The 144179-nt window shown below is 44.7% G+C and overlaps 2 protein-coding genes across 2 annotated transcripts; one reads left to right on the top strand and one right to left on the bottom strand.

The window, feature by feature from the left end:
• Window positions 1-8729: 8729 nt before the first annotated feature.
• NHP2 (NHP2 ribonucleoprotein) lies at window positions 8730-30098 on the top strand. The gene is made up of 4 exons (XM_044277366.1): window positions 8730-8966; window positions 9654-9723; window positions 14946-15051; window positions 29619-30098. The coding sequence occupies exons 1-4, from the start codon at window positions 8795-8797 to the stop codon at window positions 29742-29744; spliced, it is 474 nt and encodes a 157-aa protein (XP_044133301.1). The 5' UTR covers window positions 8730-8794; the 3' UTR covers window positions 29745-30098.
• Window positions 30099-65209: 35111 nt separating this feature from the next.
• On the bottom strand, window positions 65210-125286 carry N4BP3 (NEDD4 binding protein 3). The gene is made up of 5 exons (XM_044277365.1): window positions 125155-125286; window positions 72027-72461; window positions 70650-71219; window positions 69293-69553; window positions 65210-67314 (listed from the first exon to the last, which is right to left on the bottom strand). Exons 2-5 carry the CDS (start codon window positions 72432-72434, stop codon window positions 66724-66726), a joined length of 1830 nt encoding a protein of 609 aa, XP_044133300.1. The 5' UTR covers window positions 72435-72461; window positions 125155-125286; the 3' UTR covers window positions 65210-66723.
• Window positions 125287-144179: the final 18893 nt, after the last annotated feature.

The raw sequence follows: 144179 nt of genomic DNA, 5'->3' as shown, positions 1-144179 counted from the left end.
TCAATGTCTGTAGTTTCTCTTTAGAGGGTGTGCAGTTAAAAACAGAATACTGTGAGTAGGCCTGAGGGACTGAAACAATAGGTAGGTAAAAAAAAGTACGGTAGGTGCATAAAGGACTGATTCACATATATCCACTCCGTAGCATGCTCTGTCTATTGTATTTGGCAACATCTATAATACATGCAGTTTCATTGCTGCATGCGTCATGCAAAATGCCACAAGGAGGCCCACTGAGACTTTATAGCCCAAGGGCCCACATGAAGCTGGAGCTGGCCTTGCTAGTGCATGCACTTCAGTAATACAGTAGCTGTACTTACCCTCAAAGTCATGAGCTAATTGGCCAATCACAGACGGTATCCAGCAAAACATGGGTTTTCCAGCTAGTCGCATGTGCCACATATCAGCAATGTATGCAGAAAGTTGAATGTGGTTTCAAGTTGCTGTTTGCCCAGAAAAGCAGAATCGATCCTTGTATTTCTAGTGTTTAAAGAGCGTCTTCAGCTCCTTTCTATTCAACTATTTCCAGTGGGGTCCTGAGCCCGGTAAGTGCTCTGGTTCTCCTCACCAGACTGTACCCCATGCTTTCTCCTTGGTCTTGATTGTGATGTCAGAAAGTGCTGGAGCTTTCAATCAAGACTAGCGTGGAGGCACCAGGCAGGGTTTAGTGAGGAGAGCAGGAACACTTGCCAGGCTCAGGACTCAAACCTTTCAGCGGCTTTGGCCAGGGATACAAAGGTATGCTTGTACAGCTGTTTTATTCAACCAACCAGTGCTGGAATCAGTTTGATAGGCAGAAAAGAGCTTGAAAACTGCGTACGTCTGTATGGAGTGAGCTTGGCCTTCATGTCATCACTTCAACAAGGTTAACACGGATTGGTAGCACTCACGCTGCTGGGATTTATGTTCTTGCATATGCAGCAGCTAATTTTATTTTTCTATGCACAGAAAATCAGTTTATGGGACATCTGTTCAAGTAGTAAATCCATTATAATCCAGTGTTCAAACTGCAAAGTAATATGGAATCCAGCAAGATCAGAAACGAATGGGAAGTGTGCAATAACCATTGGTTATAAATAAGGATGAGCGAACTTGTGTTTAAAGTTCGGCGTACAAGGTTCGGGTTATCTAAGAATTCCGTTATGGATTCCACTACCACGGACCATAACTTGTTGTCTGTTGTAGTGGAATCCATAATGGAATTCTTAGATAACCTGATGTCACGACCTATCGCTGACCCTCTTGTGCCTGGGGTCAGAAGGTCACAGCGGGTGGCTACTCGCTCGGTTTCAAAAGATTACTCCATGACCTAGTGGTGGGAATGGATTCCAGTCCAGGTTTTCCTGCTTAGGTTTGCGATCCTTTTTGTCCCATTTAGGAATCTGTAGCTTTTCCTTTCAGCTGTTCTCAGTCAGCCACTCGCAGCTACTATATATTCTCCCTTTCTGCTTCTCTTGTTGACAGATATATATATATATTTATTTTATTTTTTTCATTCTCTCTTTCTTCCTTCTTCTTCTCCTCCAGATCTTCTATTCTGACCTCTGGTGGAGTTGCTGTGGAGCTGTTGGAACTGGAGCTTTTGGATCTCTGGTTCTCTCCTGTTGTTGTTGTCTCCCTTCTGGGATTGTTTGTAGTGTTTGTCCACTCCCTGTTGTTACCCTAGGTGTCAGTGTGTAACATCCCAGAGTTATGTTACTAAACTCTTTTACCCCGCTACAACCTGTTAAGAGTATCTGCATTGTCATCCTGTGTAATTTAACATAATATTCCTCACAAATGTGCATTTTCTAAGCCTGTTACATGTATTTGCTGTAATTTCCATGTACACCAGCAGGTGTCAGCAGGACCTTAGTTCAGTTTAGCATATCTAGACTGGAATAGTTCATTCCAGCTTAGCTCCCCCTCTATGAGCAGAGTGGGCTGGCCCATGTCCTGCCTCATGGGGAGGAAAGGAAGTTACAGTGTGTGTGCCAGCCACCCCTGCTTGGGGAAGGCTGTGCTGGTAGGAGCTCTCAGTTCTAGGGCTCCCAAGCCAGGATCTTGTCTCGGTTGAGACCAAAGATCTTCATGCCCAGTCTGAGCCTTCAGCCGACAAGCAAGGAGACCAGGAGAAGCCAAATTCCTCCTCAGCTAGTCAGTCCCATACACAGCAGAAGATAGACAGAGCAGAAGAGACAGATTCCTGCCACATATTACAGAGCCATAAGCAGACGACTAATCCTGCAAGAGAGCTCCAGGCACATGATAGATGCAGAAGAGATATTGATCCCTGCCATACATTGCCAATACCTGCTGGGACCCAAGACTATTGCTGTATCTCATATGGATGAATGCTGCCTCCAGTAAAGACAAGTTGAATTATATTCCAAGTCTGGATCTTATTCATTACTACCAAGTTCCTCACTTCCTCCTACTAGCAACACACTAATTTATTGCAAGTGAGCCAGGATCCAGGAGTCCAGCCGTACCAAGGTAGGAGACACCGTTGACACCACTCTGGCATTCCTAACCTGGTACGTGAGTTGCAACACCTTAAAGGGCCCTGTGTTAGTGCCCTGCGCACGTTGCAATTGGCGTCACAAACAAAAACTATAGACTTATATACCCATATCCGGACCCACTGCATAATTTGGCGTCCGTGTAACCGTACTACAGTCCTGCTCATTGCAAGTGGTGAGGACTAATGCTCCCACCGCCCTACTCACTACCTAGGGCTTATTTCAGGGTAAGTCAGGGACGAGGCACGTGATCGGCGTATGTGTTAGCAGCCCGTCTAGGGACGTCAGGGCAGCCAGGTGCCAGTGCTAAATAAGGTAGGGGTCACCCCTCCTCCCTCTCCCTAGTGAAAGGGTTCTCCCCTTCCCTCCGCACCACACGTCTGTTACCTGCCATATCATACGTGATACCCAAACCCGAAGGTCCGTGGTAGCGGAATCCATAACAGAATTCTTAGATAACCCAAGCCCCAAACTTAACCACTTGCCGCCGCGCTAACGCCGAAAGGCGTTATTGCGGCGGCTCTCCCAGGCTACGCTAACGCCAATAGGCGTCATCTCGCGTGAGCCGAGATTTCCTGTGAACGCGCGCACGCAGGCGCGCGCGCTCACAGGAACGGAAGGTAAGCGAGTGGATCTCCAGCCTGCCAGCGGCGATCGCTCGCTGGCAGGCTGGAGATGTGATTTTTTTAACCCCTAACAGGTATATTAGACGCTGTTTTGATAACAGCGTCTAATATACCTGCTACCTGGTCCTCTGGTGGTCCCTTTTGTTAGGATCGACCACCAGAGAACTCAGGCAGCTCACTAAAGTAGCACCAAACACCACTACACTACACTACACCCCCCCTCTGTCACTTATTAACCCTTTATAAACCACTGATCAGCCCATATAGACTCCCTGATCACCCCCCTGTCATTGATCACCCCCCTGTAAGGCTCCATTCAGAGGTCCGTATGATTTTTACGGATCCACGGATACATGGATCGGATCCGCAAAACGCATACGGACGTCTGAATGGAGCCTTACAGGGGGGTGATCAATGACAAGGGGGTGATCACGCATATAGACTTCCTGATCACTTCCCTGTCATTGATCACCCCCCTGTCATTGATCACCCCCCTGTAAGGCTCCATTCAGACATCCGTATGATTTTTACGGATCCACTGATACATGGATCGGATCCGCAAAACACATGCGGACGTCTGAATGGAGCCTTACAGGGGGGTGATCAATGACAGAGGAGTGATCACCAATATAGACTCCCTGATCACCTCCGTCATTGATCACCCCCCTATAAGGCTCCATTCAGACGTCCGTATGATTTTTACGGATCCACGGATACATGGATCGGATCCGCAAAACACATACGGACGTCTGAATGGAGCCTTAGAGGGGGGAATCAATGACAGGCGGGTGATCACCCATATACACTCCCTGATCACCCCCTGTCATTGATCACCCCACTGTAAGGATCCATTTAGATGTCCGTATGTGTTTTACGGATCCACGCATCTATGGATCGGATCCGCAAAACACATACGGACGTCTGAATGGAGCCTTACAGAGGGGTGATCAGTGACAGGGAGGTGATCACCCCATATAGACTTCCTGATCACCCCCCTGTCATTGATCACCCCCCTGTCATTGATCACCCCCCTGTAAGGCTCCATTCAGACGTCTGCATGTGTTTTACGGATCCACGCATCCATGGATCGGATCCGTAAAACGCATACGGACGTCTGAATGGAGCCTTACAGGGGGGTGATCAGGGAGTCTATATGGGATGATCACCCCCGTGTAAGGCTCCATTCAGACGTCTGCATGTGTTTTACGGATTCACGCATCCATGGATCGGATCCGCAAAACGCATACGGACGTCTGAATGGAGCCTTACAGGGGGGTGATCAGTGACAGCGGGGTGATCACCTCATATACACTCCCTGATCACCCCCTGTCATTGATCACCCCCCTGTCATTGATCACCCCCCTGTAAGGCTCCATTCAGACGTCTGCATGTGTTTTACGGATCCACGCATCCATGGATCGGATCCGCAAAACGCATACGGACGTCTGAATGGAGCCTTACAGGGGGGTGATCAATGACAGGGGGATGATCACCCGATATACACTCCCTGATCACCCCCCTGTCATTGATCACCCCCATGTAAGGCTCCATTCAGACGTCCGTATGTGTTTTGCGGTTCCGATCTATGTATCCGTGGATCCGTAAAAAACATATGGACGTCTGAATGGAGCCTTACAGGGGGGTGATCAATGACAGAGGGGTGATCAGTGACAGGGGGGTGATCACCCCATATACACTCCCTGATCGCCCCCCTGTCATTGATCGCCCCCCTGTAAGGCTCCATTCAGACATTTTTTTGGCCCAAGTTAGCGGAAATATATATATTTTTTTGTTTGTTTTTTCTTACAAAGTCTCATATTCCACTAACTTGTGTCAAAAAATAAAATCTCACATGAATCTCACGGAATCCAAATGCGTAACATTTTTTAGACATTTATATTCCAGACTTCTTCTCACTCTTTAGGGCCCCTAAAAAGCCAGAGCAGTATAAATACCCCACATGTGACCCCATTTCGGACAGAAGACACCCCAAGGTATTCCGTGAGGGGCATATTGAGTCCATGAAAGATTGACATTTTTGTCCCAAGTTAGCGGAAAGGGAGACTTTGTGAGAAAAAAAAGAAATAAATAAATTTCCGCTAACTTGTGCCCAAAAAAAAAATTTCTATGAACTCGCCATGCCCCTCATTGAATACCTTGGGGTGTCTTCTTTCCAAAATGGGGTCACATGTGGGGTATTTATACTGCCCTGGCATTTTAGGGGCCTGAAACCGTGAGAAGAAGTCTGGGATCCAAATGTCTAAAAATGCCCCCCTAAAAGGAATTTGGGCCCCTTTGCGCATCTAGGCTGCAAAAAAGTGTCACACATCTGGTATCGCTGTACTCAGGAGAAGTTGGGGAATGTGTTTTGGGGTGTCATTTTACATATACCCATGCTGGGTGAGAGAAATATCTTGGTCAAATGCCAACTTTGTATAAAAAAATGGGAAAAGTTGTCTTTTGCAGAGATATTTCTCTCACCCAGCATGGTTATATGTAAAATGACACCCCAAAACACATTCCCCAACTTCTCCTGAGTACGGCGATACCAGATGTGTGACACTTTTTTGCCGCCTAGGTGGGCAAAGGGGCCCACATTCCAAAGAGCACCTTTCGGATTTCACAGGTCATTTTTTACACATTTTGATTTCAAAGTACTTCTCACACATTAGGGCCCCTAGAATGCCAGGGCAGTATAACTACCCCACAAGTGACCCCATTTTGGAAAGAAGACACCCCAAGGTATTCCGTGAGGGGCATGGCGAGTTCCTATAATTTTATTTTTTTTGTCACAAGTTAGCGGAAAATGATGATTTTTATTTTTTTCTTTTTTTTTCTTACAAAGTCTCATATTCCACTAACTTGTGACAAAAAATTAAAAATTCCAGGAACTCGCCATGCCCCTCACGGAATACCTTGGGGTGTCTTCTTTCCAAAATGGGGTCACTTGTGGGGTAGTTATACTGCCCTGGCAATTTAGGGGCCCTAATGTGTGCGAAGTAGTTTGAAATCAAAATCTGTAAAAAATGGCCGGTGAAATCCTAAAGGTGCATTTTGGAATATGTGCCCCTTTGCCCACCTAGGCTGCAAAAAAGTGTGACACATCTGGTATCGCCGTACTCAGGAGAAGTTGGGCAATGTGTTTTGGGGTGTCATTTTACATATACCCATGCTGGGTGAGATAAATATCTTGGTCAAATGCCAACTTTGTATAAAAAAATGGGAAAAGTTGTCTTTTGCCAAGATATTTCTCTCACCCAGCATGGGTATATGTAAAATGACACCCCAAAACACATTCCCCAACTTCTCCTGAGTACGGCGATACCAGATGTGTGTCACTTTTTTGCCGCCTAGGTGGGCAAAGGGGCACATATTCCAAAATGCACCTTTAGGATTTCACAGGCCATTTTTTACACATTTTGATTGCAAAGTACTTCTCACACATTTGGGCCCCTAAATTGCCAGGGCAGTATAACTTCCCCACAAGTGACCCCATTTTGGAAAGAAGACACCCCAAGGTATTTCGTGATGGGCATAGTGAGTTCATGGAAGTTTTTATTTTTTGTCACAAGTTAGTGGAATATGAGACTTTGTAAGAAAAAAATAAAATAAAAATCATCATTTTCCGCTAACTTGTGACAAAAAATAAAAAGTTCTATGAACTCACTATGCCCATCAGCGAATACCTTAGGGTGTCTACTTTCCGAAATGGGGTCATTTGTGGGGGGTTTCTACTGTCTGGGCATTGTAGAACCTCAGGAAACATGACAGGTGCTCAGAAAGTCAGAGCTGCTTCAAAAAGCGGAAATTCACATTTTTGTACCATAGTTTGTAAACACTATAACTTTTACCCAAACCATTTTTTTTACCCAAACATTATTTTTTTTATCAAAGACATGCAGAACAATAAATTTAGCGAAAAATTTATATATGGATGTCGTTTTTTTTGCAAAATTTTACAACTGAAAGTGAAAAATTTCATTTTTTTGCAAAAAAATCGTTAAATTTCGATTAATAACAAAAAAAGTAAAAATGTCAGCAGCAATGAAATACCACCTAATGAAAGCTCTATTAGTGAGAAGAAAAGGAGGTAAAATTAATTTGGGTGGTAAGTTGCATGACCGAGCAATAAACCGCTAAAGTTGTGGAGTGCCGATTTGTAAAAAAGGGCCTGGTCACTAGGGGGGTATAAACCTGTGGTCCTTAAGTGGTTAAAAAACATGTTTGCTCATCCTTAGTTGTAAACATAGATTTAGGATAGTGGGATCTGACTCATTCTCATTACCTGGTTTTTAAAATATCACCTGGCACCCATAGGGTACGATCACATGGCACAGTTGTGACTTGGCCGCTCTAGGGTTGAGTAATGTGTGTCCACATGGCCTGCAGCTGCCTCTAATTATGGCCGCCCGGTACTTGACTGTAGCACACCCACGTAACAACCGTGCCATGTGGTCGTAACCCATAAGACGTAGGTACCATTAGTCAGACAGGCTCCCTGCCCCACTCATCACCACTTGCTCTGTGATGCACGTGGTGCATTGATGTAATTGTTCCTCAGGAGCTTGGCCTGAAGAAGATAGACTGACATTTCTAGATGACAACACAGGAACCAAGACAGGCAAGTTTCTTTTACCTAGGCATCAGGGGTTGCATCATGTGGCAATGTGTATATTAATATCCATTTCTAAGGGCACTGTATTTAGGACCATAAGGTATTGCACTGTTTTAAGATGACAGCATGGCAGTATTATTTTGAGAGAGCACAATGTACAGCAGTATTATATTCCTGGGGCACAGATTGTGGCACAACAAGGAACTTGTCTTCATAGAGACAGTGAGAATCTGCAGAAAAAGTACGGCGCCAAAGACATCTCAGCACCAAACGCCGCAGAGATGACACATAGCTGGGAGAAGTTGTCATGGCAGTCTGGATAAAATGGAGAAGAAAAGGAAGAACTCCAATCAGAGAAGATGTAGTGTGTCTAGTGTGCGAAACAACAACTCTCGGCATTCCCTCACCTCATACATGCGGTGTGCAAATGTTTATAGCACACATTAAGCTGACAATCTATTAGGAGTAGGAAGCCTTTTCTGTGGCACGCTTCACCACAGATGACTGGCATCAATGTGGTCACCATTAGGCTTCATGCACACGAACATATTTTGTTGCTGTGTCCGTTCCGTTTTTTGTTTTTCAGATAGGATGCAGACCCATTGATTTGAATGGGTCCGCAAAAAATGCGGACAGCACACTGTGTGCTATCCGCATCCGTATGTCCTATTCTTGTCAGTTTTTTTTTGCGGACCGCAAAACATATACGGTCGTGTGCCACCTGGCTATCCTAGCATCCTGAATGGCTATAATAATAATACTAATGTATGAAAGGGTTATTACTGGAGATGTATCATTACAGATATAGTTTTACTATTCATGAGTTGTAGAACGTTCTGTGACAATGACAACCCGTGTGAGCTGGAGCGTCCTCAAAATCCGACTGATTCACTGAATGTCTGCGAAACGCACCTTTATTTTAGCTCGAAATACCCACAAATAAGAATGGTACAGTCCTGGCTCCTCCCCCTCACTTCCTTCAGAACCGGAAGTCGTGCAGCCGGAAGCAGCGTGTGAGACAGACGAAGGAGACACGTGTGGTGTTCGCATCCAGCATGAAGGTAAAGAAGGAGAAGCGGGAGGAGGAGGAAGAAGAGGAGGCCGTGGTGGCGCCTGCAGAGGCTCCAGAGCGGACGTATGAGGAGCTGCTCGAGAACCTGAACCCTATCGCCAAGCCGCTGGCGGGGAGGAAGCTAACCAAGAGGCTGTACAAGTGCATCAAGAAAGGTATGCGAGCCTCGGTGCTGGCTGTTTAACCCTGCCTGCGGACACCGGTAGGGGGCGCTGTAGTGACATTACTGCCCCCAGACCTTTCTTCTGCTTGTACTTTCCCGCATTCATAAATAATCCACAGTTTAGCTGCTAATTGTATGATCCCTGTGATTCCCCCAGTCACCATAATGAGTCCAATCACTGGCCTGCCAGCATTACTGAGAAAAGAGACATGTCCTCTAATTCTGGCATATATTCTTGTTGCATTTTTAAACAACATTTTGGCTAATTTTATTTTTCTAAAACCTCTTTTGAACTTTCTTTTTTAAAGTTTGATCCAACTTGACCCTGCAATGCCATGATTGCTTCTATAATGCCCTCCAGTACTTCTGTATTGTAAGTCTGTGAGGTAGCCTAGCTGACTATGCAGCGCCTCCCTCTGTCTAGTCCAGGCATCCTCAAACTGCGGCCCTCCAGCTGTTGCAAAACTACAACTCCCAGCATGGCCAAACAGCCTACAGGTATCAGCCTACAGCAGGGCATTGTGGGAGTTGCAGTTTTACAACAGCTGGAGGGCCGCAGTCTGAGGATGCCTGGTCTAGTCACTTAGATAATGTGGTCACCATTGACTGATCCTGGCCCTAGTTGCATGGTGTCAGCTGTATGTTTCTGTACTTACTTGCTGTTTCTTCTCCTATTTAGCTGTCAAACATAAGAATATCCGGAGAGGTGTGAAGGAGGTTCAAAAGTTCATCAATAAAGGAGAGAAGGGGTGAGTAGGTTTATTAACCACTTCAGCCCCGCTAGGTGAAACACCCTTCATGACCAGAGCACTTTTTACACTTCGGCACTACACTCCTTCCACCGTTTATCATAGTCATGCAACTTACCACCAAAATGAATTTTACCTCCTTTTCTTCTCACTAATGGAGCTTTCATTTGGTGGTATTTCATTGCTGCTGACATTTTTACTTTTTTTGTTATTAATCAAAATGTAACGATTTTTTTGCAAAAAAATGACATTTTTCACTTTCAGCTGTAAAATTTTGCAAAAAAGACATCCATATATAAATTTTTCGCCAAATTTATTGTTCTACATGCCTTTAATAAAAAAAAATGTTTGGGCAAAAAAAAAATGGTTTGGGTAAAAGTTATAGCATTTACAAACTATGGTACAAAAATGTGAATTTCCGCTTTTTGAAACAGCTCTGACTTTCTGAGCACCTGTCATGATTCCTGAGGTTCTACAATGCCCAAACAGTAGAAAACCCCCACAAATGACCCCATTTCGGAAAGTAGACACCCTAAGGTATTCGCTGATGGGCATAGTGAGTTCATAGAACGTTTTATTTTTTGTCACAAGTTAGCGGAAAATGATGATTTTATTTTTTTTATTTTTTCTTACAAAGTCTCATATTCCACTAACTTGCGACAAAAAATAAAAAAATTCTAGGAACTTGCCATGCCCCTCACGGAATACCTTGGGGTGGCTTCTTTCCAAAATGGGGTCACTTGTGGGGTAGTTATACTGCCCTGGCAATTTAGGGGCCCAAATGTGTGAGAAGAACTTTGCAATCAAAATGTGTAAAAAATGACCGGTGAAATCCAAAAGGTGCACTTTGGAATATGTGCCCCTTTGCCCACCTTGGCAGCAAAAAAGTGTGACACATCTGGTATCGCCGTACTCAGGAGAAGTTGGGGAATGTGTTTTGGGGTGTCATTTTACATATACCCATGCTGGGTGAGATAAATATCTTGGCAAAAGACAACTTTGTATAAAAAAAATGGGAAAAGTTATCTTTTGCCAAGATATTTCTCTCACCCAGCATGGTTATATGTAAAATGGCACCCCAAAACACATTCCCCAACTTCTCCTGAGTACGGCGATACCAGATGTGTGACACTTTTTTGCAGCCAAGGTGGGCAAAGGGGCACATATTCCAAAGTGCACCTTTTGGATTTCACAGGCCATTTTTTACAGATTTTGATTGCAAGGTACTTCTTACACATTTGGGCCCCTAAATTGCCAGGGCAGTATAACTACGCCCATTTTGGAAAGAAGACACCCCAAGGTATTCCGTGAGGGGCATGGCGAGTTCCTAGAATTTTTTTTTTTTTGTCGCAAGTTAGTGGAATATGAGACTTTGTAAGGAAAAAAGAAAAATCATCATTTTCCGCTAACTTGTGACAAAAAATAAAAAATTCTAGGAACTCGCCGTGCCCCTCACGGAATACCTTGGGGTGTCTTCTTTCCAAAATGGGGTCACATGTGGGGTATTTATACTGCCCTGGCTTTTTAGGGGCCCTAAAGCGTGAGAAGAAGTCTGGAATATAAATGTCTAAAAATGTTTACGCATTTGGATTCCGTGAGGGGTATGGTGCGTCCATGTGAGATTTTATTTTTTGACACAAGTTAGTGGAATATGAGACTTTGTAAGAAAAAACAAAAACAAACAAAAAATTTCCGCTAACTTGTGCCAAAAAAAATGTCTGAATGGAGCCTTACCGGGGGGGGGTGATCAATGACGGGGGGGTGATCACCCATATAGACTCCCTGATCACCCCCCTGTCATTGATCACCCCCCTGTAAGGCTCCATTCAGACGTCCGTATAATTTTTACGGATCCATGGATCGGATCCGCAAAACACATGCGGACGTCTGAATGGAGCCTTACAGGGGGGTTATCAATGACAGGGGGTGATCAGGGAGTGTATATGGGTGATCACCCCTCTGTCATTGATCACCCCCTGTAAGGCTCCATTCAGACGTCCGCATGTGTTTTGCGGATCCGATCCATGGATCCGTAAAAATCATACGGACGTCTGAATGGAGCCTTACAGGGGGGTGATCAATGACAGGCGGGTGATCACCCATATACACTCCCTGATCACCCCCTGTCATTGATCACCCCCCTGTAAGGCTCCATTCAGACGTCCGCATGATTTTGTATCCGTGGATCCGTAAAAATCATACGGACGTCTGAACGGAGCATGACTGGGGGGTGATCAATGACTGGGGGGTGATCAATGACTGGGGGGTGATCAATGACTGGGGGGTGATCAATGACTGGGGGGTGATCAATGACTGGGGGGTGATCAATGACTGGGGGGTGTAGTGTAGTGTTTGGTGCGACTGTACTGACCTACCTGAGTCCTCTGGTGGTCGATCCTAACAAAAGGGACCACCAGAGGACCAGGTAGGAGGTATATTAGACGCTGTTATGAAAACAGCGTCTAATATACCTGTTATGGGTTAAAAAATTCGGATCTCCAACCTGCGAGCGATCGCCGCTGGCAGGCTGGAGATCCACTCGCTTACCTTCCGTTCCTGTGAGCGCGCGCGCCTGTGTGCGCGCGTTCACAGGAAATCCCGGCCCTCGCGAGATGACGCGTATATGCGTCGTTGAGCGCAGGGCTGCCACCTCCGGACCGCACATCTGCGTTAGGCGGTCCGGAGGTGGTTAATGGTATACCTTCCATACTATAGTTAGTGACAGGAGCTGCCCACTGCTGACACCCTTAACAATTACTAGAATGGGTGTCCCGTACCTTCTGGCTTGCACAAATGTAAAAAGGTGTTTGATGAGATGTGTGGCGGTCAGGCATACGTGCTAGTGTGGGTATTTCCTTAAAGGGAACCTGTAACCTGGATTTTGTGTATAGAGCGGAGGACATAGGTTGATAGATGGCTGCTAGCATATCCACAATACCCAGTCCCCATAGCTCTGTGTGCTTTTATTGTGTAAAAAGCCACAGGTTATCTCAGGATAATTTGCATATGTATCAAATCTATTTTTTTACACAGTAAAAGCACACAGAGCTATGGGGACTGGGTATTGCGGATGGGCTAGTGGCGATCTAGCAACCCACGGCCTCAGCTCTATACCCCAAATCCCAGAGACAGGTTCCCTTTAAATGCTATGGACACCTTCAGAGCCTATGACTTCTCCTGAGTGATCTCCTAAGCTGATGTATGAAGTTTAGCTTTGAGTTAGGCATAAATCAGCTAAGAAGAGTTCAGCAGTGGACAGGGGGGTGAGTGGGAATGAGCCATTAGACAACCAGTGTGACAGATCTAATAAGGTTCAGAAGGTGTCCATAGCCTTTATATCCATGGATACCGATGGATCTGCATAGATGCTGTAGACACAAAAACAGGATATTAAATCACCTTTTCTGTCTCTCAGTAGTCACAGCCCCAGTCTCCCCACCAGGTCACCCCACTCTCGGTAGTCACAGCCCCAGTCTCCCCACCAGGTCGCCCCACTCTTGGTACTCACAGCCCCAGTCTCCCCGCCAGGCCACCCCACTCTTGGTACTCACAGCCCCTGTCTCCCCAACAGGCCACCCCACTCTTGGTACTCACAGCCCCAGTCTCCCCGACAGGCCACCCCACTCTTGGTACTCACAGCCCCAGTCTCCCCGACAGGCCACCCCACTCTTGGTACTCACAGCCCCAGTCTCCCCGACAGGCCACCCCACTCTTGGTACTCACAGCCCCAGTCTCCCCTGGTACTCACAGCCCCAGTCTCCCCGCCAGGCGACCCCCCACTCTCGGTACTCACAGCCCCAGTCTCCCCGCCAGGCGACCCCCCACTCTCGGTACTCACAGCCCCAGTCTCCCCGCCAGGCGACCCCCCCCACTCTCGGTACTCACAGCCCCCGTCTCCCCGCCAGGCGACCCCCCCCCACTCTCGGTACTCACAGCCCCCGTCTCCCCGCCAGGCCACCCCACTCTCGGTACTCACAGCCCCACTCTCCACTCCATTATGGTCACGGGACATTTTTCACCATGTTGGTTCCCCTTCCCCATTACATCATCAATGACTTTACCTCTGAGGGCCGCCGCATTCATTCTCCTGGACCCTACCCATTGATGTCTTGGGGTCAGATTTTTCCATGTAAACATGGGTTATGGGTCACATATTGCAATTGCACTGGAGAAATCAAAATAAACTCTAAACTTCATCACCTGACCTATATAATGCAGTAAGGTTGAATACTGGGGTTATTTATTTTGTGTATAACCGGAGAAACCTTTTAATAAAGCACCTGTTATGTAAAATTGTGCAAGATGCTTCCCCTTGCATAAGATAGATATATCTCTATCTCTCCACATTTAGGGGGTCATTTATCAAGCTGAAATATGCCTAAATTAGGCGTATTTCAGGCGCTGATTGCGTTGCGCCTCAATCTGCAGCTGCTCACACCAGGTCTAAAAAAGTGGGTGGGGAAGGGGCCATCTCATTTACTATTTTCTACAGCGGTTTCAGGCATAGAAAGGAGAGGCACGGAAGCTGTCTTACATTTAGTAGCAGCACTGGATATACCAGTTATGAAGAGGCTGGTCTCTTTTATAACTCCGGCAGATCCAATGCCAGCTTAGGGATTTATTAAGACTGGCATCTAAAACGATTGTCTTAATAAATAAACCCCTTAGCGTAGAGCTGGCTTCCTGCAACTGTCACTAGAGGGAGCACAGTGCCTAGGAATTTATACAGTTACCCTACAATGCATTAGCAGCTGTAAAGTTTCTATGCACTGAGCTCCCCCTAGTGGCAGATGCAGTGGATTTATGTTGGAAAGAGATGTAGCAACTCAGGGCTGGGCCCCTACTTCCCCATGTCCCATAGCAGTCGCCTCCATGGTAGGTACGCCACTGACTCTGTGCTTTCTCTGCTCAGGATGAGTGATAGGTTTACTTCTGGTAGAAGAGATGACCTTTTGATGCTCTACTGAATATACGGAGCTGGATGCTGTCACTGTGTGAAAGCATGTGGTCGTGAGATGCATGCACTGCAGGGAACAGCACCAGGTCGCCATAGAGGGTTTTGCAATTTGCCACACGGACCAGGTTTTACCCTGCTCAGTATTCAGTTCACCTGCATACATACTAACCTTAAGCAGGAATTTATAAGGTGTATGAAATTACAGTAGCCGTTTCCGTGCACCCTCTGATACAACTCATGCAGCGGTTTGTTCTCTCTCCTGCAGCATTGTCGTACTTGCTGGTGACACCCTTCCTATTGAAGTGTATTGCCACGTTCCTATCATGTGTGAAGAGCGCAGCATACCATATGCATATGTCCCTTCTAAATCTGTGAGTATAATTTATTCAGGTTTAAGCTTATTTTATGACTTTTCATCTAATATTCACCAGTCATTATCTATTGTTTTAGTACATTTAGATTCACATGCGTTATTTTTTAATCTTAAGATGTCCCAGTTATACTTCTGTTAGAGGCAGCAGCGTTCTCCTAGTCTAGCAGGGTATCAAGACTTTTGTACTATAAGGCCTAATGCCCACAACTGTAGTACATCTCCAGGGGGCATCATATGCCTCCATTTAAAAAATCGTGATGTGCTGCAATAGGTAACATATTATGGGCTTTACTCCTATAAGCATTGCTTTATACTTGCATCCATTGGAGCATATGCCACCTCACAGCCTTTGTGCTGCATGCTTAGGACCATAACCACCTCCGGACCACCTAACGCAGATGTGCGGTCCGGAGGTGGCAGCCCTGCGCAGAGTCACGCATATATGCGTCATCTCGCGAGGGCCGGGATTTCCTGTGAACGCGCGCACACAGGCGCGCGCGCGCTCACAGGAACGGAAGGTAAGCGAGTGGATCTCCAGCCTGCCAGCGGCGATCGCTCGCTGGCAGGCTGGAGATCCGAATTTTTTAACCCCTAACAGGTATATTAGACGCTGTTTTTATAACAGCGTCTAATATACCTCCTACCTGGTCCTCTGGTGGTCCCTTTTGTTAGGATCGACCACCAGAGGACACAGGTAGGTCAGTAAAGTCGCACCACACTACACTACACCCCCCCCGTCACTTATTAACCCTTTATAAACCCCTGATCACCCCATATAAACTCCCTGATCACCCCCCTGTCAGGCTCCGTTCAGACGTCCGTATGATTTTTACGGATCCACGGATACATGGATCGGATCCGCAAAACACATGCGGACGTCTGAATGGAGCCTTACAGGGGGGTGATCAATGACAGGCGGGTGATCACCCATATACACTCCCTGATCACCCCCTGTCATTGATCACCCCCCTGTAAGGCTCCATTCAGACGTCCGCATGTGTTTTGTGGATCCGATCCATGTATCCATGGATCCGTAAAAATCATACGGACGTCTGAATAGAGCCTTACAGGGGGGTGATCAGGGAGTCTATATGGGTGATCACCCCCCTGTCATTGATCACCCCCCTGGTAAGGCTCCATTCAGACATTTTTTTTGGCACAAGTTAGCGGAAATTTTTTGTTTGTTTTTTCTTACTAAGTCTCATATTCCACTAACTTGTGTCAAAAAATAAAATCTCACATGAACTCACCATACCCCTCACGGAATCCAAATGCGTAAACATTTTTAGACATTTATATTCCAGACTTCTTCTCACGCTTTAGGGCCCCTAAAAAGCCAGGGCAGTATAAATACCCCACATGTGACCCCATTTCGGAAAGAAGACACCCCAAGGTATTCCGTGAGGGGCATATTGAGTCCATGAAAGATTGAAATTTTTGTCCTAAGTTAGCGGAAAGTGAGACTTTGTGAGAAAAAAATCAATATCCGCTAACTTATGCAAAAAAATAAAAATTTCTAGGAACTCGCCAGGCCCCTCATTGAATACCTTGGGGTGTCTTCTTTCCAAAGTGGGGTCACATGTGGGGTATTTATACTGCCCTGGCTTTTTAGGGGCCCGAAAGTGTGAGAAGTCTGGGATCCAAATGTCTAAAAATGCCCTCCTAAAAGGAATTTGGGCCCCTTTGCGCATCTAGGCTGCAAAAAAGTGTCACACATCTGGTATCGCCGTACTCAGGAGAAGTTGGGCAATGTGTTTTGGGGTGTCATTTTACATATACCCATGCTGGGTGAGAGAAATATCTTGGCAAAAGACAACTTTGTATAAAAAAATTGGAAAAGTTGTCTTTTGCCAAGATATTTCTCTCACCCAGCATGGGTATATGTAAAATGACACCCCAAAACACATTCCCCAACTTCTCCTGAGTACGGCGATACCAGATGTGTGACACTTTTTTGCAGCCAAGGTGGGCAAAGGGGCACATATTCCAAAGTGCACCTTTCGGATTTCACTGGTCATTTTTTACACATTTCGATTGCAAAGTTCTTCTCACACATTTGGGCCCCTAAATTGCCAGGGCAGTATAACTACCCCACAAGTGACCCCATTTTGGAAAGAAGACACCCCAAGGTATTCCGTGAGGGGCATGGCGAGTACCTAGAATTTTTTATTTTTTGTCGCAAGTTAGTGGAATATGAGACTTTGTAAGAAAAAAATAAAAAATCATCATCATTTTCCGCTAACTTGTGACAAAAAATAAAAAGTTCTATGAACTCACTATGCCCATCAGCAAATACCTTAGGGTGTCTACTTTCCAAAATGGGGTCATTTGTGGGGTTTTTCTACTGTCTGGGCATTGTAGAACCTCAGGAAACATGACAGGTGCTCAGAAAGTCAGAGCTGCTTCAAAAAGCGGAAATTCACATTTTTGTACCATAGTTTGTAAACGCTATAACTTTTACCCAAACCATTTTTTTTTTTTTTGCCCAAACATTTTTTTTTTATCAAAAACATGAACTATAAATTTAGCGAAAAATGTATATATGGATGTCGTTTTTTTTGCAAAATTTTGCAGCTGAAAGTGAAAAATGTCATTTTTTTGCAAAAAAATCGTTACATTTCGATTAATAACAAAAAAAGTAAAAAATGTCAGCAAAGGAAAGGAAAACGAATAGTAATTATCGATTACCAATAATTGTTTTTTTCACGTACTGTTGGAGCAATGTGTTGCTTTTTTATGGACGTATTTATTGTATGAAATTGAAATAAAGATTAGGGATGAGCGAACTCGAACTGTATAGTTCGGGTTCGTACCGAATTTTGGGGTGTCCGTGACACGGACCCGAACCCGGACATTTTCGTAAAAGTCCGGGTTCGGTGTTCGTCGCTTTCTTCGCGCTTTTGTGACGCTTTCTTGGCGCTTTTTGAAAGGCTGCAAAGCAGCCAATCAACAAGCGTCATACTACTTGCCCCAAGAGGCCATCACAGCCATGCCTACTATTGGCATGGCTGTGATTGGCCAGAGCACCATGTGACCCAGCCTCTATTTAAGCTGGAGTCACATAGCGCCGCCCGTCACTCTGCTCTGATTAGCGTAGGGAGAGGTTGCGGCTGCGACAGTAGGGCGAGATTAGGCAGATTAACTCCTCCAAAGGACTTGATTAACTGATCGATCTGCAGCTGTGGATCATTGAGCTGCTGATCCTCAATTGCTCACTGTTTTTAGGCTGCCCAGACCGTTTGTCAGTCACATTTTTCTGGGGTGATCGGCGGCCATTTTGTGTCTTGTGGTGCGCCAGCACAAGCTGCGACCAAGTGCATTTAACCCTCAATGGTGTGGTTGTTTTTTGGCTAAAGCCTACATCAGGGTGAAGCTGTCACACCAAGTGCATTTAACCCTCAGTAGTGTGGTTGGTCAAGCTATCACACCAAGTGCATTTAACCAGCAATAGTCTGTTCATTTTTTGGCCATATACTAAATCAGGGGCAAGCTGCGCCCGTCACCAAGTGCATTTAACCCTCAGTAGTGTGGTTGGTCAAGCTGTGACACCAAGTGCATTTAACCAGCAATAGTCTGTTCATTTTTTGGCCATATACTACATCAGGGGCAAGCTGCGCCCATCACCAAGTGCATTTAACCAGCAATAGTGTGGTTATTTTTTGGCCATATCCCAGTCTAATTCTGTCACTAAATCCATACCGGTCACCCAGCGCCTAAATACTAGGCCTCAAATTTATATCCCGCTAAATCTCTCGTTACCGCTGTCCTGTTGTGGCTGGGAAAGTTATTTAGTGTCCGTCAAAGCACATTTTTTGTTCTGGGTTGAAATACAATTCCCAATTTAGCAATTTAAAAATTTAGTGGTTTCTGCTGTATCAGAGCTATTTGAAATCTATCCCTAAAAGGGTATATAATATTCAAGGTGCACATAGGGTCATTCAGAATAACTTCACACACCCGCTACTGTGCATTTCCAAGTCTAATTCTGTCACTAAACCCATACCTGTCACCCAGCGCCTAAATACTAGGCCTCAAATTTATATCCAGCTAAATCTGTCCTTAGTGCTGTAGCTGGGCGAGTTATTTAGTGTCCGTTCAAGCACATTTCTTGTTCTGGGTTGAAATACAATTCCCAATTTAGCAATTTCATAATTTAGTGGTTTCTGCTATATCAGAGCTATTTGAAATCTATCCCTAAAAGGATAGATCATATTGAAGGTGCACATAGGGACATTCAGAATAACTTCACACACACCCGCTACTGTGTATTTCCAAGTCTAATTCTGTCACTAAACCCATACCTGTCACCCAGCGCCTAAATACTAGGCCTCAAATTTATATCCAGCTAAATCTGTCCTTAGTGCTGTAGCTGGGCGAGTTATTTAGTGTCCGTTCAAGCACATTTCTTGTTCTGGGTTGAAATACAATTCCCAATTTAGCAATTTCATAATTTAGTGGTTTCTGCTATATCAGAGCTATTTGAAATCTATCCCTAAAAGGGTATATAATATTCAAGGTGCACATTGGGTCATTCAGAATAACTTCACACACACCCGCTACTGTGTATTTCCAAGTCTAATTCTGTCACTAAACCCATACCTGTCACCCAGCGCCTAAATACTAGGCCTCAAATTTATATCCTGCTAAATCTCTCGTTAGTGCTGTAGCTGGGCGAGTTATTTAGTGTCCGTTCAAGCACATTTCTTGTTCTGGGTTGAAATACAATTCCCAATTTAGCAATTTCATAATTTAGTGGTTTCTGCTATATCAGAGCTATTTGAAATCTATCCCTAAAAGGGTATATAATATTCAAGGTGCACATTGGGTCATTCAGAATAACTTCACACACACCCGCTACTGTGTATTTCCAAGTCTAATTCTGTCACTAAACCCATACCTGTCACCCAGCGCCTAAATACTAGGCCTCAAATTTATATCCTGCTAAATCTCTCGTTAGTGCTGTAGCTGGGCGAGTTATTTAGTGTCCGTTCAAGCACATTTCTTGTTCTGGGTTGAAATACAATTCCCAATTTAGCAATTTCATAATTTAGTGGTTTCTGCTATATCAGAGCTATTTGAAATCTATCCCTAAAAGGGTGGCCGACAGTGGATCCAGCACGTTCACATTATCTCCCACCCAGTCTTCTGCAGAAAGCGCACAGATGGCGCCTGAAAACCAACCCCATCAGTCTGTCACATCACCCCCATGCATACCAGGGAAACTGTCTCAGCCTCAAGTTATGCAGCAGTCTCTTATGCTGTTTGAAGACTCCGCTGGCAGGGTTTCCCAAGGGCATCCACCTAGCCCTTCCCCAGCGGTGAAAGACATAGAATGCACTGACGCACAACCACTTATGTTTCCTGATGATGAGGACATGGGAATACCACCTCAGCATGTCTCTGATGATGACGAAACACAGGTGCCAACTGCTGCGTCTTTCTGCAGTGTGCAGACTGAACAGGAGGTCAGGGATCAAGACTGGGTGGAAGACGATGCAGGGGACGATGAGGTCCTAGACCCCACATGGAATGAAGGTCGTGCCACTGACTTTCACAGTTCGGAGGAAGAGGCAGTGGTGAGACCGAGCCAACAGCGTAGCAAAAGAGGGAGCAGTGGGCAAAAGCAGAACACCCGCCGCCAAGAGACTCCGCCTGCTACTGACCGCCGCCATCTGGGACCGAGCACCCCAAAGGCAGCTTCAAGGAGTTCCCTGGCATGGCACTTCTTCAAACAATGTGCTGACGACAAGACCCGAGTGGTTTGCACGCTGTGCCATCAGAGCCTGAAGCGAGGCATTAACGTTCTGAACCTGAGCACAACCTGCATGACCAGGCACCTGCATGCAAAGCATGAACTGCAGTGGAGTAAACACCTTAAAACCAAGGAAGTCACTCAGGCTCCCCCTGCTACCTCTTCTGCTGCTGCCGCCTCGGCCTATTCTGCTGCTGCCGCCTCGGCCTCTTCCTCTGCCTCTGGAGGAACGTTGGCACCTGCCGCCCAGCAAACAGGGGATGTACCACCAACACCACCACCACCACCTCCGTCACCAAGCGTCTCAACCATGTCACACGCCAGCGTTCAGCTCTCCATCTCACAAACATTTGATAGAAAGCGTAAATTCCCACCTAGCCACCCTCGATCCCTGGCCCTGAATGCCAGCATTTCTAAACTACTGGCCTATGAAATGCTGTCATTTAGGCTGGTGGACACAGACAGCTTCAAACAGCTCATGTCGCTTGCTGTCCCACAGTATGTTGTTCCCAGCCGGCACTACTTCTCCAAGAGAGCCGTGCCTTCCCTGCACAACCAAGTATCCGATAAAATCAAGTGTGCACTGCGCAACGCCATCTGTGGCAAGGTCCACCTAACCACAGATACGTGGACCAGTAAGCACGGCCAGGGACGCTATATCTCCCTAACTGCACACTGGGTAAATGTAGTGGCAGCTGGGCCCCAGGCGGAGAGCTGTTTGGCGCACGTCCTTCCGCCGCCAAGGATCGCAGGGCAACATTCTTTGCCTCCTGTTGCCACCTCCTCCTTCTCGGCTTCCTCCTCCTCTTCTTCCACCTGCTCATCCAGTCAGCCACACACCTTCACCACCAACTTCAGCACAGCCCGGGGTAAACGTCAGCAGGCCATTCTGAAACTCATATGTTTGGGGGACAGGCCCCACACCGCACAGGAGTTGTGGCGGGGTATTGAACAACAGACCGACGAGTGGTTGCTGCCGGTGAGCCTCAAGCCCGGCCTGGTGGTGTGTGATAATGGGCGAAATCTCGTTGCAGCTCTGGGACTAGCCAATTTGACGCACATCCCTTGCTTGGCGCATGTGCTGAATTTGGTGGTGCAGAAGTTCATTCACAACTACCCCGACATGTCAGAGCTGCTGCATAAAGTGCGGGCCGTCTGTTCGCGCTTCCGGCGTTCACATCCTGCTGCTGCTCGCCTGTCTGCGCTACAGCGTAACTTCGGCCTTCCCGCTCACCGCCTCATATGCGACGTGCCCACCAGGTGGAACTCCACCTTGCACATGCTGGACAGACTGTGCGAGCAGCAGCAGGCCATAGTGGAGTTTCAGCTGCAGCACGCACGGGTCAGTCGCACTACAGAACAGCACCACTTCACCACCAATGACTGGGCCTCCATGCGAGACCTGTGTGCCCTGTTGCGCTGTTTCGAGTACTCCACCAACATGGCCAGTGGCGATGACACCGTTATCAGCGTTACAATACCACTTCTATGTCTCCTTGAGAAAACACTTAGGGCGATGATGGAAGAGGAGGTGGCCCAGGAGGAGGAGGAGGAGGAGGAAGAGGGGTCATTTTTAGCACTTTCAGGCCAGTCTCTTCGAAGTGACTCAGAGGGAGGTTTTTGGCAACAGCAGAGGCCAGGTACAAATGTGGCCAGCCAGGGCCCACTACTGGAGGACGAGGAGGACGAGGATGAGGAGGAGGTGGAGGAGGATGAGGATGAAGCATGGTCACAGCGGGGTGGCACCCAACGCAGCTCGGGTCCATCACTGGTGCGTGGCTGGGGGGAAAGGCAGGACGATGACGATACGCCTCCCACAGAGGACAGCTTGTCCTTACCCCTGGGCAGCCTGGCACACATGAGCGACTACATGCTGCAGTGCCTGCGCAACGACAGCAGAGTTGCCCACATTTTAACCTGTGCCCACATTTTAACCTCCACGTACTGACTGATGGTTCGGCCCCATTCAACTTCTGGGTCTCTAAATTGTCCACGTGGCCAGAGCTAGCCTTTTATGCCTTGGAGGTGCTGGCCTGCCCGGCAGCCAGCGTTTTGTCTGAACGTGTATTCAGCACGGCAGGGGGCGTCATTACAGACAAACGCAGCCGCCTGTCTACAGCCAATGTGGACAAGCTGACGTTCATAAAAATGAACCAGGCATGGATCCCACAGGACCTGTCCGTCCCTTGTCCAGATTAGACATTAACTACCTCCCCATAACCATATATTATTGGACTCCAGGGCACTTCCTCATTCAATCCTATTTTTATTTTCATTTTACCATTATATTGCGAGGCTACCCAAAGTTGAATGAACCTCTCCTCTGCCTGTGTGCTAGGCCTAAATATATGCCAATGGACTGTTGCAGTGGTGGGTGACGTGAAGCCTCATTCTCTGCTATGACATGCAGACTGATTCTCTGCTGACATGAAGCCAGATTCTCTGTTACGGGACCTCTCTCCTCTGCCTGTGTGCTAGGCCTAAATATATGCCAATGGACTGTTGCAGTGGTGGCTGACGTGAAGCCTCATTCTCTGCTATGACATGCAGACTAATTCTCTGCTGACATGAAGCCAGATTGTCTGTTACGGGACCTCTCTCCTCTGCCTGGGTGCTGGGCCTAAATTTATGACAATGGACTGTTGCAGTGGTGGCTGACGTGAAGCCTGATTCTCTGCTATGACATGCAGACTGATTCTCTGCTGACATGAAGCCAGATCCTCTGTTACGGGACCTCTCTCCTCTGCCTGTGTGTGTGCTGGGCCTAAATATATGCCAATGGACTGTTGCAGTGGTGGCTGACGTGAAGCCTCATTCTCTGCTATGACATGCAGACTGATTCTCTGCTGACATGAAGCCAGATTCTCTGTTACGGGACCTCTCTCCTCTGCCTGTGTGTGTGCTGGGCCTAAATATATGCCAATGGACTGTTGCAGTGGTGGCTGACGTGAAGCCTGATTCTCTGCTATGACATGCAGGCTAATTCTCTGCTGACATGAAGCCAGATTCTCTGTTACGGGACCTCTCTCCTCTGCCTGTGTGTGTGCTTGGCCTAAATATATGCCAATGGACTGTTGCAGTGGTGGCTGACGTGAAGCCTCATTCTCTGCTATGACATGCAGACTAATTCTCTGCTGACATGAAGACAGATTCTCTGTTACGGGACCTCCCTCCTCTGCCTGGGTGCTGGGCCTAAATATATGCCAATGGACTGTTGCAGTGGTGGCTGACGTGAAGCCTATTCTCTGCTATGACATGCAGACTAATTCTCTGCTGACATGAAGACAGATTCTCTGTTACGGGACCTCTCTCCTCTGCCTGGGTGCCGGGGCCTAAATATCTGAGAATGGACTGTTCCAGTGGTGGGTGACGGGAAGCCAGATTCTCTGCTATGGAACCTCTCTCCAATTGATTTTGGTTAATTTTTATTTATTTAATTTTTATTTTAATTCATTTCCCTATCCACATTTGTTTGCAGGGGATTTACCTACATGTTGCTGCCTTTTGCAGCCCTCTAGCTCTTTCCTGGGCTGTTTTACAGCCTTTTTAGTGCCGAAAAGTTCGGGTCCCCATTGACTTCAATGGGGTTCGGGTTCGGATCGGGTTCGGATCCCGAACCCGAACATTTCCGGGATGTTCGGCCGAACTTCTCGAACCCGAACATCCAGGTGTTCGCTCAACTCTAATAAAGATATATAAAATAAAAAAAAAATAAAAAAAGTCAGCAGCAATAAAATACCACCAAATGAAAGCTCTATTAGTGAGAAGAAAAGGAGGTAAAATTCATTTGGGTGGTAAGTTGCATGACCAAGCGATAAACGGTGAAAGTAGTGTAGTGCCGAAGTGTAAAAAGTGCTCTGGTCATGAAGGGGGTTTTAGCTAGCGGGGCTGAAGTGGTTAAAGGGAGTTCTAGCGTCCTTAAAAAAAAATTAAAAAAAAATGTAGTCCTCCAGGCAGGAGTGCTCATAAAATGATAAAAGAACTTATTTCTTCCTGCTGCTTCCAGTGGCTTCACTCTGATCCTCCTGGTCGCAGCAGTCAAGATGTAATCTTCTTGGCTACAGTAATTATGTGCCCATATACCCCTACACCCTAGGCATTGCTGCATCTAATCACTGGCTCCAGTGGCATACTGACCACTGAGGCTAAACAATCAAAGCCCAATGTTGAGGATTGATGTGCGGAATGGGGGTAGGGTTAGTGATTTGGTGGGCATAAAATAATTTTTAAAACCGTAGAGTGCTGCTCACTAATGGCAGTAGTTTTATGTTTTTTATTCCCAATAGTAAAGCTACCAATTTAATCGGACAGGGTAAGAACGGCATTCTTGAGCAACGATGGTTTAATCACTAAAACTACTTCCAGGTTCCATAGCATGGAAACAAATACAACTTGGTTCTACTACACTTTCATTTATTGGAATAATATGTTGGCAAATGTAAAAATATAAATGTGTACACTAACACCCTGAAAATATGATAGATATGGCGGTTGTTAATTGAATCCCAACATGTATTAGAATGTCATAATTACATTAGTGAAATCAATACGCCATGATTATCTCATCATTGAATACCATAATACAGGTCCTTCTAAAAAAATTAGCATATTGTGATAAAGTTCATTATTTTCTGTAATGTACTGATAAACATTAGACTTTCATATATTTTAGATTCATTACACACAACTCAAGTAGTTCAAGCCTTTTATTGTTTTAATATTGATGATTTTGGCATACAGCTCATGAAAACCCAATATTCCTATATATAAAAATTAGCATATCATGAAAAGGTTCTCTAAACGAGCTATTAACCTAATCCTCTGAATCAACTAATTAACTCTAAACACCTGCAAAAGATTCCTGAGGCTTTTAGGCTGGGTTCACACCTGAGCGTTTTACAGCGCGTTCCTACGCGCTGTAAAACGCTCAACAAGGAGAAACCAATGATTCCCTATGGGAATGGTTCACACTTGGGCGTTTTACAGCGCGTACGATCGCGCTGTAAAACGCCCGACGCTCCAAAAAGTACATGAGCGACTTTTGGGGCGTTTGTGGCCATAGGACACTGTAGTGAATCACACAAACGCGCGTCAAACGCGCGTTTACTATTACAAAAACGCGCATAAAAATGCGCGTAAAACGCGCGTTTGCGCAACGCTCAAGTGTGAACCCAGCCTCAAAAACTCCCAGCCTGGTTCATTACTCAAAACCGCAATCATGGGTAAGACTGCCGACCTGACTGCTGTCCAGAAGGCCATCGTTGACACCCTCAAGCAAGAGGGTAAGACACAGAAAGAAATTTCTGAACGAATAGGCTGTTCCCAGAGTGCTGTATCAAGACACCTCAGTGGGAAGTCTGTGGGAAGGAAAAAGTGTGGCAGAAAACGCTGCACAACGAGAAGAGGTGACCGGACTCTGAGGAAGATTGTGGAGAAGGACCGATTCCAGACCTTGGGGGAACTGCGGAAGCAGTGGACTGAGTCTGGAGTAGAAACCTCCAGAACCACCGTGTACAGGCGTGTGCAGGAAATGGGCTACAGGTGCCGCATTCCCCAGGTCAAGCCACTTTTGAACCAGAAACAGCGGCAGAAGCGCCTGACCTGGGCTACAGAGAAGCAGCACTGGACTGTTGCATGTCATTCGGAAATCAAGGTGCCAGAGTCTGGAGGAAGACTGGGGAGAGGGAAATGCCAAAATGCCTGAAGTCCAGTGTCAAGTACCCACAGTCAGTGATGGTCTGGGGTGCCATGTCAGCTGCTGGTGTTGGTCCACTGTGTTTTATCAAGGGCAGGGGCAATGCAGCTAGCTATCAGGAGATTTTGGAGCACTTCATGCTTCCATCTGCTGAAAAGCTTTATGGAGATGATTTTATTTTTTAGCACGACCTGGCACCTGCTCACAGTGCCAAAACCACTGGTAAATGGTTTACGGACCATGGTATTACTGTGCTCAATTGGCCTGCCAACTCTCCTGACCTGAACCCCATAGAGAATCTGTGGGATATTGGGAAGAGAAAGTTGAGACGCAAGACCCAACACTCTGGATGAGCTTAAGGCCGCTATCGAAGCATCCTGGGCCTCCATAACACCTCAGCAGTGCCACAGGCTGATTGCCTCCATGCCACGCCGCATTGAAGCAGTCATTTCTGCAAAAGGATTCCTGACCAAGTATTGAGTGCATAACTGAACATAATTATTTGAAGGTTGACTTTTTTTGTATTAAAAACACTTTTCTTTTATTGGTCGGATGAAATATGCAAATTTTTTGTAGGTAGGAATTTTGGGTTTTCATGAGCTGTATGCCAAAATCGTCAATATTAAAACAATAAAAGGCTTGAACTACTTCAGTTGGTGTGTAATGAATCTAAAATATATGAAAGTCTAATGTTTATCAGTACATTACAGAAAATAATGAACTTTATCACAATATGCTATTTTTTTTAGGACCTGTACATATTTCATGATTAGCAAGAATTAAAAAGGATGAAAGAGAAAATTCATGATTAGGGCTCGTTCACACGAACGTATTTAGCGTTCTGTATACGGGCCGTTTTCTGCGTTCCGCATACGGGCCATATACGGAACCATTTACTTCAGTGGGTCCACAAAAGATGGGGACAGCACTCTGTGTGCTGTCCGCATCCGTTGCTCCGTTCCCCCACAGAAATTATGAATTCTGTCCTATTCTTGCCCGTTTTGCAAACAAGAATAGTAATTTCTATAATGGGTCTCCTGTTCTGTTCCACAGATTGCAGTAGGCACACAGGCGGCATCCGTTTTTTGCGGACCACAAAAAACGGCACGGTCGTGTGAACGAGCCCTTAGAATCTATAATTCTGTGAAATTTGGATAATGAATGTAAAGAGCTCATAACATCAGATATGTTCTTAGGACTCTATATCCTTGAGAGCTCTGTTTGTAGATATCTCTAGGTTCACACTTGAGCTTGTTACAGTTAGGGTAACGATAATCCTTCAGTCAGAGTAGTGATCTTATATCTACTTTTAATATTATAGAAGTATTGTCCTTATTTGGATCGATTGATATGGATCTCGTCCTTATGTAGATCAATTAAAATAAATCTCACAGAGATGTATTAAAAGCAAATTTCACTGTAATTGCAATCGTTAAGCGCTGTTAGTTGCTGAACCTCAGCGTCCCACATGTCGGAGGATTGCCGGTCTCAGTTATCCCTCTTGCTGTAGGAAGCATCAGAGCGAATCTAAGTTCGCAGTCTCGTCTCTCTTGTATCAGATGTGCTGGTGACCCCAAAGGATTCTTCTGTTCTGTGCTGCTAATAGATTAACTGTTGTAGAATTGACCAAATGCAATTCGAAGTTACATACTCCTTCCTCAGTGGACAGTGTTGGGTCGGGTGTGTGTATTTTATATGAATTTGTTTTTATATTTTGACATTTGCTAATATAATATTCCAATAAATGTGTAGTAGAACCAAGTTGTATTTGTTTCCATGCGACAGCAGATAGTTGAGTGCCCTCCTAACTAATAACTATTATACTATACCTAATTGGCAGTGGTTGTACCGTGGAAGGAAGCACTTTAACCATTTTTGATTTAGTTGGGTGGAGCCACAGAATATCTACCAGGTTCCCTTTAAGGAAATTGCTTAAATTATGTTTTTAAGTTACAAATTGTTTGTTTTTATTTTATATTTCATCTTCGGTGTTACTATATTTTTTAAAAAATATCTAGTTTGTAAAAACCATGGCTTGTTCTATCGCAAGCTGTCTTTCACACTGGACTGTCCCATTCAAGTCAATGAGCCCGAAAACAAAAACGGACAGAACACGAATGCCAATTGATTGTGCAGTCCGTATTTCAGGAGACGCTGAATGTGTGTTTTTTGTTTTAGTTTTTTTTGTTCTGGCCTAAAAAATAAATGCTAACTCGTACCACCTGAAAGGAAGAAATTGACAAACAGAATGCAGTCTGAGGTGATCCTGTTTCTCTGACAGCACTTGGATGAGTTTTTAATCATTTGTCTAAAAAAAAAAAAAAGCGGGTTGGCCTTCAGAGGTCTTCAGTTGGGGAGGAATTGATACTCAGATTTTTTTTATTTTTTTTTAATCATGCATGGAGTAAACTTTAAAGGGGTTGTCCGCCTTATATTAAGTGATGTCTTGGAATATACCATCACTAGCTGGTCGGCTATAGCTCTGGTGCTGGGACAACTGATCTGTGGGGTTGTAAGCTCCTGCTGATTAGGTAATGATGGCTTATCCTGAGGACAGACCATCACTGATGCTGGTGGACAACCCTTTTAAAGGGGTTTTGTCACTTCAAGTGGCATTTATCATGTAGAAAACATTAATACAAGCCACTTACTAATGAATTGTTTTTGTCCATATTTCCTCTTTTGCTGGCTTTTATTAATTTTTCCATCACATTATACACTTATGGTTATGACCACCCTGCAACCCAGCAGTGGTGGTTGTGCTTGCACACTATAAGACATGCATGGCCACCACTGATGGATTGCTGGGTGGTCGTAACCATAGAAACGAGCAGTGTATAATTTGATGGAAAATTGAATCCAGCCAGCAAAGGATGCAATATGGATAATAACAATACATTAGTAAGTGGCTTGTAATAACCCTTTCTACTTGATAAATGCCACTTTCTGAAGTGAGACAACTCCTTTTAATTTCTGAACCGGGATACCCTTTTAAATAATGACATACAGAAATGATCAGCTGAAAAATAAGAAACTTTGAGCGGGATTTTTGTGCTTGTATTCAGCTGAAAGGATAATAAAAGGACTGATGTAATACTGATGTTATTTCTTCTCATAGGACTTAGGTGCTGCTGCTGGCTCCAAGCGCCCAACCTGTGTAATATTAATAAAATCTAAAGAAGACTATGAAGACGCTTATAATGACTGTGTAGAGGAAGTAGAGGCATTGCCATTACCCTACTGAGGATGCTTGAATTGCATACCATGAAACCACAGAGTTAATCTTTTGGAGGAGAGAAGACCACCGTAAACTAGACCATAAATTGATTTTCAATATCCCTGTGTCCTTTTAAAGATTATATTTTACAGCAATTTTGGTCATCGTCTCAGAGGCTTCACCATCAAATGGACTTGTCTGAAGGAACATCCAGATTTTTGTTTTCTCTTTATTTGCTGTTTAGTGCACACAGTTTTGTGCCATAAATGTTTTTTTTTTGTATTGTATTTTAGCAGCTCTTGAATGGAACCTTTAAGTAGATGGATGATTTTATGATCTGTCTGCATCTTCCAATATAACATTTGTAAAAAAAAAAAAAAAGTGGTCTTGCATTATTTGGAGATCAATAATTAATCTATGCAAAAGTAGAGCCCTTACCTGCACAGTGAGCTCTATGTGATCCTTACTGACGTGCTGTGAATCCATATTCTGCATGGTGACACACATGCCCATGGAACATGACTTATAGTAAAAATGTAGAATACCCTACTCAGTCTTGGGTATATGTCTGCATGTAATGGGTTATATATTTCGTAACTCCATCAGCTCATAACTAGATCACATCTGATGGCATCAGTTTTGATATGTCAAGTAAAGTAGGAACATAAGGCAACTAATATAATAAACTGTAATTGCCAGGCTGACCATTAGTGTATGTGCTGGTGGCTGCTCTAAAGCACAGGCAGGCAAGATGGCTCCCTCTTTCTGCATAATGTCTAAAATGCCTTAAACTGGTGGGTACTGAAGAATTTCCAAAACCCTGGAATTGGTCACATGACTAAATCAGGTGACCACTGCAGTCTTAATTGCTTGGGGTGCAGCAGGTGGCAACTTTGAACTGGAGTGGTGTGATAAATGAGGTAAGTATAATGGGGTTCTCCCTAGGATAGGACATTGATATCAGATTGGTGGAGGTCTGACACCCCACACCACTGCCGAGAGTAGATCAGACGTTGAACTACATGTGTCCGTCCACAGCACTGCAGTGTCCGGCTCCATTCACTGTGCTATGTATTACACCCAGACAGTTGATCTTTGAGGTGTCAGACTCCCATCAAGCTGATATTGATGGCCAACCCTAGGGATACGTTATCAATTGTTAAATATTTGAGAACCTGTTTAACGCTATGAGGACCAAGCTGTGTTGGTGCTTTTGTTTGTTTGTTTTTTGCCTTCTAAGAGCCCTAAATTTTCTGTTTTCATATCCATATGAAGATTTTTGTAGGAAAAGTTGTATTTTCTTTCAATTTACCATAGCTTGTATTGAAAAACTGGAAAGAATTTGGAGGAAATCCAAAATCAAGGCATGCTTTTATTTTCACCGTGTTAACTGTGCGCCTAAAATGACTGCCTAAGGCTACATTCACACGTCAGTATTTTTCTATAATCCGAATTTCGGTCCGTTTTTGCGGATCCGCAAAAAACGGAAACATGTATACATTTCAATAATCAAAGTTGTTTGGATTTCTTTGAAAAAAATAAAATAAAATTGCTATGTGTTTCCAGGAACGGATTCCGCAAAAAACGGAAGACATACGGAATGACATCCGAATGTCTTCCGTTTTTTTGCGGAACCATTGACTTTGCATTGTACCAGGATCCGATTTTTCAGGAACATAATAGGACATGTTTTATATTTAAACGGACATGCGGAACGGAACAACGGAAACGGACAGCACACATTGTGCTGTCCGATTTTTTTTTTTTTTTTCCAGGACCCATTGAAAATGAATGGGTCCTGATCTGTTCCGCAAAAAACTGAACAGATCAGGAAAGAAAAAACGGACGTGTGAATGGACCCTAATTCTGCAGTCCAGTACAATTACAGCAATACCTATTTACATAGTTTCTATTGTTTTACTTTAAAAAAAAATCTTTATAAAATCCCTTATAAATTTTTATATTTCCATCTACAGAGCTGTGAAAGGGCTCATTTTTTGCAGGGCAACCAGAGGGGGGCGGATCAGAGGCTGGCTGCCATAGTCAGCTCCCTGCTGCTGTGTGCACAGGGCAGCAGGGAGAGTGTAAAGTCCTATTCACCCTCTAGAGATCTATTAGGGTGAATATGATAAGGGTTCTAGCCCTTAAGGGGGCTAATAGTTATTAAATAAAAAGTAAATAAAAAAAGTTTAACCCCTCCCCCAAATATAGAAAACAATATATTGCGATATATAGCGCACATGCTTAAAATTATATCGCAATATAGATTTTAGGCCATATTGCCCACCCCTGACATTCCCAATCCACTCTCCTGGGTCGTTTGGTTGATAATTCTCCACCTGCACAATTCAATAGAGGGCCTCTGACATTCCCAATCCACCCTCTGGGGTCATTTGGTTGATAATGCACTGCCTACACAATCCGGTAGAGGGACCTCCTAGAAGTTCCCATTCCACCCCCTGGGTCGTTTGGTTGGCAAGTCCCCACCTGTGCAAACCGCAACTGCCAGGGGTGAGACTTTGGGGGAGGCGGTCTAAAACAAAACTGTAGACATTGACATAAATGAAATGTCTAATAGGTAAAACATTAACAGTGGAACAAGCAACAAAAACAGTAAAGCAAGCAGCAAGAACGGTAAAGAAGAAATTCCTCATGGGGGAGTCAAATAGGTAGGGGAGAGTATATCTCCAGGGTCGGCCTAATCTGGCCTGTACACCTAGACAAAAGGTCTTGATGTAAAGGGAGGAAGAGTAGAAAAGCAGTGATAGATAAGTAAGAGAGCGAGCATACAGGTTTTTGCACGCTGTCACGGTACTGAGGGGAGTGGGGAATGGATAAGTTGTAAAGATAGGTGGATCTTGTGAACGATGGTGGATATATAAGAGGTGTATATTAAGAAGACAGATATATTATGACAAGTTATATAGGAAAGGGAGGGAGGTAAGAAGTAGGGAGTAGAAAAAGTGGTGACTGATGTCTCCACAGCTTCACTTCTGGCCCAGTCTCATCTTAGTTATGTAGAAAGATCATAATCATATTTGCCCAGGTGTAGGGGGCATTGTTTTGGGGGTGGTTCGGGACTATTGTAGACTAAGGGAGCCAACAGGGGAGCTGTGGTAAACATGCATCGCAGACTAAAAAAAATAGCATTAATTGACTACATTGTTTGAGTCCAGAGATTCAGCTTCCTTCTTCAGTGATGCTTCTACGAGGTGTCTATTTCCCCATCTTTTTCTTCTGGCGCCGTGGTTTCCCTGGCCCAACTTGTTCCCATGGGGTTGATGGGGTGATTTCGGAGAGTATGCAAAGGTCTGTGGTCAACGACCAGTCAGGAATGTCTAGGTCATTGATGTCCAGGATCTGGAACGCTTCAAGTAGATCTCCATGGTTCCTGATGATCTTTTTTTTTTTTTCCTTCCATTGAATTATTATCCCAAAGGGAAAGAGCCAGAGAAAAGCTATGCGTTTGTCTAAGATAGTCAGTCTGTAAATGGTTTCAACAAGCTTCTTTTTTGTAGTGTGGCGAGGGCCAGATCTTGAAATAACAGGATTTTTGCACCTTGGTATTCCGGTGTGTCTCTTTCTCTCGCGTTTTTCATAACTTGTTCTTTCTGGCTGTAGTTCAGAAATCTGCAAATAATGTCCCGCGGGAGGTCTGTTGGTAGCCAGAGAGAGCCTCTGAGTTCCTTTTTGTGTAATCCATCAAAGCTTTTTGGGAAGACTCCAGGTCTTTCACTCGATTACCAATGTGTTTAATATCCTTTTTCAGGTCGGCTAACTCAAGTACTGGGTTCACAGCTTTGGCAAGGGCTTGCAAAATAAAGGATCTGGATAGAGGGAGCTCTGACGTTAGATCCATGGAGTCTTCCATGTCACTTCCTTTATGAGAATTAGAGACCACAGTCTTCGCTGAAGCAGCGTTGGTAGATGAAAGCGGTTGAGATTTTTTCATGATGTACTTATCTAGGCCAGGCTGATTTAAATGCATATGTAGACATTTTTTCAAAAGATCAGGCCTTGACACAGGGTGTCTGCCAATTTTGACCATAGATTGAGATCTCAGTAGTGGCATATCCACCGGAAAAGGACAGTTAATGGTGCTGCTGCATCTCAAGGTGTTACGGGATTTCAATCACTGGAACTAACGATTGTGTCATTTCAAATAGCCTGGAATTGTAGTAGTAAGAAGGATCCAGCTATATATTGAAATGCTCTTATTAATGCAACTTTACGTTGTTAATCACCAAGGAACGTGCGCTGAGTACATAATAGTAAGGTGCCTTTTGCAGGCGAGAGTGTTAGCTCCCTGGGACTCATACAGTTAACGCAGGAACAAAGTGGTGCTTAATACTGTCTGGGTCTCACAGTTGGCAAAAAAGAGACTGTGCTGAAGCGGCTATCGCCTGCTCTATAAGTTAGTATCCAATCTGGGTCTTAACAGAAGGATCACGGTGCTGCCATATTAGGCCCTCCTTGTAGCTGCAAATGGTGCCGGCTCTGTAAAGGACCAGGCTCCCTGGAGAGAAGGGGGTGGCATTGTCCGGACCTGCTGACACCATGGGTGGTAGACCTGCACTGCAGTTGCTCCGCTGTTGTGGTAGAGGCAGTGCAGTAGGAATCGGTCCGGCCTGCCCGGACGGCAATTCCAGCACTGCTATGCAGGTGCGGGGCCGCAAGATTGCGACGATGCGATTCCCACCTGTGCTTGACTCCACGGGACCTATACGGCGTTCTGCAGTCTTCCGCTCGGTGGGCTAAACTGTGTGGAGCCCGGATGTCAACCGCTGTCTGGTACTGCAAGGACGACGTGGTGTGGAGTACCGGCCGTCACAGTCCTGGATAATCCGGGCAAGGTTATGGCGTCTCGCTAGGCCCGAACTAGGCCGCGCTGTTAATTCCGTTCACTGGCAGGTTTTGTGGCCGGAGGGGTATCGATCTGCAGCTGCTGAATCACCGAAGACAGGGGGTCCTTTCTTATTGGGTTTGGGTGTGACAGGGCAGCGAGAGAGGCTGTAGATTTAAGTAGCTGAGCCGGAGCTCAGGGATGTGTGTCTCTCCTGTATGGCTGCTGGACACGTCCCCCGCTTTCTATCCTTTTCCAGCGCCCTCTGGCCCCTTGGGGCCTGTAAGGACTTTTCTTTAGGGAGTAGCACATACGGTTCCTCCGTACTGTCCTCTTTTACTGCATTGGAATCTGAATTTAGTCCTCTCAGTGCTCCAGACACCCCCCCCCCCCCCCCCCTTTGAGCCCTTGCGGGAGATTTCTCTCCGACTACTGTCCTGGAAGGTAGTTTTTCTGATTGCTATCACTTTCTTTAGACGGGTGTCTGAGTTAGCGGTGCTCTCTTGCAGAGAACCCTTCCTGGGTTTTCATAAGGACAGAGTGGTTTTCCGTCCCGTCCCTTCCTTTCCTTTCGTCCGAAGATGGTCGCTGCATTCCATTTTAATGTAATGAAATTGTCCTCTCACTGTGTACCTCTTCTCTTCTTCACACACTAAGGAAAAGGAGTTTCACCATTTGGATGTTGTCAGAGCTCTGAAGATCTATTTAGCAGCCTCCGGTCCCTTTTGCCATACGGACCCCCTTTTTGTCATTCTGGAGGGTCCTCGCAAGGGATTGGCAGCCTCCAAGGGGCAATCGCATGTTGGATTCGGGCTGCAATTGCGGAGGCTTACCGCCCTCCACACGGAACTCCCAGCAGGTCCGGAGTGAAGAGTAGTTGAGAACAGAGGTTGTGCTACATTTTTTACAGAAGAGTAAAAATACTCCTCTTACCATTGCGGAGGAGTATGAAAACTGCAGTTATTCATATATATGTAAAACGTAGGCCTACATAACAGTAAGGAGTTGCAATTTATGCAGGGAAACCATTACCAGTCTCCTATAATGTTTTCCAAGAAGAAATAGCACATTTTGACAGTTTTAAATATCTCTCTCAGAAGACTGAATCCCTACCTTTCTTTTAGCACCAAATCTGTCCCATAGGGATAGGAGCGGTAGATTGTGCAAAACTCAATGCAATAAGAATTGAACAGGGACGTCTGGTCGTTGCGGCAGGGAGCAATGGGTGGCTTAGTGACAGTGGGTGGGGTCTGGGACGAATGCACAGGAGGCATATAATAGGACAGTCTTATGTACAATATATTGGAATGTTGTGTACCCTATAGTGATCTCTGGGCAGTGCGCTCCATACATAAACCATACAAGAAACACTAATAACCAAGAGGCTAAAGAAAACCTTGTTTCTGACCCTTATGTTAAAACATAACTTTCACTTGATTATTCTAATACCTAAAGGAGAAAAAGAATTCTAAAAACCTGCTGCTTCTCTAGATGATTTTATGTTTATAGTAGTGTAAATAGAGTCTCAAATGTTTATAAAAGTAGGGTACCTGCTTTTATTGGCCCCTGTCACGCAAGCGAGTTTTCCACGCCTTGAACACATAGCACCGGCACTGACTCCTGACCCATTCATTTCAATGGATCTGTGTACATGAGTGCATCAGTGCTGCGTTGCGTGAAAAATTTTCACGCAGCCCTGGCCCCATAGATGTGATTGGGGCCTCAGTGAAAAACGCATTGCATCCGGAAGCAAGTGCATATGCAATGCGTTTTTCACTGATGATTGCTAAGAGATGTTGTTTGTAAACAGTCAGTCTTTTATTAAAGCATTGCACAAATGCGTAAAAAAAAAAACCTGACTGAACTTTCTTGCAAAATGGTGCAAGTTTCCCTGAACGCATCCGGACCTAATCCGTTACGCTCGTGTGAAAGAGGCCTTAAAGGCGTTGTCCGGGTTCAGAGCTGAACCCGGACATACCCATAATTTCACCCAGGCAGCCCCCCTGATATTAGCATTGGAGAATTTCATGCTCCGGTGCGCTCTCCCTTGCCCTTCGCTGGATCGTGCAGGACAAGGGCTCTTTTATTTGCAATAACACACTGCCAGGCTTCCACCCAGCAGTGTGTTCGGTGACATCACCAGCTCTGATGGGCGGGCTTTTGCGCTGCCCTAGCCGTTTTACAGGCTAGGGCAGCGCTAAAGCCCCCCCCATCAGTGCCGGTGACACCACCGGGCTCACTGCTGGGCAGAATCCTCCGTATGGCAGCCCCATGGAGAGCCTGGTATGTCACCGGAACTCCAGAATCAGGGGAGGGCAAAGGAGAGCATTCGGGCATGAAGCTGGGGATATGTCCGGGTTCAGCTCTGAACCCTGTCAACCCCTTTAACACTACTATCAACATAAGGTCATCTAGAGAAACGGAAGGTTCTTAAAATTCTTTTTCTCCTTTAGGTGTTTAAGTATCAGATCAATCAAATGACAGTTATGTTTTAACATAAGGAGCAGAAACAAGGTTTTCTTTAGCCTCTTGACTATTAGTTTTTCTATTCATAAACCTCCACACGGAACTCCCAGCAGCAGATAGAAGCCTGCAGGGCACACTGGGACTTTGGGTGTGACATCACCTGGGCACAAGCCTGACACTTCTCTCCTGGCCTTTGCTCAGCAGAGGCTCCATCCCCGCCATGCTTTCCCTTCATCAGCAGGCGGTAATGGTGCGCGCCGCCCTTTTTCATAATAAATGAAATGGTGCTGCTGCTGCGTGTTCAGCGTACGGGAGAAGGGGGTGTGAGAGGAGTAGCCAATGGTGCATCAGCACGCAGATACTGGCAAATCAGCAGCCTCCTCCCTAATAAAGCTCTGTACTGTGCGGAGCTGTGTTATTGGAGCTTTCAGGCGCCAGCAGTATTGCTGTGATGCCTGTGTCGTTCACAGCGCTTGTACAGGCGTTATTGCGACCTCTGGTTGAGACAATTTTTTCGTCCTTCCCTTTGATAAATCATAGGAACTCCCATGAAACATCTGGGTTTCTGAAATTGAGGAAAGAAAAATAACATTGTTCTGTTGCAGACTATTAATAAATTTGACTTGCAAGTAAAATGACAGAAAAGTCGCAATTTACTCCAAAATAAAGACTAAATTAGATTGATAAATCAGGGCCATTGTCCATTGTATAAACTGCACTCGTAGAGAATGCCAGAAAAAGACAGTTTATTGTTTTTGGCTGAATTGCTATAAGTTACAAATAATAAATATGTACCGCCATAATGAGTTCAAGAGGGTCTGCAGCAAGGACAGCCATTCATAGCCATATTCATTTTTCACACATTTCCTTGCCAAGTGGTGGTTGTGATGTACAGTAATCCTTGAGCAGCTGCCTACTAAATATATTATGTCAGCTGCAGGCAGAGGTACAGAGCAAGAGGGAGGAGATGCCACCAGTCACTGTACTAATCTATCAGAAAAATGACCAACAAGAAAGATTATATTAACAAAACAAAAATGTAATCCTTTAAGGATGCAGGCTATTATTGTAGTTAAACAGGTTATCCAACCCCTATAATGCCTGGGCCCATCAAAGGTTATATTTACCCCACTCCCCGACACCTGCGTTGCAACTCCTGATGCCCGCACGGCAGCCTGCCATCGTATATACAAAGTCAAGTCAAATTATTATGACCACCAGTAACTGCGGTGTGCAGCATGGACAGCAGCTAGACAGGCTGGGAGGGACTCTGTAAGGTCCTGGTAGGTTGTCAGTGGTCTCTGGAGCCATGCTGACCGCAGTGCATCCCACAACTCTGGAGGGTGCGTAGGGAAGGATCCATAGAGTGAACACGACGATTGAGATGGTCCCACAGATGCTCAATTGGGTTCAAGTCTGGGGAATTGAGGGGCCAGAGTAGTACTTGGAAGTCTTGGTCATGCTAGTCCAATCAATGTCAGACATTTCTAGCCATATAACATGTCGCATCACCTTGCTGGTAAATCCTGTCCTGAAAGACAATCAGCATGTAAGGGTATACATCAGGGATGGCCAACCTACGGCTCTCCAGCTATTGCAAAACTACAACTCCCAGCATGCCTAGACTGCTTACAGCTATCAGCCTACAGCAGGGCATGGTGGGGATTGTAGTTTTACAAGAGCTGGAGAGCCGCAGGTTTGCCAGCCCTGGTATACATGATCTGCAGGGATGGATTCATTGGTTAACAGTGCCTTCCACATGGATGAGTGGCCCAGAGAATGCAACATAAACATTTGCCGGGTGTTTGTTCTCTGATGTTTCTCACCGTCCATCCGTTCAATAAAGCAGAAAACATGACTCATCAGAGAAGGCAACCCTTTGCCAATCAGCAGAGGTCCAATTCCAATATTGACAAAAAAATTGAAGCCTTTTCTGCCAATGTGACTTCATTAGCAGAGGTGGAGTGAACATTTGTCTTCTTCAGACATCCTTATACAGTAGAGTTCTCTGAACTGTTGTTTTAGACAAGTCTGGGCAGGGGCAGACTGGGAACTTAAAGTGGCCCTGGAAAAAAATAATAATAATTTGGCCCCATGTTGTAGGCAGGTCATAATTGATAAAAGGCAGAGCCAATATACATAGGGGTGGCAACAATACTATAGTGTAGCATAAAATACTGACCCTGCAGAACCAAATACACAGTGCAGCACAAAAAAGGGCTACCCCCAATGCAGCATTCAACACTATCAATGGCTCGAGGATAGCAATACAGTTGAATGCAGGAGGGCCAGCCAGGTGTGTAAGTGTAAGATCCTCACCTGTCTCACACTCCGATGTGACCAAAAAGGGTCCTCGTGGAGCTGCGGGACAGGTTACGCCTGTCTCCATTGATACACCAGCTCCGACCTCTTTGTGAACAGTCGCGGGGATGCGTTTCGCATGTGCACCGGAGCGGAAAATTGCATGGCTTTCGGGGACAGCTTAGCCGGTCTAGTGGCAGTACGCTGCGGCTGAGTTTGTCTCCGGTGTCCTTGTGGATTCCACTCCGGTGTCCATGTCGACGCACTCGCGCAAAGCCTGTTGTGCATCCGCATTTTCGGTCGAAAATGGGTTCGCAAGGAGATATGCGCTTCTTATGCGCTTCGCCGACCAGCAAAGGGAATAGCACCTGGCTGCAAGTTCAAAGCAGATTAGGGGGCTGGCCAGGGGCGTAACTATAGGGGAAGCAGGGGAAGCGGCTGCTTTGGGGCCCTGACCCAGAAGGGGCCCATCCTGGTGGAGGAGGACTAAAAGACTTTGTCAGGGCCCCTCAACAGTATTACACAATGAAATTATATACAGTGGCAGTATAGACAGTGTAGAAAACGGATGGAAAAGCTGCCGGCCCTGGTCTGAGAGAGCGATCTTAGCCACAGGAATGGGGGCGGCATGAAAGGAAGGGGTTGTGAAAAAATTACTGGAGGAGGGGGGCCCCATTCAAAAATTTGCTGTGGGGCCCAGTCATTTCTAGCTACGCCACTGGGGCTGGCGTTGGTCTAATTGACTAATGACAACCAAAGCCTTGTACACAGGTGTGGGGCAGGATCAAGACCTATGGAGACTGGACACTGGACGCCCTGGGATTTGTTAGCAGGCACATAAAAGGTGGCCTCCCAGGTCAGTCAGTGCCCACTGTTATCCTTCCTTATCCAGGTGCAGGTCAGTACTGCTAGCTACTGACTGAAGTTTGCTGGGGCTTCGTCCGTTCCAGTGGGACCTAGGACTTTCCGCAACGCATCCGTTTACCTGACAAGTTGCACAGACTTATGCACAGATTGGGAGTACTCCTGGCTTTCCTTCGTTTTTTTGTTTGCCTGATATTTGCCCAGTGAAGTTTACCTGGACTTTGTTTATTTTGTTAATAAACCCCTTTTACTTCATCCTCACTGGTCTGTTTCGTTGGTGCCTTGCATTACATCTGGGTGTCAGGCCTGTCAGGGATTAGTTTAGCCTCCCGGACGCTAGAGGGAGCTAGAGAGCCCTAGTTATATATAGGAAGGCCCAGACAGGGGAGAGTTAGTTCATTCCAGGGGATTAGAGGAGTTACCTCATCAGCCTGAAGCTCCTGAGGCTAGGATTAGCTCAGTTGAGTCACCCCAGTGGCAGGACAGTACCTCCTGGGAGAAACCCACAGCCCTTCACCAGACAAGACAGGATATCACAAGTAAAGATAAGTAACACTGATGGGCAGATGCTTTAGAAAGTAAAGCAAGAATCAATACAAGAGGAAGATATATTTACCAAGGATTTAAGCCACCATTTAGGCATCCGGGCCTTGGGATAGAAAGCCAGACAGGAGTTCTAGAAAGAACAGTGTACGCTATTTCTGAGGAAAGGTACAACCTGATTCTGAGTGCATTGTGGATTTACCCTCTGAGTATCTTGCATAATCAGTACCTGCCATCTTGTGAAGTAAGCCTGCTTGTAAAGCTTGTGATCTAAAGGACTGTGTCACTATCTGTATGTACAAAGTTGGACTGTTAAGTAAAGCAACGTTTGGTTCACTATACCACCCGTGTACCTCACTTATTCCAACTATCAACCGGTGTGCCACCGTCGAAAGGCACTGGCGTCACGAACCCTAAAGGGACCTTGCTCCGGGCACTCAAAATACCCGTAACATCCAGGGCACCTCATCCACCATCAGGCCTGGTCCCTACATACAGAGTGTGCCCCAGAGGAACCGTGTCTACCTCTCCTTCACTGCCACATGCCTGCCCAGGGTTCTCCAATACAGTGAGCAACCCTCGATTGCCCATAACCGTGACCTCACTTCGCTATACCCTGCAGGTCTGGCGTGTTGCATAAATTGGCGTCACGAACAGGATACGAACATTCCTGCGCCATTGCGGATACAAAAACTGTGTGCTGTAAATTGCCTTAAAGTGACAAGCCCTAATTGTTTTATTGCAAATTGCTGGGCCAAAGGGAACTGTGATAATTGCGGTGTGAAGATTGCATTGTATGGACTGTTTGCTGCCGATTTACGTCACCGCTTGCTGTCAGTGAATAGACAGCCATATTGCCCACTTAACCTGATCGGATTACAAGTGCGCCTCGTGGAGCTGTTTGGCGCGAAAAAGAGGACTTTGGCGCGAAAAGAACCCGGCGGAGCCATCGCCCAGCCAACAAGGAAGAACGCCGCCCTGTTCGGAGGAAAAGGTGCTGCCTACCTGAGTCCCGGGGCTACGAGAGGCCGCGCCCATCTGCTGACGCGGTACGCAGGACGTTCCACCCCCGTAGCTGCACATCTCGCGAGACCTGGAGCGAGCACCACCGGAGTAAGTACAGACTTTAAAAACTTTTGCCGGCTTCTCCGCTTACCTTACCGGAAGCTTCCCGACCCCTGCCAGGGCACCGGAGGGACCCCCGCTAGTAACCCAAGACTTGTCTGAAAAAAAAAAAAGTTAAAGTTACTGCCATTGCCGCTCCGGTCCACTCCGCTACATTTAAAGGGCCATACCCACCTAGCAACGCCATGTCCGCAGCTAAGGAAATCGGACAGGCAGCCCCAGTCGTGCCTGCCGAAGAACCCGCAGCCGATCCTAGGGCCCCTGCCGCCGCGGCACCGCCAAGTCTGATGCCGCTAACCATGCCGTACTATTTCGGGGCCCCCTGGTTCCCACGTTATTCGGGGGAAGCCCACAAGTTAAAAGACTTCAGGGAGCAGATACTGGCCTTGTTCCGGCTTTATCCCATAACTGCTGAGCAACAAATGGAGATCCTCTTAGCGCAGTTGGAAGGGGCCGCCCGCAGGGAAGTAATGTCATGGCCCTGTTCTGAGAAAAGTAGCCTGGAACAGATCTTTGAATGTTTGGGCACCACATTTGAAGCCAGAACGGTGTCAGAAGTTAAAATGATTTTCTTCAGCAGAAAGCAGCAGCCTGGAGAGTCGCTCCGTGATTTTGCCCTGTCCTTACAGGAGACGCTGAGAGCTGTAGTCCAAGTGGATCCTAAAGAAGCTGAGGACCAGGACCGGACTCTTAGAGAGCAATTCATTGCAGGCATAAGTACTGAGCATTTAAAGGGCCAGCTACGGATGTTGTCAGCTCAACACCCTCACTGTGCATTTCTGGATTTTAAAGAATTGGCCATCAGCATACTAGGCCAGAACCCTGCTCCAGGGCCAGCAGCTTTCCCTGAACCCCAGGCTTCCCAGCTAAAGACTGTTAATGTGGGGTCAGCAGGAGTCGGTCAAGCCACCCAAGCTCCAGTCACGGATGTAGTGGCAGCACTAATGGAGCAAGTGAACTATGTTGTGCCTTTTCATAAGTAAATGCATTGATATCCAATTATTTTAGTCAAGATGAATGTTCATTACCTTTAAGAGCCATGCTCGACTATAGTTACAATTTTGTATGTCTTGAGTAGGCCAAATTAAGGTCGTACAAAGGTTTCTGCTTTTTAGTGTTATTCTTCTCATGAATGTACCAGTCTGAGAAGAATACTCCTTGTCTACTCTTAAATTTATGACAGGAGGTAAAGATAAGCTCTATGCAGCTGGTGATAATTACCTATATAATTAGGCATTTATTAATGAAGCAAAATATATAATATGTATGTATTCATTTAATGAGCCTTAGTCCTTAGCATAAGACAATCAGTAGAACATATAATATATATTATACTGTTATATGTGATGAAGACAACATGTATCCAGTATATTATATATATTTCTCATTAGGAGAATCTTTGTCTCTAAAAGAGTGTCTATGAAGATGTGTGTTTTGTAACAATTATTCACCTCTTTGGTGTAACAGGAGATACTGTTATCTCTGTGAGAAAACAAGGAGATTCAAGTTATTTATGATCCATAAACAAACAGTGTGAGAAACATTCAGAGAGATGCCTAGAGGTCTGTCTCTAATTGCTACAAGTGTCAGAATTAATCCCTATAGCCTTGAATTAAAGCTTTTAAGGTCAAAATGTATATTATACCTTTATTCACTTACAGAAGTTAACCCTTTATACTATGATGCAAATAGCTTACACAGCAGTGCCACCTAGGTATGAGTAGGTGACATTACAACAGTAGCAAAAGTGCATTCTGGGTAAGGTTATCATGTCATTTCTTATCAATGATCACACCCATCCGACAATGATTGGAAAGCTCCAAATTAGGAAGGTGTGTAACTGATAAGTTTGTGATCATAAACCATACACAGGGGGAAAAAAAATAACACACACAGAAGAAAGAGGAGAGAAGGAGACAAGTTGAGCTCTCTAGAGGTGTCTATCAGGATGAAAGCCATGGTTACATGCGCTATGATGGACCACCCAGCTTTCCTAGGAGCAGAAGTGAGATTTCTACTAGGACTTGGTAAGAGACACAAAAAATGATATTTCATTTTATTAAGACTAATTTAATAGTGTGGGTGAAATTATACCATCTATATTGGCGAATAAATAAATAATTAAATTAATTGATCATCTCCATATTGAGATGTAGTCTTAGGATATTGTGAGGCTTCATTCTACCTGCAGAAGAATCAAGACTTATAATCTAGCAAAGCATTAAATAATTGCATATATATATATATATATATATATATATATATATATATATATATATATAAAACATTCTTCGCCAAGCTAAGTGATGGATTCCCACAGGAAAGACTTATTTCAAGTCCTTCCCATTTAAGATATGGTCTAGCAAAGATCCTATATCCCTGTTATTTGTCTTAATAGTCTTACCAAAGTTATATGTGTGAAAATAGTCCAGGATGGGGTGGAAGGATACAGTTATCTCTTCTAAGATATATCCTTGAATGGATTTTCCCATCCTGAAGTCATGTGATGTGTAGTTGGTTAGAGGGGGTGAAGAATGTATTTAGCATTCCATATTGATGTCTAGGATTAGACATGCCCGTCCTGATATCATGAGGCTTTCTCTGAACAGTAGTAATGTATATAACTTATGTTCCTACTTTGATATCCTAACCTAATAATAGCTTGGTTATAATGTGACAAGTTATTTCCACTCACATGTATTGTTAAGCTTGTAATGCTTTATATCAATGCTATATATATTCATTTGCATGTATCATTGTGTTTATTTACTTATATATGTTTATAATCTTGTAACCAATAAATCTGCGTATTTTTTATAATACCTGCGTATTATTGTATAATGCAGAACTACATGTCATCTAACGTCAAAAAGAACTTATTTATCTGAGGAAATAGTCGGACTCAGATGTGAATTGTATCAATTAGGTTGTCTACAATTCACCAGGACATGATTTTAAGAATTTATGAAAATTTTTATAAATTTAATTTTTTTATGATTAACCCCTTAAGGACACAGGGCGTACAGGTACGCCCTTGTGCCCTGGTACTTAAGGACACAGGGCGTACATGTACGCCCTGTGCATTTTCGATCACTGCCGTGCGGCTGGCAGTGATCGGAACCCGGTGCCTGCTCAAATCATTGAGCAGGCACCTAGGCTAAATGCGCGGGGGGGGTCCCGTGACCCCCCCCATGTCGGCGATCGCGGCAAACCGCAGGTCAATTCAGACCTGCGGTTTGCTGCGATTTCTGCAGTTTCTGATCCCCGCGGTCCCTGACCGCGGGGATCAGAAACTTTAGGATTAATTTTTTTTTTCCAGTATCCCTCCCCCCTGCACCCCTGAGTTATTTTTCACACGGTGGGAGGTGCAGGGGGAGGGTTGCGGGCGGTGCGGGAGGCGGGCGGTGCGGTAGGCGGGATCGCGATCCCCCGCCCGCCTCCCATTGCGTAATCGTTGGCGTCTAGTGGGTATACCAGGGTGCCAGCACATTGCTGGCACCCTGGTATAAACGGCTGACATCGGTGATGCGATGTCAGCCGTTTAACCCTTTCCATACAGCGGTCCGTACGGAGAGGGAGAGAGCCGAATGGAGAGGGAGAGAGCTTCCAGGCAGCCCCCCCAAGCCCCGTCCTTACCCTTCCCCGTCTGCGCAGTTCTGGCAACTACTGAGCAGACGGGGAAGGTTCCCATGGCAACAGGACGCCTTCTCAGGCATCCTGCTGTCCATGGTTCTGAACAGATCTGTGCTGAAAGCATAGATCTGTTCAGACAAAGTGTAAGTAAAATACAGTACAGTACAATATATATTGTACTGTACTGTATTATGCAGACATCAGACCCACTGGATCTTCAAGAACCAAATGGGTCTGGGTCAAAAAAAAAAGTGGAAAAAGTGAAAATAAAGTAAAAATCAAAAAACACATTTATCACTGATTAAAAATGAAAAAAATAAAATTCCCTACACATGTTTGGTATCGCCGCGTCCGTAACGACCTGATCTATAAAACGGTAATGTTACTTTACCCGAACGGTGAACGCCATAAAAATAAAAAATTAAAAACTATGATGAAATTGGAATTTTGCCCACCTTACTTCCCAAAAAAGGTAATAAAAGTGATCAAAAAAGTCGCATGTACGCCAAAATTGTAACAATCAAACCGTTATCTCATCCCGCAAAAATCATACCCTACCCAAGATAATCGCCCAAAAACTGAAAAAGTTATGGCTCTTAGACTATGGAAACACTAAAACATGATTTCTTTTGTTTCAAAAATGAAATCATTGTGTAAAACTTACATAAATAAAAAAAAGTATACATATTAGGTATCGCCGCGTCCGTATTGACCGGCTCTATAAAAATATCACATGACCTAACCCCTCAGATGACCACCGTAAAAAAATAAAAATAAAAACGGTGTAAAAAAAGCCATTTTTTGTCATCTTCCGTCACAAAAAGTGTAATAGCAAGCAATCAAAAAGTCATGTGCACCCCAAAATAGTGCCAATAAAATCGTCATCTCATCCCACAAAAAATGAGACCCTACTTAAGATAATCGCCCAAAAATTGAAAAAAACTATGGCTCTTAGACTATGGAGACACTAAAACATTTTTTTTTTTTTTTAATGAAATTATTGTGTAAAACTTACATAAATAAAAAAAATTGGATACATATTGGGTATCACCGCGTCCGTGACAACCTGCTCTATAAAATTAGCACATGATCTAACCTGTCAGATGAATGGTGTAAATAACAAAAAAAAAAACGGTGCCAAAAAAGCAATTTCTTGTTACCTTGCCGCACAAAAAGTGTAATATAGAGCAACCAAAAATCATATGTACCCTAAACTTGTACCAACAAAACTGCCACCCTATCCCGTAGTTTCTAAAATGGGGTCACTTTTTTGGAGTTTCTACTCTAGGGGTGCATCAGAGGGGCTTCAAATGGGACATGGTGTCAAAAAAACCAGTCCAGCAAAATCTGCCTTCCAAAAACCGTATGGCATTCCTTTCCTTCTGCGCCCTGCCGTGTGCCCGTACAGCTGTTTACGACCACATATGGGATGTTTCTGTAAACTACTGAATCAGGGCCATAAATAATGAGTTTTGTTTGGCTGTTAACCCTTATTTTGTAACTGGAAAAAAAATATTAAAATGGAAAATCTGCCAAAAATGTGAAATTTTGAAATTGTATCTCTATTTTCCATTAAATCTTGTGCAACACCTAAAGGGTTAACAAAGTTAGTAAAATCAGTTTTGTATACCTTGAGGGGTGTAGTTTCTTAGATGGGGTCACTTTTATGGAGTTTCTACTCTAGGGGTGCATCAGGGGGCTTCAAAAGGGACATGGTGTCAAAAAAACCAGTCCAGCAAAATCTGCCTTCCAAAAACCGTATGGCATTCCTTTCCTTCTGCGCCCTGCCGTGTGCCCATACAGCAGTTTATGACCACATATGGGGTGTTTCTGTAAACTACAGAATCAGGGCCATAAATAATGAGTTTTGTTTGGCTGTTAACCCTTGCTTTGTAACTGGAAAAAAAATATTAAAATGGAAAATCTGCCAAAAAAGTGAAATTTTGAAATTGTATCTCTATTTTCCATTAAATCTTGTGCAACACCTAAAGGGTTAACAAAGTTTGTAAAAATCAGTTTTGAATACCTTGAGGGGTGTAGTTTCTTAGATGGGGTAACTTTTATGGAGTTTCTACTCTAGGGGTGCATCAGGGGGGCTTCAAATGGGACATGGTGTCAAAAAACCAGTCCAGCAAAACATGCCTTCCAAAAACCAAACGGCGCACCTTTCACTCTACGCCCCGCTGTGTGGCCGTACAGTAGTTTACGGCCACATATGAGGTGTTTCTGTAAACGGCAGAGTCAGGGCAATAAAGATACAGTCTTGTTTGGCTGTTAACCCTTGCTTTGTTAGTGGAAAAAATGGGTTAAAATGGAAAATTAGGCAAAAAAATGAAATTCTCAAATTTCATCCCCATTTGCCAATAACTCTTGTGCAACACCTAAAGGGTTAACAAAGTTTGTAAAATCAGTTTTGAATACCTTGAGGGGTGTAGTTTATAGAATGGGGTCATTTTTGGGTGGTTTCTATTATGTAAGCCTCGCAAAGTGACTTCAGAGCTGTAGTGGTCCCTAAAAATTAGGTTTTTGTAAATTTCTGAAAAATTTCAAGATTTGCTTCTAAACTTCTAAGCCTTGTAACATCCCCAAAAAATAAAATATCATTCCCAAAATAATTCAAACATGAAGTAGACATATGGGGAATGTAAAGTCATCACAATTTTTAGGGGTATTACTATGTATTACAGAAGTAGATAAACTGAAACTTTGAAATTTGCTAATTTTTCCCAATTTTTGGTAAATTTGACATTTTTTTATGCAAAAAAAAAAAAAAATTTTTAACTTTATTTTACCAGTGTCATGAAGTACAATATGTGACGAAAAAACAATCTCAGAATGGCCTGGATAAGTCAAAGCGTTTTAAAGTTATCACCACTTAAAGTGACAGTGGTCAGATTTGCAAAAAATGGCCTGGTCCTAAGGTGTAATAAGGCTGTGTCCCTAAGGGGTTAATAATTTTTATGACCATAATTAATAATTCTTAATTGAATTATTACGACCCGACAACTATCTTACTCTAAGTCTAAAGAAGGTGTGCAAGAAAATAGAGGAGTGGGAGAGACCATTGTTACTAGAAGATGAAGGTCCTTTTCCTCCAAGGCTCCCACCTGGATATGGAGAGGTATATCCAAAAGAGCCTGATGGGCGACCGAAGTACCGGCCCAGAAGTAGAAAACAGCCTGTCTGCCACCACTGCAAGAAATATGGACATACTGAATCAATGTGCTGGCAGTTAAACGGGTAACCCCTGAGGCAGAGGACCGCCCCTCGGGAGGTAGAACCGTAGGTCCAAAAGACCCAAGCTGGATGCCTAAGTATGTAGGATCCCGCCCGAAAATTAATATATGTATCAACGGGATACCCTTTGAAGCCCTGTTGGACACTGGGTCACAGGTCACCACCATTCAACGGCCTGCCTTCGACAGTTCTGGGATCCAAGTCTCCTCACCCAGCCACCAGAGGCCTGGCTAGATATCATCGCTAGCAACGGTAAGCCAGTGAAAGTGCATGGGTATTGGGAACCTACCCTTCAGGTGGGAGAAGCCACCCTGCCACAGCAAGGCGCGATTGTGGTACAAGCCGGAGATAAAAGGAGGACAGCCTGTGATTTTAGGGACTAATGTTCTTAAAAATTGTTACTCTGAAGTGCTTGAAGCATTGAATCAAACCATATCGTCCGCCTCACCTGCTTCCAGAAGTTATTCAAAAAACTATTAGCGTGCTGTGTGCTCAACAAAGGTTCGCCAACAAGAAAAGGAGAAATTTGCACTGTTCGGATCCGGGATAACCGGCCGGTAATTTTGCCTCCAAATTCCCCGATCATCCTGTGGTGCCGTGCTGTATTAGGGATCCAGGGCCAGGACTATCAAGCCCTAGTGGAACCTATTCCTATTAAGGATCATCCCTTCGTACGGACAGCCAAGAGCCTGGTGACCGTGTCTCAAGGTAAAGTGCCTGTTCGTTTAATCAACTTTGGTGATCATCCCGTTACTCTCTTTAAACACTGGCCCGTTGCTCAGCTTTTCCAGGTGTCTTTCCAGGATACGATCCGTCTGCCTGCCGCGGAGGCGTTCCAGACCGCGCAGAACAGCAGCACCCCAACGGCATCCTGGTGGGAAGAACTACATGTGGGGAACGAATCCACCCCAAAGGAGCAAATAGAGGGAGTCCTGAAGCTGGTGAAGGAGCACCACCAGGCTTTCAGCAAACACTCCACAGACTATGGAGAGGTCAGTGTGATCAAACACACCATACCCACTGGCTCTCACCCTCCTATTAAGGAGAGGCACAGACCCATACCACCTACTACCCATCAGTCTGTGAAAGAGATGATACAAGAGATGAAAGACTCTAATATAATCCGGGACAGTCATAGTCCCCGGGCTGCGCCCCTAGTACTTGTTCGAAAAAAATATGGCAGCATCAGGTTCTGCGTGGATTACAGGAAAATTTATCAAATCACCCACAAAGATGCATATCCATTGCCACGCATTGAGGAGTCCTTGACTGCCCTGGGGTCATCAGCCTATTTCTCCACCTTGGACTTAACCAGTGGGTACTGGCAGGTACCCATGGCCCCAGAAGATCGAGAAAAGACCTATGGGCCTGTTTGAATTCAATGATATGCCATTTGGACTGTGTAATGCTCCAGGAACATTCCAGAGGCTGATGGAACGTTGTTTAGGTCATAGGAATTTTGAGACGGTACTATTATACCTGGATGACGTCATTATATACTCCAAGACGTATGAGGACCATCTAAAGCAAATATGGCCTCAAAATCAAGCCATCCAAGTGCCACCTGCTGAAACCAGCCGTCAAATATCTCGGGCACGTTGTCAGTGCCGAAGGAGTGCAGCCTGATCCTGATAAACTTGCTGCTGTCCGTAACTGGCCTACTCCTACGACCGTGAAAGAGGTGAGAAGCTTTCTCAGTTTTGCAGGGTATTATAGGCGTTTCATCCCGCATTTCGCACAAATTGTGGATCCCATCCAGGAACTCTTGAGGGGGCATCCAAAGAGGAGCCAAAAGACTCCTATTCCTGTTGAATGGAATGAAGAGCGGGAAATTGCCTTCCAACTCCTAAAGAAGAAGTTGACTGAACCCCCTGTTCTGGGTTACCCAGATTATCAGAAGCCATTCCACCTCTACACAGATGCCAGTAAAAGAGGCCTGGGGGCAGTGTTGGCTCAAGTGCAAGATAACAAAGAAAGGGCGATTGCCTACGCCAGCAGATCCCTGAAGGGAGCTGAGAAGAACGACCAGAATTACAGTTCTTTCAAGCTGGAGTTTCTTGCCTTAGTGTGGGCTGTGACCGAAAAGTTTAAGGACTATCTCGCTGCCACACCGTTTGTTGCCTTCACAGATAATAATCCCCTGGCGCATCTGAATACAGCCAAATTAGGGGCACTGGAGCAAAGATGGGCCTTCCGCCTTGCCAACTATGACTTTACTGTGAAATACCGGGCAGGCCGCTCCAACGACAACGCTGATGCTCTGTCACGACTCCCCACTACAGAAGCCCCAGATGAACCGAAAGATGCCTGGGAAGAGGTGGAGATGCCAGCGTTCTACGATAAATTTACCCAGCAGGATAATATCCGTGCTGAAGATTCCCCTGCTGCTGATCCTTCCTCATCAGATGGTCCTGAGTCCAGTGGTGATCAAGAAAGATGGATTAAGCTCCAGTCCGAAAGTAGAGTCCTCGGTGAACTGCTTGACTTCCTTACCAGTGGAAAAATCCCTGAGAGGATCCGCAGGAAGAGTGCAGACCCAGAGCTAGTGAGACTGTGGAGACATCGCCATCAACTATTCCTTCAAAAAGGCCTGTTGCTCAGAAGGAGTCTGGATCCAGTGTCCTATGATAGAGTGTATCAAATTCTCCTGCCACGTCAGGATGCCAGCCTGGTGCTGGATATGTATCACAACCAGTCCGGACACTTCGGTGTGCAAAAGACTGAGGCCACCATTCGCAGAAGATTCTATTGGATCGGGATGAGAGAAGATATTGAGAAATGGTGCCGAGAATGCACTGCCTGTGCTGTGGGGCGGACTGAACGCCATGACCAGAGGGCGCCTCTCCATCCTATTGTAAGTAAGACTCCTTTAGAACTTGTTGCCATTGATCATGTAAAGTTGGAGCCGAGTCACTCAGGGTACACGTATGCCATGACTATAATTGATCACTTCACCAAGTTTGTCGTAGCAGTGCCTGTGAAAGACCTGACAGCCAAGACCACAGCGGAGGCGTTCTGGAAGCATTTCCTGCTGCCCTACGGCTGCCCAGAAAGGATCCTCACCGATCAAGGGTCTGCGTTTGAGTCACAGCTGTTTCACGAGATGTGCCTGCTACACAACTGCCAGAAGGTCCGGACCACCGCTTATCATCCGCAAGGTAACGGACTCTGTGAGAAAATGAATAAGACTCTCATTGAAATGCTGAGAGCAGTACCCCCTGAGACGAGGGGAGATTGGCCTACTCTGTTGCCGCAGCTTATTTACACTTACAATAACACCATCCATTGTTCCACCGGTTACACCCCGTTCTATTTGATGTTCGGCCGACAAGGGAGATTGCCTGCGGATCACTCCCTAGGGGTACAGGTGCCGGGTGTGATCAACCCACTGCCCAAGACTGATTGGGTAGTGGAGCACCAAAGGCGTCTTCTTAATGCCAAGGAGATCGTGCAAGAACACATGGAAACTGTCCGGGAACGCCAGCAAAACGAATATAACCAGACTGCCCATGCGGAACCCCTGGCTCTTGGAGACAAGGTGTGGTTGAAAAACAACCACCGGACCAGCAAGTTGGACAGCAAATGGGAAAGGATTCCCTACCTTATTACGGCCATACCCAATGCTGCGGCCCACATTTACCAGGTCTCCAGAGAAGGAAAAGGTCCCCAAGTTGTTCACAGGAACCGCCTCAAGCCCTGTATAGAAGGAGAACCAGCGGCAGAGGAGATGGAGCCTGAGCCTTCCGAGGAAGAGTTGCCGGCTCCACCTATGGACCCTATGCAGGCTGTGGAAAACTTGATCCATGATAAAGAGCCGCTCCACTGGGCCCTCACGCCTTGGTTGAATTTATTAGTTCCTGCTCCTGTTCCTGTTAGCCCTCAGCCTCAGGACACCTTACCCCAGAGAGCTCCTGAAGAAGCTCCAGAGGCGGGGGGCTCCTCTGACGAAGGTCCACCCGTTCTACCAGGGGGCACCCACCTGTGAGGTTTGGGGACTACATTATGGGCCCAGGTAGCCCCTCACGGGAAAGCCCTGTTTAACCTTTGCAATCCTGGGTACGGACTCATGTTCTTCTTTGAGCCTCTAAGTACTTATGTTTATTTACATTTTCCATGGACTATCCTGGTATTTATTGATACGCTGTGCCAGGTCAGCGCCCCTGTTCCCTATTATCCTGAGAGAAGAGAACGACGCCCCCTTGTCACCACTCCTTCCAGTGATCCTGTTTGCCCACTGTTATATTGTTAATGTGGTGAATGCTGTATATGCATGTTCTCATCTTTCAGGTTGCCGCTTCCAGATGGGCGGACCCTCCATGTTGCGCCGAGGACAGGCAACGTCATAGCATGGGGGTATGTAGTGTCCCACTAGGTAAAGGTGGGCACTGCACAGGTTAATGTGTTTCATTGCATTGAATGTCATGTGCATGTTTTTCCCTGTATTATCTGGGTGTCAGGCCTGTCAGGGATTAGTTTAGCCTCCCGGACGCTAGAGGGAGCTAGAGAGCCCTAGTTATATATAGGAAGGCCCAGACAGGGGAGAGTTAGTTCATTCCAGGGGATTAGAGGAGTTACCTCATCAGCCTGAAGCTCCTGAGGCTAGGATTAGCTCAGTTGAGTCACCCCAGTGGCAGGACAGTACCTCCTGGGAGAAACCCACAGCCCTTCACCAGACAAGACAGGATATCACAAGTAAAGATAAGTAACACTGATGGGCAGATGCTTTAGAAAGTAAAGCAAGAATCAATACAAGAGGAAGATCTATTTACCAAGGATTTAAGCCACCATTTAGGCATCCGGGCCTTGGGATAGAAAGCCAGACAGGAGTTCTAGAAAGAACAGTGTATGCTATTTCTGAGGAAAGGTACAACCTGATTCTGAGTGCATTGTGGATTTACCCTCTGAGTATCTTGCATAATCAGTACCTGCCATCTTGTGAAGTAAGCCTGCTTGTAAAGCTTGTGATCTAAAGGACTGTGTCACTATCTGTATGTACAAAGTTGGACTGTTAAGTAAAGCAACGTTTGGTTCACTATACCACCCGTGTACCTCACTTATTCCAACTATCAACCGGTGTGCCACCGTCAAAGGCACTGGCGTCACGAACCCTAAAGGGACCTTGCTCCGGGCACTCAAAATACCCGTAACATCCAGGGCACCTCATCCACCATCAGGCCTGGTCCCTACAAGAGTGTGCCCCAGAGGAACCGTGTCTACCTCTCCTTCACTGCCACATGCCTGCCCAGGGTTCTCCAATACAGTGAGCAACCCTCGATTGCCCATAACCGTGACCTCACTTCGCTATACCCTGCAGGTCTGGCGTGTGGCAAAGGCAGTCTGTCACCTAATTTTCACAAATATAACTAAGAGCACTGCTCCACAGAAGATTGCAAACCCTTTCCAAGCATACCCGTGTGTACTGTCTGTATTCCATGTCCAGGAAAGGCACTTTTATTCTGTTGGAAAACAGCTCCCAAGTGCCAAAGTAAAAACAGAAATCAAGTCAGGAGTGAAAGCTAACAGCCATATCTTCTGATATAGTGGATATAATGCTGTCATTCTAGTATCGTTTCTAAGGTTGCCAGGTCAGGCCAATATTTCTAGCTAGTACCAATCCTAAGATATGAGCAGCTAAAGCAGCCCTCCCCTCTTCAGTCTGGTGTGCTTTGGGCACTTGGAGCAGCAGAGCTGGGCACTTCAGAGCCGTTTTCCAGCAGAATAAAAGTGCTTTTCCTGGACATGGAATACAAGACACAAAGTACACACAGGTATGCTAGGGATGTGTATGCAATCTTCTGTGGTACAGTGCTTTTAGATAGATATATTGGTGAAAAAGAGGTGACAGACTCCCTTTAATTAATTCAAATCTTTAGTATCCCACGAGATAATGCTAGGTCTTGCTTCCTCCTTCTCATAATCTTTGGTCAAGCAATAAAAGAACTGGCTGACCCTGATTTGTACCCCTTCCATCAGCCACTCCCCAGTTAAAAATGGAACACATCAGCAAATTAACCCATTTTCTTTGCAGGATTTCTACAAGGCTCTGAGCTTCAGGAAAAGTCGGAAAAAAAACACTAGGCAAATGTATGCATCTCCAATTTTCTGCGTTTATTTTTCATTTAAATATGTGCAAGTAATGACCCTACAAGTCAGTATTGTAAACATTTTATTTTTTAATGGGAGTTAAATTTTCTCACTTTTTACGGTGGATTTACATCATTGGGATATTTATCAACCCCATACTCCATATAAGTAGCGTGAAAACTTTTTAAAAGGGTTTTCCAGGATTTTGTTTAACCGATGACCTACAATTGTGTTCAAAATAATAGCAGACATCACTAACCTGATCAATCACTGTTTTTGGTAGAAATGATATTTCTACATGGCAAATAGTTTACTAGCAGGTGTAGTAGAGTAATAGAAACAGTCATGACATGCATGCTGATGATTGTGTGTAATTGAATCACTAAGTGAAAGGGGCATGTCAAAATAATAGCAGTGTGGAGTTCAATGAGTGAGGTCATTCATTCTTTGACAACAGGTGGCAATTATTGCCCTTCTTTAAGGAAGGAGGGCAGCAAATGTACATGCTGGTCACAATGCATTTCTCTCTGAAATTCTAAGGAAAGTGGTCGTTCCAGACATTGTCCAGAAGAACAGCGTACCTTGATTAAAAAGTTGATTGGAGAGGGGAAAACATATAAAGAAGTGCAGAAAATGATAGGCTGGTCAGCTAAAATGATCGCATAGGCTTTAAAATGGCAACCAAAACCTGAAAGACCTGGAAGAAAGTGAAAAACTACCATTCAAATGGATAGAAGAATAGCCAAAATAGCAAGGACCCAGCCAACAATCAGCTCCAGGAAGATCAAAGAAGGTCTAAAGTTACCTGGGAGTACTGTTACAATTAGAAGATGCCTATGTAAAGCCAAGCTATCTGCAAGAAGCCTCTGCAAAGTCCCACTGTTGGGGAAAATTTTTTAAAAACACCACATGTGCTGAAGAGGTTACAATTCACCAAAGAGCACATTTACTGGCCTAAAGAGACATTTTGTGGACTGACGAAAGTAAGATTGTTCTTTTTGGGTCTAGTGGCCAGAGACAGTTTGTCAGACGACCCCCAAACACTGACCTCAAGCCACAGTACACTGTGAAGACAGTGAAGCATGGTGGCGCAAGCATCATGATATGGGGATGTTTCTCATACAACAGTGTTAATCATCGCATACCAGGGATCATGGATCAGTTTGAATACATCAGAATACTTGAAGAGGTCATGCTGCCTTATGCTGAAGAGGAAATGCCCTTGAAATGGGTGTTATAACAAGACAACGACCCCAAACACACCAGTAAACGTGCAACATCTTGGTTCCAGACCAACAAGATTGACGTTATGGAGTGGTCAGCCCAATCCCCGGATCTTAATCCAATAGAAAACTTGTGGGGTGACATCAAAAATGCAGTTTGAGGCAAAACCAAGAAATAGAGAAGAACTGTGGAACGTAGTCCAGTCATCCTGGGCTGGAATACCTGTTCACAGGGGCCAGAAGTTGGTTGACTCCATGCAACACAGATGTACAGCAGTTCTCAGAAACTGTGGTTATACAACTAAATATTAGTTAAGTGATTTAAAGGAAAGCTAAATCTTCCAAAGTTTTTCAGTTTATATAGTGAATGTTTGAGTTTGTAAAGAAGAATACAGAACACGGCTATTTTTTTTGAACAGTCTAATATTCATTTTTCTTCAATTATTTTTTTAGAGGAACAACACAAATTTGATATATTTTTCTTCATGTTTTGATTTGGAATAGAATGTGTAGTGTTCCCAATGCATTTGTGTGTATGGAAATAAAAGCTATTAGAAGGATTTTGAGCTATATTCACTTTTTTAAACACATTGCTATTATTTTGAACACAACTGTATCTAAAATCAGTGGAGACCTCCGACAATCATCTGTTTAGAGAGCGCCGCTGCATCCTGTGAGCGCCGCTGCCTTCTCGCAGCTTGCCAACCACAGCGCCGTACATTGTACAGCGGCTGTGCTTGGCATCACTTGAATGGGGCTGCTCCTATGTCACATGACACATAAACGGGTCAACACTCGGCCTAGGAAAAGCAGAGAGAAGGCTGTGCTACTGCTTTCTCAAACAGCCTGTCGGTGGGGATCCCGGCTGTCCGATTCCACCTATCACCTATCCTGAGTATATCAGTATCAAAATCTCAAGAAACCCCTATAAACACCAAAACTTTTGTGCAAATGCTGTTTCTATGCTGCCCTTGCCACTTTCTGAAAAAGGGCAGTGTTGTGGGCTGAACACGGCTATTTTTTTTGAACAGTCTAATATTCATTTTTCTTCAATTATTTTTTTAGAGGAACAACACAAATTTGATATATTTTTCTTCATGTTTTGATTTGGAATAGAATGTGTAGTGTTCCCAATGCATTTGTGTGTATGGAAATAAAAGCTATTAGAAGGATTTTGAGCTATATTCACTAGCATAGATTTTATGCTAGGCGCACGGACTGCCATAGGATGCGCCTCATCATAAATTAAGTGCTGGCAATGCAGAGGATATTAAGCCTGGCATAGAAAACACTGGTGTGTTTTTCAGCACTTTTGTAAGTTTAAAAAGTGTTAAAATTAAAAAAGCCAGCTCCAGGTGTTAGTTGAAAGTCTATGAGAAATTTGTTAAACTATGAAATTTGGGACACCCATGCTTTTTTCTGCTGCAGTTTTTTTCCTAATTTGGCACCCATTTCGTGTCTCTGGTGAAGCACCCGTGTGTTTTTCAGGCATACAAAAATGTAGATGGTTCTTTCAGCTAAGCCAATCTTTGAGCAATTGCCTCTTCTACTTAGGAGTTGGCTAGGTACTCAACATGATAATCCACCCAATTGATTTATATCAGGGATGCCCAACCTGTGGCTCTCCAACTATTGAAAAACTACAACTCCCAGCATGTGCTAATAGCTGAAGGCTGTCGTGAGGCATGCTGGGAGTTGTAGATTTGCAACAGCTGGAGGGCCGCAGGTTGGGCATTGCAGATTTTTATGAAGAACTTCTGGACTACATACACTCTTCCTTTTAAAATGTAATAAAATGGACTGTCAGTGACTTGTCTAGAATTAGCAGAAAGCTCTGCATTCAGGTATATTTTAATTGTAGACTTCTACGTACAGATCAAAGCAAGTAGCAGCCTCTGATCTTGTATCAAGGGTTTAAATATCATGTAGGACTGCGCAAGATGAATCTTCTAACACCTCACCCAAAAAAAGGAAAAACATACTGAATAGCTGACAATCAATAACATTTTTGGGCATGTGATGAAACAGTTCCGGTGTTTGTTTGTTTTTGTGTAGGATTCACATATAGCTAGGCTTGGTTTCAGCTCGGCCTGCCAAGTTTTGTAGACACCCACTGAGTCTCAGATCTTCTTCTCAGTGCAGCTGCTGGTGACAAGTGGGTACTTGCTCTAGCACTCTATGTAATTGACTTACGGAAATGATATGAAACTAGACAGCCTGTTTTAAAGAAAACATTACAAATGAGTGAATTCTGCAACTCGAAAGGACAAAAGTTCAGTGAAACAGGAGAACACGTCACATTATGCATTGTGATTCTTACTCATTCTCGTCCGCTTATAACTTGTCATTATCAGAATACCAATTCTATTTTGAGAGCTTTTTCCTCTTTCACATTCATTAATGCAAATATTGTCATCTCATCATCATTATCCATGTGATACACACACACACACACACACACACACGGTATATATTCACCCCCCCTTCCCTTTGCCCCAGTACAGGATAACTGGTAGGGGTGAGTGGTCCAGTCTTTCAGATAACAGAACTAAGAAGCAGAACAGCTGCATGGAAAAAAAATCTCCTGCATGTCTTCAAAGGTTGTACAACAGTCTGTAGCTGGACCTCCACAGTCCTGGTAGTTTTTGGTCCTGGTAGAATTAATCTGTTGCAGTGGTCACACATGGTATACAGGCATATCACTGCTGCAGTCAGAACAACAAAGCCCAGAGCAAAGGATGGAGCGGGACAATTACTGTATTTTTTGGACTACAACACACTTTCCCCCCCCCAAAAGCAGTCTGAGTAAGAATGAGGGTCTGATCTGAGGAGTAATGGGGGGGGGGGGGGGGATCTGATCTGAGTAATGGGGGTCTGATCTGAGGAGTAATGGGGGTCTGATCTGAGGAGTAATGGGGGTCTGATCCAGAGGCCTCATGATGCTCGAGGTTCTGATCTGACACCTGGTCTGATGGGGGTCTGATCTGAGGTCTAAGAAGGAATAGGGATCTGATGTGAGGTATGATTAACATTGGGGATCTGATCTGAGGTCTGCTGAAAAATATTTTCTTCCTCTATATCCTAGGTGCGTTTTATGTCCTGGTTTGTTTTAATGAGCGAAAAATACAGTATAAATTTTTTTTTTATTCTAACACTATCCCTGCCAAACACCTCAGTAAATTTGTAGAGTCCTGTACATATTACTTCAGTCCCAGAGCAAATCTCTACAAACCATTTACATTTCCAGTTCCCATTTTGCTCATGTACACTGATAAATGACTAGCTATTGTGGGCAAATTGGCAGAATTCATTAGCACAGTTTTTTTTTCCCCTCCATCTTCAATAAAAGGACAAAGGTCTTGCAGATATACTCTATATATGGCATATCACCAGGCGTGTCATGTATATGTGTTACAACGGGGTAATTGATGCAACTCTTGTCAGAACATAATCCGAATGAAAGTAATGGGATTATTTTTACCTTCAATTTAAAACTTATTGGTGGAAAAACCACACATGAAACGGCAGGGGTGGACGTGTGAGAACAAGCCTTCAGCTGGTCTTACATTTAAAGGGGTAGTATAGCTTATGCTACTTTCACACTTGCGTTTAGATTTTCCGGTATTAAAATCCAGCAGAGGATCTCAATACCAGAGGAAAAAAAAAAAAAAAAAAAGTGTCAGTTTTGTCCCCATTCATTGTCAATGGGGACAAAACATAACTGAACAGAACGGAGTGCTTCAAAATGCATGCCGTTCCATTTGGATGCGTTCCCATACCGGGAACCGCAGCTTCCTGCTTCTTTCCGTCATGGGATGCAGAGCAATAAGGATACGGCATGACCCACAATACAAGTCAAAGTCAATGGGGAGGGATCAGTTTTCTCAGACAATAGAAAACGGATCCTTCCCCCATTGACCTTCAACAGAATTCATGACGGATCCGTCTTGGCCATGTTAAAGATAATACAACCGGATCCGTTACTAACGGACGCAGATGGTTGTATTATCAGTAACGGAAGCGTTTTTTTGCTGATCCCTGCCATGTCAAGCAAAAACGCAAGTGTGAAAGTAGCCTTCGGATAAGTCATCACTATCAGATTGGTGAGGGTCCAGCCCTTTACACACCTGCAGATCAGCTGTTGGAAGAGAATACATTGCTCCCCCACACTGTGACCCCTTCAATATTTTCTTGCCTGCCATCTACATAGTGGTGATGACGCAGAGCATTTACAGCTTGGTCCCATTCACTTTAATGGGACGAAGCTGTAATTACCCTTCATTTCTGCTGACAATGTCCATAAAATCCAGCATCGCAGATCACAATCTCAGCAGACAATAAAAATCTTTATAGTGTATAATTTTAAAATGATGTTTGGGTGAAATGGTTGTCTACTATGTGTGGACATCTAGTGCTCTAAAACGGGCAGGGAATGGTGAACTGAATGGCCAGAAAGCATTCTAGCTGCATTTAAAGGGTGACAACCCCAAATGAAGCTGTATGACGGTGTAGGGTAAAAAATATACATAAGCCTCTTAATTGTATGTATACTAATGCCAGAAACCTGACTAATAAAACTGGGGAACTGGAATTAGTGATGTGTGAGGAGAACTATGACATAGTGGGAATAACAGAGACATGGCTGGATGATAGCTATGACTGGGCAGTTAATGTACAGGGTTATAGTCTGTTTAGAAAGGATCGCCAAAAAATGGAGAGGGGGAGTGGTCTGCCTTTATGTAAAGTCCTGTCTAAAGCCCATAGTCCAAGAAGACATAAGTGAGGAACATGAACATTTGGAGTCACTGTGGGTAGAGATACATGGAAGCAAAAACAATAATAAATTACTAATAGGAGTTTACTATAAACCACCTAATATACCAGAGTCCACAGAAAATCTACTAAACGAGATAGACTAGGTGGCAAATCATAATGAGGTCGTTATTATGGTGGACTTCAACTACCAAGATATAGACTGGGAAACTGAAAGATGTACATCTCATAAAGGAAACAGGTTCTTGGCAATAACCAAAAGACTATTACCTTTCCCAACTGGTTCAGGACCCGACTAGAGGGACTATTAACCAATAGACATGACAGAACAACAGATGTGCAGGTCGGGGGACACCTGGGAAATAGTGATCACAAAGTAATAACCTTCCAATTCATTCAAAAGAGTTTCTTCAGGGAGGTAAAAAAAATACCAAGCTTCAAAAAAGCTAAATTTAGCCAACTAAGAGGCCATGCTGGGACAAAGTCCTCAAAAATAAAAATACAGCCACAAATTTGGATATTTTTAAAAGCTTCCTAAAATCTAATTGTGAGAGGTACATACCTTATGGGAATAAAAGGTTAAGGAACAAGAAAAAAACAATGTGGATAAACAGAACTGTAAAGAAAGCATATAAAATCACTAAAACAAGAGGATACCGAGGAAGCACCGAGAAACTATAAAAAGGAAAAAAAATAGAATATGTAAAAAAACAAATAAAATCAGCCAAACTAGAGACCGAGAGATTAACTGCCAAAGAGAGCAAAACTATCCCTAAAATGTTCTTCAATTAAATAAATGGTAAAAAATATACATCTGAAGGTGTCTGCCCTCTACAGAGTAAAGAGGGGGGAGTTGCAAAGAGCGATGAGGAGAAAGCAAGGCTATTAAATATTTTTTTCTCCACTGTACACTACGTGCAGAATTATTAGGCAAATGAGTATTTTGACCACATCATCCTCTTTATGCATGTTGTCTTACTCCAAGCTGTATAGGCTCGAAAGCCTACTACCAATTAAGCATATTAGGTGGTGTGTGGTCTAATGACATCAACACCCTATATCAGGTGTGCATAATTATTAGGCAACTTCCTTTCCTTTGGCAAAATGGGTCAAAAGAAGGACTTGACAGGCTCAGAAAAGTCAAAAATAGTGAGATATCTTGCAGAGGGATGCAGCACTCTTAAAATTGCAAAGCTTCTGAAGCGTGATCATCGAACAATCAAGCTTTTCATTCAAAATAGTCAACAGGGTCGCAAGAAGCGTGTGGAAAAACCAAGGCGCAAAATAACTGCCCATGAACTGAGAAAAGTCAAGCGTGCAGCTGCCAAGATGCCACTTGCCACCAGTTTGGCCATATTTCAGAGCTGCAACATCACTGGAGTGCCCAAAAGCACAAGGTGTGCAATACTCAGAGACATGGCCAAGATAAGAAAGGCTGAAAGACGACCACCACTGAACAAGACATACAAGCTGAAACGTCAAGACTGGGCCAAGAAATCTCAAGACTGATTTTTCTAAGGTTTTATGGACTGATGAAATGAGAGTGAGTCTTGATGGGCCAGATGGCTGGATTGGTAAAGGGCAGAGAGCTCCAGTCCGACTCAGACGCCAGCAAGGTGGAGGTGGAGTACTGGTTTGGGATGGTATCATCAAAGATGAGCTTGTGGGGCCTTTTTGGGTTGAGGATGGAGTCAAGCTCAACTCCCAGTCCTACTGCCAGTTTCTGGAAGACACCTTCTTCAAGCAGTGGTACAGGAAGAAGTCTGCAAGGTAAGAAAAACATGATTTTCATGCAGGACAATGCTCCATCACACGCGTCCAAGTACTCCACAACGTGGCTGGCAAGAAAGGGTATAAAAGAAGAAAATCTAATGACATGGCCTCCTTGTTCACCTGATCTGAACCCCATTGAGAACCTGTGGTCCATCATCAAATGTGAGATTTACAAGGAGGGAAAACAGTACACCTCTCTGAACAGTGTCTGGGAGGCTGTGGTTGCTGCTGCACGCAATGTTGATGGTGAACAGATCAAAACACTGGCAGAATCCATGGATGGCAAGCTTTTGAGTGTCCTTGCAAAGAAAGGTGGCTATATTGGTCACTGATTTGTTTTTGTTTTTGAATGTCAGAAATGTATATTTGTGAATGTTGAGATGTTATATTGGTTTCACTGGTAAAAATAAATAATTGAAATGGGTATATATTTGTTTTTTGTTAAGTTGCCTAATAATTATGTACAGTAATAGTCACCTGCACACACAGATATCCCCCTAAAATAGCTAAAACTAAAAACAAACTAAAAACTACTTCCAAAAATATTCAGCTTTGATATTAATGAGTTTTTGGGGTTCATTGAGAACATGGTTGTTGTTCAATAATAAAATTAATCCTCAAAAATACAACTTGCCTAATAATTCTGCACTCCCTGTATTCACTGAAGAAAATAAACTGTCAGATGAAATGCAGAATTTAAAAGTTAATTCCCCATTAAAAGTGCCCTATCTGACCCAGGAAGAAGTACAGCGGCGTCTTAGAGAGATTAAAATAGACAAAATTGCCAGGACCAGATGGCATACACCCCTGTATTCTAAGACAATTAAGTAATGTCATAGCCAGACCCTTATTTCTGATATTTAAGGACTCTATACTGACAGGGAGTGTTCAACAGGATTGGCGCATAGCAAATGTAGTGTCAATATTCAAAAAGGGTCAAAAAACAGAGCCCGGAAACTATAGGCCAGTAAGTTTAACATCTGTCGTGGGTAAACTGTTTGAAGGTTTTCTAAGAGATGTTATCTATGAGTAACTCAATGAAAATAAGCAAATAATGCCATATCAGCATGGCTTCATGAGGAATCGGTCATGTCAAACTAATTTAATCAGTTTCTATGAGGAGGCAAGTTCTAGACTTAACAGTGGGAATCAATGGATGTCGTATATCTGGACTTCTCCAAAGCATTTGACACTGTACAGCATAAAAGGTTAGTATATAAAATGAGAATGCAGAGGGTGGTTATTAATGGTACACACTCAGATTGGGTCACTGTCACTAGTGGGGTACCTCAGGGGTCAGTATTGGGCCCTATTCTCTTCAATATATTTATTAATGATCTTGTAGAAGATGACACTAATCTGTGTAAAGTAATTGACACGGAAGAGGACAATATACTGCTACAGAGGGATCTGAATAGATTAGAGGCTTGGGCAGAGAAGTGGCAGATGAGGTTTAACACTGACAAATGTAAGGTTATGCACATGGTAAGGAATAATGCAAGTCACCCGTACATACTAAATGGTAAAACACTGGGTAACACTGACATGAAAAAGGACCTAGGAATTTTAATAAACAGCAAACTAAGCAGTAAAAACCAGTGTCAGGCAGCTGCTGCCAAGGCAAATAAGATAATGGGTTGCATCAAAAGGGGCATAGATGGCCGTGATGAGAACATAGTCCTAACACTACAAATCATTAGTCAGACCACACATGGAGTACTGTGTACAGTTCTGGGCTCCTGTGAACAAGGCAGACATGGCAGAGCTGAAGAGGGTACAGAGGAGGGCAACTAAAGTAATAACTGGAATGGGGGAACTATAGTACCCTGAAAGATTATCAACATTAGGGTTATTCACTTTAGAAAAAAGACGACTGAGAGGAGATCTAATTACTATGTATAAATATATCAGGGGTCAGTACAGAGATCTCTCCCATCATCTATTTATCCCCAGGACTGTGACGAGGGGAGATCCTCTGCATCTGAAGGAAAGGTTTGCACACAAACATAGAAGAGGATTCTTTACGGTAAGAGCAGTGAGACTTTGGAACTCTGAGGAGGAGGTGGTGATGGTGAGTTCACTAAAAGAGTTCAAGAGGGGCCTGGATGTATTTCTGGAGTGTAATAATATTACAGGCTATAGCTACTAGAGATGGGTCGTTGATACAGGGAGTTATTCTGATTGCCTGAATGGAGTCGGGAAGGAATTTTTATTTCCCCTTAAGTGGTGAAAATTGGCTTCTACTTCACATGATTTTATGCCTTCCTCTGGATTAACTTGCAGGATAACAGGCCGAACTGGATGGACAAATGTCTTTTTTCGGCCTTATGCACTATTTTTCGGCCTTATGCACTATGTTACTATCAACTGCCTATGGTTCTTGTTGCCTATGCATTTCCTATCAGGATAACCCAGGAGACGGTACTCCATGGAATAAGCAAGACCAGCAAACCACTATCAGCATTAACCTGTTTAACAGTTTAAATAAAGACAGAGTAAATCCCCCCAAGAAAATAGATTTCTTAGGACTCATGCACACGACTGTATGGCTTTTTTTAGTGTATTTTGGGCCGTTTTTAACTTGTGTGCATGAACTCTTATTCTAAGAAAAATCACAATATTACAACTTTTAATATGTTACAAATACATTTTTTTATTTTTCATATTCCAATTTGAAAAGTGTTTAAAAAAAATAGTCACAAAAATACAGAATAAAGCACACAATGTGTGACATTTTAAATTGTCTAGGCAAAGCTTGTTGTAGCCATGGTCGCTAAAACATACAGTAACGGACATTACAGCACCTTGTTTCACTCACTGTTCAGGGAAGGTTTTTTTTTTTTTTTTTTACTGGGTTCGTCACAGGTTTATATCATTCGGAGGTATGATATACTTACAGAATAAGAAATCTGATGCATTGTTTCTTATAACTCTGCACGATTCTGTTCCTCTCTTGTTCGGAATGGAAAATGTATGAATAAATAGACAACTGGGTTTTACCATAATTTTGGCAATGGGGGCTTATTCAGTGACACTGTTCACAGTGTCAGACAGTGTAGGGGCACATCCTCTTGACAATGGGAGGAATAACTGAGGAGCGGCAAAACGTAGAGTTCACAGAAAAGCCATTAAAAATACAAGTAATTACTCACATAGTCATGTCAGAAGAGCTGACAGGTCATCTTTTCACCTGACACTATGGTATATTAGGTTAAGAGCCATGAAAAAAATAAATTAGTCACTTCAAACAATTCCTGCCTATCACCTACTTCCCAAATTAATAGGCCATTTTCTTTGACTTGCCTTTATGTTAGGACAGATTCCTAACCACTGCTTGACTATAACATTACATGTGACTGGTCCCGAATAACCAGTTTTGGAATCTTAAGAAATACTGTAAGCAGACTACTAAAAGGGTAGAGGAGCCACCGCCGTCAAACAAGCCAGTATAACCTAGTCATTTCTGACTACTAAAGCTATGCTTCTTGTATTATTCACCATGACGATATTCAGCCAGACCAAGAAGTGTATTGGCCCAATCCTCAAACTGCATCCAGTTATTAAATTGCTGTACATTGTATTCCAAGCTCCTACAAATATAGGTTTGTCTTCACAGCTCTAAAAAGAAGTCAACATTTTCTCAAGCCTCAATAAACAAGTCACCTGAGGCAATAGATAAAGTGCTGCATTGTTATCTAGTCATGGACTAATATCCTTCAGCCATAGTTGCGTCAATGTCAATTTTCAGTTCATAATGTGCGCCATGGAGATCTGATTTGTTCAGTCTCATTTTTATTCACTAGCATTGAATAAGTAATTTCATATAGATATATATTGAAGAGTACATGAGTGGTTTTCCCTTATGTCCTACCAAAACTGAAGATCTGATGGGTGATGCCAACATCTGTCAACTTGAGTCACAATGACTTGGCGCCATTTAAAGTTTTAATGGTCAAATAATAGTAACCTAGAGAGACTGATCTGGTTTATCCATACCTCAAAATACCATTCCACAGAAAGCAATAGACTTAGTGAAGAATCGTGGAAGTTCTCACATTGTCTGAACTCATAAATAAACAGACCACCTGTTCCTGTGACCAGCGCTTACTTAACTTGCAGAAAGTACTGCCTACTTTATATTTCATGTTGTCTCAAATGATTCCACAGCGTCCATCCAAAGCGGGGGGTTACTAGGAGACTGAACAGTAATTGGTCTAAATTCTTCCATCCAAAGCGGGGGGTTACTAGGAGAGTGAACTGGAGTTGGTCTAACTTCTTGAAGCTGTCTCTCAAGAGCTTGATTGCGATGATACATTTCTAGGTAGCTCGCCTGGATCTCCTTCTGGTACCTTAGCACTTTATCTTTTTCCTCTTTCCAGATTTTCCTTTCATTCTCAAAATTCAGCATCTGTGCTTCATTCTGACGTCTCTCCAGCATCAATTCTGCTTTTAGCCTCTCTACATCTGAAGATTCTGAACCATCTTTTTGAACCCACTTTGCGTCATCCATGCTAGACATAGTTCCTTGAGCACTTTTATCTTTGGCAACCTCCAAAGCCTGAACACGAGCTTTTAAGTCTGTAGATTCTTTCTCCTTCTCTCTTGCTGAAGCTTTTGTTTCCCGAAGTTGAGTCTTCATCAAGAATATCTCCCCCATTTTCTGTGTAATCTCAGCTTGACAGTCTCTAAGCTGCTGTTTCAGTAGAGAAATCTCTCCAGCCTTCTGTGAAATCTACAAAATGAAATCAACAGGTAAATGAATGAGAAACAGAATGATATTAAAGTATAGGTTCCAGAATATCTGCTTGCATGCAACAATAGTATAGAGGAAAGAAATAGATAATGCATATAAGAGCTGTTGACTTAAAGGGGTTGTGCCAAGTTTGAAACTTATTTCCTATACACAAGACCGTATGAGGATGGAGGACAAGTATCTAATCATTGGGGATATGACCAGTGTCCGGCTGTATGAATGGAGTGACACGTTGCATATGTCCACTGCCACTCAATTTTACAACATAATCAATTAGCAGACTCTGCATGCCTTTACGTTAAAAATCCCTCGAGTGGCCTCCCTCACCTACTGAAGGAATCAGCTGCTGTCCAATGCTATGTAGTATCTGTATTCAGCTCCAAAAGGTGCTAAATGTGGCTACTTGCTTTAGGGGACTGCTTTTCTTCAGCATGCCCCAACCTGTGACTTTCAGGTTTTCCTGAAGAATGTTCCCTAGATTTTGGCAGTTGCAGATATTATTGGGGACAAGTGGCACAAGAGATGACAATATTGGTGGAGGTTGACACTATGATAGATATCACTATTCCTTGGCCCCTGCATCAAGATTCAACAACAAAAGCTTGGCATCACAGAACTGGACTTTGCACTAAAAGGACCAATTGTCCCAGTGGCGACCCAGCCCTTCCCTAATAGCCCATTAAAAATTTACCTTTATTCCGTTCTATAAAACCATATGCAGAGGGTCCAGCACCAGTGCCATTTAAAACTCTTCCATATGGAACAGAATATGCTGCCTACAATTATATAAATCACTAGCTAAAAGAAAACTAGTCCAGGCTGTTCTCCCATTCACTACAATGAGTGGATAGGCTCCAAGTTAGGTCATCATTTAAAAAAGGGTTGACAACCCATTTAAGCTACTGCTCACGTTTTATGTGACACAGCTGTAGTTTGTTTTTTCCATTCATGAGAGATCCCTCATATCTCCCATGTGAAAAAAAAAATCCAACATGCCAGAGTGTTCTTTCCCAGCCAATATCTGTAATTGGGGAAAAGTTGAGAGGCCACCATTTTCTAGTCGGCTGATCTGACTTAAATTTATGTATTGTGTATGCCTGCCTTAAAGGAGCATTTCAAATCAGAAAGGCTTAATTTTTTTAAATTAAGTATTCATAGATTTTTTTGTCATTTTTTTTTATTTTGGCAATACTATGCCACTGAAAATGAAATACTAAATATTGTCCTTGTATAGAACGGAGAGACAAATAGTAGGTGAATAATTGGGATAACGGTATGTCAGCTCTATTGTCTTCTTGATAGACCTAGATAAAGATGCCAGAGAAGAGCACTGCCCTTATCAGTGTAATGTGTGATGCTCTAATTGTGTCACTACATTGGGGCTCTCTATGGTGACAGTAATGGTTGGAGAAAGTCCAACTAAAGGAGGGAGTTAAGAGCCAAGACGGAGTAAAAAACATGGAGTGACTTAAAAATGATATCCAAAAAAACAAACCAAAAAACATTCACCCAATTTTGTAAAAAATAAAATAAAATTCACATAGAGGCTGTTACTATATGATAGAAATGTTGATTTAATTAAAGGATGTTTACAATAGTGAAACATTAACGCGGTTCTTTAAGACCAGCAAGCCCTGTTTTTATGGTTGGGCAGGGTGCAAAAAAATATAAAGTCTCACTTCTGCTGGACCAGATGTGTGGTGTGCCATTATCAATCAATGAATGACGTTTTTGGGCACTGCACGTAACTGTTGCCACCAATGAGGATACTAATAGGCCGGCATTAGTCACGTACATGTAGACAGCACACTTTTGGTCCACTAGGGACTGCAAGAGGAGGACAAGGGAGCTGAGTGCTGGACCCAGAGCACCAGTGACACTTTTTTCCTAAACTTTTGCACCCTGTCTGGACATATTAGCATTAACTATGTTAATTCATCACATTGAATTCTCCTACCTCCCATTTTGATTCTTCAAGTTTAGGACTAAGATTTTCAGTCTGGGTTGGCTGCTTTTGCCTTAGCTGCTCACACTCTGCTCTCACGGAGTTGAGCTCCTCATGAAGGCGCTTTTTCTCCTGTTGAACCTTATAAAGCTGCAGTTGTAAGGCTCGTTGGCTGCGCAGGGCCTGATGGGAGATCTGCTGCAGCTTAGTTATGTACATCTGTTTTAATTCATCAAGTTCCTCCATCCAAAGACGACGCTTGTCTTCAAATACCTGCAGAGAAAAAGGAGTTCAATAGCATCATGTCTTCCATTTAAACAAAAAGATACATACAATGAATTGAAAGACAAACTGGGTCAAAACATATATGGCCAAGGCACGAGGGAGGGTGAAGGTGTCACTTCTCTAGGTCAGTGGACAGATGGAGGGAACGAATAAATGAAAATACAGTCAGCTTAAGCTAATCCACATGGTGAGAAAGAAAGGAAAGACTGTGGTGGACATTTATTAACATAATATACGCCACAATAGTAGCGCATGCAAGTTACAGATTTTGTTGCACACAATTTTTCCAGCAAGCCCGGCTCATTTATCATTTTCCATGCCAGTTTTTGACGTGGAAAATGGTTTAAATCTAAACCAGCAAGGGAGCTGATGTAGATTCAAGTCTGTTTCATGGCCTGCTGGAGGAACTTAAGACCGACATGGAAAACGCTGGTCATAATAAACATCCCCCTGCGTCTTTGACTAATAGATACAGGTCCCAAAAGATGGGACCTGAACCAATCGGCCACTTATGACACATCGTGTGGACGGACAGAAATATCCCTTTAAGGTATGACTGAAGTATTCCATTGACACATGGCCACGATAAAGTCATTAAGATCACTCTATATACACTACAGGATGTACAGTTCAGGAGATCAACCACGAATGTAACTATCGGGATAGCAATCATAGCTACCTAAGGGGTCCCATTTCCACTTTTTAATATGGTGCTTCATGATTATTACTACAGTTCACATTAATTCCGTGCTATGAAATCACTGCACGCACCTGCATGTGACATCATTGTTTTTTTCTTATACTGTGATGTCACAGGGAGCTTTCTTATGTGCATTGCTGTACTGTGACATCACTTTTTGTATAATTATTTGTGTAACTTTACTGAGTAGATTATTAAATGTATTGTGACATCACTGTGCACATTATTCCACTATTGTGAAACCAATGAGAACAAAGACATCTTTCTATATTCTGGGCTTGCAGCTGAAGATAGTCCTGGTGAGTGGAGGCCTCATTTTTCTACCACCCGAGATCAAATGTATTGACCATGAAATGTTCTTCCTTGTGCAGCAAACTGACTTACCTGAGTAAAAGGATCATCTTTGTCACTTGGACTCCTTCTAAGCTGTCTTAGTTCCATACCCTTTTCATTTAGCCTTTCTTCTAGCTGACGGGCTACATCTTCTACAGATTGAGAGTACTCATATGGAGGAGGAGGTTCTCCAGAACTATGTAGTCGACTCAAGGTTGCCATACTCTTGCAGGATAGTTTCTTCTCCTCGGATACCATGTCTCGCACCCCGCGGGATGCTCTGTCTAATGATCCCCCAATATGATTAATATGTCCAGTGGAGGCACTGATTTGACCACGAGCTGCACTAAACCCCGGGCTATAAGTAGTAAAGCTGTTTATGGAATTTTGCCTGGAATCAGACAAGCTCTCATTCTCCTCATTTTCACTCTCGTGCGGATTAATATGATGAATGTTGTTTGACTTTAGTGGCCCACGACGAGGAGGACTGTTCAGACTGCCTAATGTGTTCAGGCTGCCATTGCTTTTGGATAACTTCTGTCCACTTGAGGAACATAAGCTCTGCATTGACATGAAGTTCTTAGCATTTGAAGGCTTCAAAGCAGACTGCCCAAAACGTGTCTGTAAAAGAAATATATGAACCTCAGGTAAATGTCATAATGCAAGTCACAATGTATGACTATTTCCTACATGAGATAATTTGTAATGTAGTTTATGTCAACTGAAAAAAGCGACATGCTCCTTTTTGAACAGGGCCTAATCTGTGGTCCGATCTGCGCCATGACAAAACTACAAATCTGCTCAGCCTCGGATTTCTGCCTAAGACTACATGACAAAGACATGTCGGATTTTCCGACGTCTATTTTGTCATGTGGACATACTCTAACCCAGCCATCCTCAAACTGCGGCCCTCTAGCTGTTGCAAAACTACAACTCTCAGCATGCCCGACCAGTCTACAGGTATCAGCCTACAGCAGGGCATTGTGGGAGTTGTAGTTTTACAACAGTTGGAGGGCCGCAGTTTGAGGATACCTGGTCTAAGCCTTTCAATGGCAGATAATTAGAGAATGCAAGAGAACAACAAGAGAATAGCACACCTCCTGGTTGCTTGGGCATTTTGTCATGTCAGGAATTAAAATGAGAGCAGCAATATATATTCATTAGGGGCTAAAACAGTTGGTATACAGAGAACTAACCATACAGTCCCCAAACCAAAATTTGAGGGTGCTGAATGGTACTTCTCCAGTTCTAAAAAGTAATCTGCTCTCCTGCAGTCAGTGTCGCCGAGCTCTCTAGTGGATTATGTGTGTATTGAAGCTATTTTAGTTGCTAATATACCTGAAACTGCACTGGTGTAAACCCAACAGAGTCATTATATGATTTAATACAATAGGCCAAATTATTCACTATGAAATGAGAAGTAATTACCTTTTCAAAACGTCCCCTTTCTGGAAGAGAGCTTTTACTAAATTCTGTCCCCCGGCGCTCTTTGTGGTACAAAACTGGATAGTCATTCTCTCCTCCGTCCACGCTGCGTTCCCTGCGAAATACCAGGCCTGAGGAGAACTTCTTGCCGCCTTTACCATCTTTCTTTGTGATGCTCAAATAGCTAAGCAGTTCTTGTTGGTTTAGACCCCTCTTGAAGATATTTCCAGGACTGTGTGAATCCGGGAGAGGCTTGAAGTCCAAGTTAATGCCATCTGGTGAGAAGTCAGGTTTCTCGATCAGGCTGCTCACGCTGCCCATGTTGCACCTGTATGAAGGGTCTGAGTGTAAAGATCGGAGATGATGGCTCCTAGAGTCACAGGACAGGCTGAACGTTTGTGCAGCTGCCATCGAAAATCAACAAATGTCTTGACAATTCTGTAAAAAGAATTTCACGTTGTTAGCCAGAAGTTTCCAGCACTTGTGTCATTTCTATATATAGCGGTAATTGTAGTGCCACTGGTTACTTAATATGACTGATCACTGAGGATCAAGCTGCTGAAAGTGCATACTACTGCATATAAATACTATTCTGTGCTGTAATAGAATAATACTAGGACTACTCCATGTATAGTCCTCTTGACATTGCTATGCTAAATATCTCTAGTGGAGGCTGTGGGGGTTATTTATCAAGGCCTGTACACTGGTTTTCTGGCAGAAAAAGCCACACATTTTGGCAGATGTCAATTTTCTAACTTTTTCTGATTTTACGCTGCTCTTACGGCTTTTGAAAAGGGGGTGGACAATTCAGCGTTGTTAGTTTATCAAGTTGCAAACTTTTCAAAAAAATGGCACACAGTGAAAAATAGCTAACTAGAAGAACTTCACAAATAATTTTAATTATGATTCCATCACCTTGGTGGTTCCCATGGTGTGGTATTGGTCTAAACCAGGCATCCTCAAACTGCGGCCCTCCAGCTGTTGCAAAACTACAACTCCCAGCATGCCCGAACAGCCTACAGTAGGGCATTGTGGGAGTTGTAGTTTTGCAACAGCTGGAGGGCCGCAGTTTGAGGATGCCTGGTCTAAACGCTAGTAATTTGAGGTGGAAAATTCTGCAGCAAAATCTACATGATTTACATGTGGATTTACCTAAGATTTTACTCTGTGCATTTCAAAGGGGGAAATCCACAGCATAAACTGACATGCTACGGATGCTAAATTTGCACCGCTGATCAATTTTACGTTGCAATTTTTTTTTGTAGCATGTGGATGAGCTTTCTTAAAAATCTAATCCACTTTGCAGACATACATTTACAGCTTGTGTGGACGTAGCTCATGCACATGATCGGTTTCTCTCCATGCCACTGCACCGCAAAAATATAGAACATGTTCTATTTTTTTGCGGTGTAGACGGATCACAGACTCATGCAATCCACAGAACCGCCAGCACATGTTCGTGTACATGAGCCCTAAGGCGTGTGGGCCAGATCTTTTTAAGGACTCCTGCCTCCGGGGTTAACTATATGGACCATCTTCAAGCTCTGCAGCAAACCTCCTATGTACTGGCACATACTGTTCATGCACCAGCAGCACTTTTACACAATGCTTCTCCTCCCAGATGTTTTCTTTCAATGTTATGTAATGGATTAAATCAGCACATCCATGTGCTTCTAGAAGACAATTCTTGTAGAAACCTTTAATTTATGCGGTAGTAAGCAGCTATTATACGATCATTAAGAAGGAGAGGCAACAGCCAGCTCTGTTAGACTGGATGTATGCTATGGTTACATAATGACTTCTTAATATGACAGTAACAAATTAGAGTAAATATATTATGTGTATCTTCATTAGTGTTGCATTTGAGGATGTCCAGCATTATCACAACACTGCTAAGATTACACATGTACTCCTCCTCATGTCTTCTACCTGTGGTTGTTCGACCTGCACTGTAGAATGAAAACGTTATGCAACTTTCTAATGTACTTCCATTTCAATTCCTCCCCATTTCAAGATCTCTGTCTACTGGCAATGAATGATAAACTTGTTTACAGCCACCAGTACAGATCTAATTCTTTTCACAAATTCTGCCACAATTGTATCCAGTCTAGGCAATCCTAAAACAGCCTAAACTTACTCATTGCGCTCGCAATGCAATTTTCTGTTCCGTTATAGGAACAGAAAAATGAAAATGAGGGCAGTGCCAGACTCGTCATATGACTGACATGATTGGGGCCCAACAGACACCACTGACTATAATGGGGCACATAGGGTTTCCATCAGGTTACCTGAAAACAAAGCCTATGTCCCAGATGTGAATCTTGCCTTGCACTGACACACTGTAGCAAACTAAGGCTCCATTTACACAGTAAACTGTCATTTGGCCTTGGCACCCTCCAGCCCTGGCATCTGTTTAAAGGGATTCTAGAGGGTATTGTGAGCTGCTGAGAGGAGGCATTTTCCAGCTCGTGATCTCCGCTATGGGAGCCTGCAGAGCCAGTTCCACCATATTCTGCATTAGTGAGGCATTTGTCAAAAGAATCAGCATTAAGACAAATGTCATAAATAAAAATAAGAATGTTCCTGGCACAGAAAAGGAACAAACAGGAATTCTCATCTGGGGGTCTGATCTCTCGGACTCCCATCATTCCAGAGAATGAGGTGGTCGCAGTTCTCATGTTATGCTGCACCTCCTTCAAAGTTTTACCTGCACAGTAGCAGTCCTATAGCATGGCCCCATTCACATGAGGAAAAACAGTGCAGCACTGTGGCCTCTTCATTCAGGATCAGTGAGGGTCCCAGAGGTCAGACCCCACCAATCGTAAAGTGATGGCATACGCAATGGAATAAGTTTTAATGCTAATGATCTAGTGGGGTCACAGACGACATTGTCTCGGGGGGACACTGGTAGCATATCATGTCCCAAGACAACCCATTTTAAAGAAGCATTCCCACATAAAAATGTATTCTCTGACCTGTTAGGAAGGTACACAATGTAAACAGTTAAGGTAATCTTCTCACCAGTGACCGTAGTTGTGAGTTATCGCCTCCCTTCTGATCCTCAGTTGTGTCATGTGACCAACACTCTGACTCTCCAAATAAGTATCTTATGTGTGGACAGGAAGCCAGTTTCTCTATGTTTTTCTATGGAAGCTTTAAAGGGAACCTGTCATCAACTTTAGGCCTCATGCACACGACAGTTTTTTTTCACGGTCCGCAAAAACGGGGTCCGTGGGTCCGTGATCCGTGACCGTTTTTTCGTCCGTGGGTCTTCCTTGATTTTTGGAGGATCCACGGACATGAAAAAAAAGTCGTTTTGGTGTCCGCCTGGCCGTGCGGAGCCAAACGGATCCGTCCTGAATTACAATGCAAGTCAATGGGGACGGATCCGTTTGATGTTGACACAATATGGTGCCATTTCAAACGGATCCGTCCCCATTGACTTTCAATGTAAAGTCTGGAGTTCTTTTATACCATCGGATTGGAGTTTTCTCCAATCCGATGGTATATTTTAACTTGAAGCGTCCCCATCACCATGGGAACGCCTCAATGTTAGAATATACTGTCGGATATGAGCTACTTCGTGAACCTCAGATCCGACAGTATATTCTAACACAGAGGCGTTCCCATGGTGATGGGGACGCTTCAGGTTAGAATACACTACAAACTTTGTACAAGACTGCCCCCTGCTGCCTGGCAGCACCCGATCTCTTACTGGGGGATATGATAGCACAATTAACCCCTTTAGGTGCGGCACCTAAAGGGGTTAATTGTACTATCATATTCCCCTGTAAGAGATCAGGGCTGCCAGGCAGCAGGGGGCAGCCCCCCCCCCCTCCCCAGTTTGAATATCGTTGGTGGCACAGTGTGCCCCCACCATCACCCCCCCCTCCCTCTATTGTATTAAATCGTTGGTGGCACAGTGTGCCAACCACCATCGGCCCCCCTCCCTCCCTCTATTGTATTAAATCGTTGGTGGCACAGTGTGCCAACCACCATCGCCCCCCCCCTCCCTCCCTCTATTGTATTAAATCGTTGGTGGCACAGTGTGCCAACCACCATCGCCCCCCCCTCCCTCTATAGCAGTAACATTGGTGGCAGTGTGCGGTCTCAACAGTAGAAGATTCATACTTACCTGCTTGCTGCTGCGATGTCTGTGTCCGGCCGGGAGCTCCTCCTACTGGTAAGTGAAAGGTCTGTGCGGCGCATTGCTAAAGAACTGTCACTTACCAGTAGGAGGAGCTCCCGGCCGGACACAGACATCGCAGCAGCAAGCAGGTAAGTATGAATCTTCTACTGTTGAGACCGCACACTGCCACCAATGTTACTGCTATAGAGGGAGGGGGGGGGGGGGGGCGATGGTGGTTGGCACACTGTGCCACCAACGATTTAATACAATAGAGGGAGGGAGGGGGGCCGATTGTGGTTGGCACACTGTGCCACCAACGATTTAATACAATAGAGGGAGGGAGGGGGGCCGATGGTGGTTGGCACACTGTGCCACCAACGATTTAATACAATAGAGGGAGGGAGGGGGGGCGATGGTGGGGGAACACTGTGCCACCAACGATATTCAAACTGGGGAGGGGGGGGGTCTGCCCCCTGCTGCCTGGCAGCCCTGATCTCTTACAGGGGAATATGATAGTACAATTAACCCCTTTAGGTGCCGCACCTGAAGGGGTATTGTGCTATCATATCCCCCTGTAAGAGATCGGGTGCTGCCAGGCAGCAGGGGGCAGTCTTGTACAAAGTTTGCAGTGTATTCTAACTAGAAGCGTCCCCATCACCATGGGAACGCTTCTGTGTTAGAATATACTGTCGGAAATGAGTTTTCACGAAGTGAAAACTTAGATCAGAAAAAGCTTTTATGCAGACGGATCTTCGGATCCGTCTGTATGAAAGCAACCTACGGCCACGGATCACGGACACGGATGCCAATCTTGTGTGCATCAGTGTTCTTTCACGGACCCATTGACTTGAATGGGTCCGTGAACCGTTGTCCGTCAAAAAAATAGGACAGGTCATATTTTTTTGACGGACAGGATACACGGATCACGGCCTCGGCTGCAAAACGGTGCATTTTCCGATTTTTCCACGGACCAATTGAAAGTCAATGGGTCCGCGAAAAAAAACGGAAAACGGCACAACGGCCACGGATGCACACAACGGTCGTGTGCATGAGGCCTTATGCTGACCTTACTGAGGGCAGCATAAAATAGTGACAGAAATGCTGATTTCAGCGGTGTGTCACTCATGAGCTAAAAGTAAGTGGTTGCCGAGAACCAGCATCATAACCCTTGCAGCACATGCCTTGAAAAGAGTCAAATCTACCTGAGAAGAGTCATGGTTATTCCTAATCTCCTGCTCTCCCCGTCCATTTGCTGATGATTGGCAGGTCTCGCCTAGATAGAAAGGGAGAAAACTAGGTAGAAGACAATCATCAGCAGGTGGGCAGGAGAGCAGGGCTTTATGAATAACCATGACTCTTCTCAGATGGCCGGGACTCTTTTCCAGGCCCAGTCTGCAATGATCGTGATGTTGGTTCTCGGTAACCACTTACTTTTAACTTATAAATGACAGATCGATGAAATCATCTCACCTGTCTCTACTATATTCTGCTGTTAGTATGGGCAGCATAAAGGTGATGACAGTTTCCCTTTAATGTTAGTCTCATAGGAATCACTAGAGAAGTAACTGACTTCCTGTCCTGTGTCAGTTGGAGAGGCAGAAAGTTGGTCACATGACACAGCTAAGAGTCAGAAGGGAGGTTATAATTCACAAATACAGGCACTGGTAAGAAACTTACCTTTACTCACTTGATCAACTTGCAGGCGACCAGGCCGAACTGGATGGACAAATGTCTTTTTTTGGCCTTATGTACTATTTTACATCAAGTACCTTTCTAACAGGTCAGAGAATACACATTTTTGTTGGAGTGCTCCTTTAACCCCTTCCCGACCTATGACGTGTATACTCGTCATAAAACACTGCTAGTTAGTGCTCCATGACGAGTATATTCGTCATGGCATTAAACTGTCACCATGTCTGCAGACATGGTGACAGCGCTGAGTGCCGGCTGTTACACACAGCCAGGCACCCAGTGTCAATGCCGAGGGGGGTCCTGTGACCCCCCCCTATCGGCGATTGCTTCAAACCGCAGGTCAATTCAGACCTGCGGTTTTTAGCGCTTTATGCCGTTTCTGATCCCTGCGGTCCCTGACCGCAGGGATCAGAAACTTTAAAATTACCAAAATCACGTTTTTTTACCCCCCCCCCTGCACCCCTGAATAGTATTATGTGGGCGGGTGGTGCAGGGGGAGGGTTGCGGGCGGTGCGGGCCGTGCGGGAGGCGGGCGGTGCGGCAGGCGGGATCGCGATCCCCCGCCCGCCTCCCCTTCAATAATCGTTGGTGTACAGTGGGTATACCAGGGTGCCAGCACATTGCTGGCACCCTGGTATAAACGGCTGACATCGTTGATGCGATGTCAGCCGTTTAACCCTTTCCATACAGCGGTCCGTACGGACCGCTGTATGGAAAAGGTTAACAGTAAGAGAGAGCTCCCTCCCTCTCCGATCGGGGGGCTGCTGTGCCTTTGCAGCCCCCGATGGGAGAGGGAGAGAGCCCCCAGAGAGCCCCCCGCCAGCCCCGTCCTCACCCTTCCCCGTCTGCGCAGTTGTGACAGACGGGGAAGGTTCCCATGGCAACAGGATGCCTTCTCAGGCATCCTGCTGTCCATGGTACTGAACAGATCTATGCTGAAAGCATAGGTCCGTTCAGGCAAACTGTAAGTAAAATACAGTGCAGTACTGTATAGTATATTGTACTGTACTGTATTATACAGACATCAGACCCACTGGATCTTCAAGAACCAAGTGGGTCTGGGTCAAAAAAATGTTAAAAAAAGTGAAAAAAGTAAAAGATAAAAAAAAAACATTTATCACTGAATAAAAATAAAATAAATAAAAAACGCTACACATATTAGGTATCGCCGCGTCCGTAACGACCTGATCTATAAAACAATCATGTTAATTTCCCCGCACGGTGAACGCCATAAAAATAAAAAAATAAAAACTATGAGGAAATAGAAATTTTGCCCACCTTACTTCCCAAAAAAGATAATAAAAGTGATCAAAAAAGTCACATGTACGCCAAAATAGTGCCAATCCAACCGTCACCTCATCCCGCAAAAAATGAGCCCCTACATGAGACAATCGCCTAAAAACTGAAAAAACTATGGCTCTCAGACTATGGAGACACTAAAACATGATTTTTTTTTGTTTCAAAAATGATATTATTGTGTAAAACCTAGATAAATTAAAAAAAGGTAGACATATTAGGTATTGCCACGTCCGTAAGAACCTGCTCTATAAAAATACCACATGACCTAACCCCTCAGGTGAACACTGTAAAAAAAATTAAATAAAAACGGTGTCAAAAAAGCCATTTTTTTGTTACCTTACATCACAAAAAGTGTAATAGCAAGCGATCAAAAAGTCATATGCACCCCAAAATAGTACCAATCTAACCGTCATCTCATCCCGCAAAAATGATACCCAACCTGAGACAATCGACTAAAAACTGAAAAAACTATGGCTCTCAGACTATAGAGACACTAAAACATGATTTTTTTTGTTTCAAAAATGATTTTATTGTGTAAAACCTAGATAAATTAAAAAAGGTAGACATATTAGGTATTGCCACGTCCGTAGGAACTTGCTCTATAACAATAGCACATAATCGTACCTGTCAGATGAACGTTGCAAATAATAAAAAATAAAAACTGTGCCAAAACACCTATTTTTTGGGAAATTTTCCATTTTAATCAATTTTTTCCCGTAACAAAGCAAGGGTTAACAGCCAAATAAAACTCAATATTTATTGGCCTGATTCTGTAGTTTATATAAATGCCCCATATGTGGTCGTAAACTGCTGTATGGCCACACGGCAGGGCACAGAAGGAAAGGAATGCCATATGGTTTTTGGAAGGCAGTTTTTGCTGGACTGGTATTTTTGACACCATGTCCCATTTGAAGCCCCCTGATGCACCCCTAGAGTAGAAACTCCAAAAAGTGACCCCATTTTGGAAACTACACCCCTCAAGATATTCAAAACTGATTTTACAAACTGTGTTAACCCTTTAAGTGTTCCACAAGAGTTAGTGGCAAATGGAGATGAAATTTCAGAATTTCTATTTTTTGTTACTTTGCCTCACAAAAAGTGTAATATAGAGCAACCAAAAATCATATATACCCTAAAATAGTACCAACAAAACTGCCACCTTATCCCATAGTTTCCAAAATGGGGTCACTCTTTTGGAGTTTCTAACCTAGGGGTGCATCAGGGGGGCTTCAAATGGGACATAGTGCCCAAAAAAACTGTCTAGCAAAATCTGCCTTCCAAAAACCATATGGCATCCCTTTCCTTCTGCGCCCTGCCGTGTGCCCATACAGCGGTTTGCGACCACATATGGGGTGTTTCTGTAAACTACAGAATCAGGGCCATAAATAATGAGTTTTGTTTGGCTGTTAAACTTTGCTTTGTAACTGGAAAAATTGCCCAAAAATTGAAATTCTGAAATTTCATCTCTATTTGCCAATAACTCTTGTGGAACACCTAAAGGGTTAACAACGTTTGTAAAATCAGTTTTGAATACCTTGAGGGGTGTAGTTTCTTAGATAGGGTCACTTTTATGTAGTTTCTACTCTAGGGGTGCATCAGGGGGCTTCAAATGGGACATGGTGTCAAAAAAACTGTCCAGCAAAATCTGGCTTCCAAAAACCATACGGCGCACCTTTCACTCTACGCCCCGCTGTGTGGCCGTACAGTAGTTTACGGCCACATATGGGGTGTTTCTGTAAACGGCAGAGTCAGGGCAATAAAGATGCAGTCTTGTTTGGCTGTTAACCCTTGCTTTGTTAGTGGAAAAAATGGGTTAAAATGGAAAATTAGGCAAAAAAATGAAATTCTCAAATTTTATCTCTATTTGCCAATAACTCTTGTGCAACACCTAAAGGGTTAACGAAGTTTGTAAAATCAGTTTTGAATACCTTGAGGGGTGTAGTTTCTTAGATGGGGTCACTTTTATAGAGTTTCTACTCTAGGGGTGCATCAGGGGGCTTCAAATGGGACATGGTGTCAAAAAAACTGTCCAGCAAAATCTGGCTTCCAAAAACCATACGGCGCACCTTTCACTCTACGCCCCGCTGTGTGGCCGTACAGTAGTTTACGGCCACATATGGGGTGTTTCTGTAAACGGCAGAGTCAGAGCAATAAAGATACAGTCTTGTTTGGCTGTTAACCCTTGCTTTGTTAGTGGAAAAAATGGGTTAAAATGGAAAATTAGGCAAAAAAATGAAATTCTCAAATTTTATCTCTATTTGCCAATAACTCTTGTGCAACACCTAAAGGGTTAACCAAGTTTGTAAAATCAGTTTTGAATACCTTGAGGGGTGTAGTTTATAGAATGGGGTCATTTTTGGGTGGTTTCAATTATGTAAGCCTCACAAAGTGACTTCAGAGCTGTAGTGGTCCCTAAAAATTGGGTTTTGGAAATTTTCCGAAAAATGCTTCTAAACTTCTAAGCCTTGTAACGTCCCCAAAAAATAAAATGTAATTCCCAAAATGATCCAAACATGAAGTAGACATATGGGGAATGTAAAGTCATCACAATTTTTAGGGGTATTACTATGTATTACAGAAGTAGAGAAACTGAAACTTTGAAATTTGCTAATTTTTCCAAATTTTGGGTAAATTTGGTATTTTTTTGTGCAAAAAAAAATTTTTTTTTGACTTAATTTTACCAGTGTCATGAAGTACAATATGGGACGAAAAAACAATCTCAGAACGGCCTGGATAAGTAAAAGTGTTTTAAAGTTATTCACACATAAACTGACACTGGTCAGATTTGCAAAAAATAGCCTGGTCCTTAAGGTAAAAAATGGCTTGGTCCTGAAAGGGTTAAGCATAAATCCTTTTCACTACAAATGTAACATTTGCACTTTGAAGTGCAATACCCACAAAAAGGGTACCCTGAAACCACTGACCATCTGCATAGCAGTAGATCAATGCATTATGAAGACATCATTTATTTGGTGGAACAGTGCATGGTACTCTATGGTTAGCACCTCACAGTTGTTTCTCTTCTACACTAGACATGTCCAGAGATGGCTTCTTATTTTACAGACTACAATGTTCACAAACCGCTACCCTGTTATACTGGACAATATAAAATTCCAATATGGAAAAACCTTCTCATGGAAGACAGAGACAATAATTAGGATTTCAAAATCTTCCTATGTTTTAAAGGTAGTGGATTTAATCTGCTTCCCACTAAAGATCTGGAATAGGGCTGCAGTCCATAAGTAACTTTGGTACATGGAGGAAATAAAAGATTGCGCTACTATATTTTAGTCATATCCACCCTGGCACATAGAATTCTGTGACAGGAATCATACAGAACATTAAAGACAATGTAAATTATCCAAAAGGTTGCTACAAGATTATTACAGGGAGACTTTGAGTCAGTGACAGCTGAAGGCCACCCACAGGATTTCATGCAGAAAAGTGAGCACATGTTCTTATACAGACTCCCTGTACATACAAAATGTTCAAATCCATCGAGAAAGAAAAGAGGAGGCTAGAAAAGAAATCTAATCAACCCAAAGAAAAAAAATAGAGCTATAACTATAAAAATTGTCCTTTAAACTGGAGACACAGTGTCCAAAGTGAACCAAAAAGTGTATAAGTATCCACATGACAGGTGATAAATGTAGGATTGGGAGGGAGGTGGTCCGACCACTGGGACTCCCAGCGAACGAGGTCCTGCTTCAGTCCCACAGAAGTGAATAGAGCAGTGGACCATCATACACACTAACTCTATTCAGAGAGGGGAGTCAGGGTCCTCTAATGGTCAAACCCCTGCAATCCAATATTTACCAGCTATCCTGTGGATATGTGATGAGCACCAGTCATAGGATAACCCCTTTAAGATGACTGTGACTAATCATTGCTCTAACATTTTACACAAGTGGACACCATGCCCAATAAACAAGCAATACAGGTATATCCCAAAAATGTGACTATTTATACTGGATTTTTGGGACAGGTATCAGCTAAAAACAACTTTGTGCCAGCAGATGCCAAATCAGTTCCAACAAGACTCATCCTTCTTTCGACAGATTCCAGCCAGAAACAATTATCACCTATCCACTGTGACCCCTACTGATCGCCACATAAAGGGGCCCATGTCAAACATGCAATTTTCTGCACTATTCAAAATAGTTGGTTTTGGCAATTTTTATTCAATGCCCTAGAGCAGTGATGGTGAACCTTTTAGAGACCGAGTGCCCAAACTGCAACCAAATACCCACTTATTTATCGCAAAGTGCCAACACGGCAATTTAACCTGAATACCAATATAGTATATATTCCATGTACTTTATCATTTAGCCATAATAGCTTAATAGCCTACATTCAGTGCACTGCCTGTGCTGTTCATAGTGTGTCCTGTGCTGATGAATGGCAGGAAAAGTCTAAAGCATATTGTACACCATAGACTTTTTCCAAGGCGCGGGTGCCCACAGAGAGGGCTCCGAGTGCCGCCTCTGGCACCCGTGCCATAGGTTCGCCATCACTGCCCTAGAGTCTGAGCATCAAACAGGAAATAATAGGACAGGTTATATTTTTTGGACAGACTGGAACCACGGATCACGGACGTGGATGGCAAACGGTGCACTAGCAGCATTTTCAACGGCTCTATAGAAATGAATGGGTCCGCACCTGAAACGCTAAAATCGGCGGAACGGATGCGGAAGCAAACAACGGTCGTATGCATAAGGCCTTACACAAATTCTCAGCCGGAAGTGAGTCTTCTCTCACATTCAATGACGTACCCATGTGACGTCACCATCAGCCGCAGGCATTAATTATGCAGAACGCTCGGCAACAGATTGCGCTAAGCCACGATCCTCTGGTCCGGTGACATCACCGGGCAGGGCGTGTTGCTCACAATGAAGGAGGAAAGGGAACTATGCTAATTAGCATAGTAAACGCCTCCAATGCAGGCAATTGGGGAGGCAGGCTGGAGATAGAAGCAATACTCTGAGGACTGAGCCAGGAGGAGTTTAGGGGCGTTACTAAGGGGGGGGGGGGGGGGGGGGAGAAAAATGTGCGGCAGGAGGCTGAATAGGATTCAAGGGGGGCGGATGTATGGCTGACATGGCGATGTGCGGCAGGAGGCGGAACAACAATGAGGGGGCGGAGTCATGGCGAAGAGAAGAGACGTCTGAAAGCATGTGATGCCGCGCTGCGCTGGGACCCACAGTGCAGAGCGGCAGGAAGTTAGACAAAAAATAAACAGATGTAAACCGTGCGCGGGGGACCGTTGGAGCTGTGTAGAAATGGCGAAAATACCTTAAAACATATGGGGGGGGGGGGGGGGACCTAGAATCACCTGTTAACTGTGAGTACACTTAAAGTATATCTTTTTTTTTTTTTATTCCGGACAACCTCTTTAATGTTTAGCATGTATTGAAGACATGTCTCCCTTTGTATGTCTGGTACCCATCTACTAATTCATTCGGTGCCCAAATGATGGAAGGAATGGCGTGTCATGGGGCTGGATGTAAACCATTATAGTACACTGTAAGGCTAGTTTCACACTAGCGTTAGTCGGTCCGCTCGTGAGCTCCGTTTGAAGGAGCTCACGAGCGGACCCGAACGCCTCCGTCCAGCCCTGATGCAGTCTGAATGGAGCGGATCCGCTCAGACTGCATCAGTCTGGCGGCGTTCAGCCTCCGCTCCGCTCGCCTCCGCACGGACAGGCGGACAGCTGAACGCTGCTTGCAGCTGTCCGCCTGGCCGTGCGGAGGCGAGCGGATCCGTTCAGACTTACAATGTAAGTCAATGGGAACGGATCCGCTTGAAGAGGTCACCATATGGCTCAATCTTCAAGCGGATCCGTCCCCCATTAACTTTACATTGAAAGTCTGAACGGATCCGCTCAGGCATCTTGCGCACTTAGAAAATTTTCTAAGTTATTAATGCAGACGGATCCGTACTGAACGGAGCCTCCGTCTGCATTAATATGATCGGATCCGTTCAGAACGGATCCGATCAAGCGCTAGTGTGAAAGTAGCCATAGTAAAGCAAGACCAGATCTGCATTTGTCCCATTGTTGGCCTGGGTGAATACAACTGTAAAAAGGTTGGAGACTACACCTTTGGTGAATGGGTCCTTTTATTAACTACTAGTCTTTCGCAACCGTTTAGAGCCTTGGACAAAGAATTATAATGGGTTAATGCTCCCAGACGCCTACTTCCCACAGCAGACTCTGCTTATCAGACATTCCTTTACTGATATGGGTCTGTTTGATTAATAAACCAGGAGTCCAAACATTAATGTGTAAGCTGCGGGTCAGTCCTGCTTGTGGCTGGAATGCGTTGGTTTCACCTCAATTGTCATAGACACAATAACTAGTCTTAAAAGAGAGTCACAGAGTGAATTCCATGCGTTCCTAGCAGAACAATAATTAATTCACACTACAGGAGGCTCTACAGCTTTCCGTATGTGCACGCTGGCTTTCCAAGAAGCAAAACCACCACTAAACATGCCCACCAAGCCAGTTTAGCATCTGCCACCAAGGATGGAGATTGACAAACTCATTACATTCAGCTCTGTTGGCAGGTCTAAAATACCTCCGATCCAAGAAACAGAAAATATATGCATTTTGTACACTTCTCTCTATACTGAAACTTTTTTATATTCTGTCACACAGATAGTTCACTTGGATCAGGCAATGACAGTCTGTACTAGATACCTAGCATACAGAACTCCTGTGACATCTCATTGCTTAAATAGCCATGTACAGAGACTATCATCACATGCTAGTTTCTCACAGACAAACCAATTTCATAGCCAGTTAGCCTATCACTAAGTTTTTTGGGAATGTGGAGATAAAACAAAAATATTTTTAAAAAAGTACACACGAACACAGGGAGAACATACAAACCTCATACAGATGTTGCCCATGTTGAGGCTACATGGCAATCTTGACAATGACACCAGTCCCACAACCACGTAGCTATTGAATAGATTGGGGTGGTAGCATGACTCGCAAGTTGTGCAACCACAGAATCACAAAAATAATAAAATTCTGGGGTCTCGGCAATTTGGGAGTCACAATGCAACCTTATTCAGTTCAGTGGCTGCACTGTGACATGGTGATCCCTGGTTGCGGCGTAAAGCCATAACCCTGGCCAACTGCAAGATCCAGACAGCATTACTTATCCTGTGTCCTCCCGCTATTCCATACACTGCAGCACTATCCGATGATCAGTACCATCTTTATGAATACAATGCCTGTCAGCTGGGTGACAAAAAAAAAAAACTAAAAACTAACGGCGCTTTCATGCGGGCCAGTAGTGGTTATTATATAGCTTTATTAAATTGTGCAAGAAAACAATACAGTGTTAATATTACTGAAGACATTGTTAAAGAACCCTCCCTTTACTTCATTTTCTGTATAATTTTTGTAAACTTTGGGTGATATTTTCACCATATGAACCCCGATACACACGGCAGCTTTCAGGGCACAGGTTATTGCAGAGAGGCCTGGACTGATTTACGCTTGGTAAACAAATGGGAAGAAAAGCAGGGGAGGCTGTTTGGATAGGACACACCTCATATCTTGTTAAAAACACAATATACAAAGACTGACCGGCTTATTTAGCACGACACATACATTCGTGTTATCCTTCACAACTCTACGCACATACTAATGATGGCTTGTTTATACGACGGTTCGCATTTTACCGCTTTCATTGTTGTACACAGTGTAATATCACAAGGCTATCTTGCAAAAGTAAATATTCTATATGTTAGTAGACTTGTGTATGTCACAGAAAAATGCACCAAACGGATATGCCACTGACTATACTGGCTAGTCATAAATGCAGATATTAAAAGCTGAGACTTTTGCCAATATATTCCTGTCAGGAAGATATCGGAGCCCAACATGCACCACGTCACGGCTCTCAGCATGGCAAGGGGTCCTACCACTACGCTACCTATGGTGTGAACAAGGTCTGAAGGTGATGTAATCCAGCTCACAGCCAAGCTTCCACACAACCGCCCAGCAGGACAACTAGTGCAATGTGAACAAAGCCAGACTGTAAGCCACACCCACATCAGACCATGTGATGGAGGCTACCAGGTGCAAAGGAGAGTGTTTAAATGCCAGGTAAAGGCACATACACTACATATAAAACAAGACAAAAACACAGAAATATAGTGGCAAATCTGGGGGAGCTGCTCAACCCCTAACACTGTAGCGTGTTTTTCATTGGGGGAGCAGCCCCACCGCATGTGGACCGCAGCAAACGACTATCCCCAGCAAAAAATATTTTGCATACGGTGGAGGATGTCGGCGCGGTCCACATGCACCACAAAGGCATCCTACACAAAACGGAGCATTGTGCGGATGAAAATATAATCATAAATCACAGAAAAAATGCACCACACGGATATGCCACTGACTATACTGGCTAGTCATAAATGCAGATATTAAAAGCTGAGACTTTTGCCAATATATTCCTGTCAAGAAGATATCGGAGCCCACATGCACCACGTCACGGCTCTCAGCATGGCAAGGGGTCCTACCACTACACTACCTATGGTGTGAACAAGGTCTAAAGGTGATGTAATCCAGCTCACAGCCAAGCTTCCACACAACCGCCTAGCAGGACAACTAGTGCAATGTGAACAAAGCCAGACTGTAAGCCACACCCATATCAGACCATGTGATGGAGGCTACCAGGTGCAAAGGAGAGTGTTTAAATGCCAGGTTCTGTGTTTTTGTCTTGTTTTATATGTAGTGTATGTGCCTTTACCTGGCATTTAAACACTCTCCTTTGCACCTGGTGGCCTCCATCACATGGTCTGATATGGGTGTAGCTTACAGTCTGGCTTTGTTCACATTGCACTAGTTGTCCTGCTAGGCGGTTGTGTGGAAGCTTGGCTGTGAGCTGGATTACATCACCTTCAGACCTTGTTCACACCATAGGTAGCGTAGTGGTAGGACCCCTTGCCATGCTGAGAGCCGTGACGTGGTGCATGTGGGCTCCGATATCTTCCTGACAGGAATATATTGGCAAAAGTCTCAGCTTTTAATATCTGCATTTATGACTAGCCAGTATAGTCAGTGGCATATCCGTTTGGTGCATTTTTTCTGTGATTTATGATTATATTTTCATCCGCACAATGCTCCGTTTTGTGTAGGATGCCTTTGTGGTGCATGTGGACCGCGCCGACATCCTCCACCGTATGCAAAATATTTTTTGCTGGGGATAGTCGTTTGCTGCGGTCCACATGCGGTGGGGCTGCTCCCCCAATGAAAAACACGCTACAGTGTTAGGGGTTGAGCAGCTCCCCCAGATTTGCCACTATATTTCTGTGTTTTTGTCTAGACTTGTGTATGCCACGCATTTGTGCAGTTGGATTTCTGTTTTTCTTGAGTACTTTTCACCAGGCAACATTTTGAACAGCCTACAGAGTTTTCTTACAGCATAGCCTACACTTGTCATACATCTCGGAAAAGCATTCAAAATCAGCCATGCCCCACTTACAAAGAAACCCATATCCTTTAGGCCTCATGCACCCGACTGTTTGGGTCTGCATCCGAGCCGCCTCGGATGCGGACCCATTCACTTCAATGGGGCCGCAAAAGATGCGGACAGCACTCTGTGTGCTGTCCGCATCCGTGGCTCCGTTCAAAAAATATAACATGTCCTATTCTTGTCCGCACTTTGCGGACAAGAATAGGCATTTATATTGCCGGCGCCTGTTCCGCAAAGCAACACGGGCGGCTTCTGTTTTTTGCGGATCCGCGGTTTGCAGACTGCAAAAAAATGGCACGGCCATGTGCATGAGGCCTTACAGATCCTCTTACTATGGGTTACCGTTTGACCCACCTAGTTGAACTGTAACGTGACTGTTGCTAGAACATCCCAGAATTGCTATTTTATATTTATGCACGCTGGTACCTCATCCAGTACTTAAAGGAGTTTTATCTGCCGGTTCAAACCAGATAGTAACACACATCATTTTTATCTAATCTGTTTTTATTTTCTAATTACAGATTAGTTTATTCTATTTTCTGAACATGATTATGGGGGCAGCCATCTTGCCTGAGCTGTTCCTAACAGCATTTAGAACGCATTAAGAAAATTGTTTTATGCCAGCCACATGGGCCATAGACACAATGGTCAGGAGGGGACTTAATTGACTTCTATGGGGGAGTTTTCTGGGCATGCTTTGTGACCTGTGCAGAGGTCATTGTACAAGGAAAGAATAGATAAGCTCTGACAATCAGCTATTGTGCATGGTGGGTCCTGTCTTATCTATACACAGAGGTGATAGCATTACAGGCAGGAGTAGAATGATAGATAAGCAGATAACTGCAGTAAAGTGATCTGTACAGATTAAGAAGCACCACCAATTATTAGGCTTAGTGGGAAAACTGCAGGATTTTATGGGTTTTTTTCAAACAGATATTGACATGGAAAATTTAAAATATCAAAATCCTTTAAAAATATGTTAAACATAAAAACATGATTTAAACAGTAGGTCATTTTATAATGACACATTCCCTGCAAGTGTGCTATGTAATTTGCACCCATAATGATATGCCATGTTATAATATCTGTGGGTTTAGAGATCTTTTGGAACTTGTAACTTTATTTGCATAAGGTCCCTAGGTAGTGATATAGCTGAGAAGATAACATACCGTAATTAATTATAACTTTTTGTGAATTGGGACATTTAAACTTGCTTTTTTTTTTATTCCAATTTAAACTTAGTAGGAGTCGGAGTCGGTTCATTTTTTGCCGACTCCAACTCCAGGTACCTAAAATTGCCTCCAACTCCTCGACTCCGACTCCACAGCCCTGGGGGCAACACCCCCCTGCACCCAGATGCTAATTAGCATATTATAAAAGTTTGTTTTTCTCAATAATGGCGGCAGGCAGAGAGACGGCGCTAATATAGTTATGTTTGCTAATGTCAGCCAGCTTAATACCCATTTTTCAGGTGACAGAACCCCTTTAAAGATTGTGCAGATTGTATGGTACTGTGCAGATCCAGCCATCTCACTGCTGCCACTCTAAAGAGGCCAGAGCCAGAGTTATGATGCCCTGGAAGTTGGGTGCAACACGAGCCAGAGGGACTTTGGGTTGTTGCTTCTTAGAGACTGTCAAATCTGTCTGTTGCCACTAAATAAATCTGTCCCATCAGAGAGACAGTGACTGTTTAGCCTGTTGCCTGTCAAAGACTGTTGTAACTGTAAGCTTACTAACCCACATACATCAAGTAAAGACCCCCTAGTTTAAGCTACAACTGTGTCTACCCAATTCCTTTCGCCATCCTAAATTGGCGACCCACACATACTACTCTGAACCAGAAATATCAGTTCTTTTAGGTCTGACCACCTTACAAGCTTAATATACAGGAGCAGACTGGCCATAGACCATACAGGGAAATTTCCTGGTGGGCCGATGCCCAGAGGGCCACCCAAACCCTCCTCACCAGCCAGGTACATAAAGATCTTTTGCTCTCAGCATTAATTAATGCTTGGTGCATCAGGTACTTATGCACCTGGCTAGTGGACACAGGTGTCCTCCTGTATTGCCTTCCTCAGGACAATGATACAGTTTCATACTGTGCGGCAGGTGGTAGTATTTTGTGCTGTACTGTGATATTTGGTTTTGTAGAGGCAGTATATTGTTCTCCACTGTAGTGCTTGGATCTGCCGAGGCAGTATTTTGTGCTGCACTGTGGTACTTCGTTCTTTTGGGCTGTATTTTGTTCTGCGCTATAGTATTGCTGGCGTAATTCCGTTGTCCCTGCCTACTTGTGTTCCCCAGCCTTCTGTCAGTTTGGATCCACTGGGGATACCTTTAGGGTTTTTCCAGGGCCACTTTAAGTTCCCAATCTGCCTCTGTTTACTTAAAGGGATTCTGTCACCTCCCCTAACCCATAAAACGATTTTAACCACTTAAGGACCACAGGTTTATACCCCCCTAGTGACCAGGCCCTTTTTTACAAATCGGCACTCCACAACTTTAGCGGTTTATTGCTCGGTCATGCAACTTACCACCCAAATGAATTTTAACTCCTTTTCTTCTCACTAATAGAGCTTTCATTTGGTGGTATTTCATTGCTGCTGACATTTTTACTTTTTTTGTTATTAATCGAAATTTAACGATTTTTCACTTTCAGTTGTAAAATTTTGCAAAAAAAAAACAACATCCATATATCCATTTTTCACTAAATTTATTGTTCTACATGTCTTTGATAAAAAAAAAAATGTTTGGGTAAAAAAAAAAATGGTTTGGGTCAAAGTTATAGCGTTTACAAACTATGGTACAAAAATGTGAATTTCCGCTTTTTGAAGCAGCTCTGACTTTCTGAGCACCTGTCATGTTTCCTGAGGTTCTACAATGCCCAAACAGTAGAAAAACCCCACAAATGACCCAATTTCGGAAAGTAGACACCCTAAGTTATTCGCTGATGGGCATAGTGAGTTCATAGAACTTTTTATTTTTTGTCACAAGTTAGCAGAAAATGCTGAATTTTTTTTTTAATTTTTTTTTCTTACTATGTCTCATATTCCACTAACTTGCGAAAAAAAATAAAAAATTCTAGGAACTCGCCATGCCCCTCACGGAATACCTTGGGGTGTCTTCTTTCCAAAATGGGGTCACTTGTGGCGTAGTTATACTGCCCTGGCAATTTAGGGGCCCAAATGTGTGAAGTACTTTGCAATCAAAAGCTGTAAAAAATGACCGGTGAAATCCGAAAGGTGCACTTTGGAATGTGGGTCCCTTTGCCCACCTAGGCTGCAAAAAAGTGTCACACATCTGGTATCGCCGTACTCAGGAGAAGTTGGGGAATGTGTTTTGGGGTGTCATTTTACATATACCCATGCTGGGTGAGAGTAATATCTTGGCAAAAGACAACTTTTCCAATTTTTCTATACAAAGTTGGCATTTGACCAAGATATTTCTCTCATCCAGCATGGGTATATATAAAATGACACCCCAAAACACATTCCCCAACTTCTCCTGAGTACGGCGATACCAGATGTGTCACACTTTATTGCAGCCAAGGTGGGCAAAGGGGCACATATTCCAAAGTGCACCTTTCGGATTTCGCACGGGGCACGGCGAGTTCCTAGAATTTTTTATTTTTTGTCACAAGTTAGCGGAAAATGATGATTTTTTTTCATTTTTTTTTTTTCTTTCAAAGTCTCATATTCCACTAACTTGCGACAAAAAATAAAAAATTCTAGGAACTCGCCATGCCCCTCACGGAATACCTTGGGGTGTCTTCTTTCCAAAATGGGGTCACTTGTGGCGTAGTTATACTGCCCTGGCAATTTAGGGGCCCAAATGTGTGAGAAGTACTTTGCAATCAAAATGTGTAAAAAATGGCCTGCGAAATCCGAAAGGTGCACTTTGGAATATGTGCCCCTTTGCCCACCTTGGCTGCAAAAAAGTGTCACACATCTGGTATCACCGTACTCAGGAGAAGTTGGGGAATGTGTTTTGGGGTGTCATTTTACATATAACCATGCTGGGTGAGAGAAATATCTTGGCAAAAGACAACTTTTCAATTTTTTTATACAAAGTTGGCATTTGACCAAGATATTTCTCTCACCCAGCATGGGTATATGTAAAATGACACCCCAAAACACATTCCCCAACTTCCCCTGAGTACGGCAATACCAGATGTGTGACACTTTTTTGCAGCCAAGGTGGGCAAAGGGGCACATATTCCAAAGTGCACCTTTCGGATTTCGCAGGCCATTTTTTACACATTTTGATTGCAAAGTACTTCTCACACATTTGGGCCCCTAAATTGCCAGGGCAGCATAACTACGCCACAAGTGACCCCATTTTGGAAAGAAGACACCCCAAGGTATTCCGTGAGGGGCACGGCGAGTTCCTAGAATTTTTTATTTTTTGTCACAAGTTAGCGGAAAATGATGATTTTTTTCTTTTTTTTCTTTCAAAGTCTCATATTCCACTAACTTGCGACAAAAAATAAAAAATTCTAGGAACTCGCCATGCCCCTCACAGAATACCTTGGGGTGTCTTCTTTCCAAAATGGGGTCACTTGTGGCGTAGTTATACTGCCCTGGCAATTTAGGGGCCCAAATGTGTGAGAAGTACTTTGCAATCAAAATCTGTAAAAAATGACCGGTGAAATCCGAAAGGTGCACTTTGGAATATGTGCCCCTTTGCCCACCTTGGCTGCAAAAAAGTGTCACACATCTGGTATCAACGTACTCAGGAGAAGTTGGGGAATGTGTTTTGTGGTGTCATTTTACATATACCCATGCTGGGTGAGAGAAATATCTTGGCAAAAGACAACTTTTCCCATTTGTTTTATACAAAGTTGGCATTTGACCAATATATTTATCTCACCCAGCATGGGTATATGTAAAATGACACCCCAAAACACATTCCCCAACTTCTCCTGAGTACGGCGATACCAGATGTGTGACACTTTTTTGCAGCCTAGATGCGCAAAGCGGCCCAAATTCCTTTTAGGAGGGCATTTTTAGACATTTGGATCCCAGACTTCTTCTGGCTCTTTAGGGCCCCTAAAAAGCCAGGGCAGTATAAATACCCCACATGTGACCCCACTTTGGAAAGAAGACACCCCAAGGTATTCAATGAGGGGCCTGGCGAGTTCATTGAAATTTTTTTTTGGGCATAATTTAGCAAAAATTTTATTTTATTTATTTTTTTTTTTCTCACAAAGTGTCACTTTCCGCTAACTTAGGACAAAAATTTAAATCTTTCATGGACTCAATATGCCCCTCAGCAAATACCTTGGGGTGTCTTCTTTCCAAAATTGGGTCATTTGTGGGGTGTTTGTACTGCCCTGGCATTTGAGGGTCTCCGCAATCATTACATGTATGGCCAGCATTAGGAGTTTCTGCTATTCTCCTTATATTGAGCATACAGGTAATGAGATTTTTTTTTCCGTTCAGCCTCTGGGCTGAAAGAAAAAAATGAACGGCACAGATTTCTTCATTCGCATCGATCAATGTGGATGAAAAAATCTCTGCCCAAAAAAAAAAAAGGAGGGGAAAGGCGTCTGCCAGGACATAGGAGCTCCGCCCTACATCCATGCCCACTTAGCTCGTATGCCCTGGCAAACCCGATTTCTCCATTCACATCAATCGATGTGGATGAATAAATCATTGCCGGGATTATTATTTTTTTTACATACAAAGTGTTTGCCAAAGCATAGGAACGCCGCCTCCTCCTCAGCTCGTATGCCTCGGCAAACGTATCTGTTACTGCAGAGTAGAAATCTCGTCTTGCAGCGCCGCATACACCGACTTGCGTGTAATCTGACAGCAGCGCAATGCTTCTGTCAGAATGCACATCAGTGCTGCAGCTGCTTGATCGCTTGGTCCACCTGGAAGGTAAAAAAACAAAAAAACAAAAAAGAAAAAAACCAGGCCGCAACGCAATAATTTTATTAACATTAACTTTAGAGAACATTAACTTTTCTAAACTTTTGAAACAGAACAATAACTTTTTTGCTTACCGGTGATTTTTTCTTTTTTTTTTTTTTTTTTTTTTACCTTTATTGGACAAACCTCTCCTTCCCCATGGGACAATGTGCAAAGCGCAAATCGCCCAAACATGTGGCGAAGTGCATTATGCACTTTGTCCCAGGTGAAAGGAGAGGTTTGTGGCAGCTCTGTGTGAAAGGGGCCTAAGACCCCTATGTGCCTGTCCTGTGTACGCAATCCCTATGCTAATAGTGTACCTGAGTGTGGAACTTGCGGAAACACTCCCCTATGCATAGGGCAGGCTGGTCAGGACAGTCAGGACAAAAAAAGGTGGTGTCACGCCTTATTCCACCCCTGCTACAGACATGACATCTTTTTCTTGTGGAACGTTGAGTTGGGGTACCAGGATAGACAGACGGGAAGTGTCTGCCATGTAGCCGGCTCACTACATCAGGGCCTTGGGGCACGGACCCTCCTGGATACAGGATTTCCGAAATGATCTCTTCCTGGAATTTTAGGAAGGATCCTGTTCTCCCAGCCTTACTGTAGAGAACAAAACTATTGTACATCGCCAATTGGATCAAATAAACAGACACCTTCTTATACCAGCGTCTGGTTCTGCGGGAAACTAAATAGGGAGCCAACATCTGGTCATTGAAGTCCACCCCTCCCATGTGAAGGTTATAGTCGTGGACAGAGAGGGGTTTCACAATGACTCCAGTTGCCCGTTCAATTTGGACAGTCGTGTCTGCGTGAATGGTGGACAGAAGGTAAACGTCCCTCTTGTCCCTCCACTTCACCGCGAGCAGTTCTTGGTCACACAAGGCAGCCCTCTCCCCCCGTGCAAGTCGGGTACTAACGAGCCGTTGGGGGAAGCCCCGGCGACTAGGTCGCGCGGTACCACAGCATTGAATTCCGACTATATGTAAGTGCCGAAAGAGGGCCACGCTTGAGTAAAAATTGTCCACGTATAAGTGGTACCCCTTGTGGAATAAGGGTGACACCAAGTCCCAGACAATCTTGCCACTGCTCCCCAGGTAGTCAGGACATCCGACCGGCTCCAGTTTTGAGTCTTTTCCCTCATAGACCCTAAAACGATATGTATAGCCTGTGGCCCTTTCACAGAGCTTATACAGTTTGACCCCATACCGGGCGCGCTTGCTGGGGATGTACTGTTTTATGCCAAGGCGCCCGGTAAAATGTACTAGGGACTCGTCTATGCAGATGTTTTGATTAGGGGTATACGCATCTGCAAATCTGGATGACAAATGGTCTATGAGGGGCCAAATTTTGTGGAGCCGGTCATAAGCAGGGTGGCCTCTTGGATGACAGGTGCTATTGTCCGCGAAATGCATAAAGCACATGATGACCTCAAAACGTGCCCTAGACATTGCAGCAGAGAACATGGGCATGAAATGTATTGGGTCTTTAGACCAATATGACCGCAATACATTTTTTTTTGTTAGACCCATGCTGAGGATAAGGCCCAAAAAAATTTTAAACTCGGAAACTGTGACTGGTTTCCACCGGTAAGGCTGGGCATAGAAGCTTTCCGGATTGGCGGTAATAAACTGTGTGGCGTAGCGGTTGGTTTCAGCCACAACTAGGTCATAGAGATCCGCGGTGAAGAACAGCTCAAAAAACTGAAGGGCCGATCCTAAATGAGCCGTCTCCATGCGAACTCCAGACTGGGCGGTGAAAGGGGGCAGTACGGGTGCGGCGGAATCAGGGGATTGCCAATTAGGATTTGCCAGCACCTCTGGGAGACTAAGGGTTCTACGGACCTGTGAACGCGGTGGCTGTGACGGGGGAGTTATTGCACGTGCCACCGTACCAGCTGGAACTGCCCTTCTGGTGCTCGCCACTTCACCAGGGACTACGGCAGTGCTGGTAGAAGGTCCAGGCTGTGCTGCGCTGCTGGTGTATGCCGCACCATAAACAAGATCAGCGCTAGCACCACTCTGCTGCAAATGAGGATCATCATGCAGGGTAGGCAGAACTCTTACATGGGATCGGGTACGTCTGGCCGTAGCAGGGACCTCTACCTCGTCATCCTCACTAGCCGTTAGAGTGCCACTGCTGTCTACAGGTTCATATTCTGAACCACTGGATTCAGCGGATAAGGCGTCCCCATCGCTTTCATCCATCACGGTCAGAATCCTGTAGGCCTCTTCAGCGGAATACCCCTTGTTTGACATTTTGGGTTCACTAAATTTAGGGGGTATTCCTCTGAGACTACCCAGGAAAAAGAGCAAACCTGCTTAGTAAAAAGGAGTGCTTGCGAAGTAAAGCTGCGATCGCTAATAAAGATCCAAAAAGCTCAAAAGTGATCTTTTATAGCGGCGCAGCGATTTTACGGTTTTTGCAGTGATCAGAAAAAAAAAATTCTGTCACTGCGGTGGGGCGGACTGAACGCAAGTGTGCGCACAAGATCAGGCCTGATCGGGCGAACACTGCGTTTTTTGTAGAACCTAAGGTGACCCTAATGTACTTATATAGATCTGATTGCGATCAGTATTGATCACTTACAGATACTATATAGTACTAGTGCTGATTAGCGACAGCGATGACGCTAATCAGCGACTAATCGGTGACTGCGGTGCGGTGGGCGCTAACTACCTAACAAGTAGCTAACTACCTGGCGGTGATAAGGGACCCTAACAGGGGGGGTGATCAATGACAGGGGGGTGGATAAGGGGGTGATCAGGGTGTCTAATATGGGTGATCAGGAGCTAAATAAGGGGTTAAATAAATGACAGGGTAATATCTAATGTGTAGTGTGGTGTTTGGTGCTACTTACTGAGCTGCCTGTATCCTCTGGTGGTCGATCCAAGCAAAAGGGACCACCAGAGGACATAACCATAGCGTCTGACATAACCATTTCATTGGCCGATTCAAAAATCCACAGCCTGCCAGCCAATGATCGCGGCCGGCAGGCTGCAGATGAACTTGTGAACTGCGCAATCCTGTGAACTGCGCAATCCTGTGAACGCACGCTCCTGTGAGCGCGCGTTCACAGGAAATCTCGGCTCACGCGAGATGACGCCAATCGGCGTTAGTGTGACCTGGGAGCGCCGCAGAGATGACGCCTTTCGGCGTTAGTGTGACGGGAGGAGGTTAAAGCAGCCATGAAGCACAGCTTACCTTGATTAGGCTGTGCTCTTTGATCTTGTAATCCGTCCAGCAGTTTCTGCAAAAAACGACTTTTATTTATATGTAAATGAGTCCTGAATGTGCCCAGAGGGGCGTTTTGTTCCCCTTAGAGAGCCCAGTACCGCCCCTCTTACAGTGCCCAGCCCGCCTTCCTTGCACTGTCTAACCGCCCCCAGCCTGCCACAGCCTCTCCTCCCTCTCCTCCCCCTCCCTCACGCCGAACGAACTTTCGCACAGGCGCAGTACCCACTGAGGGCTGCGCCTGTGCGATCTGCAGGAGACTGAGGGCAGGAGCTTCATCCTCGTCACTGGGCATGCGCCGAGCCCAGTGACGTCCGATGCTCGCTCTTCCCTGCTGACTGAGGGAAGAGCGAGCATCGGACGTCACTGGGCTCGGTGCATGCCCAGTGACGAGGATGAAGCTCGTTCCCTCAGTCTCCTGCAGATCGCACAGGCGCAGCCCTCAGTGGGTACTGCGCCTGTGCGAAAGTTCGTTCGGCGTGAGGGAGGGGGAGGAGAGGGAGGAGAGGCTGTGGCAGGCTGGGGGCGGTTAGACAGTCGCAAGGAAGGCGGGCTGGGCACTGTAAGAGGGGCGGTACTGGGCTCTCTAAGGGGAACAAAACACCCCTCTGGGCACCTTCAGGACACATTTACATATCAATAAAAGTCGTTTTTTGGAGGTGACAGAATCCCTTTAAGTGCATCACAAGTAGGACATTGTTCCACAGATTCCTAGACTATTGCGTCTAGTTGCTTAGTCAAAAGCACCCATTAACTTCACAAAAGCATAATACGGGTGCATTTCTGTGCCCTTACTACAGTTGCAAGTCTTGGCCTGACCACAGAATCTATGATTCTGCTAGTTCAGGTCAATAAAAAGGTGAATGTATTACACTTGTCAGAAGTTGAATAAACTGACAAAAAAAAAAATCTCCATGATAATGTATATACATACAAAGTTGTACATGAGTCAAGATCGTACTTTTAAGTTTATTGCAGCACATTTATTTTTAGATTTTGACTGACATTTTGTTGTGAACAGTGACATTCAGTAGATTTCAGATGAACAAGTGGTTTTAGGACTACCACGATCTACTGATATTTATAGAGGACCTTTCATCGGTCCAAACATTGTAAGATAATTATCAGGCTACATAGAGTCGTGCCCAGGGATCTCGCTGAACTTACTATTATTCTTGGGCGCCGCTCCGTTCACCCGCTGTGTCCTCCGGTATCTTCACTGAATTGGTTCTACTAGGCGGAGTCTGCCCTGTTTCACCCTGGGCACTCCTTCTCCCAGGCCGTAGCGCTGTCCAATCTAAGCGCAGATCTCAGCCTGGGAGAAGGAACGCCCAGGGTGAAACAGGGCAGACTCCGCCTAACAGAACCAATTCAGTGAAGATACCGGAGGACACAGCGGGTGAACGGAGCGGCGCCCAGGGATAATAGTAAGTGCAGTGAGATCCCTGGGCGCTGCTCTATGTAGCCTGATAATTATCTTACAATGTTTGGACCGATGAAAGGTCCTCTTTAAAAGGAAAACCAAAGAACCATTCCCAAGATATTTTCCCTTTGCCATCCCATAGAAGAGACCAACGTTTTAAGAAGTGAAAAAAAAGGAATAGAGAGAAATCTTCTATATGTAACATCCTTTAGGGGACAAGGGTTAAGACCAGCTGAAGATGGAGGATGTGCAGAACCCATGCTATATCTGCCAAACTTCTAGAAAGCTTCAAGAACTTTAGCTTCCCTTTACCAGGAGGAAATAAATCTTAGATCTGGGAATATCCGATCATTATTATTAAAGTGCTGTTACAGAATATTTATTCACACTGTTCCCTGCTAAAACCAGTCCATAAAAAAACAGGATATTTGACAACCCAAATTAAGATCCACATTTCAGACACAGATTCTTTATAATAATTTACCGTCAGATGGACATGCGTCGCCACCTAGACCAAGCACGATCACCTTTTTCCTCCCATAAAATAACGCTTTGGTTCTACTCCATATTTCCCCATTCCATCCAGACTGCAACCTGCTCCGTTTACAGCCTAAGGCAAACCTGTGTTATCTTAGAGCAGCAAAACCTGCTCCCAGGGTTGAAATAATGCCCTCTTTCAGGCCCTGTGTAGAGCCCTCATTCGCCCATGCAATAGAAATCACTAGACCGGCATTAAAACCAGAGATGGGAGAGATTACAGGATCAGCTATACTAATCTTCTGAGAACTGTCTTGTCGATACTGAGCCAGGAGATGCTGGCAGAAACAATGAGCTTTTTTCTGCTTGTGCAGTCAGGCATAGGTGCATGTCCGTAGAGCGGCTGCACCATTGCTAGCAGTCAAATAATAAGAGTGCAGTCTTGTCAACCACTGCTGAGCCATGAACTTTCCCCAAACAATATACCGTAGTAGTCAAACTGCTTATGATATGTGGTGAGGGAACGCTGAAGCTCCTGGGCTCCAATGCAAAATGTGCAATAGGTTCCCTACCTACCATTTATAATACTTTTATCTTCTTTTGTGGCAGGAAGGACATTGTACTACTTGGAACCAAACCCGAGATCGGGAAATGTTTTTTTTACAGTAGAAATTGATTTATGAAGTTATTATGCGACGTCTTGCAAGACAACGCAAAGTAATAACTCATCTGAGCCAATACATTCTAATACTGTACGGAGCTCTCGCTCCTTACAGTATTCAAACAAAGTTTTATGCAAATCGACTTTGGATTTTTCTTACAAAGTCAATTCGCTCATCCCTAATTATTATATTTGGGCAGCAGATCCCTGTTTATACAGGATGATCTGCCACTCAGAAACCATAATGTGGGTGTTCGCATCACTGATGCTTCCACCAGATTTGCTTGTTCATCAGATGACTAGTAGCACCTTTACACAAGGTAAGTATTGGGAAGAAGCGTTCTTAGGAAAGCTCCTTCCCAATATCTGCCACGATCACCTGCCTATGTAAAGGAGCATTTAGACTGCAGTTATCTCCAAATCTTTCCCTTCCTCAAGTCATACTCACCACAATCCAAGAAACAGAAACTTTGGCTTTGCAGAGTGCCCAGACTATTATAGATAATTTAGGTACCAACATATATGCGAAACAGAGCAGGAACAAAGAACTTCAGAACAGTGACTCCTGTTAGATAGCATGTCATTTTTGACTCGTAGACCCTAAAGAGGTATGGATTTGTTAGTCTAAAGCTGGATTTACATGGGACGATTCTGCTGCCAATTGTCAGGAAGTGTTCCTTCTCAAAAGGTGGCTGCTCATTCAGTGAAGGAGACCACTGCGCTTTTACATAAAGTGATCTCCTTCACTGTACAAAAACAAGGGATCACCATTGCAATCCCTCATCCTCATACAGAATCATGGTTTCTGAGCAGCAGATCACTGTTTAGACCACACGATCTACTTTCCAGAAAATATGATCGATAATGCCTGCATGAACGACAGGATCACCCGATGAACGAGTATTTCATCAGGTGATCAGCAGCACATTTACACAGGCAGATTGTCAGGAACGGTTGTTCCCAATTATCTGGACAATTATTGTCTAGTCTAAATGCACCTTAAGAATTATATCCATCAGTGACTACACTGTCTCCTACAGGTTAGTTCTGAAGAACCTCTCCAATGACAATATGCAGAAAAGAACCCAAGATCTCAGCTTCCCAAACATATCATTAAGCACAATGTCTCGTCCTAATCGACCAACTAAAAAGCCTTTTAGGCAGATTTACTATTGCAAATCCAACAGATCGGCCTAAAACTGGACCTCTGGCCACCCTAGGGGCAGGCTGCTGTGGGCCAGACAGTCCGGCTTTCAGACTCCCTGTCCTCAGTCTGGCACAGGGCCAGGAAGGACACAAGGATGTCCTTTTGAACTGCTCACTCTCAGACAGCAGCACTGTGCTGTCCGAGTGTGAGCTGCAGGAATAAAGTCACCGTCCCTCCCACCCCTGCAGCTGACAGAAGTTGATTTTTAACTTCATTTTTTCAATCCCTTTCAGCTGAGTGGGAGAAGCGTGGCCTAACCAGATCGGGGTGTGGCTTAGCAGGACCAAGAAGTAGATTTTTAACCATTTTTTCAATCCCTGTCAGCTGAGGAATGGGAGGGGGCATGGCCTAACTGGATCGGGGGAAAGTCACCCTCCCTCCCACCCCTGCAGGTGACAGAAATTGATTTTTACCTTCATTTTTTTATCCCCGTCGGGTCAGTAGTGTGAGGGGCATGACTTAGCGGGACCTGGGGCGGGGTTTTAAGTCTTTTAAAAGGTGGACACATTGTGGCAGGGGGCGTGTCTGGGCTCCTTCCTGCAAAAGTGACGCCCCTCTGGACACCTTACTGGCTTATTTGCATACCAAATAAACTGGATTTTATTTGGTATGGAAAGTCACCCTCCCTCCCACCCTTGCAGCTGACAGAAGTTGATTTTTACCTTAATTTTTTTAAATCCCCGTCGGGTCAGTAGTGTGAGGGGCATGGCCTAACCAGATCAGGGGCGTGGCTTAGCGGGACCTGGGGCGGGGTTTTAAGTCTTTTTAGGGTGGACACATTGTGGCAGGGGGCGTGTCTGGGCTCCTTCCTGCAAGAGTGACGCCCCTCTGGGCACCTTACTGGCTCATTTGCATACCAAATAAACTGGATTTTCAGAGGATAAAAACATATAGTGATCTGTACCATTGAAATGAATGGGGCGGCTTGGGTGCAATTACACCTGCTCACCACTGCAGCTGCAACGGCGAGAAGGTAAACAATGAAGAGGAGGCAGCGCTGGCACGCGCCTTCTCTTCAATCAGCTGATCGGCGGGGGTGCCGGACCCCAGCTGATCTGATATTGATGACCTATCCTGAGGATAGGTCATCAATAAATATAACTTGGACAACCCTTTAAAGCTCTCCTACAGCAGTGAAGAAAAATGGCTGGGTTGTTATGGAAACCTGGAGTAAAACTGTATGTGGAGACTAACGGCCTGCGAGCTTCTATTGGCTGATAAGAGATATATATATATATATATATATATATATATATATATATATATTGTGGGGATGTGCTCGTGGTAGGCTACGGTAGCGGCGGCAGTATTGAGGCAATCACAGACAGTCTTTGTGATACACCGTGACTTTATTCACACCAAAGGCATACCAGGCAATGTGCAGACCACACAGGGGCATATTCACATAGTGCATAAAACAAAAGTCCTTCCATAGAAAATAAACAGCAGGTTTGAGTCACCTTGGTTTGGACAGACCACAGCAGTTCTGCAGGCTTGTAAGCTACCTGCCTTTGTCTCCCTTTGGCCAGAGCCCCTTCGGCTCATAGCACCACAGGTCCCAGGCTGTCCTTCAATGTGTGCTGCGCCCAGACTCTCCTTCACCAGCACTCACTGTCTGTGTAAATCTCCAGCACAGCAAGACACACCCCACCCCCACCATCAGCAGGCTGGGTTCTTTAAAGGCCCAGCTCCACCAAAAAGGCTGGCCGTGGGGAACAGGCACCCCCCCACTCTTTACCTCTTCCCAGTAAGAACCGGCCCGGACACGCTGCGCCAGCAGCATTTGCCGCTGTAACCGCAATGATCCGGTTCTTACTACACCGAGGCCAGGACCTCTGGTGGCACGTATCGTCCGTCCATTATTATTCCAGGGGACTCTCCTACATATCCCCCCCCTTTGTTCACCCCTGAGGGCTTGAACATACTGTTCAAGCCTGAGGGGGTGAACACACGCACAGCAGTGTACCCGGGACAGGGCATCTGCGTTCCCCTGTAAGCGGCCGGCCCTGTGCTCAACAGTGAACTTAAAGTTCTGGAGGGACAAGAACCACCTGGTAACCCGAGCGCTCCCCTCCTTAGCCCGACTCATCCACTGGAGAGGGGAGTGGTCGGTCACCAGACGGAACCTTCTCCCCAGAAGGTAATATCTGAGAGACTCGAGTGCCCACTTGATGGCGAGGCACTCTCTCTCGCGAGGCACAATGCTATACCGGGTTTCTGCTGGGGTAAGCTTGCGGCTTAGAAAAACCACGGGGTGCTCTTCCCCGTTGAGCTCTTGGGAAAGCACAGCCCCTAGTCCTACTCCCGAGGCATCTGTTTGAACTACAAACTCCCGCTTGAAGTCGGGCGTCACCAGAACTGGGGACTCACATAGGGCCGACTTCAAACTGGAGAACGCCTCCTCCTCCTTCTCCCCCCAGCGAACCATCACTGACTTTCTACCCTTCAAGAGGCCGGTTAACGGGGCTGCCAAGGTGGCAAAATGGGGAATGAACCTCATGTAGTACCCAATCAGGCCCAAAAATGACCGTACTTGCTTGGACGTACGAGGCGTGGGCCAATTCCGGATTGCTTCAACTTTATTCACTTGGGGCCTAATGACTCCGCGTCCAATCACATACCCCAAATAGCGAGCTTCCTCTAGTCCCACCGAGCATTTTTTTGGGTTGGCAGTTAACCCCGCCTTCCTTAGAGAATCTATCACTGCCTGAAGTTTTGACAAATGACCCTCCCAGTCTGGGCTAAACACGACTATATCATCCAGATACGCGGAGGTATACTGGTGATGGGGCTTGAGGACGACATCCATCAGACGCTGGAACGTAGCCGGAGCGCCATGCAACCCAAAAGGCAACACCCTATACTGAAAAAGCCCCTCCGGGGTGACAAAGGCCGTCTTCTCCTTTGCCGCCTCCGTCAGAGGTACCTGCCAGTAGCCCTTCGTGAGATCTAGGATCGAAAAATACCGGGCTTTTCCCAGCCGCTCTATCAACTCGTCTACCCGAGGCATGGGATAGGCGTCAAATTTTGATACCTCATTCAATTTCCTAAAATCATTACAGAACCGTAATGAACCATCCGGTTTGGGAATAAGGACAATCGGGCTAGCCCACTCGCTCTTTGACTCTTCTATGACCCCTAGACGTAGCATCGATCTTACCTCCTGCGAAATGGCCTGTCGCCGAGCCTCCGGTACTCGGTATGGTCTTAGGCGGACTTTCACCCGGGGCTCGGTGACAATGTCATGCTCGATCAAGGTGGTACGTCCCGGAAGGTCAGAGAATACGTCCCTATTCCGACTAACAAATTCTTTCACCTCTTGTGCTTGTTTGGTCGACAGTCCGTCCACTATCGTCACCCCAGCGGCGTTCTCCGGAACACCTGGTGACCCCGGGTCACTCCCTGACGTCCCGACAGAGGGCGGGCTGTCTGCAAACAAATTCTCTCTGTCTCTCCAAGGTTTTAGTAGATTCACATGATATACCTGTTCGGGCTTCCGCCTCCCTGGCTGGTATATCCTGTAATCAACTGGGCCCACCTTCTCCTTAACTTCATAGGGTCCTTGCCACCGGGCCAAGAATTTACTCTCGACCGTGGGCACGAGTACAAGAACTCGGTCCCCCGGGTGAAATGTCCTTACCCGGGCGGTTCGGTTATATACCCGACTCTGGGCCAGTTGTGCCGCTTCCATGTGCTCACGGACGATCGGCAACACGACCCCTATTCGGTCCTGCATTTTTCCTATGTGCTCTATCACACTTTTATGAGGCGTAGGCTGTTGCTCCCATGCTTCCTTAGCGATATCCAGTAGCCCACGGGGATGTCGCCCATATAACAACTCAAAGGGCGAGAACCCCGTGGACGCCTGGGGCACTTCCCGTACCGCAAAGAAAACATAGGGCAACAGTAAGTCCCAATCTCTCCCGTCCTTAGCCACGACTCTTTTTAGCATGGACTTCAGGGTCTTCTTAAACCGTTCTACTAACCCATCGGTTTGGGGATGGTAGACGGACGTGTGCAGGTGTTTAATATTTAATAGCTTACACAATTCCTTTGTTATTTTGTACATAAAGGGTGTCCCCTGGTCCGTCAGAATCTCCTTTGGTATCCCCACCCGGGCAAACATACTCATGAGCTCTTTAGCTATTACCTTGGCCGACGTATGGCGCAATGGGACCGCCTCCGGATAGCGAGTGGCATAGTCTAACACTACCAGGATGTGTTGGTGACCTCGGGCTGACTTAATAATGGGGCCTACCAGATCTATGGCGATCCTTTCGAAGGGCACCTCTATAATGGGCATAGGTACCAGTGGACTGCGATACTAAGGTTGGGGGCTAGTCAGCTGACACACTGGACAGGACTGACAGAACCTCCAGACTTCCTCATATATCCCAGGCCAATAGAACCGTTGTAGAATTCGCTCCAGCGTTTTCTTAACCCCCAGATGACCACCCAACACATGCGCATGCGCTAAATCCAAGACCATTCGCCGGTAAGGCTGGGGCACCACCAGTTGTTCCACCACCTCCTGCCTCACCTTGTCTACCCTATATAACAGGTCCTGGTTATAGGCCAGGTGAGGAAATACGGTATCGGCGCCGGGACGCTGGGCAACACCATTAACCACCGACACACCTTCTCTAGCCCGCAATAACGTCGAATCCTGGAGCTGTGCGGTCCCGAAGGTTTCTCGGGGTACCTCCAGATCCAGGATGGACGAACTTTCTACTGTCTCACCCGCCAATACTTCTAGGGGAAACCGGTCAGGGTTACACTCTACCTCCTCTACGGTGACCCCTACAGCTGGGGCCCCTGCCTCGGGGTCCTCTGTAGGGATCGACCGATATTGATTTTTTAGGGCCGATACCGATACCGATAATTTGTGAACTTTCAGGCCGATAGCCGATAATTTATACCGATATTCTGGGAATTTTCATTTTTGAAAAAAAAATTAAAATTCCCACAAATCTGCTGAAAATTAATGTTTATTGTTAATGTGTATTTTTTATTTTTTTTGTAAATCTTTCTTTTTCATTTATATTTAATATTTTGGTGTTTTTATTTTTATTACTTTTTTTTTTTTTAAACTAACTTTTAGCCCCCTTAGGGACTAGAACCCTTGTCCTATTCACCCTGATAGAGCTCTATCAGGGTGAATAGGAGCTCACACTGTCCCTGCTGCTGTGTGCTTTGTGCACACAGCAGCATGGAGCTTACCATGACAGCCAGGGCTTCAATAGCGTCCTGGCTGCCATGGTAACCGATCGGAGCCCCAGCATTACACTGCTGGGGCTCCGATCGGAGGAGCAGGGGAGAGGGAATCCTGTGGGGGGCGCACTGTGACTGGGGTGGGGGGGGAGGCGGGGCGCACCACTGTTTAATACTGGGGGGAGGGGGGGGGCGCACTGCCGCCACCACCTCGGCCCACTGCTCCAACGGCAGCCTCTCTTGCTCCGCGGTTCTTTCGAATACCATCAGGAATGCCTCTATATCATCTCCCGGACCCATTTTCCTCAGGGCGGATCGGACTTTGTCTCTGGCGGTAGACACAGTCGGGGTTGTCGCAGTTGAAACTCCTTGCAGGGATGTTCGCACCGACTCTTGCATGGCTACCAGCTGCTGCATTAGGAGATTGTTTGTTTGCTGCTGTGCACACATAGCCTCCTCATGTCTTTTTTGCTGTAGCTCATTACTTTCCCTCTGAGCCTGCAATGCCTGTTGCTGCTGTACATTACTCTGAATCAGGTGCTTAATGGCCTCCTCCATCTTGTCAGGAACCATAAAACTTGCAGGCCTGATATATGACATGCAGTCCAACACAACTTTTGCCTCAGGCCTGCCTCACTGCAGGAATGCCCGCATTCTCCACCAATTGTGGGGATGTGCTCGTGGTAGGCTACGGTAGCGGCGGCAGTATTGAGGCAATCACAGACAGTCTTTGTGATACACCGTGACTTTATTCACACCAAAGGCATACCAGGCAATGTGCAGACCACACAGGGGCATATTCACATAGTGCATAAAACAAAAGTCCTTCCATAGAAAATAAACAGCAGGTTTGAGTCACCTTGGTTTGGACAGACCACAGCAGTTCTGCAGGCTTGTAAGCTACCTGCCTTTGTCTCCCTTTGGCCAGAGCCCCTTCGGCTCGTAGCACCACAGGTCCCAGGCTGTCCTTCAATGTGTGCTGCGCCCAGACTCTCCTTCACCAGCACTCACTCTGTCTGTGTAAATCTCCAGCACAGCAAGACACACCCCACCCCCACCATCAGCAGGCTGGGTTCTTTAAAGGCCCAGCTCCACCAAAAACCTGGGCTGGCCGTGGGGAACAGGCACCCCCCCACTCTTTACCTGTTCCCAGTAAGAACCGGCCCGGACACGCTGCGCCAGCAGCATTTGCCGCTGTAACCGCAATGATCCGGTTCTTACTACACCGAGGCCAGGACCTCTGGTGGCACGTATCGTCCGTCCATTATTATTCCGGGGACTCTCCTACAATATATATATATATATATATTTTACCATCCAGCGTCAGTCACTGATAAATCGGGCGCATCTTTAGACTATCTAGTATAAGGTTAAGCTGTCTAAATCTTAGACAGAATTATTAAATCTGCCCCATTGTTCCCAAAATTATTTTATGGCACGATAACAAGACATGCCATGTAATGCCCCTACTAATATTCTACAGCACACAGAGCCAACAAGATGAAAGCAAGCTGGCATGTTAGTCGATTCAGCGACTGATGCATTATCTACTGACATGGCCATAAAGATGATCTCTATGACTACAGTCACAACATTCCCGAAATGACATCTTCAAATGCACAGAGAGGAAAGTTTATTACGTCCATGGTAATTACATCAAGCTTCATTAAGCAAAACTCCTTCATGTTGTCCTCAACAAAAGATCTTCTGTACATCCCAAAGTAAGTGGGTGGTTTATGTGTACAATTCGTTCTAGGTGTGTCATATTATAGGAACAGAAAACAGAATCCTGCCTGCTGATAGCACAATGCACATAAAGGAGGGTAATAAAGGAGAAGCCCTTGGAGTAGTCAACTCCAAAAAGTTTGCACATCGCAGAAAACTCTAGAAAAATTCCCAAAAAAACATGAGCTGCTACATGTATCAAAGAGCCCTTCCAGCACGATGGCCCAATGTTTTCAAGATAGATCCAAATAGGCCCAATGTCCAACAATCATCAATAATGTCAGATCATGGACATCATTGGTCAACATTTTCTGCTTGTTATAGAACATTTTTTTGCTATACAGTATATTATTGTGGTTTAGAGGTTCAGGGGGTTGTGGCTTTGGCCAAGCTCTAAATGTGTGACTGTCATTTGATTTCCCACAAGGCACTGTTTTTTGGTAACCAGAAACTTGAAGAATAGAGAAGGAAACCTCAAGTGACTCAAAATCCCCATACTATATGGCAACCACTTGGTCCTACTTATGGAATCAAATCTAGAGCCAGCAGTCAATACTGTAATAGTAAAGACACACCAAACGTCACAGCGAGCGCCAGGCCTGCCAGGGAGATGCGTCCAATGAGGTCCCCGCTTCCTGACCATGACTGGCGTTTTCTTCCCTGCTTCGCATAGGAAAGAAACCTGCTAGGGAGGGCAGGGACAACAAGTCCCATCAGACTCATCTCTGACACAGCACTAGTGCTCTGTGAGGTTCTACACATCAGTACTATAAAATAATTGACTTACAGCTCAAAAGTGACAGATCCCTTAAACCAGTCTATCACCATACTATTATGCTGGCCTCAGGAGACAGGTTCTCCTTAAACAATCTGATCTGTAAGGGGCGAATAATGGTAGTCCCGCCAGTTCTTCCCCATATGGAGGAGATTAATGCATGTATACACAGCTTAGAGGACCTGTCCCCACTCCTGACATGTCCGTTTTACTAAATAATTTTATTCCTATAATGCCTTAACAATTCTGAAGCATCTTTTCCTATAAATCTTTGCTGTTCGGCTCCTTGGTTATTGCTGCTAGATGTCCATTAATAAATTGACAACTGGGTATTACCAGTAGAGTAATTTGCACAGTCTGACACTGTTAAATCATCTATATCATAGATGTTCCAGAATTGTTATTACATGGGACTGCAAGTAGTTACTGCAACAGTCACGTCAGGAGAGGTGACAGGCGCTCTTTAAACGAGTGGGCAATGAACAACTGGGTCATTTCCAATCATAACCCTGGGTATTGGCCCATGAAGATGTGCCCTTAGATTCCGAGTGCATGACTGGGGACAAGGACTGATGGGATTACCATCTGCAGAAACATAGAACAGCACAAACATCTGCAAAGTCCATCGAAGACCATCCCAATGTCTGCAAATACAGTAGAAACAATGAAGCATAAGACATCTGTGAATGCTGATCTCCACTTTACAACAAAGAACAAACATGCACTGAGGTGTACCCCTGCTGTTCATAATCAAGTGGAGCCCTGGATATGCCGAGGTGTCCTGGTCCATTAGACATACAATTACAAAAGTTCAGATCCAGGTGCTGGTTTGAAAACGTAGACTATTTTTCATGAGACAACCCCTTAAATGTACCCTCCTATGAGGCATTTTACTTAAAGAAGAAAATCATTGTGTAGCCTTGTGTTACTTATATTTTACTTCTGAAATTCCAGAATGATATCGAAGCAATTTCGTCACACAGCAGTCCGCTCATTGTTGGGAAAGGGGGAAATGAGAATCTCTTAAATAAATCATCAGCTGACTCACTTTAGATGGAGGCCTTTCCTCTTCTCTCCCAGGTGAGACATGCTTTATCAGAGTCAATTATCTGGCACTGAAACCCTCAGCCACTTAGCTGTAAACAGAAACTGTTCCATATTCGCTCTTGGCAAAAATAAAATCCTGGCGGGTCAAGTTTCACCCATTGTGAACACAATTCTGGTGTCGTATGCTGGCTCTGCAGGCACAACACTTGCTAAAAGGAACATTTCACATTCCATGCTAAGATGGTGGCTGGCCGGTGGAGAACGCTTCACAAGGCGCCTTCTTCTATTCATGTCCGTAAGGGTACTTTCACACTTGCAGCAGAGGATTCCGGCAGGCAGTTCCGTCGCCAGAACTGCCTGCCGGATCCAGCAATCCGGACGCAAACGGATGGCATTTGTCAGACGGATCCGGATCAGTCTGACAAATGCATTGAAGTACCGGATCCGTCTCTCCGGTGTCATCCGGAAAAACGGAAAAACGGACCCGGTATCCATTTTTTTCACACATTTAAAGGTCTGCGCATGCACGGACCGGAAGAATGGATCAGTCAATGCAGCAATTTTCAGGGCTAATACATTTCAATGGAAATTAATGCCGCATCCGGCATTCAAGCAAGTGTTCAGGATTTTTGGCCAGAGAGAAAAATACAGCATGCTGCGGTATTTTCTCCAGCCAAAAAACGTAAGAGGGACTGAACTGATGCATCCTGAACGGAATGCTCTCCATCCAGAATGCATTAGGACAAAACTGAAGTGTTTTTTTTTCCAGCATTGAGCCCCTAGGATGAAACTCAATACCCGAATACAAACGCTACTGTGAAATTACCCTAATCACAGCTACAACCATTTTCCCATAACTAGAAGAGCATTCCACTGTCAGGATAACTATGTTTTGAAATGGTAGGATGGACTTTTCTCAAGGAAAATTGGGATGATAAGTTAACTTTTTTAAAAATTCTGTACGAGTAAAGGACCGATTATCGTCAGAACAAACGGCTGTAGCTAATCAGCAGTACACGTGATAGATTGTGGGCAGTACATCTCCATGGCACGTTCACCCTAACATCTGTACTCTGTAAAGACTCCCTTTAATCAGGGATGCCCAACCTGCGGTCCTCCAGCTGTTGTAAAACTACAACTCCCACCATGCCCTGCTGTAAGCTGATGGCTGTAGGCTGTCTGGGCATGCTGGGGGGTTGCAGTTTTGCAACAGTTGGAGGGCTACAGGTTGGGCATCCCTGCCTTTAATGAAGGCTGATCAACTTGCTAAACAGTGCTTGGTACAGGCGATTATAAACGACCAGGATGTATCATATATCAGATATAATAGATTTCCACCTAACAAAACCAATCATTTTGTCGCAATAAACACATAGATTCTCAATTCAACCACTTGGCATCAGTCCAGTGTCCTGAATTATCTTTGGAAAGTGAGGAGTCACCAAACCACATGGCTATGAACACGTCCCAATACAACAAACTATTCCTCATCCACAGGAACTAAAAACAGGCTCCTGAGCTCCCCCGTAGGAATGGAGCAATGGACACCAGCATGCTGTCGCTCCATTCAAACGGGGGAACACAGTCCCCTGCCCCAGTGATCTGCAGGGGCCCCAGCAGTTGGACCCCCCCAACCATGAGACACATCCCCTATCCCATGGATAGGGAATAAGTTGTTATAGTGGGACAACCCCTTTAATGCAGTGTTTAGTACCGTGCATCACAGGAAACATCTGCATCTATGTTCTCCTAGTGTTTTCCTGGGTGTCCTCCATCACTCCAAAAATGCACTGGTAGGTTAGCTGGCTTCAAATGAAAATTGTAACAAATGTGTGTCTGGCTGAGATATGGACGTGGTGGATGAGCCGCATTAGGGACAGAGACTGATGTAAATGGTGACAATCTTCTGTACGGCACTATATGGGGGAGGGGATCTGAACATGAGTGAGAAAGCAGCCTGTTCTTGAAGGTTCCCACTGATGCATAAAAGATGGCCGACATCAGACTGATTCTATAGTGGATCGTTTCGAGAAACACAGCCTCCACAAGTTTGGCAGACTAAAGGCGTCCACACATTTATTAGATCATTCGTCCAACAGATATCTGTCCTGACTCCATCCCAGCTTCCACATATACCTACACTTTCAGCTGCGCCAAACGTGTATTCTATAGGGAGAGTGGAAAAAGCAGATGCCAAAGAGAACAAAAGAATCAGAGGAAAACATTGATTTCACCCTCTCCTTTTCTCCCCCAACTTCATTTGTTGTGAGATAGTTGACAGCTCCCCATACACATTGGAATGTTGGCTGCACCCACCATTCTCGGTGAGTTTGGCCGACAGAAGACTAATATGTATGTATGACGTGTCAGTGCGGGTTCAGGGGCAAGATGAATCAGTTTTTCCTGCGATTGTGTTCGGAGATTTTTCCATCAGGATTGCATCAGTTTTACATCCGTTATTTGCATGCATGAAGAAAAAGTGAAGAATAACAGCATCACCTAGCAACGGTCAATAGAAAACGAACAGCATACGGATGCCATGTGCTGGTAGTTTTTTCTTCACTGGCAGGTGACAACAACAAATGCTTGGGAGGCTTGTGCCAGTCGACGACTGCCATTGGCTGGGAGTTGAATAGCCCATCAATATTAGAAGGCAAGAATACCCCATTAAATTTCTTTAGGTCCCTCTTTATTTTGAGGCAAACGGTACTTAGACAGTAATGTTTCTGAACTAATAGCTGCACTGCAAAGTGTTAGATGAATGGTATCAGATATGGCATTTGGGGAATACTACATCTCTTTTTGGAGAACACCTAAGTGGCATGAAGAGTCTTATAGGCCAGGCAACGCTCCTCTGGAATTCTGGGAAGAGGTTATGCAAATGGCCTCTTAACAAGCTCTGACTCCAATGCCACCGGATGTAAGGTAGCTATCCTATACTGATGAGGGGCAATCACCCTGAAATAGCAGTCTGCAGATGAGATGCTGGCTTAGTCTTTATCCAAGTCATGGCTTAAGGCCTCTAAGGTTGAACATTGACTTATAAGATAGCTACCTTATAGCTGGTGGCATTAGAGGCTGAGCTTATTAAGAGCTCATTTGTATTCCCTCTTCCAAGATGTGGCATGACATGAGTTTCTCGCACTTTCCTGGAAAGGCCGAATACAGTTTATATGACCTCATTATCTCGTGGTTCACTGGCTTTCTGGAAATTCCAAACCTCAATAAAAAAAAATTAAAAAATGATGACAAATGTAAACATAGCGTTATTACCATCATAGTCTCCACTAGAGATAGACAAAATAATGGAAACCCGGATTTCCAGTCCTCACAATATGTTCAGTTTCTCTATTCATTTTGTATTGCACAATAAGTGCATAGTCTGTGGAGAGCGGTATATGGAGGTGGTAGTTTTACGAAAATGTATCAACAGATAAATGTGTAACCAAACCTTCAAAGGCCAACGCTGCGGAAATGTCCATAGTTTCCATTAAATCCCTTCTGATAACCAGGAACATACATAGTAAGAAATAGAGCTCACACACGTCTGTGTCCAGAACCTGTAGGGAGGTGCATGGTCACTTTCTACTGGCCTACATGCTCTTTTGGGCATGGCATGTGCAGACATTCTTAATGCAATGCCTTTAGGCCACATACACATGGGACACAAGTATTTTCTGGAAGTGCTAGAAGTTGAACCACCACCAATCAGATATTGATAACCTATCATGAGGATAGGTTATCAATATTAAAAACCTGGAAAACCCCCTTCAAAAATACATGCATGGAAAGCCCCTTCAGATCTAGTGCTATTCACAGGGCAGCAGTTTGTTACAATGTATCATTGTAGGCAAAGTCCTGGCACAAAGCTCTCTTCTTCACTGGAACCTCAGCCTATAGTAAATGGGGACAGAGCGGCAGTACGGCGAAATAGCAGGACGGATCCGACAGGGTGAACAGCCTGTCGGATCCGTCCTGCCTCTAGTGTGAAAGTACTCTCATTTTTCATTATGGAGCATTAAGAAAATCTGGCCACTCTGGACTTTGCGAATGGACCACTCCCAGGCTGTCAGTGTGCCATTAACATATATTAGGTGTTCTTTAGGTCTCCTGCACACGACTGTATCCATGTGCCGTCTGCATTTTTTGTGGACCCATAGAAATGGGAATGCAGAAAATGCAAATTTGATGCAGACTGAAAATATGGAGGCCTTAGGGTACTTTCACACTTGCGTTTTTCTTTTCCGGCATAGAGTTCCGTCCTAGGGGCTCAATACCGGAAAAGAACTGATCAGTTTTATCCCCATGCATTCTGAATGGAGAGAAATCCGTTCAGGATGCATCAGGATATCTTCAGTTCAGTCTTTTTGACTGTTCAGGACGGAGATAAAACTGTAGCATGCTGCGGTTTTATCTCCGGCCAAAAATCCGAAAAACATGCCAGCATTTTTTTCCATAGGAATGTATTAGTGCCGATTCCGGCATTCAAAATACCGCAATGCAGGATGCGCAGATCTAAAAAAAAAATATTTCACTTTTTTCAGACCGGAAGGACAGATCCGGCATTTTGAATGCCGGATCCAGCACTAATACATTCCTATGGGAAAAAAAAATGCCGGATCAGCATTCAGGCAAGTCTTCAGGTTTTTTTTTCGCCAGAGATAAAACAGTTTTCTCTTTTGCCTTAGCAGTCCGAATTACTGAACGAAAGACATCCTTATGCATCCTGAACGAATTTCTCTCCAATCAGAATGTATGGGGATAAAACTGATCAGTTATTTTCCGGTATTGAGACCTTTTGAAGGAACTCAGTGCCGGAAAAGAAAAACGCTAGTGTGAAAGTAGCCTTAGACATAAGGTAGCTGTAGGCCAACATCTATCACTCCTGACCCCCTCAGCCAGGCAAGCATGGGTTCTCAGTGGGAAGAAAGCTTTTGCCAGACTCCTCTGGAAGGAGCTTTTATCGCCGAGAACAAAAGCATAACTCCCAACCGTCCCACTCTCAGCTGTCTCTGCATCCATAGGACACAGAGCCTTCCACTCCCCACTTCATCATTCAGCTCAGCTGCCGGTCCTCCACTCTGTTGGGCTGTGTTGAAGGAACGGTGCAGGCCCGGGAATCAGCCTGTGCTCCACCTACACAGCACAGCAGTGCGATGTGTATCCTTCCTGCTGATGCTGGGGAGCGGTGATGATCAGCAGAGGAACTAGGTGAGGATTTGTTTTTTTTTGGTTTGTTTTTTTCTTCCTGGGAAGGGGAGCACATACCTGGGCATAACTACTGGGAAGGGGAGCACATACCTGGGCATAACTACTGGGAAGGGGAGCACATACCTGGGCATAACTACTGGGAAGGGGAGCACATACCTGGGCATAACTACTGGGAAGGGGAGCACATACCTGGGCATAACTACTGGGAAGGGGAGCACATACCTGGGCATAACTACTGGGAAGGGGAAATAATAAATCAGGTCCCCATCCCGATCGTCACCTAGCAACCGTGCGTGAAAATCGCACCGCATCCACACTTGCTACGGATGCTTGCGATTTTCAAGCAACCCTATTCATTTATATGGGGCCCTGCGTTACGTGAAAAACGCACAAAGGAGCATGCTGCGATTTTCACGCAACTCACAAGTGATGCATGAAAATCACCGCTCGTGTGCACAGCCCCATAGAAATGAATGGGTCAGGATTCAGTGCGGGTGCAATGCGTTCACCTCACGCATTGCACCCGCGTGGAATACTCGCCCGTGTGAAAGGGGCCTAAGGCTAGGTCTACAAGACAAATTTTTCTAATAATAGTCTATGGTGTCACACTGCAACATGCGTCATGCTGTGACGCGACCGTCACAAAAAATCCATTCTAAATGTTTTTTCCTGTGACTGTCGCGTCGCAGTGCGACACCATAGACCATTATAAAAATTGTCGCGCGACACTGGTGCAACAAAATGTTGCGCGGCACATGTTGCAGTGTAGTTGTGCCCCATGTGTCCCACGACTTATTGTAGTGTAGACCCAGCCTAAGGCCTCTTTCACACTACAGTATGTTGAATTCAGTGTTTTGCGTTCCGTTTTTCACGGATCCGTTGTTTGCTTCCGTTGTGGTTCCGTTTCCATTCCGTTGTTCCGTTTTTCCGTATGGCAAATACAGTATACAGTAATTTCATATAAAAAATTGGGCTGGGCATAACATTTTCAATAGATGGTTCCGCAAAAAACGGAACGGATACGGAAGACATACGGATGCATTTCCGTATGTGTTCCGTTTTTTTTGCGGACCCATTGACTTGAATGGAGCAACGGACTGTGATTTGCGGCCAAATATAGGACATGTTCTATCTTTTCAACGGAACGGAAAAACGGAAATACGGAAACGGAATGCATACGGAACACATTCCGTTTTTTTGCGGAACCATTGAAATGAATGGTTTCGTATACGGACCGTATACGGAACGCAAAAAACGGACCGCAAAACGGAAAAAAAAAAACGGTAGTGTGAAAGAGGCCTAAAGGATACCAATAACGAGTTAAACTTTCCAGTAAAAAGGATTAGGTCTACTTAAAGGGGTATTCTCATCTTCCCTTTTTATACTTACCTTCCTTGAGCGCGACGTTCACTTCCTGGATTCTTCTCCCGGCCGGGCTGCACTTGCGCAGAAGACTGAAGATTTTCTCCCGGCTGGGCAATGTCCTGAACGCGGACGCCGCCGCGCATGTGCCATGGTGACTTATTCCTGGTCTGTATAGTACAGAGCCGGCTTGCGCGTTTGCGGCTCTGTGCTATACTGGCCAGGAAGAAGTCATCATGGCACATGGGCGTTCAGGACATTGAGCGGCTCGGACGGAAGAGAATCTTCTGTCGTATCCCGCCGGGCCGTGCTTGCTCAGAAGACTGGAGAGGTGGCCGTAACCAGGGGAGACCAAAGACAACATCAGGTAAGAGGGGACTTATTTTCTTTAAAAAAAGGGTGGGAATTAGGTAATAAAATGTATTTAGAAAAATGATCACTGTCAAATCATTAACAGATTTAACAGTGATCATTAAGATGAGAATACCCCTTTAAAGTACTTTCACACTAGCGTTATTCTTTTCCAGTATTGAAATCCGGTAAAGGGTCTCAATACCGGAAAAAAAACGCATAAGTTTTGTGCTAATGCATTCTGAATGGAGAGCAATCTGTTCAGTATGCATCAGGATGTCTTCCGCTCCGTCCCTGTTACAGTATTTAACCGGACAAAATACCGCAGCATGCTGCTGTATTTTTTCCAGACTAAATCCCGGAATAATACCGCACTTGCCGAATCCGGCATTAATTTCCATAGAGATGTGTTAATGTCGGATCAGGTACCAAGTGTTTTGGAAATTGCCGGATCCGGTTTTCTGATCTGCACATGCGCTGGGATATAGAAGGAGCTAGTTTCGCTTTTGATCTTTGAAAAAATGTAAATACCGGATCAGTTATTCCGGATGATACTGATGAGTATATCGGTTTGCATACGGTTTGTCGGATCCAGCAGGCAGTTCCAGCAACGGAACTGCCTGCTGGATTCTAATAACGCTAGTGTGAAAGTACCCTTAGAAAGTTTAAAGGATAACTTGGCACTCAGGATACCTTGGTCGCCCTACACGTGGACTTCCACTGGCCAGAGGAATCATTGACCTGTGTTTCCTCAGGGCCAGCTTGGATGAAGGTCACAAAGGTAAAGAAATGATCACAATGTAGAAAATTCCCCGGTAGGTAATGTCAGAGGGATTCTTTCATCTCATGACTGATTGTGCCATCTGATATAATTATATGGGACATTCTATGACCGACTTCTCGGAATCGGCACAGATTACAAAAGCTAAACAACAACAACGCAGCAATGTGTGCAATGAGTAACAAACAGCGAAAACCCAGAGACCTAGAAGACAAATCCACCTGCAGGCAAAACTGGTTGATCTCCAACAGAAACTATTCATGCAGTGACCTCAACATGAGCAGCTGTGCAGAGTGGAAGCATAGGGCTGGGGCTTCAATAATCCAGCCGGCTCTATAAATAACCAAGCAGAAGGAACACGGATTACTAAATTTCCAGACAAGTCAGGCTGGCCTTGTAATGAGCTACACCTAGAGTGACACCCTTACTATGACTGCAAACTATGGGAAAGTGAACCGCTCTCATGAGATAGAAGATCTGCTCTACACCTTGGTTTCTATTGCTTACAATTGGGAGATATCAGTTTTATTATAATGACAGACCACACTTTGGAATATTTAAAGGGGGTTTTCTGGTTTGCATTGATATCCTGTCCATGCAGCTCTTACCTGTGATGCTATGTCCATGGGTTAGGGATGTCAGGGATAGGGGAGTGTCTATGTAACTAGTTGGGTAGGAGGGGCTATAAACTAGCTGGGCATAGGTAGGAGCAGTGATAGGGGAGTGTCTATGTAACTAGTTGGGTAGGAGGGGCTATAAACTAGCTGGGCATAGGTAGGAGCAGTGATAGGGGAGTGTCTATGTAACTAGTTGGGTAGGAGGGGCTATAAACTAGCTGGGCATTGGTAGGAGCAGGGATAGGGGAGTCTATGTAACTAGTTGGGTAGGAGGGGCTATAAACTAGCTGGGCATAGGTAGGAGCAGTGATAGGGCAGTGTCTATGTAACTAGCTGGGTGGGAGGGGCTATAAACTAGCTGGGCATAGGTAGGAGCAGTGATAGGGCAGTGTCTATGTAACTAGCTGGGTGGGAGGGGCTATAAACTAGCTAGGCATTGGTAGGGGCAGTGATAGGGGAGTGTCTATGTAACTACCTGGGTGTTAGGGGGTGAACTGGAGCAGTGGCAGAGAAAGGAGAAGTGGATCGTGGGTTCGGCTGGATATAGAAAAAGGAAATGCTACATGCAGAATGTAACAAATCCGGAGTAATTTATATACATTGTGAAAACAGTTCAAGAGTCCAAATAAATGAATAATAAAAGCATGGGGAAGATGTACACGAGGTACGCAACTACATGAGTATAGCTATTTAAAACCAGAAAATTTCTGAAAACCTCCTTAAACAGCTCGGCGCAAGTTTTTGGGCAGGTTCAAGAAATAGTTTTTTACAGTAGACATCAATTTATGAAGTTATTACCTGAAGTCTCGCAAGACTTCGTGACGTTATAACTTTGGCTCATAGGAGTCAATACATTCTAATACTGTACGAAGCGCTCGCTCTATACAGTATTCAAACAAAGTTTTAAGCGAATCAACTTTGGATGTGTCATCCGAAGTAGATTCGCTCATCTCTACCTCTAATCGTAGATCAGGCCTCATGCACACAACCATATTTTCATCTGTGTCCCAGCCACATTCTTCACGGATGGCACACTGAACCTAACCTTTCTATGGAGCCATGCACACGTCAGTGTTTTTTTGCGGATTGGTTCCGTTTCCGCAAATTACAGTCCTTTCTATTGATGGAGTAATGCATTAAGCCTTAGGCCTGTATTACAACCAAAGATTATCTGACCAATCAGACCAATAGTTGGTGTGTATACCAAAAGATCTGTGTGTGTAACTGGCCATCTGACCAATGATTAGTCAGAAAATCTGTCAGATGTTGTTGGTGTAATACAGGCCTTAGGGAACTGGCAATTTCCCTAAGGGCTTATGCACACGCAAAAATACGGATGACGTCCGGGAGCATTCCATATTTTGCGGAAAGGAACAGCTGTCCGGCTAGTAGAACAGTACTATCATTGTCTGTAATGCGGACAGTAATAGGACATGTTCGATTTTTTCACGGAACAGACTCACAGAAACAGAATGCACACACAATTTCCGTTTTTTTGTGTGGACCCATTGAAATAAATGTTTCTGCATACGTTTGTGTGCATGAGCCCTAATACATTACATCCAGGTCACATTCTTTATGAGAAGGCGCTTCCGATTCTATCACTTTGACTCTTTGAAGCAGTCACATCCGCTATCTTAATGAAAGACCTGCGCCATGATGAATATGAAAGATAAATGCAAAGTTAAACAACCCGTAGCTTTTTTTCCATACTAACTAATCAGATACAGACAACGAGGTGCTATTAACTAGCATTTTATTACTAGGACTCTTGTCCCTCTGGTCTACGTATTGGGATCACGGTATAAAGCGGACTATAGGAATTTATCACCTGCCAGCAAAGTCATAACCTGACAAAGAAAACATAGCAGGGTTTGTCAGAAAATCTGCAAGCACGCTGGCAGTTCAGACATGCCTATGGGGTGTAGTGAACTTCTCACATGTAGGTAGGCGGAAATGACTGGAGCACAATAGGAATGCACCCATTAGCTGCTGCTACACAATAATGAATGGGTTGTACGTGAAAATTGTACAAGCAACAATTACCGTCTTAACAGGGTACAAGCAGAGAAATATAGAAGAATGTAATAACTAATATTGTTTTAATAAAGAAGCACTCACACAGAGGCAAATGGCATCGCTCTTATTTTCCACTTTGATAAATGCCTCTTAAGGAGCTTTTCCTGCTAGATATATAGCCATTACATATAGGAACATGAGCTATTCAAATCTCTATTCAGTGGTCTAACCAGCTTTCATGCAGTTTTGAGGTTCACAGACATAGGGGAAGCTGGGTGGCATCCATATCGATTGCCACTCAGTCAGAGATATAACCACCAGAATATTTAGCATTTCTTATCAGCAGTGCCTGATTGGGTAAGAGGGGAGTCCCACATTAAACTTTCCCAGGGTCCCCATCCTCAAAGGGCCCCCCAGCATTGCCCCCTTTAAGCTAAACAGCCATGCAGGCTATAGGGAAGAGTGCAGACTGAGCTCAGCACTGATGAAGCACTCTACCCAATCACAGTGAGAACTGTGTCTGTTCAATTACAGCTGCACAGTCCTCCCTTTTCCACAGGCCTCATGGGGCACGCACAGGGTGTCAGCATTTGGGTCCCCACTTTTAGTTTTGCCAGGGGCTAAACTCTGTCTAAAACCAGCCCTGTGTGGTCTATGGCGGTGAAAGGGTTAAAAGGGATTCCAGTGACAAACATCAATTTGTGGTAATCCTGTCACATTGCATAGGTGTGCCTGTTGTATATTCCAGCTCATCCCAGTTTACCACACCTTCTAACACACTCGCTCACAATTACTATACTACAGGACCTGAACGCCCAAAGTAAACTGTGCCACCTGTACCAATCTAGCCTCTATAGCACATGGCACTGCATAACAATGGCTTCTGCACGCAGTTATCTACAAGGCAGACGTCATGAGAAGATGATGGCCAAGATTGCTTAGAAGAGAAGTGTTAGAAAGCAGGATTGTCAACATTAATAGAGAACCGCAGGATTACCACCTATGTATGCGAGACGTGCCATTTACAAGTGTGAACCCATCTCTCTGCAGGAGTCCATGGAATTTTATAAGACCCCCCCACTCCTCGTCTTATGGCAGCCTGGCACCACAACTGCCCCATGGGGCAGTGCCCTGAAAGAATACTGCAGGTGCCAGTGGCACACACATAAGATCCTTCTGCTAATGAGCAGGGATGCCAGTGGGCAGGGTCTCCGATCCTTTGGATTGCTCCAGTCAGGTGGTACAGCTGGTACCAGATTAACATTACATCTAGGAATTGCTATCTATGCCATTTCCCAATAGTGCTTTCAAACTGGAGTTTCACTTTAAGGCCTCATTCACACTTCAGTGTTTGGTCAGTGATTTCCATCAGTGATTTGTGAGCCAAAACCAGAAGTGGAGCCTCCACAGACATGAAGTAGAAGGGAAAGATCTGCTCCTGTTCTGTGTTTAGAGCCGCACCTGGTTTTGGCTCACAAATCACTGATTGAAATCACTGACCAAACACTGAAGTGTGAACGAGGCCTAAGGGTTCATTCAGACAACCATATCAGTTTTAGGGTCCAAAAATTGTGGATTCGCAAAATATGGAGCAGCCAGCCCTATGATGGAAATGCCTATTCTTGTCAGCAAAAACGGACAAGAATAGGACATGCGCTATCTTTTTTGTGGGGCCGCGGAATGGAACTATGGATACGGACAGCAAAAGGAGCGCTGTCTGCATCTTTTGCGGCCCCGTTGACATGAATGGGTCTGTAGCAGTTCCGCAAAACTGTAAAACGGATGCGAACATAAATATGCAGTCGTCTGAATGAGCCCTAAGGCCTCTTTCACACAAGCGAGTTTTCCGTCCAGATGTAATGCACGTTGTGAAAGGACTGAATCCTGACCCATTCATTTCGATGGGTCTGTACAAATGAGCATCATTTTTCACTTTTTCATGTTTGCATTCAGGAAAATAGAAAATAGAAATCACAGCGTTTTTCACGCAGCTCGTCACATAGAAATGAATGGGACTTGTATGAAAAACAGAAGGCCTCCGGATGCAATGTGCTTTTCACGGATGTTTGCTAGGAGATGCGAATTTCTATTCTTTCGTTTTTTTCTTCACGTGCGTGAAAACTGCATCAAGCGCTGATCACATCCGCATGGAATGCACAAACAAAACCATCAGGTTTTTCCTTGAACAGATCCTGACTCATTCCGTATAACTGCAAGGCCTGGGCTACCCTGCGACTTTTTGTACTGCAGTAAGAACTGATTTTAGGTATGGAGCGACAGCTGCAGCCAGCCTGATGTCCCCCCCTGGACTGCAGCTCTGGCTCAACAGTTCAATTAGCAGCACTCCAAAAAGTCACAGGGGGTCATTTATCAAGGGACTGGCGACTTATTTTTTTTAAACTAAAATAGTCACAAGTCAATTTTTTAAACCGGTCGTGCGACAATATTTACTAACATTTACAGTAGTATGTTGAAAAACTACACCATTCAGGACCCTGAGTAGTTTTTTCGCCAGCCGCAAGAACTGCCATAGATGCACCTAAGGCCCCTTTCACACGAGAAAATTTTCTGTGCAGATGCAATGTGTGACGTGAACGCATTGGGCCCGCACTAACTCCTGAGCCATTCATTTAAATGGGTCTGTGTACATGAGCGTTTTTGTGAACGCATCAGTTGTGCGTTGCGTGAAAAACGCAGCATGCGGTTTTCACACAGCCCTGGCCCCATAGAAGTGAATGGGGCTTCAGTGAAAAACGCATTGCATCCAAAGCATGAAAAATGCATCAAAATGCATTGCACCTGCGTGGAAAAAACTGAACGCAATTGCAGTCAAAACTGACTGAACATGCTTGCAAAATGGTGCAAGCTTCACTGAACGCGTCCAGACCTAATCCGTCATGCTCGTGTAAAAGAGGCCTAATTTATGACGAGGCGTGAAATCTTGTGGCATTGAGAGGGGGAAGTACGACCAGCATAAAAAGCCAGGCTTAGTAAATGTGCCCCACAGTGTTAGGCCTCATAAACACAACACGTATGTATTTTGCAGTCTACAAAATACGGATACAGGCCATGTGCATTGCGCAATTTACAGGGGCCTTAGCATCAAAATGCTGATTCTTGTCTAAAAAAAAAAAAAATAATAATAATAATGAACAATTGGACATGTTAATTTTTTTTTTATGGGATGGACATGCAAACACCAACAGCACATGGTGTGCTACCCTCGTATTTGGTGCCATTCAAATGAATGGATGCATGTCCAATCCGAAAATGATGCAGAAACAAAAAAAAAAAAAAAAAATATATATATATATATATATATATATATATATATATATATATATATATATATATATATATATATATATATATATATACACACACACACACACACACCATCGTAGGTATGAGGCCTAACCCATGTTTTTATCAGAAACAGATAATGCTGCATGCTACACTATTCTTTCATCATTCTGATAAAATCTGTAACTGTTAAAGCGTCACTGAGTTTTCAAAAAAGTTCGATATTTCGTGGATAGAACTTGTGGTTTCAAGTTCGACATACAAGGCTCAGGTTATCTAAGAATTCTGTTATTAATTCCGCTACCATGGACAATAACCTTTGGTCCGTGGTAGTGGGATCCATAACGGAGTTCTTAGATAACCCGAACCTTGTACGCCAAACTTGAAACATAAGTTCGCTCATCCCTACTTGTGGGTATCATGTTTTAATCGTTGGGGGGTCTGAGTGCTGAGACCCCACTGATCCCTAGAATGAGAAGAGAGAAGCACTCATATATTGCGCTCTGTCTCTTTGCAATTCTGAGCGGGAAAGACTTTCTGGATTATTGGTCCTTTTTCTTACCTCTTTGCATATGGATTATTGGAAGATAAATTTAAAGAAACGCCACTCAAGGCTTGATCGGCGCACAAACAGAGGATGAAAGGACAAACTGGAATTACGTAAGGCTTGTCCGTATTTCAGTCCACAAAACACAGATATCGTCCATGTGCACTCCCATCAATAGAGAGGACTATTTTCCTCCTCACTACAAACAAGAATGGGACGTATTCTATCATTTACGTAATGGCTGCACAGATCTGCAAAAACATACAGATGTGTGCCGGCCCCATAGACAGGAAAGTCAGACTGCTGGATGGAAAATCTAGTCATGTGCATGAATCCAGTGTCTGAGGAATCATCACCCAAATAAACTGCAGAGATGAAGACATAATACATCAGAAAACATCCCCTTCATGATAGAAAAAAATCTTCATAGCATGCTAGAAAGAAATCCTAGATCTCCCCAAACTTCAGATCCCACCATGTGACCAGTGCACTGCCAGAACAGAGAGGGGGGAGCACCAGGGACCCCCTCCACATAAAGGACACCACAGCCCAGGCTCCATGAAGCAGGACTTTCAAGTCTAACCTGCCACCATGGAGTGCAAGCGATCTCCACCTGCTGTGCCCAATCTACAGGAATCCCGTGGCACTCACCATAGTCCTGGGAAGATCCCGGGGAGATGCGGCTGCGGAGTCTGACTCGCACACTTCCCTCTCTGAGATTTGAACACTCCTCTCCCAGTGAAACCAGGGCCACCAGTCCTGTTCTCCAGCCACAGACAAGCTGCGGCCTGGACTCCCATTAGTCACTGCTCTAATCCCTGCTGCTGCTGCCTGACAGAAAACCTGTCCTGGATCACACACTGCAGTCAGGCACATGGCAGCGCGCCCAGGAGGGGAGTGCTGAGGGAGCGCTCTGCATACGCTGACAGGAACATTCCCAGTAGCATCTCCAGCCTTATTTATTGCATCTTCCTCTAATCTACACAGCATGGCCACGGTAATTTTTTATTTGGGGGCTGGTGGCACTTGATTTGAATATTTCTGTGGTAATTACCATCATTTCTCAGCTCACAGTAGGAGCTGGTAATGAGTCCTTATCAGTATACTGAGCTATTGACATGTATTACTTATCATTTTTATCATTTATTATGATTTTCCACCATGTCCGTAAAAATATATTGTCCGTCCGTGATTTTGGGACAAGTTGTCTAGAAAAAAAAGAAAACCCTGAGCATGGCCACAGATATGCTGACAGTAAATCGGACCGCTAACGCAGCGTCACTAAGACAGTCCTATATCTCTGGACCCGGTATGGGCCATAGCTAAAGGCGCATGGGCCCTCCCTAATGCCAAATTCTTGACCTAACCCCTTCCCTCCAGCTAGAGGTGTAACTTGACCTGCATGCACTTTCTATAAGGGTCCATTCACACCTCCATAAGTGTTTTGCGGATACGCAAAACACTGACACCGGCCATGTGCACATGGCCGGCACTATAATAGAAAATGCCTATTCTTGTCCGCTATTGTGGACAAGAATAGGACATGTTCAATATTTTTGCGGAAGCGCGGATGCGGACAGCACACTGTGTGCTGTCCGCATCTTTTCCGGCCCTATTGAAAATGAATGGGTCTGCACTCATTCCGCATAATTGCAGAACAGATCTTGACCATTCATACGGACGTCTAAATGGAGCCTAAGGCCTCATGCACACAGCCGTGCCGTTTTTTGTGGTTTGCAAATTGCGGATCCGTAAAAAAACAGATGCCACCCGTGTGCCTTCCGCAATTTACAGAACAGGAGGCCCATTGTAGAGCTGCCTATTCTTTTCCGCAAAAGAATAGGACATGTCTCATAATTGTTGCGGGGTCACGGAACGGAGCAACAGATGCGGACAGCACACAGAGTGCTGTCCGCATATTTTGCGGACCCATTGAAATTAATGGTTCCGTATACGGACTGTATACGGAATCCAAATACGTTTGTGTGCATGAGCCCTAATACCAATGTCTTCTTATGTGGCACAAGCGTCATTGGGCCCCTCAGGCTCTTGGACCCGGTAGCAACTGCTACCTCTGCACCTCCTATAATCACGCCCCTGGACCCGGTGTCACACTGGGGTCCCTTTGGCCCGCCAGAGAACATTATTCTTGGCGCCCAACTCCCATATTATCAATAAAGTCTGATAGGTTTTGATTCAAAGAAACACTGTAGATCCTAGTGGCAAGTGACTGGCTCTAAAGAAAGCTTCAAATGGGTTTTTTCTCTTGTGGACCATTTTAGTATCAGGGCCTGGGACCACCAGAGGATCCTCTGGTGGGCCAGTCCCATGCTGGTTAGACCAGCTACTCTGCTTTCTAGTTGTTTGTGCCTAAACTGGTCATAATCGTATCAATAACCCAAACGGTTTTTGGATGATTAGCGATAATGGTAACATAATAGATGCGGTTATACTATGTTGTTTCTCATACTGCGGAAAAAAAATAATGTTTAGTTGTCTATCACCCAAGGAACTGTATACAACCATAGAATATCAGAATTTGGGAAGTATAGCTATCTCTATCTCAGCAAATGGAGGAACGTTGATCGGATTATTGCCACATTGTACCTCTATTGGCATCTTCGGGGTAATGCACAAAGTCATATTATGGCTTCAGGGCCAGAACAGGGTTCCTATAGAGCAGGGGTGCACCACCAATGAGGCCAGATGAGGCAATCGCCTCAGGCAGTACCAGGTAGGGGCAAGAGGGGGACAGCGGAAGGGCCATGGGCAACGAGCGCTTTCATTGTGGCAAAGGGGTTAGGTTAAGAAATTGGCATGGGGGGGGCATTGTTTTAGTTTTTGCCTTAGGCAGCAGAAAGGCTAGGTGCACCCCTGCCATAGAGGTGCACACAGCCTCTACTGTATCTCCGTATGCCTATGGTTTCATACTATGTATGAATTTGACTGAAAAAATCCTAGCATGCTCTATCAGACACCATACTATGAAGATATTCTCCCCCAGACACTCAGACGGAAGGTACGCTGCAGTGCATGGAGGCTGTAAGGGCACCGAAGCTGTGCAGCTCCAAGTTTAATAGCTTCATAAGCTTTCTCGCCATCATTACACATAAAGTGAGGCAGTGGCGTGCATAAAAAAAATAAGGGCCCCATAGCAAGGATCAAACCAGGCCCCCCACCCAAGACAAAAGGTTTTTTGCCCTTTCAATGACCCTTGGGACATTTTTTCCACTGCCTCATTTCCTAAAAGTTGTTCCTTTTAGAGAGTAGAGTTTTCACCTCCAGTAGAAGAGGAGATGATCCCAACTGGGCCCACTCTTGCCCTGGACCCCATAGCAGTTGCATGGTCTGCCGCTATGGTAGTTACGCCCCTGTAGGGGTGAGTTCATCATTGTGGGTGTGTTTGAGGCCATTTGGACCGGAGTTGCTTTGTGCACCTGTGCCAAATTTATGAGGATGGCACTTGGTTTTATTAAATTTGGTACAAGCGTGATGTGGTTTTGCCACTGTTAGTAAAAGTATGTCAGGAAGTTGCGTGGAGATGCAACTTTTTAAAAGTCTTCTAATCTGTAATCCCGACCAATCTTTCACTCCACTTTTGAAAGTGACAAAGCTCAAAGGTTGCAAAATTTTACCACAAGTAGCAAAAAAAATTATAAAAAATGCACACAACGGGTAGCACGGTGGCTCAGTGGTTAGCACTAGTGCCTTGCAGTGCTGGGATCCTAGGTTCGAATCCAACCAAGGACAACATCTGCATGGAGTTTGTGTGTCCTCCCTGTGTTTGCGTTGGTTTCCTCCAACACTCCAAAGACATACCGATAGGGACCTTAAATTGTGAGTCCCATTGGGCACAGAGTGATGATAATGTCTGTAAAGTGCTGCGGAATATAGTAGCGCTATATAAGTGCATAAAATAAAGTAAATAAATAATAATGTCACACATGACATCGCTTGCAAGATTTTTATACGCCACAAAATTAGTGTAGCAGATCTGATAAATGTCCTGCATAGGACATACACTCACCTAAAGAATTATTAGGAACACCATACTAATACGGTGTTGGACCCCTTTTGCCTTTAGAACTGCCTTAATTCTACGTGGCATTGATTCAACAAGGTGCTGATAGCATTCTTTAGAAATGTTGGCCCATATTGATAGGATAGCATCTTGCAGTTGATGGAGATTTGAGGGATGTACATCCAGGGCACGAAGCTCCCGTTCCACCACATCCCAAAGATGCTCTATTGGGTTGAGATCTGGTGACTGTGGGGGCCATTTTAGTACAGTGAACTCATTGTCATGTTCAAGAAACCAATTTGAAATGATTTGAGCTTTGTGACATGGTGCATTATCCTGCTGGAAGTAGCCATCAGAGGTAGGGTACATGGTGGTCATGAAGGGATGGTCATGGTCAGAAACAATGCTCAGGTAGCCCGTGGCATTTAAACGATGGCCAATTGGCACTAAGGGGCCTAAAGTGTGCCCAGAAAACATCCCCCACACCATTACACCACCACCACCACCACCACCAGCCTGCACAGTGGTAACAAGGCATGATGGTTACATGTTCTCATTCTGTTTACGCCAAATTCGGACTCTACCATTTGAATGTCTCAACAGAAATCGAGACTCATCAGACCAGGCAACATTTTTCCAGTCTTCAACAGTCCAATTTTGGTGAGCTCGTGCAAATTGTAGCCTCTTTTTCCTATTTGTAGTGGAGATGAGTGGTACCTGATGGGGTCTTCTGCTGTTGTAGCCCATCTGCCTCAAGGTTGTGCGTGTTGTGGCTTCACAAATGCTTTGCTGCATACCTCGGTTGTAATGAGTGGTTATTTCAGTCAATGTTGCTCTTCTATCAGCTTGAATCAGTCGGCCCATTCTCCTCTGACCTCTAGCATCAACAAGGCATTTTCGCCCACAGGACTGCCACATGGGATGTTTTTCCCTTTTCACACCATTCTTTGTAAACCCTATAAATGGTTGTGCATGAAAATCCCAGTAACTGAAATGATTGTGAAATACTCAGACAGGCCCGTCTGGCACCAACAACCATGCCACGCTCAAAATTGCTTAAATCACCTTTCTTTCCCATTCTGACATTCAGTTTGGAGTTCAGGAGATTGTCTTGACCAGGACCACAACCCTACATGCATTGAAGCAACTGCCATGTGATTGGTTGACCAGATAATCGCATTAATGAGAAATAGAACATGTGTTCCTAATAATTCTTTAGGTGAGTGTATGTTCAGTAGGTTATTTGTGGATCAAAAAGTGATTGGGGGTCATTTACAAAGACCAGCTTTTTACGCCAGTCTTTTACTCTCCTTTTGTACTGGCAAACGATGCGCCTCGTCATAAATTAGGCATACCTTCAGCATTCTGTGCTCCTGGCATAAAAACTAGACCAACCCCTGACTAGAGTAATTTTTTGCCAACATTTACGCCTGTTTCCAGGTCCTGGTCCCCGACACACCCTTGACACCCTTACGTGTCAAACGTGGTGTGAAAACTCTCGTGCAACAAAATATTATTGCATTGGTGTTCAAAAAGTCCCAAAAAGAGGGTGGTGCAACATTCTTACTCCTTGCATAAAAATGTTTGAAAATTACCACCATCTAGATGTAAATGGAGCTGCCATCTACTGAACAGTTTGGACTCATTAATGTTTCAGATCCTTTGGTACACTAATGTACCAGTATAAAGGTAGATGGCTGAACGCTTATTTCGCCCACAGCTATGAATTACAACATCCAAGCTTATCGTTCTGGTGGGAGTTATATCAGAGGTGTCTGGAGGCCTCTCTTCTCACTGAATACACGTAGAAGCTCAGCCAAGAGAAGTGTGGTTGTCCACAGGGTTGAACTGGGAACTTAAAGTGGCCCTGGAAAAAAACGTTGTAGGTGGGTCCAAATTGACAGAAGGTGGGTCAACACAAGTATATGGGGCCATTACAAGTTGGTAGGGTCAGTAATACAACAGTGCAGCACAGAATATCTTCCCACAGAACCAATTACCACAGTGCAGCACAAAATACCTCCCCAGAAGCTGTTCCTCTGTGGTGGCCATGAATAGCTGCCACATTTTGTCCTCCTCTAATTGCTTCTAATAGATTATATAAAGCAGGAGGCTTAGGAGTTGCGACTTTACAGTCATTTTTGGATAAGGGGGTCAGCTCCTTTTCAGGATTTTAGGACTGCTCCAGCAGTTTTTAAATTAAATAAATGCTAGGTGCACTTGTAGCAATGGAACCAAGCATCCCAAGAGGCTAAATGACTGTACTTGGAACGGTAGAACTATATGTCATCTGTCCAGATACAGCAGAACGAGAGTCAATTAAGGAATTGGCTATTAATAGCACAGCAATTATTTTAAATTGTACCCTTGGCACTATATTGGTCAAAGGAAGCAACATTCTAAGACATATGGCCCTTGCACCACCCTAGGCACCCTATTTGGTGACATCACTCTTATGAATCAGGGTTTATGATAGAGCTCTTCCTGGTACTCATGTTAAGTGGTACTTATGGAGATCTTATAGGCAGAGAACACAAATACCAGTTCCTCGTCATGACATATAAAAAAAATAGGGCTGTCCAGTGTTGGGCTGATTAGCAGAAGTGACGTGTAAAGAGATTTTTCATCCTGCTGCCATTTTTGGGATTATACAATCCTTCAATTTTCTCAAAGAGAAGAGAATTTGGGCTCATGCCCACGAAAGTGTGCCACCCGTGCATGTCTACTTGCATCCCACAAGAAATGACAATTTTGGAGCATTTATTCTTATGATGTCATGCCGTTCCTCTATCATTCCTACTAGAAGTTTATATATAAAGGTAAAACAGGGTGTTACAAATTGAGGGATTACGGTATATCCCTGAACAATTTTCCACTTACAACATTGATTGAACAATTTCCGACTTTGCACACAACCCCCCCAACTGATAACATCTAGTTGTACATTTATTCATAAACTTCAAGTAGGAATAAAAGAGGAATGGCACAACATAAAGTCATGAGAATACAGGACAGAAGTTTACATGTTGGAACACAAATATGGTGAAGATAGCCAAGGATATGCAGAGCCAGAACCGAGGGAGCTGGCAAGTGTGCTTCACAGGTCCAGCAAGGAGGGGGCGGTATTATAAGAACAGGTCAATCCTGGATAACCTCTTCAAAAGCCACCATACACATGGCCCGAGCCGCCAAGAGTGGCAGGTTCAGGCCACAGTGTGGGGAGCTCCCGACTTTCCCCCAACAGATGATGTCAGGGGAGAGAAGGACCAGGTGAAGTAAATATTTTCGGCTGATCCTTTTGTTCTCCCTTAAAGGGGTTCTCTGTGAATTAAGAAAATGAAAATACTTAAAGCAGTTCTCCGGGCTTTTAATATTGATGATCTATCCTTCGGATAGTTTCTGAAAATCATATCGGCTGGGGACCGACACCCGGCACCCCGCTGATCAGCTGTATGAGGAGATGGTGCACGCAGTGTGCACGTGCTGTCTCCCTTCTCTCTTGCTGCTCGCTGCTATGTGTATGGCGAGAAGGAAAACACAAGGGAGATGGCACGCGCGCCTTCCCTTCATACAGCTGATCGGCAGGGGTGCTGATCTGATATTGTCAGACCCCCGCCGATCTGATATTAATGACCTATACTGAGGATAGGTCATCAGTATTTAGTTTCAAAAAGTCGGTTTTATTAAGGCACAAAATAAGGTAAAGTTACAGAAACCAAAAACGGTATTGTATAAATTCACCTCACGCAGGAGGTGGTTAATGGCAGATACATAGTACAATGGACGCAATATCTAACAACCAAAAACAAGTTTCACATACAGTTGCAAGAAAAAGTATGTGAACCCTTTGGAATGATATGGATTTTTGCACATATTGGTCATAAAATGTGACCTGATCTTATCTAAGTCACAACAATAGACAATCACAGTCTGCTTAAACTAATAACACACAAAGAATTAAATGTTACCATGTTTTTATTGAACACACCATGTAAACATTCACAGTGTAGGTGGAAAAAGTATGTGAACCCTTGGATTTAAAGACTGTTTAAGCCTCCTTGGCAGCAATAACTTCAACCAAACGTTTCCTGTAGTTGCAGATCAGACGTGCACAACGGTCAGGAGTAATTCTTAACCATTCCTCTTTACAGAACTGTTTCAGTTCAGCAATATTCTTGGGATGTCTTGTGCGAATCGCTTTCTTGAGGTCATGCCACAACATCTCAATCGGGTTGAGGTCAGGACTCTGACTGGGCCACTCCAGAAGGCGTATTTTCTTCTGTTTAAGCCATTCTGTTGTTGATTTACTTCTATGCTTTGGGTCGTTGCCCTGTTGCAACACCCATCTTCTGTTGAGCTTCAGCTGGTGGACAGATGGCCTTAAGTTCTCCTGCAAAATGTCTTGATAAACTTGGGAATTCATTTTTCCTTCGATGATAGCAATCCGTCCAGGCCCTGACGCAGCAAAGCAGCCCCAAACCATGATGCCCCCACCACCATACTTCACAGTTAGGATGAGGTTTTGATGTTGATGTGCTGTGCCTCTTTTTCTCCACACATAGTGTTGTGTGTTTCTTCCAAACAACTCAACTTTGGTTTCATCTGTTCATGGAATATTTTGCCAGTACTGCTTTGGAACAGCCTGGTGCTCTTGTGCAAACTGTAAATGTGCAGCAATGGGGGTTTTTTGGACAGCAGTGGCTTTCTCTGTGGTATCCTCCCATGAAATCCATTCTTGTTTAGTGTTTTACGTATCGTAGATTCGCTAACAGGGATGTTAGCATATGCCAGAGACTTTTGTAAGTCTTTAGCTGACACTCTAGGATTCTTCTTCACCTCATTGAGCAGTCTGCGCTGTGCTCTTGCAGTCATCTTTACAGGATAGCCACTCCTAGGGAGAGTAGCAGCAGTGCTGAACTTTCTCCATTTATAGACAATTTGTCTTACTGTGGACTGATGAACAGCAAGGCTTTTGGAGATACTTTTATAACCCTTTCCAGCTTTATGCAAGTAAACAATTCTTAATCGTAGGTCTTCTGAGAGCTCTTTTGTGGGAGGCATCATTCACATCAGGCAATGTTTCTTGTGAAAAGCAAACCCAGAACTGGTGTGTATTTTTTATAGGGCAGGGCAGCTGTAACCAACACCTCCAATCTCATCTCATTGATTGGATTCCAGTTGGCTGACACCTCACTCCAATGGGGGTGATGTCATTAGTCTAGGGGTTCACATACTTTTTCCACCTGCACTGTGAATGTTTACATGGTGTGTTCAATTAAAACATGGTAACATTTAATTATTTGTGTGTTATTAGTTTAAGCAGACTGTGATTGTCTATTGTTGTGACTTAGATGAAGATCAGATCACATTTTATGACCAATTTGTGCAGAAATCCATATAATTCCAAAGGGTCCACATACTTTTTATTGCAACTGTACATCAAGGAACAAAAACACGGTATCCTTATGAGTGAAAAGCTGTGAAGTTCTCAGATAGAGGCATAGGGCAGGTGTGGCGGACATAGAGTATCTCAGGCACCCCGAAATAGACTGTAGGAGATAGCCAATAACCTCTCCCCAAAGTTACATTGACAAGTAGGGTATCCTATGAGAAGTGTGGGAGGAGGCCAGCCACGGCTGCCAGAGTTTTAAGTAAAATTCAACCGTATCTCCCATAGGAGCTGTAATCTTTTCATATATAGCCATTCTATCCCTCCGTTGCACAACCTCAGCAAGGCCAAGGGCGTTAGAACGGCATTTGGCTGTGACATGTATACGTGGCGCTAGCAAGAAGTATTGGGCCAGTTTAAATTGAACTTATTTTAAGCTTACAGGCTTATCTCCAAGGAGACATACTGATGGGGTCTTATAAAAAGTGGTGCCCAAAGGGGGCGTGGCCTGCTCGCTAATGGCGCCGGATGCTTAGAGCTGAAGCTCCGCTCCTAGCACCCTACACCGGCTTACACAGCGACTACCTGGACGGCATTTGTGACACACAGAGTCCCTCAGCAGCGCTGCCATCATGGGCAAACTACGGAAGCGGCAGGCACCGAAGAAACTTACAGAATTCTTCTCACTGGCGGCGCCATGCAGCCCGGCACAAGTAAGTGCGCCGACCCTGTCTTCTCCTGCAGCCTCCTCTCCGGCATCATCCTCGAGAGCCTCCCTGGGCCATGCTGAATCCCCTCAACTTCCTCCTCCTACCGAGCCTCTGACCACCGACTTCATGCGCACCATGCTGGAGTCACTCCGTTCCTCCATAAAGGAGGACATCTCCTGCGCCTTGAAAGAGTTTAGGCGCGAACTCCACAGCTTGGGAGATCGCACTGCGCACATGGAGGGAAAAATGTCTGAATTTGCCACCTTGCATAACTCATTAATAGATGCCCATGAAGCGCTTGAGGAAGAGGTGGTAGCCCTGAGAGCAAAGATGCAAGACCTGGAGGATCGCCACAGGCGAAACAATGTGAGAATCAGGGGTGTTCCGGAGGCAGTAGGTCCTGAGGGATTGGGCCCCCTTCTTAAAGGTCTGATCAAAGAAGCACTACCTGATGCCTCAGAAGCAGATCTTATTGTGGACCGTATCCACCGGGTTCCTAAACCTAAAAATCTGGATCCATCCCTTTCCCGTGATGTGATAGCAAGGATTCACTTTTACCACATCAAGGATCAGTTTCTCAGAGCACTGCGGCAGAACCCCGCTCCTTCCTCGTCCTTTGCAGGGATCACAATTTACCCTGATTTATCAGCAGCCACCATGGCTAAGAGGAGGGAGTTCTCTCAAGTAACGAAAGTCCTGCGAGACCAGCAAATTCGCTACTGATGGGGTTTCCCAGTAAAATTAATAGTGATGCATAAAGGCGCCCAGTATCTCTGGAACTCTCCTCAAGAAGCGGCGCTCATTCTGCATAAATGGGGTCTAATACCGGATTTCCAGCAGAGAGGGAAAGGTGACTCCAACAAACCAGATAAGATCTCCTCTGATTGGGACACTATCTGAATCTTTTCATGTCCTGTCCCTATTGTCACGTTAGGGTACTGGGGAAGCGGTACACATGCGAGATTGTCATCCGCATTTTTACTTCTCCCCCCCCTGAGGTCTGCCATACCATCTCCGCAGACCGCTATGTTAACAGTTATGGACACCGAGGTTATTTGCGGGATCCACCCGCTTTGGTTTTCAAATGTTTAAGTTGTACTTGTACTCTTCTATTCTTTTTTTTTTTTTTGTTTGTTTTATGGCGTACTATCCCTGGAACAGTTGCAGTCATGGGGCTCTTATATTGGACCCCTATGTAGCAGCAGTCAGCCTTTGTTTCACACTGTATACTACAACCGAGTATTATGGGGCTAAAGATTCTCTCTAATAATGTGAGAGGTCTGAACTCTCCCTTCAGACGCTCTCAATTATGGTCTGATGTACTAAAAGCTCGCTGTGATGTGGTTCTGATACAAGAGTCTCATCTGTTGGAGAAGGATCAGCATAGATGCGCTCACAGGCTCTTTCCTCATATGTTCTTTTCTCCCTCAGTTAAACGGCGTAAGGCTGGTACGTTTATTGGGGTCAGAGCCTCTGTAACATTTACCCTTCACCACTCTGTATCGGATCCACGTGGCAGGTTTATTATTCTGATCTGCTCTATTAATGATGTCTTATACACCATTGCCTCAGTGTACGCACCCAATGTCAGACAGAAAGCCTTTCTCAACAGATTCTTTAGAAAGCTCAGCAAGGTGGCGAAAGGTGCAGTAATTATAGGAGGCGATTTTAACATACCGGTAAATGCGGATATTGATTGTCACACGGCCCCGGGGGTCAAGCGGGATGATTTAAGGTCCACCCTAAGCACTTTGCCCTATCACGATATTTGGAGGTATCATCACGGAGATGAGAGAGATTTTACCTATGTCTCCTCTGCTCACTTGTCCCACTCTCGTATTGACTACTTTCTGATATCTAGGGACCTCCTACATAAGGCAATCAAGTCTGACATTGGGTGCGCCACTTGGTCCGATCACGCCCCCATAACCCTGGAATTGGACTCGGGGCTTCCCGGCTGCTCTCCTGCTCAGTGGAGACTTAACCCCTATCTACTTAAAAGTGAGCAGAGAGTTGAGGAATTTAGATATAAAATCTGTGATTTCTTTGCACTGAATGTAAGCCCTGAAATCTCCCCCTCGACTCTGTGGCTGGTGCACAAGGCGTATATGAGAGGGATCCTATTACAATCAGCTGCTCGTCTAAAGAAATGTAGGGACCAACAACTGACAGCGGCCTTATCTGCTTTGAATGCGGCAGACCAGCTGTGTAAGAAGGTCTCTACCCCTGCAAACCTAAAAGCCCTCCAAGATGCCCGTTCGGTGGTGAAGTCACTCCTTCTCTACAAGCATGAGAGGACGTTACGGAGACTTCGCACCTCCTTTTACCATATGGGCGACAGGGCGGGGGCACTTTTGGCGCGTAGGTTACACCGCAGAGTGGCTGAGTCCAGGATAGGCAAGTTATGTCATGATAATGTCACCCACACGCATCCTCAGGAGATAACTAATGCATTTGCTGCGTATTATAAACGACTATATAACTTGGCGGATGATCCTTCTGTCTTCCAGCCTTCCTCTGATATAATAAAGACCTTCCTGGACTCAGTTCACCTACCTGCGCTAACCAGAGAGCAGCTAGATTCTCTGAACTTGCCCATTACTAGTGAGGAAATTAATCTTGCCATTCGCAATACTCCCCTGGGTAGGGCCCCTGGTCCGGACGGCTTCATTTCTAATTATTATAGGATATTTAAGCAACAGCTGACACCTTACCTGACCTCACTATTTAATAGTTTTTTCACCTCTAGAGGTATACCCCCAGAAATGCTGGTCGCTACGGTGGTAACCATCCCAAAGCCAGGCAAAACTCCTGATGAACCGGCAAACTTTAGACCTATATCATTATTAAACACAGATTTAAAGCTTTTTGCTAAAATTCTGGCATCTCGTATTAATACTTACCTCCCGTGTTTAGTAGATCCGGATCAGGTGGGCTTCGTTCCTGGGAGACAGTGTCGGGATGGAACCAGAAGAATGCTAGACCTGATTCAACTTGCGGGCAGCTCCAGGAGCCCCACATTGTTTCTTTCCCTCGACGCAGAAAAAGCATTCGACAGGGTGCATTGGGGGTTCCTGGAGCAAGTCCTAGGTAAATTTGGGTTTCACGGACCTATATATGAGGCGATTCTAGGATTATACTCTGAGCCTTCTGCAAGAGTCTTTGCTTCTGGTTTCATCTCTGACCCATTCCCAATAACGAATGGTACTCGCCAGGGGTGCCCCTTGTCCCCGCTTATATTCTCTCTGGTCATAGAGCCCCTAGCATCTCATATACGTACCTGTCCTCAAATTCAAGGAGTCTCAGACGGTAATCCCTCACATGTCATAGGGCTCTACGCTGATGACGTAATCCTGACCATAACAAACCTAGAAGACTCGCTAGCTGCTGTATCGGATGTTCTCCGACTATATTCACAATGCTCCTATTACAAACTAAATGAGAAGAAAACCAATGTTCTGGATTTTCATGTTAATGATAGAACCAGATCTGTCCTTCAACAGCGATTCCCCTTCCAGTGGGCCGCCACTTCAATTACCTATCTTGGGGTGGAGCTGGCACGCTCTGTCCCCAAATCCCTCTCCATTAATTGGTCCAATCTGAGGGCTGATCTCAAAAAGGATTATGCGAAGATGTCCCAAGTCCACTTATCGTGGATAGCCCGAATTAATGCTGCTAAGATGCTATCCCTCCCTAAAATACTGTATTGTTTAAGGTGCCTACCAGTATTGGTCCCCAAGGCCCAGATTACTCAGCTCCAACGAGACCTTATGACGTTTATTTGGGGTGGTAAAAAACCCAGAATATCCAAAGAGGCATTGCACCCCCCTATCAGAAACGGAGGATTGGGAGTACCTGATCTATACAAATATTATCTCGCAAACCTGGCGGAACAGGCATTTGAAGCGTGGTCCCCCGCCTCCCCTCAAAAATGGCATGGGATAGAAGAATCCTTAGTAAAAGCCCGCTCTCTGAGAGCTTTGCTTGCAGCCTGTAGTCTGAAAGCTGTTCAGTTCTCCCCTTTACTCTGCACCACTCGGGCTATGATGTATATTTGGAAGCAGCTTATTGATTCCTTTCAATTATTCAGTGTGCCCCTAAATGTTGCCCCTTTGACTGCGCTGGAATATCATGTCCCTGATCTGTCCCTAGGCACATGGAGATCTAAGGGTATTGAATGTCTGGGCTGCTTGTACGTTGGGGATGCTCTAGTGGAATTTGCCACATTGCACACCAAGTATGCCCTACCAAACTTCTGTTTTTATCAATTTTTGCAAATCCGACATTTTCTAAACTCATTGCCTGACCAGTCACCCCCCTCCTCCTAACTCCTTCCAGCTCTTTATTAGGAAGTCTTGCCCCCTTAGACCTAAAATCTCTACATTCTATGCTGCCATACTCCCTGCGGAATTAAAGGTTAAGCAACCCTTCGCTCACAGATGGGAATTGGAACTGGGGAAAATATTCTCTGTAAGAGAATGGAACACAGCCTTACACTGGTCCTACAAGTCCACCAGATGTATTAATCATGTGGAGCAGGCTAGGAGGATTCAATTACGCTGGTACCTGACGCCCAATAGACTGGCCCACCTGGTTCCGGGTTACTCCCCCCTCTGCTGGAGAGGTTGCGGGATGGTGGGTACTCCCTTGCACATGTGGTGGTCATGTCCCTCAGTTACCCCTTTTTGGTCAAGTGTCGGATCTCTCCTCAGAGAAATTACCGCCACACAAATAATTCTCTCTCCTGAACTGTCAATTCTAGGCATCGGATTAGATAACTCCCCTCCCAAGATAAGGGGGATTTTAGCACATGTACTCAGCGCCTCCAGGAATGTTATAGCCCGCCAGTGGAAGTTGGCGCAGTCCCCAGAGGTAGCCGCGGTAGTGCAATCTGTTAATGAGCATATGCATTGTGAAATGGTTTTTGCGGAGAATGTACGCTCCAGAATACGCATACATAATCAGTGGGTCATGTGGCTGTCTAGCCGTTATGCCACCCCCCTACCGTTTTCTATACTCTGATAGAGTTGCATTGTCATTGTAGTTCTCACTGGATGTGCTGCTTCATATATGTGAACTCAGGATGTGCTGCACTTGCTTTCCAATGTACGCCTTTTCTTTTCTTTTGCACTCTGTTGTTATTACTTGTAATGCTGTGAATGCGCTATTCGCGCCTCTGTAAACTGTGCTGTCCTTAATTGTTATAACTCAATAAAAACCTATTGAACACCAAAAAGTGGTGCCCAAAATGTTTGATAAGATTGCGCATATTCCTGACCAAAAAGAGCTTGCTACAGGGCATGCCCACCATATACGGTACAATTATCCAATAGCATTGCATCCCTGAAAACAAAGGGGTGAAACCGATGGATAGATACGATGTAACCTGTCGGGTACTAAATAGGCCGTATGGAGGACCTTAAGAGAAGTTTCCACCAGGGATACTTGCCAACTGCCCCTTGTGACTGTCTCACAACAGGCATGCCATTTAGCAATAGACATTTAGCAATGGATGTCCTCCTCCAACTTTGACATAAAGGGCAGATTGTTGGATGAAGTATTTAACCAACAATAGAGGAGAGATACCAGTCCTACCCTTTCAAAAGAATATAAAATGAAAAGTTCAAGAGGAGAGCAGGAAATGGATGAGAGGGTCCCCACAATGGACCGCCAATAAGACAAAATCTGAATCAGTCTGTAGCTTTCAGATGTAGGGATAGAATATTTAGATCTTAACTGATCCGCAGATGGTAGTTTACCAGCAATAAGAAAGTCATGTAGTCTTGTCAGACGGTTGGCAGACCACCATGAGAAACCACTCAAGTCCATCCCGGGTGGAAAGGTTGGGTTAGCCAATAGAGGAGTAAGAAGAGCGGGTCTGGATTGAAGACTTGCCTTAAAACAGACTGACCTCCATAGTTAAGTACCATAAAAAGGTAGTAGGGCCTTAGATTTGAGGTTTGTAGGGAGAGTATTTGTATCCCAGAATAATGCAGAATAATCCAGGAAAATGGGGCAATCATGTACAAACCGGATTCCAAAAAAGTTGGGACACTAAACAAATTGTGAATAAAAACTGAATGCAATGATGTGGAGATGGCAAATGTCCATATTTTATTTGTAATAGAACGTAGATGACAGATCAAACGTTTAATCCGAGTAAATGTATCATTTTAAAGGAAAAAATATGTTGATTCAAATTTTCACGGTGTCAACAAATCCCAAAAAAGTTGGGACAAGTAGCAATAAGAGGCTGGAAAAAGTAAATTTGAGCATAACGAAGAGCTGGAAGACCAATTAACACTAATTTGGTCAATTGGCAACATGATTGGGTATAAAAAGAGCTTCTCAGAGTGGCAGTGTCTCTCAGAAGCCAAGATGGGTAGAGGATCACCAATTCCCACAATGTTGCGCAGAAAGATAGTGGAGCAATATCAGAAAGGTGTTACCCAGCGAAAAATTGCAAAGAATTTGCATCTATCATCATCAACTGTGCATAACATCATCCGAAGATTCTGAGAATCTGGAACAATCTCTGTGCGTAAGGGTCAAGGCCGTAAAACCATACTGGATGCTCGTGATCTCCGGGCCCTTAAACGACACTGCACCACAAACAGGAATGCTACTGTAAAGGAAATCACAGAATGGGCTCAGGAATACTTCCAGAAACCATTGTCAGTAAACACAATCCACCGTGCCACCCGCCGTTGCCAGCTGAAACTCTACAGTGCAAAGAAGAAGCCATTTCTAAGCAAGATCCACAAGCTCAGGCGTTTTCACTGGGCCAGGGATCATTTAAAATGGAGTGTGGCAAAATGGAAGACTGTTCTGTGGTCAGACGAGTCACGATTCGAAGTTATTTTTGGAAATCTGGAACGCCATGTCATCCGGACCAAAGAGGACAAGGACAACCCAAGTTGCTATCAACGCTCAGTTCAGAAGCCTGCATCTCTGATTGTATGGGGTTGCATGAGTGCGTGTGGCATGGGCAGCTTGCAAGTCTGGAAATGCACCATCAATGCAGAAAAATATATTCAGGTTCTAGAACAACATATGCTCCCATCCAGACGTCATCTCTTTCAGGGAAGACCCTGCATTTTTCAACAAGATAGTGCCAGACCACATTCTGCATCAATCACAACATCATGGCTGCGTAGGAGAAGGATCCGGGTACTGAAATGGCCAGTCTGCAGTCCAGATCTTTCACCTATAGAGAACATTTGGCGCATCATAAAGAGGAAGGTGCAACAAAGAAGGCCCAAGACGATTGAACAGTTAGAGGCCTGTATTAGACAAGAATGGGAGAGCATTCCTATTTCTAAACTTGAGAAACTGGTCTCCTCGGTCCCCAGACGTCTGTTGAGTGTTGTACGAAGAAGGGGAGATGCCACACAGTGGTGAAAATGGCCTTTTCCCAACTTTTTGGGGATTTGTTGACACCCTGAAATTCTGATTCAACATATTTTTCCCTTAAAATGGTAAATGTTCTCAGTTTAAACTTTTGTTCCGTGATTTATGTTCTATTCTGAATAAAATATTAGAAGTTGGCACCTCCACATCATTGCATTCAGTTTTTATTCACGATTTGTATAGTGTCCCAACTTTTTTGGAATCCGGTTTGTATGACTCCAGGGCCACCCACATCGGAGGGCATCGTTGACCATGGACCAAAAGAAGCTGTGCTAAGCGAGCTGCTTTGTAATATTTGATGAAATTGGTAACTGAAAGCCCTCCCATTCGTTTATGAAGAAACATAACTTCAAGTTTTATTCTCGGTCGTCAATGAGCCCAGATGAAAGAAGAGAGATCTATATGTAGCTGATGTAGATCTGCTAAGGGAACCGGGATGGGTGAGGTTCTAAATTGATACAACAGACGTGGTAATACCGCCATCTTAATGGTATGAATTCTACCTAGCCAAGATAATAACGGTAAGTCCTATTTAGCCAAGTCAGACCTAATCTCTCTAAAGAGGGGAGTGTAGTTTAATTTCTATATATTTGACAGTTGTGAAGTGATGTATATTCCCAGATAGGATAGCTTGCTAGTGCAGGTGCAGAAATCAAATTCTCTTTTCACCAGAGTGACAACATTGGAAGGGGTGTTACAATGGAGGACCTCAGATTTAGAAGGGTTAATTTCCAAACCAGAAACCATAGAGAACTCATGTATGAGGGCATTAACGTTGGGGAGGGAAGCAACTGGGTTGGTGATTGTGAGGAGCAGGTCATCTGCAAATAAGTTCACCTTTAGTTCCTGGGCCCCAACAGTAATGCCCGTGATATTAGGATCCTGATGTATAAGGGCAGCCAATGGTTCAATTGCCAAGGCAAAGAGGGCTGGGGATAGAGGACATCCCTGCCTCGTGCCCCTTCCAATATTGACAGGAGAGGGGGAAGTAGAAGGTAATTTTAGAAAAGCTGTGGGATGCGAGTAAAGAGTTGCCAAGGCTTGGACAAAGGGGCCATGGAAACCCATAATTCTAAGGACTGACATCATATATTCCCAAGAGAGACAATTAAAAGCTTTTTCTAGGTCCAATGATATTGATACTTTGGAGAGAGTTCAGAGAAGAGCTACTAAACTAGTACATGGATTGCAGGATAAAACTTACCAGGAAAGATTAATGGACCTTAACATGTATAGCTTGGAAGAAAGACGAGACAGAGGGGATATAAACTTTTAAATACATAAAGGGAATCAGCAAGGTAAAAGAGGAGAGAATATTTAAAGGGGTTCTGCACTTTTATTTAACTGATGATCTATCCTCTGGATAGATCATCAGCTTCTGATCGGCGGGGGTCCGACACCCGGGACCCCCGCCGATCAGCTGTTTGAGAAGGCAGCGGCGCTCCAGCAGCGCCGCGGCCTTCTCACTGTTTACCGCCGGGCTGCCCGCCCACTGACGTCACGACTTGTATCAACTAGAGTGGGCGCGGCTAAGCTCCATTCAAGTGAACAGAGCTTAGCCGCGCCCACTCTAGTTGATACAAGTCGTGACGTCAGTGGGCGGGCGGCCCGGCGGTAAATAGTGAGAAGGCAGTGGCGCTGCTGGAGTGCGCTGCCTTCTCAAACAGCTGATCGGCGGGGGTCCCGGGTGTCGGACCCCCGCCGATCAGAAGCTGATGATCTATCCAGAGGATAGATCATCAGTTAAATTAAGGTGCAGAACGCCTTTAAAAGAAGAAAAACTGCTACAAGAGGACATAGTTTTAAATTAGAGGGGCAAAGGTTTAAAAGTAATATCAGGAAGTATTACTTTACTGAGAAAGTAGTGGATGCATGGAATAGCCTTCCTGCAGAAGTGGTAGCTGCAAATACAATGAAGGAGATTACGCATGCATGGGATAGGCATAAGGCCATCCTTCATATAAGATAGGGCCAGGGGCTATTCATAGTATTCAGTATTTTGGGCAGACTAGATGGGCCAAATGGTTCTTATCTGCCCACACATTCTATGTTTCTATGAAAGTAATGTTAGGGGGCGTTGGTGTTGATGTGACCATAAGATTACATTAAGAATTGTGTGCACATTATCCGAGGCTTCTCTTTGAGG

This window comes from Bufo gargarizans, chromosome 2 (genome assembly GCF_014858855.1).
Source record: "Bufo gargarizans isolate SCDJY-AF-19 chromosome 2, ASM1485885v1, whole genome shotgun sequence".
NCBI classification, from domain to species: Eukaryota; Metazoa; Chordata; class Amphibia; order Anura; family Bufonidae; genus Bufo; species Bufo gargarizans.
Note: the sequence above shows the minus strand (reverse complement) of the source record. Positions and strands in the feature narration are given on the sequence as shown.

What these genes read in the sequence shown, in the direction of transcription:
- NHP2 (XM_044277366.1), top strand. Translation starts at nt 8,795, where the DNA reads ATGAAGGTAAAGAAGGAGAAGCGGGAGGAGGAGGAAGAAGAGGAGGCC. An exon ending in GTACAAGTGCATCAAGAAAG is followed by an intron (nt 8,967 to 9,653) that starts GTATGCGAGCCT and finishes TCTCCTATTTAG; the next exon opens with CTGTCAAACATAAGAATATC. An exon ending in ATCAATAAAGGAGAGAAGGG is followed by an intron (nt 9,724 to 14,945) that starts GTGAGTAGGTTT and finishes TCTCTCCTGCAG; the next exon opens with CATTGTCGTACTTGCTGGTG.
- N4BP3 (XM_044277365.1), bottom strand. Translation starts at nt 72,434, where the DNA reads ATGGCAGCTGCACAAACGTTCAGCCTGTCCTGTGACTCTAGGAGCCAT. An exon ending in AAAGGGGACGTTTTGAAAAG is followed by an intron (nt 71,220 to 72,026) that starts GTAATTACTTCT and finishes TTTCTTTTACAG; the next exon opens with ACACGTTTTGGGCAGTCTGC. An exon ending in AAGATGATCCTTTTACTCAG is followed by an intron (nt 69,554 to 70,649) that starts GTAAGTCAGTTT and finishes TTTTCTCTGCAG; the next exon opens with GTATTTGAAGACAAGCGTCG.